The sequence below is a fragment of the Cibotium barometz genome, chromosome 1 (genome assembly GCF_041138505.1).
Source record: "Cibotium barometz isolate CiBa-2024 chromosome 1, ASM4113850v1, whole genome shotgun sequence".
NCBI lineage: Eukaryota > Viridiplantae > Streptophyta > Polypodiopsida > Cyatheales > Cibotiaceae > Cibotium > Cibotium barometz.
Window position 1 is genome coordinate 36627267 of NC_141046.1, and position 144179 is coordinate 36771445.

The following is a 144179-nucleotide window of genomic DNA, read 5'->3' on the forward strand; positions in this document are numbered from 1 at the left end:
GGCGAGGAGACCACCTCTTCAATGCTACGAGTGTGGTGGACCACATCGTGTAGCAGAGTGCCCTAATAGGCTACAGAAGATCTCTACTCAGATGCAACCAAATCAAGCGAGCACATCGGGAATGCCGGTACTTACATGTAATCGTTGTGGCATAGATCATTTGATCGCTCAATGTCCACATAATCCTAATGCACCCAAGATTACGCCATTGAATTTGGTTGAGGTCACCAACCAAGCACGAGGAACCACACCTGTTGTACCCGCGAATGTAGTTACACGGTCAATGCTTCAAAATCAAAACTACATTCTTGAAGAGAGGGATACTGCATCAATCGCTCAGGCAAAGAGAAAGAAAACACGACGAAAGAGATCGCTTAATGCCACGAGCTCCAAGCCCAGTTCAAAGACTAACATAGGGACAGGAGACGATCCCGTGTATATGAATGATCCTGAAGACGATTCTGATTCAATAGAAACCATGGGGACCAAAGCCACTACCTTAAGGGAGGAACCCACTCGGGAGCTCAATGAAGGAGAATCAAGCGAGTACAAAAATAAGGGGAAACAGAAGGAAACTTCCTCGGCCCCACAACCAAGTCAGTTAATGCCCTCTCGACCACCCAAACTGACCGAGACTCCCCAAGACAAGCCACGTGGGCCAAAAACCCTCAAGAAAAAGATTGGAACTTACCCAAACCCAGTTGAGGAGATTGAACAAGTGCAACACTTAAGGGATTTGGTGGAAGAAACACAAAGAGAACTGGAGTCAAACCCGAGAAAAATCAAAATTCCAGACACAGTGTTTCCTATGCAAGTTCAGCCTCACAGGAACCATAAACCGTTAGCTATACCTAGTATCATTCGGGAAGAAAGTGAGGATAGGACATCCGGAAGTGGGCAAACACCCTTCTTGCTGGAAAGAATGTTTAGTGAGGGAATGCCTGACCCCATCGAAGAGGAAGTGATTCCATCTTCACCAGTCCCTAGTCAAGGGGCGATGTCTCGAAAAGTACCGTTGAATGTGTCTAAGCTAATGGATTTCATGTCCTCTGAAATCAGAACCACGATCATATCCAAATTATACAGAGATCCTGAGCTATTCTTAGCTCTTCGGGCATTTCTCAATGGAGAATTAAAGGCGGGGTTACCACAATTTGCAAATATGGATAGACCCGACACGCTTCAAGATGAAGGGGAACATTGGGATCTACAACCCAACCTAGATGAAGACTCGGTCGTTGAAATACCTGTGAACAAGTTGGGACAGTACTTTGAAGGTGACGAATCTAATGCAACCCTCCCCATTACTACCAAGGGATTAACTCTAAAGGGAATCCTTGATGGTGGTGCTGGCGTGAGCATTGTGACTAAAAACTGTTGGGAATCTATGGGAAGACCTCACCTTGAAGTCACCAACATAGTGGTTAAGATGGCAAACGGAACCATAGCTAAACCTATTGGAATGTTAAGGGACCTTAAGATCAAGGTCCTGGGATACAAGGTAAAACATACCTTCATTGTAATGGATTTCTCCAAGCATCCTATGTCATATCAAATGATCTTAGGACGTCCTTTCATGAGGAAAGCACAAATGGTGCATGACTGGTCGAAAAACCATGTCTACCTACAATTCCAGGACTCTGTCATTCAGGTTGATCTTGAGAATGGTCGTGCACATCCTTTAGGAAGCAAGGTTATCATCGATAATCGATCGGATACCACTGTGCATTCCGCCCCATTAAGGTATTGCTATACATGCAAAAAAGAGACTGATGATGGAAAAGATTCTCCTTACATGGATGTCCTACCGGGTATGACTGAGTCGGCGGATAACGTGGATTGGGTACACCTAGCTGCAACCATAGACACATGGGGGAATAGAGGCACAAGCTGGGTAACACCTGAGGGGCAAGATATGCCACCGTTAGTGCCAATAAACATGATAGGTGTTATGCACTTGACCCCTGATGGTGAGAAAGTGGCAAACTCCACCAACACTGAAAGTAGCGAAGACTCTGACCAATGCAACTCTGAGTATGAATCTCAAGAAGAAACTGACCCTAAGCCTGATGGGGAAAATGAATCAAATATTCACCCAAATGTGGAAGCAAGGTGCTCAAGGCCTAGGACAATGACCTCCTGCAGTTCATCCGAAAGTGAAGATCGACCAAGTGAGTCCGAATCTGATAGAAACAAAAATCAAAAACTTGGTAAGAAGAAAACGAAACATAAGCGCCAACGCTATCGAGCTAATGTACGCACTGCAATAAACAAGGAAAGATCCACTGCAGAATGGCTTAGTTATGTAGGAGCCATTGATGCTCATCGGAAGATAGCGGATAATTGGGGACAATACCTCCAAAGTGTCATGTGGTGTATTCCGCAACCTCATGACGTCGCCCAATTAGAAATTGATGAGAAGCCAAAACTAAGTCGTACTGCAAGAAGGCGGCAAAACCAAGAGTTGGCTCAGCAGCAAAAGGAAGCGGAATTGAAAGAAAAAAGCCTGACACAACAAGAACCAGTAGACTTACACCCCGCACCCGAGCATTTCAAATCATTCACCACAGGGGAGCGTAAAGTAGTCTACACAAAAGCCCAACGAACGCCTACCAATGGGAGTAGCGGTGTCTACGATGGCCCTGCGGTAGTCAAGGAGATAGACTTAGCAGATCCGAGTAAGGAGTCTAAACCAGTTTTTATTGCTCAAGACCTCACCAAGGCGGAAGAAGCTGCACTTACGAAGCTTCTTAAAGAATTCAAGGACATATTTGCTTGGACATATCATGATATGAAGGGTGTTCCACCCTCGGTGGTGCAACACACGATTCCAATGATTAGCACTGCTAAACCAGTCCAGCAACGTCCCTACCCAATGAATCCTAAGTACGCAAAGATTGTAAAATGTGGATTCATATACCCTATTGAGCACTCAGAATGGGTTTCTCCGATAGTCATCGTACCAAAGAAGAATGGGAAACTCAGAGTGTGCGTTGATCTCAAAAAGGTTAATGCAGCCACCAGAAGGGATCAAAAAGCTTGTAAAATGTGGATTCATATACCCTATTGAGCACTCAGAATGGGTTTCTCCGATAGTCATCGTACCAAAGAAGAATGGGAAACTCAGAGTGTGCGTTGATCTCAAAAAGGTTAATGCAGCCACCAGAAGGGATCATTACCCCTTGCCATATTCTGAACATGTGCTTGAACGAGTGGCAGGCAAGGAGGCATATAGCTTTTTAGATGGGTACTCGGGTTACAATCAGATCACAATTGCAGTCGAGGACCAAGCTAAAACAGCATTTATCACGGAGTTTGGAGTGTTTGCCTTTCGCGTCATGGCCTTTGGCTTGACCAATGCACCTGCAACATTCCAACGATTGATAAACACGGCCTTTAAGGAATATCTAAGGGACTTCTGTGAAGCTTTCTTAGATGATCTTTGTGTTCATTCCTCTTGGGACGAACACTTGATGTGTTTACGAAAAATATTTGAAAGGTGTAGATTATATCGCATCTCATTGAATCCTTTCAAATGCCAATTCTGGGTTAAACACGGAGTTATCTTAGGGCATATAGTGTCTAAAAATGGGATCTCCACCGACGAGAGTAAAATCAAGGTCATTCTGGAATTGCCTCCACCCACCAACTATAAGGGAGTCCAACGCTTTATGGGCCACGTTGGTTATTATCGAAGATTTATTCTATTCTTCGCCGAGATAGCTCGACCATTGTATAAGCTTCTCATCGAGTTTATTTGGACCGAAGAATGTGATCGTGCCTATGAGCTATTAAAGAAGGCCTTGGCGAGTGCTCCAATCTTGAGAATGCCTAACTGGGATTTACTCTTCCATGTGCATATTGATGCATCAAACTTTGCTATTGGGTGTGTGTTAACTCAACCTGGAGGACACAAGCTAGACTACCCCATTAGCTTTGCCAGTCGTTCGCCAGTTGAATGATGCTGAGATGAACTACACCACTACGGAGCGAGAAGGGTTGGCAATGATATATGCAGTAAGGAAATTTCGTTATTACCTCCTTGCCACCAAGTTTGTTTTCTATGTGGATCATCAAGCATTGTTGTATCTGGTAAACAAACCATGCTCCACAGGAAGAATCACACGATGGCTATTGATTCTTCTTGAGTTTGATTTCACTGTTGTTGTGAGACCTGGCAAAAAACATATTATGGCTGATCATTTGTCTCGCATACCTAATGGTGAAGCTCCCACGGGGGTTGATGATGACTTACCGGACACTTCCCTGTTCATGGTAGAGACAATGCCTGAATGGAGTGAGAAGATTGTTAACTTTTTGGTTAATGGCTTTCCACCCAAGGAGCTTCGTAAAGATCTAGCTCGAAAGCTGATCAAAGAATGCGAACCCTATTGCCTGATAGCCGGGACTCTTTATAAAAGAGGAAAGGATGACGTTCTTAGGCGTTGTGCCCGAGAGGATGAGTATCTATACATTTTACAAGAGGCACATATGGGTTTAGCCGGTGGTCACTTCTCAGGAGACTTAACTGCGCGAAAGATCTTACAATCAGGGTATTGGTGGCCCACTATGTTCCAAGACGCATCACTCTTTGTGAAGGGTTGCGATGAATGCCAACGATACAAGAAACCCCAAAGGAAAGATCAGATGCCTCTACATCCGATCAAAGTAAACCAACCATTTGAAAAGTGGGGTTTAGACTTTGTAGGTCCAATTAGTCCAGCGGCCCGAAACACACAATCTCGCTATATTATTGTGGCCACTGACTATATGACCAAATGGGCTGAAGCGAAAGCAACACGTAAGGCAGATGCGAGGACAACAGCCAAGTTCCTCTTTGAAAATATAATCACACGATTCGGTTGTCCTTTTGAACTTGTGAGCGACAATGGTACGCATTTTATAAATGAAGTGATTAAGGAGCTCACAACAAATTTCATGATATCCCATCATAAATATACTCCTTATTATCCGCAAGCGAATGGCCAAGCCGAGAGTACAAACAAGACATTAATCTCTGTTTTGACAAAGACAGTTGAAGCTCATCGCACGGATTGGGATCTAAAGCTCACGACAGCTTTATGGGCCTATCGTACTGCGTACAAAGTGGCTATTAATTGCACACCATTCAAAATGGTATATGGCCAAGAAGCAGTCATGCCATGGGAATTTGTCATTCCTAGTCTTCGTGTTGCTACTCAAGAGGGTTGGGATGGTAATCCCTTAGTAGAGCGTCTATATATCCTTGAGCGGCTAAACGAAGAAAGACAATTGGCTGTATACAATGCCCTTGTGGAGAAGGATAGAAGGAAAAAATGGTTTGATCGCCATCTAAAGGACAAGGACATCAAGGTTGGGGATAAAGTCTTGATGTATGGAGTGCGAAACAAAAAGAAGAAGCTCAAATATGCTGGTAAGGGACCGTATAGAGTATGTGAAATTACACCGCAAGGTACCATCAGAGTGGAGACTCTCGACGGAGTTGAAACCATTGGATTCCTTAATGGGAGTAAATTCAAAAGATACTATGACCCCCTGAGCCAGGAGGAGTTACACGCAATCCATCAAAAGAAGGCAGCTAAAGAACAGGCTGAGCTTAAAAAGATACAAGCAAGAGTCGAAGCCAAAGAACGTCAACAGCGTGCTAGGAGACAACGAGAAGCCAACTTGGGAATTACGCAAGTATTTTTCGAGGAAGCAGAGGAGGATGCATTGGAATCTGACCCACCTCTAAGATACCCAATTGAGTTACAGAGTCCTTACGGGGAGGTACTGTATAATGCATTATTGGATACAGGAGCTCAACACAATTTGCTATCATATGGCGTGTGGTGTCAACTGAGAAAACCACCTTTATCCAAGAGTTCTATCCAAGTTCAAGGAATCAACAAGAAAAAAACCCCTGTATCAGGAATTCTGCACACTCCGGTTGCTTATGACAAGGGAACCATAATTCAAAGCTTTTTGGTTATGCCTGCTGGAACCATGGAAGGGACTATAATCTTAGGGCGCAAATGGATGATGGCCACCAAGTGCAATATCGATTGGGCAACTAGACAAGTCACAACGCAAGAACCAACACTAGGTCTGACCGCTCAAAATCCCGCACCTAAGTCATCCACTCAAATATTAGATAATGAAAAATCACAAAGTCCAGTGGCAAAACCATCTTTGATTGTTTGCCACCCCTCTAATGCTTCAACGCCAAGAGTGGAAACATGCGAGATGATCTCTAAAGCTCCGCTTACTATGCCAAAAAAAACATACAAATGGGTCCCGAAAGCTTCGTTAATAGCTACTTCCCCTGCTCAATCTCGTTCAGCCACCAAGAAGCCTCGTAAAAGGAAAGTAGCTACCCACCCGAGAAAGGGCAGTGTAACATCGCGGTGGATCCCTAAAAAATTATTAGTAGCCCAAGGGTACTACGAGGGGAATGACCAGATTTGGGTTCCTAAACATAAGGTGAATCCCTCTACATCACCTGTAAAACCTTGCAAACCAATTGTTGCCACCCCAATGACAATTCAAGACCGTGGTAAGGGAAAGGTAACAGAGTGCTCCGCACCACTTCTTCCAGAGTTAGTTTGGATTCCCAAACGATATCGATCATTACCACCTAGCTCAGGAACGGGGGAGCCACATGAAGCTTCTAGCTCCTCATGCCAGGCACACAATCATATAGAAGTTTCTACATGCTCTACACCTACTCTTGTCAACACCCAACAAAAAACCGATGAGTCTACGTCTCCCCTTGTAATAGTATCGTCGGAAACCATTTCCTCCATTCGTCCATGGGAGCGTACACTACCATCTCTACAATTGGATGTGGCCACAAGGGTCATAAAAAGCTATCTGCCCACATCACAACCTATGACCCGCTGGACAAATTGGTTCCAAGAGGCTGCAACATCATTGCAAATAATATGATCTACCCAAGGAAAGGGGGAGCATGTACTCACGCTCGACATTCTAATGCTTCCTCCTTAACCTTCTCCCCTGACCATGTAATTGCCAAATTCAAGGGGATGTATATATATAGCTTCATACATTAAAAAAAACAAAACAAAACAAAACAAAGAAAAGAAAAACAAAAAATAGTAAAAAGAGCAAGAGCACAAAAAGAGGATAAATATCCATATACAATCAAGAACTAGATTGACCTGTCTCACAAACCTACTGATGCTATATCTGTGTTTGCAGATATGGCAGATGCACGATCATCATACACTTCATCCATTCCCGCCTTTGATGAGAGGTATCATCTGTACCTTTCTCAGATATTTCACATGTGCTATCCTGTAATTGAAACTGAATGGGATCATATAGATGTATTAGCCAGAGAGGAAAATGTTGAGGAATTAGAATGGCTAATTCGCCTATTGACCATGACTGACCCTTACTCCGTAGAGGACATATCCCCGATAGCCCAATGCTTTCCTTTTCCACAAGATGACTATCCTCGCATGGTTACATTCTTGATGAGTCTATGTGGATGGGAAAATGAAAAGGAAATATCTGACAATGATGAATGGACGGATGAAACTCATGGCACTACTGAGGTTGACTTTATTTGTTTGGATGATGCGGATAGAGGCTTAGCCTTAGGGCTAGAGCCAGGACTCTACAACATCCTCTTACCGTATCCTCAGTAGTAGTGTGGTGACTGGTAGGTAGGTTAGTGTTTTTAAGTTTTTTCTAGTTTAGATTCCTTAAACAAGTCTTGAAATTTTCACACTGATGTGCCTCTCGAGGTATAGTGCTTGTTAGTTGATTGTACAGGTTAAAAAAGTTTGAGGTGGGTTCGCTTCCAAGTCCAGAGACTGCCGCAACGTTCATCAAAATATATCTACATCAAATTGCAAGCTGTCTCGTCAAATCAAGGAGATCTCCAATTACAGGTGTAATTCTTCCATACCCACTCTCTTTCGTTTTTACTGTTCAATCAATTGCATAAACTATAATGCATGACCACATGGAAATTGTCAATGTACTACTTAGTTTTTGAAGTTGCTTGCATGCTAGTGTAAATCATTAATGAGCTTAACTTTATTGGAAATATTCCTAGGCAGCATGACGTCTTTAGTTAACCTTGGAATACGATTGTCTTAGGTCTAGGGTAAAACCATCTTAATGTTTGACACCTGGCCATGTGTGTGTTGACCTCTAGGACATAGCTATTACCCCTTTGTCGAAAGGATGCTAGACAAATTATAGTTCAGGAGCGAGGATCAAAAGAAATAGATTTTTAAAAAAAAGCCTACAATAAATGGCAATACAAGTCTATGATGTGCTTTAATGTTGGCCTATCGCCTTATTGATACTTGGTAGGCGAGGAGTATTCTACTCCAAACCGATGCCTTGGTTGGTAGGGGGTAGCCTTGCCTAAAGTGAGCTAATAGATTCCTGGATAATGCCTTGTGTTAAACATGGTACCAGGATCGATGTTAGTTTTGCCTTAGGAAGGTCGCCATTGTGTAAAAATTGTCACGTGCATTTTTTTTTAAAAAAAAGGCAAAAGGCTCCTGTAACTCTAATGTTTCTTGTGTCCCTAGACTCGTGGTATTAACTTGTTCTTAGAGTAGACACAGTGTGGTCATCTGTTTATTTATTAAGCTTGGTTATTTACCTTGACTTAGGCCAGTTATAAACCTTGATTAACCTTTGACACCTTGCTTACTCTTGAATTCCTTTCAATAATTTTAAACTCCTATTAATTTGCTACACTAGCTCACTCATGTGACCCTTAAACTAAGTTCTCATAGCAACATCCATTGTGGTCTCACATGCTTGAATTTATACACTTTATATCTTTTGAATTCCAGCATACCTTCACTCTACTTCCCTGTTTTGCAGACGGTCTACCACAACACCCTCTCGAACTTACCATACCATAGCTTCCGAGGACGGAATCTACATCAGGAAGGGGGGCATGTTAACCCATGGCGGACATGGCGACGTACTATATTTTACGTCATTAATTTAAATATTCTGAGTCATGGGCCGGGCTTGTCGGCACTATATGTTAAGGATGAAGGGATTGGGTGATCGCCGATGAGAGGCGCACCTTGGATATCAGTAGGATAAGGGTTAGGGTCGGCCGGCCATGTATGGGCGCCCAAGTGTGAACGGCCAAGTCACCTATATGAGTCAAATGTAACCCTAAAATCCTCATTCTCATGTGTTGTGAATACAAGAGTGCTCTTGCCTTATCTCTTTGGTTTCCTTCTCCTGCGTTTGTGAGAGAGAGAGAGAGAGAGTGAGTGAGAGAGCGATCGAGCACTGTGTAGCGGCACGGCGGCGGCGGAGAGGCGGTAGAGCGGCGACGGCGGCTCCTCCTTCACGGCTGCGACGCGGGAATCCTTCAAGGCGGCGGTTGAGCGGTGAGTGACACACCCTTTGGCATTCTGTTTGAGCTTCCTTCCCTGGTTGTATGCTTGCAGCCATTCGTGGCTCGCATACGGTGTCTGGCAAGTCCCCAGCTACGACCTGTGCGGCAAAAGCGCACAGTTAATGATGTTGATTCTTGCATTTGATCCACCATAGCTCATCACTTTGCTTGTATTTTAACATAAAGAAGGATCATCACTTTGCTTGTATTTTAACATAAAGAAGGATCATCTTCAGTGGGATGAGGAATGTGATGAAGTTTTTGGTAAGGTTCAAGAAGTATTGGGAGAAATTTCAAATATAAGCTTGAGTTTGATAAGCTGTTTTATGTGAATCCTTCTATTGGACCACATGCAATAGGAGCCATTTTGTTACAACAAGGGAATGAATCCAGGTACATGAGGCTGGTGTATTATGCAAGTAGGGTGAAGACTGAGATGGAGAGGAAATTTATTTAATTAAAACTGGTGATATCAAGCCTAGTTTATGCTTGCAGAAGATTCAGATCATACTTGTTACCCAAACCCTTTGTAGTGTGGACTAGTTGTACTCTTTTACCACAACTTGTCAACAATACCAATTTGTCAAGAAGTATGCTCAAATGGATATTTGAATTGCAAGAATTTGAATTCACATTTTTGATCGAGGAGTCCACTTGATCTTCGTTAGCCAATTTACTCACATATACAGAGGGGCCAATTCTAGTAAAAGAAGTATAGAAACAAAGTAAAAAGATGGAAGATCAGCAACTTGTCAATGCTCATGTACTCTTTTTTGATGGCTCTTTCAAAAAAAGTTTGTCAAGCTACTAGTGGAATGGTGATTTTGGACTCACAAGGAAAAGAAATATAAAAAACAGGACTTCAATTGGAGGCCAAAAGCAATAATGAGGTGGAATATGCAGATCTATGTCAAAGTTTAAAGGTATGTCTTAATTTTGGAATTAAAAGGATTGCAATTAAAGGAGATTCTTTGTTGGTAGTCAAACAGGTACTGGGAGTATGGAGAACCAAGCATACTCATCTCAAAGCTTGGGTAGGACAATTTTGAAGCTTGGAGCATTCATCACATTAACATGGAACAAAATCATGGAGCCCATGAAGGTGCGCAAAGTTCAATTATGTCTACACTTTATGCAGCCAGGGTGGATGGACCATTGTATCAAGGAAGGAGTACCTTTACAAAGAAGAAGCATATCTCATGACAGGAAAAGTGCCTCAAGATGTGCCAAAATCAAAGAGGTATCACTTTGCTAAGAGATGTCAAAAATTTTGTTTGATTAATGATGTTTTATTCATGAAAGGACCATATTTAGTGCTGAGAGAAGAATTCCTTGGTGAGAAGAAATCTATCGGATCTTGAAAGTGAATCATGACGGTGACTGCGGAGGACATTTTGCTTTCAAAATCACATTACAAAAGATATTATTGGAAGGTTTTATATGGCCTTCAATCCAAAAGGATGTACATCATTGGTGTAAATCATGTTTCCAATGCCAAAGAATGGGAAAGAAGAATACTAAAGTTTGAGCCCAGGAATGTTATACTTACTTTTAACATTTTTGAAAAATGGGGGATCAATCAATTGGGCCATTGTCTGTGATTGCACGTGGGAAATGTTATATACTCACAGCCATTAATTATCTCTCAAGATGGGCAGAGGCTAAAGCTACAAAAGCAGTCAATGTAAAAGAGGTATATAAATTTGTATATGAAGGAATTTACTGGGTACCACTAGAGCTGCTTTCTGATAGGGGACCAGGATTTAGAAGTGAACTGATGGATCATCTATGTGAGAAGCTAAAAAATCAACATAGATATGCTACACCATATTACCCCCAATGTAACGGGATGAATGAAAGATTTAAAGGGGGACTGATATGCATGTTAAGTAAAATGACACAATCTCATGAAAGGACTTGGGATTTAGAGCTTCCTTGTGCACTTTGGGCTTATATGATTACAGTCAAAGAGGGCACTGTTGAGATTTCGAGCTCATCTAGTGAGGCGGTGGACACTAATGACCCGCCTCGGGGATAGGCCCCACACACCACTCGCATGGTTGGTGAGATCATGGGTGATATGCGGCCAGTGGGATGACAGGCCGTGTGACAGCCATTCTAGAGACTGGCATAGTTATAACGCCAGCTCATTTAGTTGGGTTCACACTATAGAGAACCCTAGTATGTATTTGGTTGAGTACCTTTTCATATTGTGTGTACTCTTATCTTTGTATATGGTGTGTTGAGTGTTGTGTGAAGAAGAAGAAGATTTTCAACCTCTCACCGTGTGTTCTCTTTTAGGGTTGTGTGAGTGTGTGTGTGCTTGCAAGAGCTCAAGCTCTCTTCTCCCCTGCATCTTTTCCTGGTGTATCAGAGCCTGGTTCATGCTAAGGGCTGAGCGCTGCACAGGAAGCGGTACAAGGATAAGAGCTTCATCTACTCTTCCCTATTTGTGTTGGCGACTACACCCTTGTCGCGGGAGCTCTACGGGAGGCACCGGCAAACGATCTCTGATTGAGGAGCTTTCTTCGTGGGAGTAAAGCTATAGGGCAACTATACTGTCCTATTGGACTACATTTTTCAGGCCAAAAACGCATTTCGGGCGTGTTACGACCTCCGTTTTTGAAAAGCAGGCAATTTCGAGCACTGCAGGTAAGTCATCGATTCTATGCAGAACTATGTTTTAAGAACTGTAGGAAGACAGATTGGTTGTGCAGACATTGTGTGCAAGGAGGTCAACACTTGCCATTGGGTGTATGTATGCAATTGAGGTCACTGGTTGTGACCTCAAATGGGTGTATGTATGCAATTGAGGTCACTGGTTGTGACCTCAAATGGGTGTATGTATGCAATTGGGTGTATGTATGCAATTGAGGTCACTGGTGTTGTGACATTTGAGTGTAGTATGGTACCGCTACAGAAAATACAGCAGTTTGTGCAAGACAAACCAGAGTGCTGTTTCTGGTAAATTTGTGTGTCTCGCAAGATGTCAAATGATGGCATAAACCAGAACAATTTCCATGCTTGTAGGTTCAGGTTGACAAATTTCCTGATGGGAAAGGGTTACTGGGACTATATAAAAGGTGAGCATGAAGAGGCACCGGAGATACCGGAGATCAATCCGACTACTGCAGATGTGAAAGAGTTCAAGGACTGGAACCAAGGAGCCAGAAAAGTTATGTATTGGCTCTCTATCAGTATACAGGACACCATGATTGGGCACATACAGGATGCCAAGTTCCCCAAGGAGGCGTGGGACACCTTGGTAAAACTCTATGAAACGAATACCAAGGCACGAAAGATACAATTGAAGAATGAACTTCATACTGTGAAGAAAAAGAGTATGTATGTGAATGACTATGCATTGAAGATCAAGGGTATTGTGGAATCCCTTGCATCTATTGGCATTTCAGTAGATGATGATGATAAGGTGGAAGTCTGTCTACGTGGTCTTGGGCCACAATACAAGGCGTTCAAAACGTCTATTCAGACTCGGGAAAACATTCCCAATTTAACAAATTTGGTGTCTATGTTGACTATAGAAGAGAAGAGCTTGGGTGAAGACCAACAGTCTTCATAAAACAAAAACGGTTCAGAGTAACAGGCCTTCTACACAAGTTCAGGAAGAGGATGAGGTAGAGGAGCCGTGGACGCGGCCAAGGAGGTGGCCGAACAGGTAATCAGAATTATGGCCAGCAGACAGCAGCCAACAACAATAGTCCCAGAAACAACAACAACAACAACACGCAGGTGGAAGAGGCCAATTCAGAGGCAGGGGGAGTCAAAGAGGTCGTGGAAATTGGCAAAGGCAGTATAATGATACACGTGGATGCTTTTATTGTGGTAAGCCTAGACATGTGCAGGCAGATTGTGATAAGAAACAGGCTGACATGCAAAATGGAAAATTGCAGCAAAACAACTATGCATCCTCAAGCAGAAACAATAAGGATAATGAAAGGTTGTTTGTTATGCAGCATGTCGTTAATGCCATGTCTGAAAATGTTGAAGCAGCACATAAAGATGATGTATGGTACGTTGATTCAGGTGCTTCGAACCACATGACAAGTCATGGGGAGTGGTTCAAGGAGATGAAAAATCTTGAAAGACCAGGTTTTGTGGAAACAGGGGATGACATTGCTCATCCAATTGCCCATGTTGGAGATGTGCCATTGTCTATGCAGGATGGCAAAGTGAAGTACCGGATGCAGATGTGAAAGATGTGAAAGAGTTCAAGGACTGGAACCAAGGAGCCAGAAAAGTTATGTATTGGCTCTCTATCAGTATACAGGACACCATGATTGGGCACATACAGGATACCAAGTCCCCCAAGGAGGCGTGAGACACCTTAGTAAAACTCTATGAAACGAATACCAAGGCACGAAAGATACAATTGAAAAATGAACTTCGTACTGTGAAGAAAAAGAGTATGTCTGTGAATGACTATGCATTGAAGATCAAGGGTATTATGGAATCCCTTGCATCTATTGGCATTTCAGTAGATGATGATGATAAGGTGGAAGTCTGTCTACATGGTCTCGGGCCACAATACAAGGCGTTCAAGACGTCTATTCAGACTCGGAAAAACATTCCCAATTTCACAAATTTGGTGTCTATGTTGACTATAGAAGAGAAGAGCTTGGGTGAAGACCAACAGTCTTCACAAAACAAAAACAATTCAGAGTAACAAGCCTTCTACACAAGTTCAGGAAGAGGACGAGGTAGAGGAGTCATGGACGCGGCCAAGGAGGTGGCCGAACAGGTAATCAGAATTATGGCCAGCAGACAGCAGCCAACAACAATAGTCCCAGAAACAACAACAACAACAACACGCAGGTGGAAGAGGCCAATTCAGAGGCAAGGGGAGTCAAAGAGGTCGTGGAAATTGGCAAAGGCAGTATAATGATACACGTGGATGCTTTTATTGTGGTAAGCCTAGACATGTGCAGGCAGATTGTGATAAGAAACAGGCTGACATGCAAAATGGAAAATTGCAGCAAAACAACTATGCATCCTCAAGCAGAAACAATAAGGATAATGAAAGGTTGTTTGTTATGCAGCATGTCGTTAATGCCATGTCTGAAAATGTTGAAGCAGCACATAAAGATGATGTATGGTACGTTGATTCAGGTGCTTCGAACCACATGACAAGTCATGGGGAGTGGTTCAAGGAGATGAAAAACCTTGAAAGACCAGGTTTTGTGGAAACAGGGGATGACATTGCTCATCCAATTTCCCATGTTGGAGATGTGCCATTGTCTATGCAGGATGGCAAAGTGAAGTACCTTGCAGATGTACTTCATGTTCTGAACATAACAAAGAACCCGGTTTTAGTTGGCCAGATGATTGAGCAAGGTTTGCAGGTTCGGTTTAACCCTGATGGTTGTTATGTTGAAGAATTTAAAGACAAGTGCAGGTTGGTTGCAAAAGGCAACAGAGTGGGCAGAATGTTTACATTGAATGTAAACATGCCTGAAGTGTTGTGATGTTTGCAAATGGTTCATGAATTGTTACAGAGACACAGACATTTGGCATAAAAGAATTGGACATGTGAATGTGCAGAGAATGAAGTCTATGCAGACTAAAGGAATTATGACAGGGCTGCCAAAGTTTAAAGTTGAAGGTATGCAGAAAATATGTGAAGCATGACAATTTGGAAAGCAAACAAAGCATGTATTTCCACGTGACAGAAATGTGAGCAGAAATGCACTAGATGTTGTGCATTCATATGTATGGGGTCCTATGAAGACCATGTCTATGGGGGAGGCTGCAGGTATCATGTGACATTTATTGATGACCACACAAGGAAAGTGTGGGTATACTTCATGAAGGAGAAGGGTGAGGTGTTCACTCATTTTCAGAATTTCAGAGTTATGGTTGAAAAACAAACAGGGAAACATGTAAAGTGCCTAAGGTCAAATGGAGGGGGAGAGTACTTCTCCAATGAGTTCTTTAATTTTTTTAAGAAGAATGGTATTCAGAGATAATTTATATGCAGATACACTCCGCAGCAAAATGGAGTTGCTGAGCGAAAAAACAGGCACATTGCTGAGATTGCGCGAGCATTGATGGGAGAGAAGAATATGCCGCATAGCTAATGGGCTGAGGTTGTTTCTACAGTAGTTTACATCATGAATAGGACTCCAACTACAGCCATACATGATGTAACTCCAGAGGAGAGGTTTACTAGCAGAAAACCTGATTTGTCTCATCTGAAAGTCTTTAGATGCATTACATATGTGCATGTGCCAGATGAGCTGAGAACTAAGCTGGATCCAAAAGCTGAAAAATGTGTGTTTATTAGGTATTCCCTTGAGCAAAAGGAATACAGGTGTTATAACCCTGCTACACGTGAGTTGAGGGTAAATAGGGATGTTGTTTTTGATGAGATGATCAACTGGTATGCTATTGAAAAAGAAGCTATTGGGGCTGAAGTGAGTGGAAATGTGGTTGCACAGAATGCAAGTCAGCAATCACAGTCTTTAAGTGGGCCAGGAGAGTCCTCATCTAGTGGTTTAGTTGATAAACCATGGAGTGGCAGGCTGCATCATAATACCAGTCCTGCAAATGTGATTAGTACATCACATAAAGGCAAAGAGAAAGTGGTTGAGCCCCTTGGTATGCCTGACATTTCTGAAGGGCATTATCATGTTGATGGAGAGTCTAGTGGCTCAGAGATGAGCCTTGATGAGGATCTTGGGATACCAGCTATGAGAACACCTGGTGTAAAGAAGGCTATGGAAGCCATGAATGCAAAGTTGCGAAGATCTGGGAGAGTGAAGAATCCTGTGCAAAGGTTTACCTATGATGGTTATGTGGCACATCACTATACATACATGGCAAAAGTTATACAGGTTGTAGAGCCCACATGCATTGATGAGGCTATTGGAAATGTGTGTTGGGAGAAAGCTATGGATGAGGAGATGGATGCACTATATGGAAATGAGACTTGGGATTTAGTGCAATTGCCTGAAGGCAAGAAAGCCATTGGTGGATGCAAGTGGGTGTACAAAGTAAAACATAATAGTGATGGAAGCATAAGCAGGTACAAGGCTAGATTGGTAGCCAAAGGATATGCGCAGACATATGGCATTGATTATGAGGAAACTTTCAGCCCAATTGCCAAGATGGCAACAGTGAGAGTTGTGATAGCAGCGGCTGCGTCAAAGCAATGGTCTTTACATCAGATGGATGTAAAGAATGCATTCTTGTATGGGGATTTGCAGGAAGAGGTGTATATGTTGCAGCCACCTGGTTATGAGGATGTGAGTCACCCCGAGCATGTTTGCAGGTTGAAGAAAGCCTTGTATGGCTTAAAACAAGCACCAAGAGCATGGTATGACAAGATTTCTGAATATCTTGTCACTATTGGCTTTCATGTAGCCAATGCAGATTTCTCGCTGTATGTGAGACACAATGATAGAGGGGTTGTGCTTGTTGTCATCTATGTAGATGACCTAATCATTACGGTGGACCATGATGCAGAGATCTTTGATGTAAAGATCTTGCTTAGACAGAAGTTTGAGATGAAGGATTTGGGGGAGCTCATATATTTCTTGGGCATTGAGGTGATTAGGTTACCACATGGTATTGGATTACTGCAGAGCCAGTATAGCTTGGACATGTTGTCCAAGTATGGTATGACAGGCTGTAAGCCTATCTCAGTGCCATTGGATCAGAATGGCAAGTTGAGTGCAGATTCATGAGAGATTTTGGAGGATCCTACTATGTATAGTAGGAAGCTTGATCTACATGATGATCACCAGGCCAGATTTGAGCTATGCTGTTGGGTTGGTGAGTCAGTTTATGCAGGTTCCTCGGAAGCCACATTTGGATGCATTGAGACGCATACTGAGGTATGTGAGGTCTACTTTGCATTGTGGACTATTTTATGAAACTGGGATAGAGATACGTGTACATGGGTACACAGATGCTGATTGGGCTGGTAGTATCTCAGATAGAAGATCTACTAGTGGCTTCATGTTTTCTTTGGGGAGTGCTGCTGTAACTTGGAGTAGCAAGAAACAGCCTACGGTTGCTCTATCTAGTACTACAGAGGCCGAGTACAGAGGTGCTGCTATGGCAGCATGTGAGGTAGCTTAGCTGAGAAAGCTACTTGCAGATTTGGGTCTATCAGTGGATAGACAAGTTGTCATTTTTTGTGACAACATTAGCAGTTGGCCATGAACCCAGTTTTTTATGCTCGCACGAAGCATATAGAGGTCCACTACCATTTTGTCAGGAGATGTTGACCTTGTTTATGTCAGCACACAGGATCAAGTCGCTGACATCTTCACCAAAGCATTGGGTACACAGAAGCTCCGCAGATTCAGGGCTTCGCTTGGTGTACATGAGATGGAGTTGAGCTCGAGGGGGAGTGTTGAGATTTCGAGCTCATCTAATGAGGCAGTGGACACTAATGACCCGCCTCGGGGATAGGCCCCACACTTACACCACTGGCATGGTTGGCGAGATCATGGGTGATATGCGGCCAATGGGATGACAGGCTGTGTGACAGCCATTCTAGAGATTGGCATAGTTATAGCGCCAGCTCATTTAGTTGGGTTCACACTATAGAGAACCCTAGTATGTATTTGGTTGAGTACCTTTTCATATTGTGTATACTCTTATCTTTGTACATGGTGTGTTGAGTGTTGTGTGAAGAAGAAGAAGATTTTCAGCCTCTCACCTTGTGTGTTCTCTTTTAGGGTTGTGTGAGTGTGTGTGTGCTTACAAGAGCTCAAGCTCTCTTCTCCCCTGCATCTTTTCAGGCACTCAGTTCTTTCCTTTTCATATTCTTTATGGTGTCGAAGCTTTATTACCTATTGAGGTGGAAATGCTGGCCTTAAAATTCTTGGTAAAAGAAAGTGAAGAACCACAACATTTTTTCAAGAACAAGGTTCTTGCACTACAAATAGTGGAGTTGGACATGATGCATGCTGTAGAACACTATCAAGGGACTCAAGAACAAAATCAACGGAGAGTTAACAAGAAGATCAAGGACAAAGGCATTGAAAAAGGTGACCTGGTACTCCGATATAACAGTAAGATGGACAATACGTTTCACACAAAGTTTCAAACAAAGTGGGAAGGTCATTTCAAAGTGCAACAAAGATTCCCTAATGGTTCATATCAGTTAGAGGATTTGGATGGCACATTGCACCAGAGAAGAGTCCATGGATACCGATTAAAAAAGTATATAGCAAGGTTGATGATGATTACTTCCAGTCAACCAAACAAAGATAAGGGTGAAACATGTTCATATAACCAAGAAGAAGATATTTCTATACGACAGCTATTTGAGGACTGCAGGATATGAATGTCCATAGGCCAAGGGGTGGGCAAAATATGCTAAGTAGATTTTACGAACCCTATCAATGCATAAAGTTATGCTAGGATTGAATGTAGAAAATCATTGAATAAAGAAAACACAAGTTTTTTTGAATAAAACAACTAGGGGGTGTTGTTAGGATGCATTTCTGCTTGTGTGTTCATCACTTTTGTAAATATAGCATTATGTGACTGCATTATTTAGAGGAATGAGGGTACAAATGACTCATGTGGCTTTGAAATTTTATGAGATGGACAATGTATCAAATGGTGGCCAATCTCCTTTCACATACATTGAAGAGGCACGAATGGGCATATTTTCCAAAAAGTTTTTGACTTAAAACCAAGGATTTAAGGATTGTTGAAATGGCGCATTATCTAGTGGAGAAGACCATAGAAATATTAAAGGAGTAAAGCATAGATGAAACCGGCACCAAGCGCATCAACAAGCGAAAGGGAAAAGAACCGGTTGTGCGCGCTAAAGAAAAGCGGATGGTAGAGAAGGAAGAGAAATTGGCTGCAATCGACTAAAAGCAAAAGGAGTGGTGATGCAACTACCGAGGAAAGGGAAGGTGGAAGTTGAAAGTTACACAGAAGAGAGGAGGAGATTAATGTAGAAAAAACGATGGAGAAAATTATTGCAACACAAGAAGAAAAAGAGTAGCATGAGCATTGCATGGGTATCCCATTGGAAAAGGAACTAGAGGAAGCAAAGGAGGACATCATTCGAGTAAGCTATAAAAGAACCAATGGAATCATGCCTAGATGTTATGGTGAGTTGATGGAGAGATGACTTGATGCAAAGACGGTTTTGTTTCTTTTGTGTTATCTATTGGTTAGCCGTGAGAGAATGATGGATGCCTGAGATGGGCGGGTGCTGAGAGAGAGAGAGAGAGAGAGAGAGAGAGAGAGAGAGAGAGAGAGAGAGAGAGAGAGAGAAATCGATTCATGCATAAAAAGAAGCTATTAGGCTTTGATTATAGAATCTATGGGCTTAAGGTTGAATGCACAAGGGGTTGGTAGTTTTAAATTTTTTTATCTTGAGAGTCAAACCATAGCTATGTTGAAGCCAAGTTTGAGAGAGCACAAGGAGGCCGTTTTTTCCTATTTTTTTGAATTATTGTCCTGGTGCTGAATTCGTTTGTGCTGAGGCAAGGGAGAGCTGGAGGACTGTAGTTGGGTCTTTTTACGTGATTGATATCTTGTTGATTGGCTGGTTAGCTGTCTGAAGAGCACAAGGTGGCCTATTTCAATATTCTTGATATTGTTATCCTTGAGGCTTAGTCAGTCCGCGTTGAAGCTGACTATGCATATAAAAGGTTTGCCAATTTTAGGATATAGTTCTTTGATGATGGGTTGTTGCTGAGTCAAGTTTTATTAGTGGATTGGTCTCTTATTTGATCGACTGGTTGTTGGATGTAATTGCGAGTCGTTAGGCTACCGCCATTGATCCAATTGATCATGTATTTGTCACTTGTCCTTGAGCCATGGGTAGTCGATGTTGATACTATCGGCTTCCCACTTGTGGTAGAAGCTTCGTTGCATACGGAGGTTGAATGGTTTCTTATCTTGCAGCTTCCAGACTGGTTAAGTCAAGTTTCTCTCTGCCCAAATATGCTAGATGTTGTAATTGATGTTGAAATAGTTCCAGATGAAGACATGGATTTCCACTGAGAAAAAACCAACTTGTGTCTTCGAGTAATATTGTAAACCGTTGCAATAAAACAAAGTTGTTTTTTCTTTTTTTGCTACAAGAGTGTTTAGTGCAATTAGTGGTGGAGCTTATTGATGGGTGTCCAAGGTTTTCTTAAAAAATGTGTCAGTAGTGCTTTATTCTCCAGCATTATGGATATTGGTTATATGGATATGGTACGAGGTGAAGCTAGATAGAGGCATTGTGGTGCTCTACCAACGCTTAACAACGGTTGGTTGATGGAGGGCAGATATTTGGATGCATTCTATGAAAAGCAAGTTGTGAGACAGATTGCCAAGACGTGTGAGGTGGACAGTTGGGCGATGAAGGGCACATATTTGGATGCATTCTATGAAAAGCAAGTTGTGAGTTAGATTGCCAAGACGTGTGAAGTGGACGGTTGGTCGATGGCTTATCAACGAATGGACGTTTGTTGAAAGGAGTGTGTAAAGCCCCTCTTTGGCCGAGTATAGGTGCTAGTGTGTGATCATCCTAAGGACCTATTGGCTTGGTCACTAGCGTGTAAAGTCAGTCGTGTGCCATATATAGAGTAAAAGGGGAGCAAAGTGTAGATATTCTTATTTGTGTGTGTGGAGGCACAGACAGCATAGCATCATCATGCCTACATTCAAGACTGCGTTCAATGGCTACTCGGTAAAGTTCAGCCCTTTCATGGAGACGAGGCTGGCGGTATCCACAGCGCAGAATTTCGGCATCATCGGCAACGGGAGGCAGCATGTGCTGGAGCTCAGCCCCCACGGCATTGTAGAGATCTGCTCCTTCAACACAGCGGACGGCCTCTACGACTGCACCTGGTCCGAAAGCAATGAGAACGTGCTCGTGTCCGCCAGCGGCGATGGCAGCATCAAGATCTGGGACGTCGCCTGCCCGCCCATGGCCAACCCCATCCGTAGCCTGGAAGAGCACTCCCATGAGGTATACTCTGTCGACTGGAACCCCACTCGCAAAGATTGCTTTCTTAGTGCTTCCTGGGATGATAGCATTAAACTCTGGACCATCGATCGACCCCAGTCCCTCCGTACCTTCCGTGAGCACTCATACTGTGTCTACACCGCCACTTGGAACCCCCGCCATGCTGACATCTGTGCCTCCGCCTCTGGTGACTGTACCGTCCGTTGCTGGGATGTGAGAGAGCCTAACTCCATCCTTGTCATCCCCGCCCATGAATATGAGATCCTTGGATGTGACTGGAACAAGTACAATGACTCCTTGCTAGTCACTGGGTCTGTTGATAAGTCCATTCGGGTATGGGATGTGCGGAACCATAGGCAGCCTGTCACTGTGCTGCAAGGACACACCTATGCAGTTCGACGAGTCAAGTTCTCGCCTCACCATGAGAATCTGATTGCTTCCTGCTCTTATGACATGACCATGTGCATGTGGGATTACCGAGCTCCTGAAGATGCATTACTTGCTAGGTATGACCATCATACGGAGTTTGTCGTAGGTCTTGATATGAGTCTTCTTGTTGAAGGTCTTCTTGCCAGTACTGCTTGGGATGAATCTGTATATGTATGGCAACATGGCATGGACCCTAGGGCATAGAAAGTTTCACTATTACTTTTTTTCAAAGACTCTTATTTCAATGGGCCTTTCACAAATGTGAATTGGGATTGCTCTTGATTGTTCTCATCAACCCTTGTCAACAATAAGAAAGATAGGTCCAAACAAGTATATGAAAGTCCAGGTCTTAGTTCTCTAAGGAGCTTTACCACTGTGTGTATGAAATCCACAAGGTGTATAGTATCAACAAATTGTGATAACATGCCCACATTTGTGTCTAGTGTTTGCATGGTGTAAGTTTGTTTATTATGGTGGTGGTTAGGTAGCCCTTTGCCTAAAAACGTCCTCGAAACACATGTATATATATGTATGATAATGTGTTGTCTTGTGGTCATGCCTAACTTCATCAAATGGGGGGCCTACCATGTCATCAGATGTGGCTATGCCTGCCCTCAACCCGAAGGCAGCCTCCACCCTTATATTGTAAGGGCAGTGTGTCCAGGCACGATTATCTGAAGTGCATCTAATGTTTAACCTTTTTGGGAACATTTCTTAATGTGCACTTGCATCAATAGTTTTGTGGTAGGGGACTCCCTTTTTTGTGGCTTATTTTTTTTTTCTATTGAAGATAGATGCATCAAAGGACTGTCTTATCATGAGCTTGGTACTTTCTTGCTGAACCTTACACCACCAAGTTCAGCAAACTGATTTGTTATAGTTATACATGAGTTTGGCATGACGTTAGAAATCGTAAGAAGAGCATTGTGTATTCATAGTACCCTTGGATCATGCATAATGGCTATAAATATAGGTGTACTAAAACTTATAAAGGTAAGGTTGGATATATTCAAATCTTATGAAGATTACACACACACACACACACACACACACACACACACACACACACACACGCACATATGATTGTAAATATAGGTGCTCTAAAGCTAAGCAATGTTATTTGTTCAGCATTTTGTGCTGAGATTATGGGACAAAAGAGGCCAACAAGCACTTTTTACGAGTTCGCAAGGATAGTAAGAGTATAAGCTTTCCTAGATGGAGAATATCCAAGCCAATTGCCTTAAGCAAATTTTAGAGTTCTGTTGGTTTTGTTTATGGGTTGTTGCAAGTCATGAAATTATGTAATACATATTAGTTGCATGAAGAACAAAGCTAGGCTTGTCATGAATTTCTTTTGCAAGGAATAACATTGGGCACTTTGCATTAATTCTTCATAGAGTTAGACATTTGTGTCACGTGCATCCCGCAATGCCTCGTAGGGGACTTGGGACCCCAAATTGAAGCTGAAGCCGTGGGCAAAGAGGTGCAAGCTACACCTGCTATAGGCAAGCTGCGTGTGCACATTTAAGGCTATTTAGATCATGAAATTTTTTTGGTTGCCCCTCTCAATGGTTTTAATGTATTGCTAGGCAAGCCGTGGCACCATTTTCTTGATCCCGACAAGGATTACAAGACAAATAGAATCACTTTTATGCATAGGGGCCGCATGCATGTTATTGATGCCGGCAAGGAGGGAAATTCTTTTTCCATTGTATCTCATACAGATTAATAAAGCAATGAAAAAGAGTTTTTCCGCATACTTGTTTTTTGTTTGTGATAATGTTGCGGCTAGTTGATATTGTGCTTATTCTTTCTATCTTTAGTGGTGCATTTGTCCTATCAACTACTTATTTGCTGTACTAACTCTTTCTATTTGCTACTTCCCTTAGTGCTAGGCTTCATTATGGTTGAGTCTGCCCTGCATCTCCGGAGGTTTGACAGAAACTCGGTACGAAGGGCTTTGTGTGAATATATGCTCTTATGTGTGTGTCCGTGTGTGTATGTGTGTGTGTGTGTGTGTGGAGTGCGTGTGAGAGCATATCTTGATACAGAGTTCTACATCCACTATTGGGCACTGATGATGTTAGTGGGGATGTCGTAGTATCTAGTCCATACTATGCATAATGGAGTTGATAGTTATATGGTCTTGTGTGATGACTACCATGAGTATATAACATGCACGTTTCTAAAAGGTGAATTTGGACATGTTCCTGGATTCATCTAGGTATATAATTCAGTCGTATTAGCAGACATGCAGATTTCACATTGTGAAGTTTTTGTCCGAGTTGCGGCCAGTTGATATTGTGCTTATTCTTTCTATCTTTAGCGGTACATTTGTTCTATCAACTACTTATTTGCCGGACTAACTCTTTTTATTTGCTACTTCCCTTAGTGCTAGGCTTCATTATGGTTGAGTCTGCCCGGCATCTCCAGAGGTTTGACAGAAACTCAGTACGAAGGGCTTTGTGTGAATATATTCTTTTATGTGTGTGTGTGTGTGTGTGTGTGTGTGTGGAGTGCGTGTGTGAGAGTATATCTTGATACAAAGTTCTACACCCACTATTGGGCACTGATGACGTTAGTGGCGATGTCGTAGTATCTAGTCCATACTATGCATAATGGAGTTGATAGTTATATAGTCTTGTGGGTTGACTATACCATGAGTATATAACATGCACATTTCTAAAAGGTGAATTTGGGCCTGTTCTATAACTCACGGCGGGTGCCCGGGGGACTAGGGCCTTTGACACACTTGTTGATACCATCAATGCATATTAAAACATTTAAACATGGCCACAGCCTTAACATATATCCATCATCACTTTGCATGAAACATAAGAGCTGGACAAAACATCCACAAATGCTGAAAGTGGAGCTTGCACGTGTGACACCGCATAGAGGCCGGAATGGGCCGATCCCCCCTCCCCTTGGAGTATTTTATTACCCAAGGAGAATAATATCATGTACAAGCTTTGAGAGCCTTACTCTCTCCACGGGAGATGCCGGATTATCCATATACAAATGCTATAACATAGCCCAACACGAGGCAACCGAGCCGGAACATAGGCTGTAGAAATGCTGAACCAACAATATTATCCATATATCTCCGTGTGGGTACTGATTCTTCCCCAAAAACCACGGGTCTTCATGCAATAGAGTTGGTACAGCAAGTACAACTCTCCATTCAGTCGGTACAGCAGGTACAGTGGTTGGTACAGTAGGTACAGTGGTTGGTACAGTAGGTACAGTGGCTAGTACAGTAGGTACAATGACTGGTACAACAAGTATAATGATTGGTACAACAAGTACAATGGTTGGTACAATTGGTACTGGTTGGTACAGTAGGTACAACAAGTACAAGGATTGATACAGCCAGTACAGTAGGTACAAGGACTGGTACAACAAGTACAATGGCTAGAAATCATAATAAATGATTAAATACCCTTGCTTTCAGTATTTCTTCGCGATGGAAGCCTCCAAAACAGTCCCCAATAGTTGGTATTCTTCATGGGCAGCCTTCAAGAGAGAGATAAAGAGAGTGGCCATCATTAGGGCAGCCTGTAACGGTGGTAGAGGCTAGTGTGCAGCAAGAGAGCCTTCATTAATGAAGAGAGAGGACTCCAATTTATAGATTTGGACATCCCATGAGCTAAAATGGCAAGAGAAGGCTACAATGACAAGTGGAGAGCCACACAATAGCTGAAGTGACAAGTGTGAGGCCACTTGTCTCACTTTGATCCACTTTCTAACAAGTGTCAGGCCACTTGTCTCACTTTGGTTCACTTTCTTGCCACATGTCCCAATCTAAGAGATGGGTCCTTCCATAAACTTTATCTCTAAAAATATCCCAATTGGTAGACATTCTGTCAAAGGCACTTTGCCAACTCTTGGTATCTGCCCAATTCGAGATGTAATGACGCGAACAGAATTTTCATCGGAGTCAGACCAAAAATAGCAACTCTCCTAAATTTTAGGAGTGTGGTCCTTTGTATTCTAGGATAATCCCCCATTCCCAAAGCTGGTACTTTCCAAATATTTAGACATCCTGGAGTCCACCATACCCCTTTCATACTGGGAAATGTCCAGGCTGGTGACATGTTCCTGGATTCATCTAGGTATATCATGTTGAATGTGATATGCATGTGGATACTCTTACTTAAGAGGATGAATTTTCTTGTTGAATTTAAAGATGGTTTTCTTGATGCATGGCTAGGAGAGCTACCTCCTGGAAGACTGGATCATCGCATTGATATAGTGCTGGGTAGTTCACTACCTAATAGACCCGCATATCGCGTGAGTGTTGCGCAACAAGAGGAGATTATGAAACAGGGAAGCAATGTAATGTGAGGGGAGAAGAGAGGAAAGAATGAAGCAGATTTTTAGGGTTTTATCTCTCTTGTGTGACTTTATCTTTGTCAAAGTTATGTCTGTGCATTACGTTTTTCTGTGCCCGAATCTCTATTTTCGCCTAATCAACATGTTTCTTGTGGAGAAATTGTATATGCTTAACTGCTTGGCTGTGTAACCATTAAACACTGGCGTCTCACGGTGGTTTCAACCACAATGGTTGATTAGGATGGAGCCTACAATAGGAGCATGCAAAGCAAGTGCTACAGATTCAGGCACTGCTGCAGATTCAGGAGGCGAAATCAGATTCAGGAGAGGCGAAATCAGATTCAGGAGGCGAAATTAGAGGCGAAATCAGATTTAGGAGGCACACAGGTTTCTGGATCAGTTTCTCGCATGGAAACAGGGCCTAAAGATCCATTTACATCTTGTGCAGGGCGGAGTACCTGTGAGGATTGTGATACTCTTGTGCAGGGCGGAGTACCTGTGAGGATTGTGATACTCTTGTGCAGGGCGGATGTACCTGTGTGTAGGGCGGATGTACCTACAGATTCTCTTGTTTGAAATGTATTCATTCATAATGTATTTAGAAGAATCAGGTGCAAGCTGGTGGTGAATCCCCAGGCATCCGTAATCTTGTACTTTGCACACTCTTTTGGTAATATAACCTAAGGGGGGGGGGGTCAGCCTATCATCGGCCCCTTTATGTGGTGTACTGTCATTTTCAGCTTTGTGGTTGTAATGCTCAAGTGTTAAGTGCTCAGAATCTTGTTCACATTTATACGATTCCAATACACGCGTCCACCTCCCGTTACAGTCCATATGTATGCTTGGAATGGAGAGCTGCGGTGCTATATCGAGATCCACCCCACTCATGACAAATAGGTGCTCAAACATTGCTAAAAACTTTCTAAAATCAGAATTTGAGGTGTTTATTATGCAAAATTTGAATGATGGCTTACTTGGAACACGTCAACCTCCAATGTGAAGTAGCACTTTGAATGAGGAATTCCACCATCCCATCCAAGGATATGCAGATGCTGATTCTGCTGCACCTACAAATTGTGATTCTGCTGCACTTGTTGCAGATTCTGATTCTGCTCCACCTGCAGGTTCTAAGTAGTCTGTTGCAAGATCAAAGCAGTCTGCAGATTCAGAGTAGTCTGCTTTCTGCAAGATCAGAGCAATCATTCAGTATCTGACTTCCAAGAACCATAACTGATTATGTCAATCTGATTTCGCCTCCTGAATCTGATTTCCCCTTTGATTTCGCCTCCTGAATCTGAGTGCAAGTGTCCCCAATGCTTGCCCTAAGCACCTGCTATACCAGGAATCCTTGAGACACATCCATGCTCACATATTCCATTTCTGTCCGGCCTGTTTTGTGCAATAACCAGTCCAAAACAGCAACTTTCTGTCGCGAGAAATCCACCTGTAAAGGGTCCTACAGCCCTGTGGAGGTCCCTAGAGCTGTCCTGTACTGTCCAAGTTGACTTTGGACACCTGTAACCAGCCCAAAACTCGCAATAACCAGAAATTGCAGGTTTGAAATTTACCAACCAGCCCTTTAGAAGAGTGTGGGGATCGTTGTCCAAGCTTGTGTGAGTCCGGGAAGCAAGCAACCAGCCCTGTAGCAACTCCCAAAGCTCCAACCAGCTCTCCAATATGTTGAATAATGAGTAAAACAGCCCAAAAGGGCCTCTTGAGGGAGGCGCCTTTTTCAGGTGCCACCTCAGGGGCCTGGTGGGTACACATGCTGGCTGACATGTGTCCCCATAAGGTGTCCAGGTAGGTGTCCAGCCCATAGTGCTCCATTTGTCCTGTTTCTATAAGTTTAGGTCCAACCAAATGGGAAATGGCCATAAGCTGTCCGGACTTCATTAATTTTGGTCCAACCAAATGCGAACGCATTATAAGTTGTCCGGCCACTTATTAATGAGTGTGGACCTGCAAACCAATAAACCTTAGTAGTAAATGAAGTAAGCTGTAAATTGAGTGTGGACGCACTTACCACCTGCAAAACCCATAAGCCCACAGTTTTAGGCCTAAACAGGAGTACACACACGTGTCCACAAGGTGCCCGGGCGTCCCCGGTCCCTCGGACTTCACAAGCCAAAATAACAAGCATTGTCCAGGCAGCAAGACAATGTCACACAAAGTAAAATAAAGTTATGGCATGCATCATTTATGCATTGTGCACATGTAAACTTGGAGAACCACCTATCATCATTCTTGTACTTGAAAATATTCCGCTTGCCATCATAACACACCATGTGTGCATGGCCGGAATCCACACGGGCATCGCCCGAAAGTCCACAAATGTCCTGCCATGTCCTTGGACTCATATGCATCCACTCATATGATCCATACACATGCCCAGGTATAATACATACATGCATCCGCATGTTTCTAGGCCTGACACGCATCCCCATGTCCCTAGAATATAGGGGTTTGTGACATTCCCCCGGCTTCTAATCAGTTGACCGCAACTGAAAAGCCTCCAGATAGGCCTTCAAAAGATCTGGGTAATCCTCGAAGTAGGCCTCATCCATCCATTTTGCATCCAAAGCTGAATAATTCTTGAACTTCACAAGGTACCTACGAACGAGTTTGCCTCCCGCAAGCTTTCGTTCCTTGTGAAAAACAATCTGTTCAGGTTGAAGAATCTCTTCCAGCTCATCCACCTCGGGTGGGTCTTCCAAAACCGGCTCAAACGGTGTCGGTCCCACATAAGGCCGCAATAGGCTCACATGAAAAGCATTATGCATGTTCCAATGATCTGGGAGTACAAGCCGAAATGCAACATCATTGATCTTCTCCAAGATCTGAAAAGGTCCATAGTACCTGTTGGAAAGCTTAGGGTACTTTCCCTCTTTCCTTGGCCTCTTCCGAAGGCGTGCCTTTTCAAATTTCAGCAAGACCCAATCACCTTGTTTGAATTGTACATCCCTTCTATGCTTATCAGCTGCCTTTTTATTCTTGGTTTGAGACCTCTCTACGGCTGTCCGTACCTGTGCAAATGCAGTATCCAAGTCTCTGACATACTCATCTGTTGCAAAAATCTCATCCTTTGTACGAAGGATGGGTGGTAGTACCACCTTGCCATAGATAATCTCAAAGGGCGCCTTGCCCGTAGAAGTATGTACCGTATTGTTGTAGGCAAACTCCACAAGTGGTAAATACTTCTCCCAATCCGATTTGCGGTCAGATACATAAGATTTCAGCAAGTCGAGGACGGCTGAATTTGCTATTTCACTTTGCCCATCTGTCTATGGATGGTAAGCTGATGAGAAGTTCAGCTTTGTACCCATATTGTCAAACAATGCGCGCCAAAATAAGCTTGTGGTTCTAGGATCTCTATCCCCCACAATAGATTTAGGCATGCCATGGTGTTTGAATATCTGTGCCAAAAACATCCTAGCCATATGATCTGGCTTTATTGTCTTGCGCACGGGAATGAAATGTGCTTGCTTGCTAAACCTGTCAATGATGGTCCAAATAGCATCATTTCCGTGTGGCGTCCTTGGCAAATCCATAATTAAATCCATAGCAATGCTTTCCCATGGTTCATTTGGTATAGGCAAAGGCTGAAGCAATCCAGGTGCTTTATGTTGGTCAAACTTGACCTTTTGACATACCATACATTCACGTACATATGCTTCAATATCCTTGCGAATATCTAGCCAAAAGAAATACCTCTCCAAAGCTTGTGCTGTGGCCAAAATGCCTCTATGACCTGCATATGGAGGAGCATGGCACTCATCCATAACCTTATGGCGAAGGTTCTTTATCACACACATACGATTTTGCATCATGAGATATCCATCTCTTATGACATAAGATGGGACAGCAATACCCTCTTGCAAATCAGCCCATACATGTGCAAAATCCTCATCCAGATGATAAGTATTACGCATATCCGATAAGTCCTCATGGTATGCAACTGTAATAGCATGAACCTGTGGTCGTCTAGATAAGGCATCTGCCACCACATTCTTTTTCCCTGGAGTGTGTAAAATCTGAAAATGAAACATTGAGAGGAAATTTGCCCATCTCATATGCTTCTCTTAGAGCTTACTTTGAGTCAAAAAGTATCTCAAACTTTGATGATCAGTTTTGACCATAAAATCAGCCCCTAAAAGATAGTGTTTCCAAATAGTAAGGGCATGAATTACAGCCAACAACTCCTTCTCATAAACTTGTAAGTGAAGCTCTGCATGTTGCAAGCGTCTGCTCTCATAGGCAATGGCATGTCCTTCTTGGTTCAAAACAGCCCCTATGCAGTCCCCACATGCATCACATTCCACCACAAAAGGTTTGTGCAAATCCGGAATAATGAGTACCGGTCCCGAGATGATTGCACTCTTCAACTTTTGAAAGGCATCTCTCTCTTCTTGTGTCCATTTAAAGATTGCTTTCTTCTTCGTTAACTCATGTAACGGAGCGGCAATGAAAGCAAAATGCTTGACGAACCTCCTGTAGTAAGCACATAAACCAAGGAAGCTCCTCACTTCATGGACTGATTTCAGCTCTGGCCATTCTTGCATGGCTTGTATCTTTGCGGAATCCATGCGCACACCATCCTTTGATACAATGTGACCAAGATAGTGAATCTCTGGGAGGAAGAATTCACTCTTTTTTGCATTTATGTAGAGCTGATTTTCCTTAAGCTCTTTAAACACAATAGCCAGGTGCTCACGATGTTGGGCTTCATTCTTTGAGAATACAATAATGTCATCAAAGAATATACTCGTGAACTTTCTATGCTTTCTGAACACCCTGTCCATCATCCTGTTGAAGGTAGCGGGTGCATTTGTAAGGCCAAAAGGCACCACCAAAAACTCATAAAGACCAAAGGCTGTCCTAAATGCAGTCTTGTGTACATCTTGAGGTGCCACTCTCACTTGATGATACCCACTCTTGAGGTCTATTCGGCTGAAACATGCCGAACCTTCAAGCTTGTCCAAGATGTCATCAGTGCGTGGAATCGGAAACCGATTCTTGATGGTTATCTTATTGAGGGCACGGTAATCAACACACATCCTGTAAGTACCATCCTTCTTTTGAACAAGAAGTACCGGCGAGCAATATGGCGAGGAACTAGGCCGAATCAAACCCTTTTCCAAAAGTTCATTCACCTGTGCCATAATCTCTTCTTGTTGACTAGCACTCACCCTGTATGGTGGCCTATTAGGTGGAGAGCTACCGGGAATTAGATCTATGCAATGATCTTCCGGCCTCTCGGGTGGCAACCTTGCTGGCAACGCATTCGCAAAACAATCTTTGAACTCATTCAAAAAGTTAAGCTTGTCTTGATCTAATGTGCTAACATCAACACTAGAATGTTCAATGGTATCACGTACAAAAACCAAGTAAGAACAAGCTGATTTCTTTATTGCCTTATTAATTTGTACATGGCTTACAAGAGGTATGGTACTTCCAGTAGTACCAGCATCTATAGAGTGCTCACGGCCTCTATGTACAAAGCTGATTTTCTTCTCTTTGTAAGCCTTAATAGGCTCTAAACGGTGATGCCAGGGCATCCCCAACAAAACATCACAACCTGTAAGAGGAGCCACTAAAAAGCTCTCATGGTCGAGGTAGTCCTGTATATGTACACGGAGCTTACCAATGACCGGAGTTACATCAACCTGTTTGCCCTCAAAGGCGGCATTTGCATTCATTTGCATTCCCATGTCTTCCACATTGAGACCTATGGCGGCAGCCATCTGTACGGATATAAAGTTATCTGTGGAAGCATCATCAAAAAGAAACAAAGCGGGCTGATCCTTCAATTTGCCCCAAGCCTTGCATATGACTCTACTCTTGGGCTCATGCCCTGTATTACCCTGCACATCGGGTACAACATTCACAAGAGGCCTTTCCACATTAGGCTCAGCATTCTTAGGATTCTGTGGGCATTTAGGATATATATGATCTTTACTGCCACACTTAAAGCATTTTCCAGCCTTCCTGTACTCTTCCAATTGCTGTTTTGAGAGCCCGAAATTGTGGCGTTTACCCCCCGGCTTCTTTTCGGAGTCATCCTTTGCATCTCGGCCATCTTTGGGAGCATTCTTAGGTGGCTGTCCACCCTTTTTCTGGTCATAACCAGCCCTGAATTTGCTCTTGTTTTGACCTGCAAATGGCTTATTTGTGGGTGCTTTCATGTGCAAGTTCTCCGCAATCATGGCTGAGTGTATAAGCTCTTGTATGGTCTTATTTGGGTACACTCCCAAGCTTTGTTGGATGATGTGATGGAGCCCCGATTCAAACTTTCTCTTCTTCTCGTCCTCTCCAATCTTCATGAAGGGAGTAACCTTGAGAAGGACTTTCCAAAACTTTGCTATGTATGAAGCAACGGACTCTCCCTCATCTTGGGACAGCCAATCCCACTCCTTGCGTACATTCTTTGCAAAGTTTGGTGGTAAGAATTGATCATAAAACTGAATTTTGAAAGAAGACCAAGTTGGGACAGCACTTCCATCAAGTATTTTTGCAAGCCACCAATCACTTGCCGTATCCTTGAGATGCATTCCCACATGCCTGAGCATAGACTTTTCCGAAAAGTCTTCATTGCAAAAAGCTATCTCAAACTGTCTAATGAAAGCAAGTGCTTTGGTAGAGTCCATCCGTCCTTGAAAGTTTTCAAACTTTACATCCTTGTCACCGGACTTGAACTCTCGAGGCTTCTTCCTTCTATGTGCATCCCTATGTACATCCTGTTCATCTCCATGTTGATGATGCCGCGATGAAGATTCACGATCCCTCTTCGTTCTCTCTTGAGCCACACTCTCCGAATGAGTGGAAAGCTCAACACGAGAACGGATATGTCTTCTTGGAGCAAAGCGGGAATGAGTAGAGGATCCCTCATCCTTACTCTTCTCTTGACCTGCATCAAGCCTAGCACCAGGGACTCGTCCTTTCAGCATTTGGCACTTGCTGTGCTCTTCCTGCTTGTTGTGCATCATGTGCACCACCACGGGCAGCCATGAGGGGTGGCTTCTTGAAAGCCAATCTACCATCTGCTTCGGTGTATACATCACCCTTAACCATTAGGTATGCAAGTGCAAGCTCTCGGGGTTTCTCAACATCCATTTCCTTTGCAATTGCTTCAAAAGTGACTTCATGGACCGAAGCCCTTCCCTTCGCAGCCAACACCCTTTGTACATCCGGGTCATTTTTCAATGACCTGTGCTCTTCGGTTTCAGCCCTATAGCGTCGCACTTGACGCCTCAAAGATTCCAAATCAGAATGCATAGTGTCATGAGTACTCGCATCTCCATAGACATCATTGCCTGGAGCATCTCTTGCATCCCTTGTACCATGAAATTCACGGTCCTGTGTGTTCTCCACACTGTCAGAAATGTGGCTGTCCATCACACTCAAATCAGGTCACCAGTTATGATTCCAAGCCTCAGACCGTTTTCCAATGAGGGGAAAAACTGAGCTCTGATACCAATGTAACGGGAGGCGGACGCGTGTATTGGAATCGTATAAAGGTGAACAAGATTCTGAGCACTTAACACTTGAGCATTACAACCACAAAGCTGATAATGACAGTACACCACATAAAGGGGCCGATCATAGGCTGACCCCCCCCCCCCCCCCCCCCCCCTTTAGGTTATATTACCAAAAGAGTGTGCAAAGTACAAGATTACGGGTGCCTGGGGATTCACCACCAGCCTGCACCTGATTCTTCCAAATACATTATGAATGAATACATTTCAAACAAGAGAATCTGTAGGTACATCCGCCCTACACAGAGGTACATCCGCCCTGCACAAGCCTCTTCACAGGTACATCCGCCCTGCACAAGAGTATCACAATCCTCACAGGTACTTCGCCCTGCACAAGATGTAAATGGATCTTTAGGTCCTGTTTCCATGCGAGAAACTGATCCAGAAACCTGTGTTCTCCGCGAGCAAGTGTCCCCAATGCTTGCCCTAAGCACCTGCTATACCAGGAATCCTTGAGACACATCCATGCTCACATATTCCATTTTTGTCTGGCCTGTTTTGTGCAATAACCAGTCCAAAACAGCAACTTTCTGTCGCGAGAAATCCACCTGTAAAGGGTCCTATAGCCCTGTGGAGGTCCCTAGAGCTGTCCTGTACTGTCCAAGTTGACTTTGGACACCTGTAACCAGCCCAAAACTCGCAATTACCAGAAATTGCAGGTCTGAAATTTACCAACCAGTCCTTTAGAAGAGTGTGGGGATCGTTGTCCAAGCTTGTGTGAGTCCGGGAAGCAAGCAACCAGCCCTGTAGCAACTCCCAAAGCTCCAACCAGCTCTCCAATATGTTGAATAATGAGTAAAACAGCCCAAAAGGGTCTCTTGAGGGAGGCGCCTTTTTCAGGTGCCACCTCAGGGGCCTGGTGGGTACACATGCTGGCTGACATGTGTCCCCATAAGGTGTCCAGGTAGGTGTCCAGCCCATAGTGCTCCATTTGTCCTGTTTCTATAAGTTTAGGTCCAACCAAATGGGAAATGGCCATAAGCTGTCCGGACTTCATTAATTTTGGTCCAGCCAAATGCGAACGCATTATAAGTTGTCCGGCCACTTATTAATGAGTGAGGACCTGCAAACCAATAAACCTTAGTAGTTAATGAAGTAAGCTGTAAATTGAGTGTGGACGCACTTACCACCTGCAAAACCCATAAGCCCACAGTTTTAGGCCCAAACAGGAGTGCACACACGTGTCCACAAGGTGCCCGGGCGTCCCCGGTCCCTCGGACTTCACAAGCCAAAATAACAAGCATTGTCCAGGCAGCAAGACAATGTCACACAAAGTAAAATAAAGTTATGGCATGCATCATTTATGCATTGTGCACATGTAAACTTGGAGAACCACCTATCATTATTCTTGTACTTGAAAATATTCCGCCTGCCATCATAACACACCATGTGTGCATGGCCGGAATCCACACGGGCACCGCCCGAAAGTCCACAAATGTCCTGCCATGTCCTTGGACTCATATGCATCCACTCATATGATCCATACACATGCCCAGGTATAATACATACATGCATCCGCATGTTTCTAGGCCTGACACGCATCCGCATGTCCCTAGAATATATGGGTTTGTGACATGGACTCTATTGGGTGTGGTTCATTGAATATGAGAGCTCACATAGCTATCTAATTTCTAACTTCAAATATGGGTAAAAAGAAGAAAAAGAAGTGTTTGATTTGCATGAGTCATAACCATGCAACAAATGAATGCTCATACATGTGTGAGCCATGTTCAAAAGGAGATCAATGCATGAAATTTTGCATGGTTGGTTTGAGTGCCAAACTTCACAAAATCATTTCAAAGTTCAAATATGCATCCAAAAATGGGTCTTGTGAGAAGATGGAGAGAGCTAGAGAGAAGCTAGAAGCCTTTGAAGAGGTTCTTGATGATGCATATGTATATTGTGAAAAGCATGAGGGTAGGAAGAAGAGAACTTGTTCAAGCCTTAAGCGGGTAGCTAGATTGCAAAAAACATGAGATTGCAAAAAACATGTGAAGCATTGCATGAGAGTTATGAAGATGAGTTTGAGAGTGAATCAAGTGATGACGATGATAAGTGGGGATACCCAATGGGAGTGTCGATGATTGAGAGAAAGGGAGTACAAGTGGGAGTGAGCCAAAGATGCCACCAAGAACCCATAGATATCCCCAAGCCAACATCAGGCATTCAACCAAATGGAAAAATTCTTCACCACACGCATCCCAACAACCAAGACGATGATGAAATCATGTGCATGAGCAATGTTTTTGCATCACAAAACCCCAACTCTGAATTTTCAAAAATGGAATCAAATCAGACTTCAGTTCAAAGCTCTGAAAGAGAATACTTTGAATTTGAGAATTCCATGTTTTCTGCAAGTTTCCTTCACCTGGTGCTGCAAGGTGAAGGGCAGGTCTCAAATGATGCCCAAGATCATGAAGATGGGGCTGAAATGCATCAAATTTCAAATCAGAGAAGTAACTCTGAATGTCCCAGAATTCAAATTTTATGCAAATCAGCAGATCATGACAAGGTGGATGTGCATGTTGATGAAGTGTTTGATGTTGTTTGTGATGTTGAGGTTGATGTTCATGATGAAGATGATGTCATACATCGTTTTCTTCATTTTTATGATGATGTTGATACCAAAAGTGGGTATCTTGTTCATGATAATAATCATATGCATCAAATGCATGATTGTGATGAGCATGATGACGTTGAGAAGTTTTTACTTTCAATTGATGAGGAATGTTGTGAGGAGAAGCAGATCATACATAGCAATGATGTTGTTCATGTCATTCAAAGCGCAATTGAAGAGGCAGATACCAAGATGAATGAAGAGGAGGATGTGATTCAGTTGTTTTTAGGTTCCATGGATGATGTGTGTGGAATTACGGATAAAGAATCAACTCAGCAGGAATTCCCTGAAATCAGATTTGCTGAAGAGGAAGTCAGATCCGACTCACCAGAAGTGAACACAGCACAGAGATGGATGTTCGTAAGGCAGAACATAGATGTTGAGATGATGGCAAGAAGCTTAATTGATGGCATAGGGTGTTTTGATCAGTTGTTGCAGAGCTTGAAATTTGCTGAAGCTTTTGTCAGGGTTTGTTTGATTGAATTGTGCTGTGTTGGAAGTTGCTTAGTCGGACTTTACTGGCTCGGAGTTTTTAAGTTGGGGACTGCATGTCCACTAAGAGTGATGATTACTGTATAGAGAGCACCTTCAATGTAGAAAGTACAGGACCTGGAGAAGAACCAGAGTTTCAAGACACAACTTGCAGGTTTGCTGTGGCAGAATCAGTTGAGATAGTTGTAGACCAAGTGCCTGATGTAGAGATGCATGGTGCAGAGCAGATACAGGTTGTGCTGAGCAGTTCAAGGAACCAGTTTCATTACAAAATATCGATGTAGCAGCAACAGACAAGGATGTTCAGGTTGCTGAACCTGATATGAAGGAAGTGGACCAGACTATTTGATGAAGCAGCATGATTTTACTTTTGTCTGACATTTTGAGCTGATCAAGGGATATGTGGATCCGAGTCAGATTTCTTCGAAATCTACTATTAACGCCAAAAAGAGTGAGTTCTTTCTCTTGGAGATGCCAACACAGGATAGTACAAGTACTTTGGATGGTGATACTAGTTCAGATGTAAGTGTAGCATCCGCCTGCGTGGGGAAGAGAAAGCATGCTGGAGCAAGCACATGTGTCAAATATGCTCTTTGTCGTTACCAACTTTGGCATGATATAGAAGATTTCAAGGTGCACCCTAGGTGGTGGATTGATATATACAAAATTTTAACCATGCTTTTGCTTCTCTCTAGTACTAGCGACTCTCTCTCTCTCTTCACGACTATTGGTTTTTCTTTGTCCTCTTTCTATGCCCAACTTGCCCACTAGCTACCCACATGGCCAAGGTCTCTACCCGTTGCACCTTGTGCCTTGGGTGCTATGTTGTTGAGTGATTGGAGGCTTGCTGGATGGCCTACACAGCCTAATGGGCTGCGCTTTTTGCTACGTGGCCTTTATTTTTGCTAGTCACTTGCCTAGTGGGGCTGTTGGTTGGTTGGCCGCTCTTGGCTAGCTTTGGGTTGGCTCATCTAGCTTGCATAGCCGACTCCTTATGGGCTGATGTTAGCCCATATCCTGAGCTGCCCCTGCCTACCTCATGGTGACTCAACCCCCTTCATGTTGCCTCAAGCTACCATCCGCTCCATCTCCTCGTGCCACACAACCACATATACGTCGCTTTTTTGCTCGTCTAGTTTGCATAGGTGACTCCTTATGGGCTGGCCTTGGCCCATATCCCAAGCCGCCCTTGCCTACCTCATGGTGACTCCACCTCCTCCGTGTGCCTCAGGCTACCGTTTGCTCCATCTCCTCATGCCACACAGCCACATATACGTCGCTTTTTTGCTCGCCTCTTTTTGTTAGCAAAATAGGGCGAAATCAAGGGGCAAAAAAACTACCAACCGTGTCATGGTTTGTGCTCATCTAGGAGGTGATCCCCAGCTTGCAAGATGGTGCTTTTTTGCCGTCTCCCTTGTCCTATGCACATCCATGCTCAAGGATCTTGCTTTTCTTTGTCTCTCCCACACATCGATGCGGGGAAACCAGCCTGCGAGGGTATCGTCGTGTACAACCTCCATTCTTGGGTTCAATCTTGTTAGATCCGCGCTCTCATACCATTGTGAGGTCTCCATAGACCAAGCCCAAGGATGAGTTGACCTCGAACCGAATGCTATCTCTGAGCTCCCGTGTTTGTCACCAAATCTGCCAATGTTGCTTGCATAACAATAATGGTGTTGGTAAGGTTTAAAATCTACTACTAAAGCAAGGTCATCCGTCACATGCACCCTGCACTGGAGTACTATGTGATACCTTTGATTTTGCTAGGATTCGAGCACTTGCAGCTTTTACAGGTGTCAGCTGATCGTGTTTTTCATGGTACATGTATACATTTGTGGTTTGTTGCAGTATATGTATGCCATTGTGGACAGTTTGACATATTTGCATCATAGTGCAGCACACTTGTAGATTTGGGACATGCATATGTATTTCTCGTGGTGAAGGACTTCTCTTTCAGTCCATTGATTATCATACTATTTATCTCTTGCATTCTTACGGTTTTGTTGGGCATTGCGTACTCGTGGTGACTTTGACAGATTTGCTGTGTTATCAGCCAACAGTAATAATGACCTCTTTGGAATGCTCTCTCAAGAGGACAAGCTCAATGGGGATAACTACCCTATGTGGGCTTATATGATGCATCATGTATTGGTTGCCAAGAATGCATGGCTATATGTGGATGGCACCGAGGAGCGTCCTCTTGCACCTGCTTCAGCGGAAGGTGAAGTGATTCCCGCTCACCCTCTTGTAGGTCCATTTCCTTGTCCTCCTACTCAGCAGCAAAGTACTTGGGATGCTAGGGATGCTCAGGCCTATGCGTTGATTCGTAGGCATATCATTCCGCACATTCGTTCTTGCACCACTGCAAAGGGTGCTTGGGATACCTTGGCGGCGTTGTATTCAGGTCGCAATGAGGCTCGTGTAGCTTACCTTCGGGGCAAGCTTGAGACTGACCGCATGCTTGAAGGTGACTCTATCGATCAGTACCTTACGCATGCGAAAGACCTACGAGAGTAGCTCATTAACATTGATGAGGTCTTGACAGGTGGCTATCTTGTTCAGACAGTTTTGTGTAATTTGCCCGACTCTTATCAGACATTTGGCACCACTTTGCGGTTGTTGGCTGGCAATGCACCTAATGCGGTCACTTTTGACAACCTTGTGATTCTCTTGCTCAGTGAAGAGTAATCTCGTTCCAACAGGAACAACATGATGTCTGCTGAGTTAGCAGTGGCTGCTCCCTTTCGTGGGAATAGATCTGGGCCTAAACCTAGCCCATCGGATCCTCCCAAGACAGAGGACAAGCCTAAAAAGAAAAAGTGCTGTAATTATTGCAGGAAAACAGGGCACACCATAGAGGAATGCAGGAAGCATATTGGGAGTGAAAAAAAGAAGAAGCTGGCATCTTCTTCCACAGGTGCATATCAGGCCAATTTGGCTACACATGTATCAGCCTTGACCCTACATCTTCATCACCTGCAGAGATGTCTTCTGATGCCGTTGCTTTTGATGACTATGCTCTATAGTCTGTACTCCTTGGTATGCATTGTTTGGCAGATGCATTTCAAGGGGGGATTTTACTTGCCCACATGCAGTTGGTGATGCCTCATGGTCACTTATGCTTGTTGACCCTTATGCTTGTCTATGCTAGACACTTTCTCTTATGTGATATCTGCAAGAGATGTCTTTTATGCTGTTTTCCCTTGCAGCGGGATTGTTTCTACAGTGTTGACATTGTCACTTTCTCACATGTGATGTTTACTGGGAGTGCCTTTTACACACTTGGCTAGTGTTGGCTTGCTCTCATGGTTTTGACACGTCACATGTATATTATTCATTGTGGGGTTATGCATCTTTACACTTGCCATACATGCCACTGATCATGGCATCGCTGAGAGTTTACCCATCCTCTCATAGCATTGGCTGATGCCCGCCTCGAGCCTCCACTTTTTCTCCCCATTTTCAGCTTTTCCCATTGCTGAATTTTTACTTTTATCAGCCCTACCATTGTTGATTTTTCCTCATCGGATCCTCCATTGATGAGTTTCACTCTTGCAGCTTACATTGCATGTCTCACAGGCATGACTTCTGGATCTTGTTGCCTTTACACATGCGTATATCTGCTACCTCTTCTTATGCTTATCACTGGTCCAGTTACAGAGCATTGATGTGGATTACATGCAGTTCAGCTTGGCATTTGGATGCTTGCCTTTAGGGGAGTTATTATGCGATGCCTGTTGATTTGATGCAGTTGATGTCCACATGATCTTTGCCATGCATTTCAGGTGATGCGTTTATGTACTACTGTGCTCTAGCATTAGCACTATGACAGTGGGGATTCTCCTTTTCCTCGTCATACAGTGCTTGCTTTTCCCATTGGCACTGCAGTTCACTCTTACTGTGAAGCATAGTGCAAGGCAGCATTCACAGCTTTATCACCCTGTTGCTACCCGTTCACACCGTTCACTTGAGGGGGGTTTGTTGGTCATGTCCACTCTCGGCTAGTTCAGGTGTGAACCCAGCTTACTCACGGGCACTTTTTCCCTGTGATTGGACACAGTTTTTTTCCCATGTGAACACACTTATGTGTGTTGGGCACTTAGCCCTAGGCTTTTTAGTACTCACTTGTGCTTTCATTTTATATCATTATTGAGTACATCTTTTCCAGCACTCTCATAGTACTCACGTTTCTCTGTGCTTGAGGTTGTGTGTGTGTGTGTGTGCAGAGGCTAGTTGCCTTCCTACCCAACAATGCCCACCCACACCCATCACATCTTATCCATATGGCGCACAAATGCACGATCCTTGTACAAAGTACCCGATCAGCCCCCATCCCACCACCATCACATCCACGTCCCATCATATCCACTTTTTTCAGACCCGCCATGGTAGCCCGAGCTATCCGGAGACTCAAAAACGGTAGATCACAGGACCACGAGGGCCTCTTGGCAGAGCACATCTCCCATGCGGGGGAAACTATGGCACCCCTCTTGGTCCATATTTCAACCGGGCTCTTTCGGAAGGCTTCCCGCCCACTTGGACAGCCCATATTATCACATCCATCCATAAAGCCAGAGATCCCATGGACCCCAACAGTTACAGGACTATTATGATTGGCCACACATTGGCCAAACTTTATGGGTCAGTACTTGAGATAGAGCTTAGCACAGAAGAGTAGAGAGACGTGGGCTCAGAGCATCAGGCCAAGCAGACTTCCGCAGGTCATTCTCCACTTTGTATCACATCTTCACTCTTCGAGCCATCATAGAGGAGGCCAGAGCACAACTCCGACAGGTTTACTGTTGCTTTGTGGATTTCCACAAAGCCTTTGATACGGTGTCTTGAGCCTGACTATTGCAGAGACTCTAGGATTTGGGGGTACCATCAAACATGATATGGGGGATCATTGCAATTTGCATTATATGAGCTGGTCATAGGGTGGGTGAGATGCCTAGGAGGATTATTAGAGGAGATCTCTAGTACCATCGGAGTGAAGCAAGGATGCCCACTGTCTCCCACTCTCTTTGGCCTCTATATCGACGAGATTTCGGCCTTCATTGATAGAGTAGGAGGAGGAGGCGTATCACTAGCAGAAATCCTTGTTTCCATACTACTTTATGCTGATGACATTGTGCTTATTGCAGATTCTAGAGGCATCTTGACACATTATAGGACTTTTGTGCCCAACTGTCATGTGCATGACATGTACATGCTATTCCCTGAGCTATTCCCTGAAGGGCAGCAGAATAAATGCAAGTTTAAGGCATGAGCCAGGCTCAAGAGTGTGCAGGAGAACCCCGGAAAGACTAGAGGGCTGTCGGCCTGTGCTGTAACTGGCCAACAGGTTGGGTGGATTATCTGCTGGCTGACAGCAGGTCGGCCAGGTCTCTTGCATGTGTAGAGCCTATAAATAGGCTCAGCCAAGAATCATTAGGGGATTCAGTCCCCTTTTGGGACTGGGTCATAGACTAGGTTTAGACTTGATGATTCTATCTGTTATGGGCCAGCCTATGGTTTGCTAGATTTGTACACCTTTTTGTACTATATTGAATATACTGAAAATACAGCTCTCTCTCTCTCTCTCTCTCCATCTTCTGTTTGCGTTTTGCATCAAGATGTTCTTGAAAGGTGTTTAGGGCTGAAAGAAGACTCCAAGAGCTTCTGCATTTGACATTGATATCAGAGCATCAGGCTCAGCAAGGCTAAACATTGATTCAGTTGTAGATGAAGGTGCACAATTCAAGGAGAGTAACACAAGACATGGAAGAAGTTCCCAGGAGGTTGGTTGGTGGTGTTCCACAAGATCCAAGGGGAACGGCAGTCCTGTGGAGTTGGATGCCACTAGGGCATACCAAGAAAGGCTTTCAGGCAACGGTTCGAAGGGATGATGATCATCCAAGGGGTGGAGTGAGAGTGCCAGATTCAATACTCAAGAAAAAAATACCAAAGAAAGTGTTTAGGGATAGGGCATGAAGGGCAAGGGGACAAAGTGGAACAGATGCACAGATCTTCATCGGATTTGGAGTGGAGTCAAAGACAAGGCAAGGTTTTCATTGAAAAGGTTGCCAAGAAGGGAAGGATGACAGGTTTGGGAGTGCATGAGGAAACAAGGGGATGATGACAGTCATTGAGGGTCAGAAGTTGGAATCCCGTCATCAAGTTTAGCAGGGGGGATGTCATGTGCATGATATGTACATGCTATTCCTTGAGCTAATCCTTCAAGGGCAGCGGAATAAACAGAAGTTTAGGGCATGAGCTGGGCTCAAGAGTGCGAAGGAGAAACCCGGAAAGACTAGAGGGCTGTCGGCCTGTAGCTACCGTAGTAGCTGGCCGACAGATTATGGATAGCAAGTCGGGTGGATTATCTGCTGGCCAACAGCAGGTCAGCCAGGTTCTTTTGTTTGCCTTTGCATCAAGACGTTCCTGAAAGGTGTTCAGGGCTGAAAGAAGACTTCAGAGCTTCCTCATGTGACAATAGTGGGATCTCACAGTAAACCTTGGGAAAACCAAGGTTATGGTCTTTGACACATCCCCTCTTTTCACATCTTGACTGAGTTTCACCTACATGGGCAGCCCAGTGGAGATTGCACACTTGTGTGTATTTGGGAGTCACTTTTACTGGACCGGTCTTCTCGATCAGCCATGCTGGAAAGGCTAGACTGATGCGAGGGTATGCTTCTCTTGCTCCCATGGAGAGACAGTGCTTCCAGCCCATTTCCATGAGCTGAGGACCAAGATGTGGCTATTTGACACCTTGGTCACTTTGGCATTGATGTATGGAGCACCCTTTTGGGCACGTGATTTTACAACAGCCAAATGGCCGAAGATAGAGAGGCCTCCCGTATGATACACAGTAAACCATCGGTCCCATGTGAGATTATCTTGGTAGAGTTTGCTGCTGCACCCATGGTAGTAGAGGCACTCTTCCAAACAATCACATACATTCACAGGATCAGTGCCATGGTCCCCCGGAGACCCCCGAGGCTCGCCCTATAGTCCTCCCAGCAACTAGCAGAAGATGGGCACGAGTCATATAGCCGAGTATGCACTTGGTTCACGAGGCAAGGACCCAAGATGGATTGCCTCCTGTCACCCTAGTATGACCCGAACTCCCCATCCATCAAGCTCTCTCAGGATGATAGGAACCGGGTAATCAAATATGATTTATTGGGACTACCATACATACAGGATTCGTGGATCACAACACATGCGCCACTCTCACACAAACGGCAGTCCTACATGGACACTTTCATGAGGTTACAGATGATGGTTTCATTCTGAGGACCAGATATCTTGACATATGCATGTCACATGTGGATTGCAGTGGGCCAGTTGCAGGTGTCATCGCACTGCCTGAGGATAGAGAGAGGGAGAGCCATGCAGATACCTCGTGAGGAGAAGATATGCACTGTGTGCCTCTGCAGGAGGTCGAGTCAAAGGAGCACTTCATACACAAGTGCACCGTATATTATGAGATTCGAGGGAGGTTCCATTGTCTCTTCAGAGAGGGGTTTGGACGATCATGGATTACCTAGATCAGTGGTGCCTGGGCTTGTTCCTACTAGAGCTTCATCGCTACCGAGACTCATTGACTAGGGAGTGGAGACCCCGTGGGAGACATCCACCCCGGCCCCAGGTGACCATCACTCAGTTCATTCGATCACGAGAGGACGCCACACCAGCCATGGATGACATACCCACAACCTCATCGAGGCACACATTCCATTCTCGAGTGCCCCACCTCCTGCCAGACCCCACTCTGGTGTGACTCTAGATCGGACCACGGCGCTACGGCGAGCCCGATGTCCTAGACTCCCTGGAACTTGCCAGCAACATAGACATTAGCCCCAGCTTGAGGAGATCTTGGAGAGGCACATAGCCACCTTCCCACGCCTAGCGGATCTGCAGAGCTGTCTACAGGCTAACCCCATGCTTGATATCCTTGATGGCCCCTCCTTCTACCAGGAGGTTAGCTCCATAGGCTGTATGATGATGATGGTCCCATTTTGTATCATATGGCTCGGATTTGACATTCCCAGCTCATAGCTCTCGTCTTTATTTTCTTTTGTACCATGATGAGATTACATGGACACTATTGTATCACTTTTGGTCTCATAGATCCATCGGGTCTTTTGAAGACGTTTAATATAACTCTCTCTCTCTCTCTCTCTCTCTCTCTTCTCTCCTTCTCTTGCAAGTTAAACACACTGGTTCCCCTTCATACTCGTTGCAAGTAAAAGTTCTTATAGGCTTCCGCATGTTACAGTGTGTCATGTCTACTGGGGGCACTAGGGTTAAGGTTTAGCAGAAGGGCCTAGAGGCCACGATTTATGTGAGTGTAGGCAGGGTGCCTGAGTGCTTTGATGGCATGAGTGGTATGAGTTAGGGAACCTTGGGCAGCCAAAACAGCATTGGCAGGCCGCTCAAAGTTTCATGGTGTGTTTCACATAACCATTGTTTAATTTTTGCCCTCCCTCCTCTTCAATAGCATCCACTTTTCTCTGGCCACTCTGCAGCCGTGGGTGCAGGTTTTAGCCCCTGATCCAGTATGAGAACATTATGGTAGCAAGCGAAGAGCAGAGCTATGAGGATGTAGCAGATTCTTGCAAAAATGGAGCTGGACTGCTGACGATAGCTGAGCGATGGCAGTGGTGATGCTTGGTAGACTCTAGGGTTCCTCCTAGGTATTGCTCTGCTATCAGCCTGGAAGGTCTAGATAGAGTGCAGTGAGGTATTTGCAGCACAGTTTCTTTTAGATTTACCTTGTACTCTGTACTTTAATATCAGGAAAGTAGATGCTCTGTGGAGTTCTTGGCCACTTGGACACCATGTGGTGTGGAAGAAATTCATCTTTCTCAGGTTTTCTTAACATTATTCTGCCAGCTGTCTAGCAAAGTCTGATGTGCTTGAAGTTAATTATTTCATCCGCTTCTGTGACATTGGTTTCAGCGTAGGTTGAAGAAAGTATCTTTTTAGACTTAATTTTGTTTCGCCTTGTCTCAATAGCCATCTTTGAGCTTGTGGACGAACGGTGAAAAAGTAAACTGCCGTCGCAGTTATGTCCCCCCCAATGAAGGTGACTTTCCTTATGTGTCCACACTATGTGAGGTAGATAAAGGGCTTGGAGCAGCTGTGTAACTCCTAGTCTAACCACCTTTAAGCAAGATTTCAAATGGTTAATGTAGAGCTTTCCTGAATCGTTTTAGTAAGCGGGCTGGCAGTTAGCTTTGGTCACATCGTCAGAGATGCTGATCTGTTCATCATCAAGATGTGTGCCTAGTCATCCTATATCTGCGCATCCAGACCTCTTGGTACGATGGAGGTCACTTTACTTTGAAAGATTTTATCCACACATTCATGGGCGAGGCAAATCTGCCCCTTTTCGTTGCACCTGGCCGAAGTGATGGAGGATTGAACCCGGCACCTCTGCCAAAGAACTCTTAACCCTTTTGCCAACTCGACTACGCGGTGGGTGGCTGCACTGCTGCGGTCTTAGCAAAGCCTTTAAAAACATGCCAAGTTGATCCCGCTTTTCTGCTTTGCTTTCAGACGCTTATTCATCTATTGTGATTTGCAATCAATTGGGCTTGTTTTTGCTACATGATCTATTTGTTTCTAAACTTAGTTGTGCACTTGTTGCATCATCTACTGGTGGTTCTACAGCACTTGCATCATCATGTGGTGCATCATTTACAACCCTGGGCATAATGTAGGGAATGATGCCTCTAGGATCTATGTGGTCTAAGGTGCTAGGTGTCGTCTTATGTATCATATCCAACACTAAAATGCATGTCATGCTAGGGCTACTAGTTAGGGTAAAGGTTTAGTAACGCATCGTGTGAGTGTAGAGGGACAAAAGACTCTGTTAGTGTGAGATAGGGCACCCAAAACGGGCAACAATAGGTTGCCTATCCAACCAATTCCAACTAATTCAGATCTAGCAAATCAATGCAAGTAGGCCTAGCCTACTTCTTGGAGATAGAAAAATAAAACCCCTCTCCCCAATCAATACATCTTTTACAATTGTAGCAAGCTAGGTTAAGGGGAGAACCCCTTGAGCTGCAAGGAAAGGGAGTCTTGCTGGGGCAATTGTCACTGCTTATAAACCCAAACCTGTGTGATCTATCCATGACTTAGATGAAGCTTGGGAAGGGAAAGAAGACCATTTTTTTTTCCAGAAAAGATCCTTCTATTAGGTACCAAAAGTAGCCATGCAGGCCAAGTACAACCTTGAATTTGTAAAGGAGGCGACAATCAACATGAAAAAGGGGGGGGGGTGGTGCTGTCCTCCCCAGGCTGGCTACTCTAGGGGGCGGGGGCTACCTCATACGATTATTTGGGGGGAGGGGGTGGGGCGGTGGAGAAGAACCAAACGGGTGGTTTATAATACTAGGTGGGCTCACCACAAGCTCGCGGGAAGGCCCCACGGTGCTTCCGCATGCGATCAAAGCCAGCCTGGAGTTTCCCCCGTGTCCATGGATGTCAAATCCCCACGGATCCCCTCGTGATCGATCTTGGTTCGAAACTCGAATCCTGCAAACAAACGAACAAACAAACAACAAAGGGGGTGCAGGCCTGACTCACCTCCCAACCATGACAGCCGTGGGCAAGCCCACAGTCTTGGTTGTCCCCATCGAGCCACGAGCTGAGCTAACTAGGATGACGTACCGACCAATCTCCTCCTCGTGACGTCCCATACCGCCACGAAGCTGCCCTCGCGGGCCTCGAGATTGCTGCCGGCCTCGGTTGCATAAAGAAGGTGCACGTCTGCACTAGATCCAGGCTCCAAGACCATAGAGCTCTCACAAACTCGTGAGACTCTGTATATTCAATAACTAACCTTGGCCACCCTTTTATAGGCTCTTGGTCGGTCATCGGGCGTCCACACTTGGCCGCCCGCTCGTCCATACTTGGGTGCCCGCCCGTTAGTATTTCCCTAACTCAGCTCGTCAATCAGCCTGCCTAGTTCCAAGCTTCCCCAAGCCTCGAAACTAGTCTTGCATGCGTATAGCACACGGTAGATACACACTGTGCACATGACATACTCCCCTTCCTCTAAGAGCTCACTCCTGAGCTCACTAAAAAGCCAGGGTAATCTCTCTGAAGAGAAGTCAATGTCTCCCATGTAGCGTCCTCCTCAACACGATCCTTCCACTTGATCTTGTATTCCGTGATAAGTGTATGACGCAATCTTCGTTCACGAAATACAAGAATCTTTTCAGGTTCGTGCGGAACAAATGTCATGTCCTGGACATCTATGATTTCTTGAGGAGTAACTAACTGATCTGCTCCACCCAGTACTTCCTTAAGTCTACTGACATGAAATACAGGATGAACTTTCACATGAGAAGGCAAATCCAATTCATATGCAACTGAACCAATCTGTCGTATAACACGAAATGGTCCACAGTATCTAGGGGATAATTTCGGAGATCTACCTGTCCGTAAAGTCTCGGAATCTTTTGGAACTCGCAAATACACCATCGTTCCTTCAGAGAACTCTCTAGGTGAACGATGTCTATTAGAATAAAACCTGTCTCGGTCTTGAGCACTTCTAATAGATTCCTTCGCAACTTGTAACATTTTCTGCATATCTTGCAAAAAATTACGTGCTGCATCATGCTGAAGTCCTGAGAATCCTACTGTAACAGGTGATCTAGGTTGAAAACCATAAATAAGCATGAAAGGACTAAACCCTGTACTCGTATGCTTAGTACTGTTATATGCAAATTCTAACATAGGAAGATAATCCTCCCATGAACTCTGTCTTTTGGATACATATGCTCGAAGCATATCCTCCAAAATCTGATTCACTCTTTCAGTCTGGCCATCAGATTGAGGATGATCTGAGGAACTCAAATTCAAAGTTGTTTCCAACTTCTCAAAAACAAGTTTCCAAAATTCACTCGTAAACTTAGAGTCCCTATCACTGACTATGTCCTGCGGTAACCCGTATAGTCTAAACAATTGCTCGATAAACTGCCGAGCTAATTGCGTAGCTGTAATAGTCTTCCGGGTCGGTAAAAATCTAGCCATTTTTGTCAAGCGATCTACCACAACCTAAATAGAATCATGGCCTTGATGTGTTCTTGGCAATCCGGTTAATAACAAGTCTACATTTTTCAGATGCATAACACAGCATTCCAGAGTATCTTTGTAGTCCTGAATCTGGATTGGAAGCATCTCCACCTTGCGATCCCAAACTTGTCTTCTCGTAGGTAGACGTACCTCATAGGTATGGTCGCTGAGTGTCGTATCAAGACTCAATTTTTGCACAAGTTTGTAGTTAATAAAGTTATGCGAACTGCCAGGGTCTAAAAGAATGTGAACCTTATGGCCATTCACTTCTCCATAAACTCGGAGAAGATCATGCAAGCCAAATACCTTAGAATTGAACAGACAATCAGAACAAGTACTAGGGCGAGAAAGTACAGTAATTGACGTACCTGTCGAAGACAACTGGTTAGCTGCCTTTGGCTTGGGTCCTGCGTTTGACTTGGTACCCTTTTGCTTCGAGCACTCATTACGCATGTGTCCTTTTTCTTCGCAGATAAAACAACGTCCTTCCTTCTTGAGCTTCAAAGCCCTAAGGAGCCGTTTCTTCTTCGCTGGTGTCGAACTTGAATTCTTCGAAGGGTGGTCCGAAGACTTACCTTCAGTCGTGTTAGCCATAGGTGCGGAGAACTTTCTTTTATGCTTGTTCCCCTGCTCGGTAACGGGTTTCGACTTGGAAGAGACCATCGTATCATCATAGATACGAGCTGAATGGATGGCCTCGTCCAATGTTTTACATTTGTTATTTTTAACCTGTAATCGGTACGAGTCTGGTAAACCAGCTACGAAAAACTCCAAAAGAGTAGTGGGATCCATCTTTGTAGCTTTCATCTGCAAGTCACGAAACTTCTGGAGGTAGACCTCATAACTGAGGTGCTGCGAGGTCATGGTCAAAGCTCAATACCGGGCAACAACATCGTAGTCATCCTCTTTCTTGAGGAATTCTTTCTTGAAGATATCTTCAAATTGTGCCCAAGTCGTTGGCTTAGGGTTGAGTTCCTTCCACCAAAGCAAAGCTTTGCTGGACTGGAAACCTGCTGCTAACTGGATCTTCTTTCCATCATCATATGGATGAAACTGAAAGTGAACTTGCCACTTATGTAGCCAAGTGTCCACGATCTCCTTGGTTCGCTGCTTTTGCTCGCCCCCGAACGGTTCCGGAGTAATCTTGGGGCCTAAAGCAGAAGCCAAGGTATCCATTCCCGAGAAAGTAGAGAGGGTAGTGGTCAATAGAGCGATGGAGTTCTGCAAAGCTTGCATCTGAGCTGCGATTTGTGCCTGACATTTCGTCGAAGAAGCTTCGAGAGCTACTTTGAACTCTTGGAAATCTGATTTTGACACAAAATCGTCAAAAAGATCGGCATCGGTACCTTCCGTAGCCGGCAAGTCTTCGCGTTCCACGAGGGGCTCCAACTCCGATTCTTGGGTCGATATCGTGAAGAGGGTACGTGGAGAGAAAATTCGATCTTTGCACAAAAAAAGTGCGAGCGAGCTTGAGAGCTTGAGAGCTTGAAAACTTGAGAACTTGAGAGATGTGTGGCAAGAAGCCCACTTGAGGGGTTTATAAAGGTTTTCCAAAAGCCAAAAAATCTCCAGAAGCTAGGCTTAGCTTTTGCTTTAGCTTTTGTGTTTTTTTGAATATATATATATATATATGAATATATATATATATATGGATATATATATTCTAGGGTCTTAAAAAAAATAAACACCTTTAAACTTTGAAGGAAGGGTCTTTTAAAACTTTTAAAAAAAATTTTAACTAAAAAAAAACGAAAGCTGTACTTGTTTTTTTTTCTTCCTCCTGGAATAGCCCGTCGATGAGCTGCCGACGCATGCTTTTCCTCCCGGTGGATGCTGACGTCGCCTGAAGTGGCCGCCATTGCCAGCACCTTCGCCAGATTGCTCGAGCGCACGCGCCAGCTTGTGCTTTCCTTGCGCCAACTCGCACGTGGTCTGTGGTAGCGTAGCCTACCGTGCGTGGACTGGGTGGGTGCTCGCTTGGCCTAGGCGTCGCCTGGGCTGGCTGCGCAGGCCTGGCCACAGCCACGTGGCCTGGGCGCCGGCAGTACTGGGCCTGGGCTGGCTACGCAAGCCTGGCCGGCCTGGGGTGGCTGCGCAAGCCGCCTGGCTTGGCAAGCTTGGCCGCCCGGCTGCCTACAGGCCTAAGCCGCCTGGTTACGCACCCGCCCGCCTGCAACGTACCTGCCCGCCTGCCACGTAAACACAAATTGGCCAGCAACCCACTCGCCAGCACTTCTTTCGCTCTCTCTCTCATGCGTTCAACGAAAGCAGTTTTTTCTGTTTCTCTCCCTGCAGTTTATGACAAAACAGGCCTCTTCTTTGCAAAAGCAATCAACCCTACTTAATCAACATGGGTGTCTTAGATGAAGGAAAAACATATACTAATCTGAAAACTGCAGTATGCACAGAAAAAACAGCAAGTTTTTAACACATACCATTCTTCGACCTCTTCTTCTCTACCTACCGACTTGCTCGTTCACGAGGTATGCTCTGATACCACTGTCAAATCCCCACGGATCCCCTCGTGATCGATCTTGGTTCGAAACTCGAATCTTGCAAACAAACGAACAAACAAACAACAAAGGGGGTGCAGGCCTGACTCACCTCCCAACCATGACAGTCGTGGGCAAGCCCACAGTCTTGGCTGTCCCCACCGAGCCACGAGCTGAGCTAACTAGGATGACGTACCGACCAATCTCCTCCTTGTGACATCCCATACCGCCACGAAGCTGCCCTCGCGGGCCTCGAGATTGCTGTCGGCCTCGGCTGCATAAAGCAGGTGCACGTCTGCACTAGATCCAGGCTCCAAGACCATAGAGCTCTCACAAACTCGCGAGACTCTGTAGATTCAATAACTAACCTTGGCCACCCTTTTATAGGCTCTTGGCCGGTCATCGGGCGTCCACACTTGGCCGCCCGCCCGTCCATACTTGGGTGTCCGCCTGTTAGTATTTCCCTAACTTAGCTCGTCAATCAGCCTGCCTAGTTCCAAGCTTCCCCAAGCCTCGAAACTAGTCTTGCATGCGTATAGCACACGGTAGATACACACTGTGCACATGACAATGGAGAACTTATTTTCATAGTGATAATTCAAAATATGGTCCTTATGTGAGTGTGTGAATGATGTTGAGCCATATGCTTTGGATGGACTCTGTGGGTGGAGTGAGCATGTCCTCAATGGCCTCGTTGCAACGAGCACGCCAAATGTGCCACGTAGCAATGGTGCTGCAAATCTCCCATCTCTGGAGTCCAATGAACTCTAGAGGGGATGGTGGGAATTGGAATTGTCGAGATCTGATGATGAGCAACTTGTAGTGCCAGTCCCCCACCATCCTCATATGCCATGGTAGTCTCAGCATTGGAGGCCCAAGCCACTATGCCCCAAGTAACTGTGTGGGGGGAGCCAAGTCCATAGTGAAGATGCGAGAATCCTCTGCTAGACCTATTGAGCCTTCGAGCAATCCCAAAGGCAATGACGCAGAGACTTTTGTGGATGGTGGCCACACCTCGAACAGGGTGCAAATCTAGCTCCGATGGCCAACCAAGTGCCAACCGCTAGGCTCTGATGGGCTACCTACCACAAAAAGAGTGTAATCTCTCGTGGCTGAAAATTGTCCCACAACCTCTGAAAGAAATTGAGGAGGGAGGCCCTAGGACTACCAATGCCTCGCTGTTGTTGGGGTGCCCTCAATCTCAGGCATCTAAATCCTATGCCGTAGTTGTGTGGTGTACTCAAAGAGGGGGGTGTTGGGGGTTGCCTCTCTGGCAAAGGGATCTTGCCATGTCCACTCTCTTGGGTCCCACCGAAGGAATGTGAGCAAGCAACCCTCCCATAACCATATTCGCTAAAAGCCCTCTTTGACCATCTTGGCCGTTGATGTGCTAGCCATGCTCATGGAAACCAATCACCTTTACTCTCTGCAGAGTACATCCGCTAAGATCCTTGGGCTTTGCGCTCTGACAAGTTTGCCATGAGGTCCGATAGAATAAGTGAGGAGGCTTGAACTCTCGTCCGCACCATGAACTACTAAAGGCATGTCATGTCTGGTGAACCCTTGTAGCCACTGCGAGGGAGGGGGCTCCGGGATCGGGGTAAGCCACTCTGGGGGAATGTAAGAATCAATGTCAAGGCTAAGTCTGTCCCTACCTTGTATCCCAATGAGGCTCCTGTCTGAAAACCAATCTCCGAGGGAGTGTGCTGGGCCCATGCTCAGACCTTCCCAAGATACTTGCGGACAGGCACCCAACATGGGGTTCCATATCCTCGGCTGGGAAGGACTTCTTAAGGGCCGGCTTGATGTGATCCTAAGGTGTAAGGAGGATGGCTGCAAATTTGTCCTCGAATGCTAGGCTAAAGCAATGGGCCCGCATCTTTGTGAAGATCCATCTCAGACTCGGGGGCCAGGGACTGGCCAGAACAGGGGTGTAGGCTGAGACCCGAGCTAAAAGAAAGTCCTTCCAGGGTTCACCACCCAGAAGGAGTCTACGAACGATCAACTTGCCTAGCAGGGCTCGTCTTTGAACATAGGGATCAATGATGTTGGGTTCTCCACGACGGCGAGGCTGAATGATCACTCTCCAGGCCACCTTGGCTTGCGCGGGCCTTGCATGCGGTCTGAGCCACCCTGAAGCTGCTCCCACTGACCATGGAGGGTATGAATGATATCGACCCAGATGCTCCGGATAGACTCCACCGGCGGGGTGAGGGTGCCTTCGATGGCTTTGTTGCATTGAGCTCTCCATTTATGCCACGCAGCTATACTGCTGCAAATCTCCCATCTCTGGCTAGAACCTTGTGTCCAACGACTTGTAGGAGGAGCTGGAATTGCTAGTGTAGAAATACGAAGGTCAGAGACTTGAAGGGCTAGTCCTCGGCCTTCCTCCTTATATGGCATGATTATTGCGGCGTGAGTGGCCCAAGCAACTGTGCCCCACGTAACAATACGTGCATGGGCCCAATCCATAGTAAAAATGCGTAGGATCCTTTGCCAAACCCGCTGAACCTTCGCGCAATCCCAAAGACAATGACGCTGAGACTCTTGGGGCTGGCCACACCAACATAATGCTGGTCTACCCCCAGTGGCCAACGAAGTGCCAACTGCTAAGCTCCCATGTGCCAGCTGCCACATGAAAAGAGTGAATTCTGCGATCGAAAACTATCCCACAGCCACTTCCAGAAATCTGAGAGAAAGTGTGGCAGGAGGCCTTGGGACTGCCAATGTGTTGCAGAAGTGCCTTCCACCTCTAAAATATGAATCGTACAGCCTAGCCATGTAGTGTAAGAAAAAAGGGGGTGCTAGGCGTCCGCTCATTGCCCTTTGGATCTTGCCATGGCCACTCTATGGTAATAGCTAGCAAGAAGTGTTGCCTTTGTGCTTGGATCGGATTGACTGACAAGTGAATATGAGAAGCCCCTTTTATAGTGAAGTGAGGGGTTTGATTGCTCACGACTTTCTAAAATAGGAGAAAATAGGTAAGAACCCATAAAATAGGGAAAGCCCAAATACACAGAGATGCACAAATTCTAACACTCCCTCTATATGAAGAAGATAAGCTGATGAAGATGCAACCATGGACCCTCCAGGACTACAGATACCAAAATCACCTCGGAGAGAGCACCTACCAACATGTTTCCTCGAAACAAAATGCCACCACAAATAGCAAAGGAAGCTTGCTTGCCTTCGAATTCCCACACAAGCGTGCAATGATGAAACCGATCCCGTCAAGTAGAAGTAGACTCTGTTGGACACCCACACGCGTAATAGCACAACTTAAATATCACAATATGAATGGACAACTCAATAACAACTGAAAAACTAAAATGAAATGATGATCAATGGACACCAGCATTGGGGCCGGAACGGGCCGACCCCCCCCTCAATATATAATATATTATTGGAAGTATTTAAGTGATACAATGCTCCATGCGTTCAATGAACAATGTCCATGTACAACTGAAATGAATACAGTTACCAAACAAGAGACTTGAAGTAGACGTTCGAAGTAGAGTGATCCACTTGAAGAAGTCTAGTCTCTATGGTCTCGTGCCTTCATTGGAATCCGCAAAGAGCGCCCCATTGGTGCTCCAGGACCACGCACAAACAGGCGCTCCCGTACTAACGCCTGGCTCTCTCGATCTCGGCACCCACGGACCGTGGTTCTCCAAAAGCTTGGACTACCCGGCACCGAACGGGTGTTAGCAACAGTGAATATCCCTCGAATGTTTTACACCAAGGACTTTTGCTTGAATCTCTTTCAATAAGCTTTGCAAAAACCTTTGGTATCAACAGAGTATAAGTTTGTACTATACCTGGGTTGCAGCATCAAGTATTGAGAGACCTGAATATGGGACTGTTTTGGGTCTGAATCACGTTGCCACACACACACGACTGGAGCTTACGTTTGATGGAGAGATGCGCTGCTACAGATTGTTGTTGATCGGCTGTGCTTGCACGGAAGAAAGCCCTGAACAGCAGCCCAATAGCCAGCAAGAGAGAGAACCGCCTGGTTGCTGCTCGCCAGCCAGCAAGAGAGTGAGAGTGTCGCCTGTTGCAGTCGCTTGCGGGGTTAGTGAGGAAGAGTCGCCTGGGTGCAGCCCGCTTGTGAGCAAGAGAAGGAAGAGTCGCCTGGGTGCAGCCCACTTGTGTGCAAACAAGAGAAAGGCGCCAAGCTATGGTGAGGGCCCCTCGTACGGCTGGCCGACCTACTCTTTGCATGGGGGCGGCCAGTTCGAAGGTACCCAAGGGGGAATGGGTAGGTGGCCATGCACCCACCCCCACACACACACGATTAAGGGAGGGCTTCCCTCCCCACCATGGCCCATGTGTGGGTGCCCACCCTACAAAGGGCACCAATAAAATATTGAGGAGGCCGCCCACTCATTAATGAGTGTGAACCTGCAACCTTATAAAAAACAAAGGTTAGAAATAATGCTATAAAATAAACAAATGCAATACACATGAAAATAAAAATGATAAAAATAACACTTTTGATATAAAAATTTATCCTTTATGCATACTTCTATGCATGAAAATAAAAATTGATAAAAGTAACACTTTTGATATAAAAATTTATCCTTTATGCATACTTCTATGCATGAAAATAAAAATGATAAAAATAACACTTTTGATATAAAAATTTATCCTTTATGCATACTTCTATGCATGAAAATAAAATTTGATAAAAGTAACACTTTTGATATAAAAATTTATCCTTTATACATAGTTCTATGCATGAAAATAAAAATGATAAAAATAACACTTTTGATATAAAATTTATCCTTTATACATACTTCTATGTATGAAAATAAAAATTGATAAAAGTAACACTTTTGATATAAAAATTTATCCTTTATGCATACTTCTATGCATGAAAATAAAAATAATAAAAGTAACACTTTTGATATAAAAATTTATCCTTTATGCATAATATAAAAATTCAATTTTTTCCATGATTACAATGAAATTTTTTTAATTAATCTAGGATGATAATTCCTAGAATATGGTAGGAAGTCCTCTTTTCATGCTTTGAATGAAATTATTTTATGTGTAAATTTTTACAAAATTTTACCATAGCTTCGCTGCTATGACTGATAAATCTCAATTATTTTAAAAGATAAAGGCAAAGCTCTTCTATTTGCAGACATGTCACCCCCTCCATGGGATACATGCCTTGAATACATGTGACCATCATGCCCTCCACGAGCACTAGCATACATATACCTATCACCCTTTGTGCCTTGTGGAGAAGATGCATGACGAGAGGTGGTTGTCACCTCTTCCCTTTGCATAAATGACCTCAACCTTTGAGATGCGGGATCTCCATACTTCAAGCGAGGTGGATTTCTGAATTTCAGCTCTCCATCTTCCCCCTCTTTAATATCACCTTTACACGGAGGAGGTAGGAGAGTGCCAACTCCCTTGGCTTCTTGCCCACTTCTCGTGCCATGGACTCAAAAGTCATGTCCACCATTGCATCGGCTTTCCTGGCTTCAATGGCACTTTGTACATGGGGATCTTCATGCAAGAATTTCAGCTCTTACTCTTTTGCCTGCAAATTTGCTTACAAAAGCTTTCTCATATGCTCCAATTCAGTCCTCATTGCATTAGGTTTCTCTTCTTGCATAACTGTCTTTCCACGAGACGGTTGTCCCCTCGAATCACTATCATTCACCCTCTCAAGGAGCTTGTGCCTTCCCTGCAAAGCATCAGAACCACCACGAGAGGCACTTGATGGGCCCCTAGAATTAGGCACTTCCAAAGGGTTGCCTTGGCTGTCCATTGTGTTAAGGGTGCTAGAAGCGGGGTGTCCAAAACACAGGTTCGTTTTCCCACTAAGAAGAGGGAAATAACTTGGCTCTGATACCAATGAAACCGATCCTGTCAAGTAGGAGTAGACTCCGTTGGACACCCACATGCGTAATAGCATAACTTAAATATCACAATATGAATGGACAACTCAATAACAACTGAAAAATTGAAATGAAATGATGATCAATAGACACCAGCACTGGGGCTAGAACGGGCCGATCCCCCCCCCTCAATATATAATATATTATTGGGAGTATTTAAGTGATACAATGCTCCATGGGTTCAATGAACCAGATGATGTCCATGTACAACTGAAATGAATACAGTTACCAAACAAGAGACTTGAAGTAGACGTTCGAAGTAGAGCGATCCACTTGAAGAAGTCTAGTCTCTACGGTCCTGTGCCTTCACTGCAATCCACAGAGAGCGCCCCACTGGCGTTCCTCCAGGACCACGCACAAACAGACGCTCCCGTACTAACGCCTGGCTCTCCCGATCTCAGCACCCACGGATCGTGGTTCTCGGCACCGAACGGGTGTTAGCAGCAGTGAATATCCCTCGAATGTTTTACACTAAGGACCTTTGCTTGAATCCCTTTCAATAAGCTTTGCAAAAACCTTTGGTATCAACAGAGTATAAGCTGGACAATATGTACTATACCCGGGCTGCAGCATCAAGTATTGAGAGACCTGAATATGGGACTGTTTTGGGTCTGAATCGGGCTGCCACACACACACGACTAGAGCTTATGTTTGATGGAGAGATGGGCTGCTGTTTGCAGACTGTTGTTGATTGGCTGTGCTTGCACGGAAGAAAGCCCTGAACAGCAGCCGAATAGCCAGCAAGAGAGAGAACCGCCTGGTTGCTGCCCGCCAGCCCAACAAGAGAGTGAGAGTGTCGCCTGTTGTTTGCAGCCGCTTGCGGGGTTAGTGAGGAAGAGTCGCCTGGGTGCAGCCCGCTTGTGAGCAAGAGAAAGAAGAGTCGCATGGGTGCAGCCCACTTGTGTGCAAACAAGAGAAAGGCGCCAAGCTATGGTGAGGGCCCCTTGTACAGCTGGCCGGCCTACTCTTTGCATGGCGCGGCCAGTTCGAAGGTACCCAAGGGGTGGGTGGGTGGCCATGCACCCACCCACACACACACGATTAAGGGGGAATGGGTAGGTGGCCATGCACCCACCCACACACACGATTAAGGGAGGGCTTTCCTCCCCACCATGGCCCATGTGTGGGTGCCCACCCTACAAAGGGCACCAATAAAATATTGGAGGAGGCCGCCCACTCATTAATGAGTGTGAACCTGCAACCTTATAAAAAACAAAGGTTAGAAATAATGCTATAAAATAAACAAATGCAATACACTTACCACCTGTTCACACGCAACAAAACTCGTCAGAACACAGCAAACTTCACGACTCACTAGTAGGCGTCCCTGCTCAGTAAGTGGCACGTCAGGCAGGCAAACACAAGAATACAAATCACGCGAAAACAGTTTCAGACATGCAAACATGAATGCATGTGCAAACAGTATCATGGACACATCTCCCGTTCATGGAACAAGTACTTAACATTCCTGTTGGGCACAGTGAAGGCACGACAGAAAGTAGAAATCCCGGTCTTCCTATGGAGTGATAGTCTCATAGGTAAGACACAGATCTAGGCACGAGCCTCCCTATGGAGTGATAGTCCCATAGGCAAGACACGACACAAATACTGGCTCTTTCATGGCGTGACAATCCCATGGATAGAACACAATCCAGGTCATACATGGGTGGCACCAGTCTGGCTCCTGTCCATACGACACTATCCTGCTAACACACGGGTGGCACCAGTCTGGCTCCCGTCCATGTTATGCAAAATACTGGCCCCTTCACATGAGACACCGGCCTGGCCTCAAGTGAACAAGACACAGATCTGGAGATGGACCAAATGGTCGGCCAATTGGTGACAAAGGAACTCCAAGAATAAGATGATGAGCTGTTGGACACACCATGCCCATAATCCCTAACAGTGGATTGTGAACACATCACGTCCCAAAAGCCTCGAACAATGAACTCGGAACAGATCCTGTCCACAATCTCTACTACACCGAAGATGTCTTGCCACATTTTTAATGCTTAGAACTCCGACTCACGGTTCCCATGCACCAACAAATGGAGCTACTACAAGTCCCCTCTCCTACCCACAAGCCTCCTCTAGTTGGAAAGCACAGGGAGGAAACTGCTTGTATACTAGAGAAGTACACGATCTTGGTTCTCCCGAGCCGAAAGCGCATGGGAGCCCTAGATGTATCACTGTCGTGTGTTGTGTCTTTGCCCTTCTTTTGAGATGAAGACTTGCCCTTGGTTTTGTCCTTCTTCTTGGACAAACAATCCTTAGACAGATGTCCTCTTTCCAAATGAGAAGCAACAACTCCGACCTTTCTTTTGAACTGAAGTAAGTGCCTGATCATAACTGTTGAGAGACACCTTGATCTTACCTTGAGAAACGAGGACAGACTCGTCTTCCAAGAGAAGGGAGCCAAGGTCATCAAAATCCAGCTAAGTGGCTGTGACTTGGCACATTAAAGGTCCAGAAACCACATCATACTCTGGGGGAAGCTTGGTGAGGATAAGTGCAACCAACTGAGCAGAGGACAAAGTGGCACCCATTGTCAGTAATTGGTCATGGATAACTTTGGCCTTCATGAGAGATGAGTGCATAGAACTGCCAGCAGGAAATAGCAAACCGTAGAGTTGCCCTTGCAAAGTAACAAGCCATAAAGCTAAATCCATGTAGGTGAGAGTAAAGTAAAAATGTTTTGGAAAGAAGCTCTGATGATCCACCAACCACATTAAATAAAATTTAGTGCATAGAACATAATCAAATAGTCACTCTTCTTACAAAGCCCTTTGAGTGGAACCAAAACCACAAGCTAGTTTTTTGACTTATTAGGTTGAAGGTGAATTGAAGGTTTGAAGAAGAACATGTCTCTCGCCTGTGTCCAAAAAGAGGCTATGGCATGGTATTTGTACTCCACGTGCCGCTCCTCTATGGATTTGAGCATTGTACGGGGGTAGCCAGTTGACTCTCAATGCATGGGCTATCTGGTGCACTCTTGTGAAGCCGCTGTAGAGAAGCAAGAGCATCCAAGGTGCTTGCCCATTGCTCCTGAGTGAAAATCTAGCCTCCCCAATCCCCTCCATCATGTTACAAATCTCAAGGTCCTGTTTGGAATCCGGGTGCTCAAATGTTTGTCCTGCCTCTAGGGGTCAAGGGAGAGAATAACTGGTGCATGATTGGAGAAAGTAGTACCAACCAAAATACCAATCATGCCACCATGACCACAAGCCCACTTGTCTACATAGAACCGATCTATTTTGGATAGGTTAAGGCATGTACTTCTCATATTGGATTTGGAAAAACGTAGACTCTCGAGACCACGTCCAAACTTTGGAAGATGCCAAGGGTCTTGTCCCTTGAGAGCCAAAATCAACTCCTCCCAAGCCGAGTACTCTGTAAGTGATATTGTAGCCATGCCACTTCCGAGGTCCTTTGCTGACTCTAGCATGTTAAAATCCCCACCCATACACCAGCAGAAATATCCCTGTAGGTAGGGATCGATGAATTGTACTCCAGAAGGTGGCTCTGTAGTGTTCAGCGCTCGACCAATGCCGACAATAGCTGATGGAAATGCATACTCCATCCTCCATCTCCTCGGAGGGGCCAAAAGAGTGGGACCAGAAGGTGACTCTTGCCCTACAAGATCTTCTTGCAGCGGTGGGTATGTCTCTTTGAAAGATGGTGCTCCTGAATGAAGAGATTGTCAATGGGTCCAACTGTTGCTATGTGGAGCTCCTTTCTAAGGACACCATGGCTCTGAAAGCACTGTGGGCTCCCCAAACCTTGGATGTTCTATAAGACAATTTGCATAACTAAGAGTGGTGGGAAGCGGAACTATCTGAACTGCTTTCCACTCCAGGAGTCTTTGTTCGTTGATTTTGATGGAGATCACTGTCGGTCCTGGGGCAAAGCCATCCCAGATGGGCACGAATCTTGGCCTCCATGTGTAGCCACTCTCTTTGAGCCGTAGAGTATGCATACTCTGGACTCCACTTGTCGAGGTATCTGTAGGAGGGGGGAAGTGGTATTGCCACCTAAACATGAAGAAACACAAAAAGCAGCACCTCCAGGACCATCTTCCCAAGACCTGAGCCACGGAACTCCATCCGAGCCAAAGGCCGGAGGTGGGAAAGCACATCAGTGATATACAAGTCACGCAAATGATGCGACAGCTATAGTGTTGCAAATGACATGTGTTTCATTCCATCTGAATGAAACGAAACGTTTCATAAACGTTTCATTGGAATGAAACGCGTTTCTTTCATGCAGCATGGAAAAACCTACGTTTTTCAACGTTTTCTAACCAAAGCACGTTTTTTGAAAAAAACGTCGACGGTGGCGGCTGGGAAATTGAATAAAGGAGCTCTTGCCTTGCACAAATCAGCTCCTACAAGCTTCTCCCGCACTTTCGAGGTTCCGTGCCCGCCAACTCTCAGGTTGGTTGTGTTGATTTGTGCTTTTTTTCTTTGATTTTGTAAAAAACACACAGATTTTGAAATTTGGGGGTTTTCATGAGAGGGTGCCAATCCAGCCCTACTTTTGTCAAGATGCCTCACACTAAGGATGCCATGTGGGCCCATGTCACTCCCATATCTAAATATGGTGGTTCAGGCACACAAAAGTGGAAATGCAATTTTTGTGGGGTTTGCTCAGGAGAGTCCATAATTGAACCAATCCCACCGGTCATTCCAGACCCGTCGAATGTCCTCAACCCTAAAAATTAGCCATGAATGATCAAAGCTATTAGCTCACTCCTACAGGCTGCTATGATAGATCATAGTACGATACAACTTACAAGTTACAACAAGAAGGAAACTAGTTGGAAGTTCAATGCCTCTCATCTGTCAAGAGAGTGCATCAGTTTAAGAGCCTCTCCAATCCCGTCCATGAACTCGTACAAGAGTCCAAGCGTGATGCCCTCCATGTCAGTGATGCAAAGAACACTATAGATTGGTTGAAGAGCTCTCAATAAAGCCTCTGCCTTCTTCCACCAATCTTCTTGCATCACTCTACGTGCAAAAGCAACTGCCTTCGGGTTCTCACGGTCCTCCCAGCTCATCCACTCTCAACTAACCACTGTGCGCATGAGTCCCTGTCGGACTCTCACTACCCTCTCAACCACAATGAACATATATGCAAACCTGGTTTGTGAGGGCTTCAAAAGCTCAAGGTCACTATTGGCACGAAACATTGCCAAGACCTTGGGCCTCTTGGTGTAACAAACTTCACCAAGCTACGTGCAATGTCAAAGATGTCAACAATCCACCTAATCTTGGCAAGATCTTCAATGAGAAAGTCTAGGCTATGGGATGCACATGGAGTCCATACAATCTGCACGAACTCATTCTCTAGCATCCGTCCCATAGAGACACAGTTGCTACCATTATCAATGACCACTTGCACTATGTTTTGTGGGCCTATCTCCATGATAGCCTCACGGAGGTGTGACCATATAAATGCTCCTGTCACCAATGTCCCAGGCATAGATGCATCAATGGCACGCAAAAACATAGTGCCCTTGCAAGAGGACACCAAAATATTGTACACATTCCTCTTGCATATATCTGACCACCCGTCACATAACAATGTGCAACCATACTTGCTCCAAGTGGCTTTTAATGGCTCCCTCTCCACCTCCATTGCTTGTTGCTCTCTTCTGAGATCTTAGTACACAAGGTCTCATAGGAGGGTCCCTCTCCCACTCACATCCAATGCGGCTGATTGCCCTCATGGCCTTTTTCCATCGTGGTGTGCGCACAATGTGAAAAGACAAAGCACATTGGATGAAAAGCCTAGTGAGTTCCCTAGTTGCATCTTTAATTGCCTGCTTTTGCATGCTTTGCTTGAATGCTTGCTCTCTTTAGAGAGGCTTTGGGTGCTACAAGAAAAGGGGTTTGTGTTGCCGTGGGAGTGGAACTACTAGCACCCCCAAATCTTGCTTGGCTCTGTGCATCTTCATCTAAACCCAACCGTGTTCTCTGTGATTCCTCACATGTATCCTCACTAACCCCAATATCCTCAAGCATAGGCCCACAATCGCATCCTGCCAGTTGCTGTCTTTTCCATTCTTGTAGCTCGGCTTTGATGTTTGCAGGCACAAGTTTGCATGCACCAATGCCTTCCCTGGTTAAACCTATGAAATGGGCCTTAAATCCACACGGTTGCCCACATATTGCACCCTCTGTGGCATAGTGAGGCCCAGTATATTAATGAAGAGTTGGAAGATGGATGGCAAGATTACATTCAGAAATGGACAGGAGGAGACGTGGAGCTCATGAGACGCTTGGAGGATGAGCGGCTAGTGTATCGGAATGCCAGCCACGCATTTGGTAGATAGACTGCACGCATGCGAGAGACATAGCTTCAGCCAGTCTCATGGTGGGAGAAGTATGGGATCATTAGCCCTCACTTGGTGAGTACAACTCTAAAAGGCAAGTCTGTTATTTACATAATACATTGATCAATGATGATTATACTTAGACTTTGGTACCCTGTACTTACAAAGTTTCTGTATTTTAATGTCAAAAACGCCTCACCATTCGCGTCCTCTCACATGATTGCAATTCGGGTCTGTTGAGAGGAACTGGAGCACATGGGCCCTCTTCCATACAAAGAAGAGGAACATGTTGTCTACTGCTCAGTTGGAGTGGTTGGTGTATTGCCATTGCAATCTCCGCCTAATTGAGCAGTCGGGCAATCCGATAGAGTCTCATCAGGTCAATGTCGATAAAATCGACATTGAGAAGATGAAAGATGTCTGAGAGATTCCTCACAAAGAGCACGACATATATGCCATGTTGTATGAGGAATTGATGGCACCCACTCATGGCACACGAGCATCTACTGTAGCATTATCAAGAGGTGCTAGTACTAGTGCAACAGTTGAGACGAGTGCGGCAACTGAGCCAGCATCATCCTCTTCTGAGAGTGACATTGAGTCTACCGAGGAGAGTATTGATGAGGACATTGAGGATGTTGAGGATTGAGTGCCCAGTTGGTAGTGCCCACACTCCATATTGAGGACTACTCTAGTCTTTGGGGCCATCAAGCTCCTCTAGTTTACTATTTGTCATCATTCATGCATGATTGCATCTTTCAGGCTTCAGCATGCTTTACTTTGTGTATTTCAAACTGCAGTTTACTTTTTATGTATCAGCTCACGATTCAAACTTTTTGTGATCACTTTGAGTGCCATTATTGATGATGAAATCCAGATCTTGATTCTTGATGTTGCCAATTTATTTATGCCAATTGGTTAGTGACTCAGTTGGGTGCCCATTGAACTAGGGCATGTAGATTCTTTAGCTTTAGCTTGTAAACATGTTTTAATGTGTAAATGATGCATGTTTTATATTGTTTTGCAGGGAAGGCAACATATTTTTAACATATTATAAACCTGTATATAAATTTTGAGGCTTGTACCCCCCCTTTTTGTATGAAACGTTTTTGAAACGTCTGGAAAATGAATGAAACGTTTATGAAACACGTTTCATGAAACGCCTGGCAACTATGGATAGCTCTAAGGCTTGTCCTTGAATAGTGGTGGACACTGACTCCATGCTCCAATCTGTTCCCTGTGCTACACTCAGTGGGTGTCGGGGGTCAATCTGATGGGAAAGCAAATCTGTCAATGCCTAAGTCCAATGTGTTCAGAACTCACAAGCTCACAGGTTGAATAGAGAATACACATAAAAAAACACAGATGTTCACTCTCTCATTCACTCACTCAGACAGCACACAATGAATAATGTTCAGAGACTCTATTACTATGCTCCTCAAACTAGTACAATGCTACTCTGTCAACAAACTCTATATGTGACTGTTCTCTCTCTCTCTCTCTCTTAACTGCTACCTGCTTCCTACTTTACTATCTTGAAAGGATCTCCTTTCTTGTCTTACTGTTGGCCTCTTTGTTACAAGAATATTATGTTTCAAGACTTTTACAATAGCATACATATGATTATAATGAGTGCACATGTGCGCTGCCGCATGTGCACTGCCATTTACTGTCGGCCTATGTTTGTCGGCTAGTTTTTTAGGTCCCACCATCTATCGAGCGATCAAGACCTAGCACTACCGATGGCTCTGTGCTAGCAGTCGCCTTAGAGGTTGATCGAAATGATTGATGGATGGGCGGGGGTGGCCTAGTGTTACCTGATTGGAGCCACCCTTTATTCTTTTGCTAGTGCCTGTCTGCTACTTGGGGATCACATCCTAAGCCTCCCTTATTATCATGGGGCTGTATTGTATCGAAAACTATTTGCATCGGCATGTACATCTTGATAATTTAAAGAATGAAAGAATAATCTAGCAGATATATGTTTCTGCTTGTTGCATTCAAGCTGTTGTTGCAGGGCAACTATGGTTTAGCTTTGAACTCATCTTGCCTTGTAGCAGCTGCACAACATTATTTGGGATCCGTTGCTGAAGATCTGAGGGTTTGGGATGTGGATCTTTCCTTTGGTTTATATTTGCTGAGAAATTCAGCTGAGAAATTCATTTAGCTTGGAGGGGTTTATTGGTAGGTTCCATCCCTCTTCATCATATTGCTGTTTGATCTTAAAAAGTGAGTAGGTAGCATGCTCCAGATTTTGTGCTCTGGCCTTCAATTGCTCTGTTGCATGTGCTTGCTGTGTCTGCTTGGCCTCTTGTAGATTCACCAGTTGCTTGTGGCGGAGAATGTTTACTTGATTGGTTGTGGCAGCTGGCGGAGTTGATGATTTCAACTACTAGACTGTCATCTTCGTGCAGCTTTTAATGTTTGCTTTGTTCTTGCATTAGCTGTGTTCGTACGCGTTGCAACTCCAATTCTGCTTGATTTGCTTTGGCCAGCCTTGTATCCCTTAGCTGAATTTCTTTGTGTAACTCTACCAGTTTCTTCTTGATTGACTCTATTAGCTGTTCTAGTTTTTCTTGTTGCTTGCTGGCTTCTTCCTTGATGGCTTTCAACTCTTATTGGAGGTCAGCTTGGAGTTTTCTTCTTTTAAACTGCGCAGTTGTTGTAATTTCTTTGCGCTGATGCTGTGCTTCTACTATGTCTGACTTCTGTCGAGACCTTGTCTTTGGGGAGGTTTTCTTCTCCGCGGCTTGCTCTTCTAGCTAAGTTAGCTTTACTTTTTCTTGTCTAGCTTTGGATAAGCCTGTGCGAGTGCCTTGTCTATGTTTTTGAACGCTTCCTCAAGTTCTAGCATGGTAGTGTATTTGGCTGTGCTCTCATCTTATTGCATAGACATTTGTTTCTACAAGATAATGATTTGCTCTTTCAGTTGGTTTGGTGACATCTGATCTATGACATGCGTAGTCTATTTGGCTTTGTTCTCATCTTGTTGCACAGACATTTGTTTCTCCAAGATAATGATTTGCTCTTTCAGTTGGTTTGGTGACATCTGATCTATGGCATGCGTAGTTCCAATTGTTATTTTCTTTATGGGCTCCAACTGTTGTACTGGTTCTTTCTCTTTGGGTAGTGCCAGCTTTGTTTTTTGCTGTTCGTTTTCTAGTTGCCTTTTAAGTGTTCCTACTTACTTTTGTTGGTCCAACAGCAATTGTTGATCCACTGAGCCTTCTGCTGTAGAGCGCCCAGCACGCTTTCGATTGCTGTGTCCAATGCATCCATGAACACATGGAACGTCTTGTCTCATTTAGGTGGTTGAATTATTAGAGCACTAGCAAGCATTTTTTTCAGATTTTGGAAGGCCCCCTTGGGCTCTTTTGACGACCAAAGGAATTCCGCCCCCTTTTTTTTTGAGGGTGTATAGTGGCTGTGCCACATCGGCCAGCAAGGTACATGAGGAATCTGTTGTGACATTTAATTTGGCCAAGGAATTTGCCAAGCTCCTTCAGGTTTTGAGGTGGATTCATCTTGCTTATCATCTTGACCTTTATCGGATCAACAACAATTCTATCTTTCGACACATTGTGTCTTAGAAATGTTCCACATCTCACAGCAAATGCACATTTCATTGGGTTTAGTTGCAGCTTAGTTTGCCTGCATCTTTCTAAGCATAGGTTTAGTTGATTCATATGCTCCATGCACTTTCCAAAGACACTAAAGTCATCCATAAACACATGCATGAATTCTGTTAGATAATCAAAAAAAATTTCTTGTACCATGCGTTGAAATGTTGCGGGTGCATACTGGAGTTCGAAGGTCATGACATATGTAAATGCTCTTTATTCCATTGATGAATGCACTCTTTTCCATGTCTTCAGGTGCCATTCTGACTTGATTATATCCACTCAATCCAAGAAGGATTTCATCTCATGGCCGGCCCAACATCTAGCATTGAGTTTGTGAAAGTCAATGGAACTGGATTCGGTATAGTAACTACATTCAGCTTCCTGTAATCTACACAAACTCTTAGCTACCCATTCTTCTTTGGCACGATCACTATTGGGCTCAGCCAAGTTGCTTTCTCAATTGGGTGGATGAATCCTATTGCCAATAATTTGTCAATCTCCTCCTTGACTCCGTGACACTTCTTCGTTGACTCCGTGACACTTCTTCGTCTGACTCCTTGCGAGGCTTATCTTCCCACAACTTTTGTTCTTTTGCCTTCTCCCGGATTTCCTCTATTCCTCTTAGACCCTGTCCAATTTGAAGTATTTTCTTCCAACTTTCCTTCTGTGCTTGTTGCACCTCCTTTGTCGTAGAGTCTCTGACTTGTTTTTTTTTCCATTCTATACTAGTTTCCTTATGACTGGCGGGTTCATCTCTGACACACATTTGGCTTCTCTTTCTCCTTTTGGGATCTGGTGTTTACGGCCTAAGTTGGCTATACATCTTCTAGCTCTTTGATTTTGATCACATTGATGGACGGTGCTGCAACATATGTCCCTGTTGATTTTTCGTGTAGCTCTTGTTGGTGCTTCTAAAACAACTGATAGTCATTCCACCTGTGGCTAGGTTTCTGACGGTAATAACATTGGAATCCATCTGACTGCGTAGCACCACCTCTTCCTTTGCCTTGTCCTTGGCCATAGTAAGGTCTGTAAGGTGCTGGTGCAATAGCCATGGGTGCTACTATTGTTATTACATTGACAAATGTGCCTGCCCAATTCTTAACATTATATTTGCAATTAGATGTCAGGTGTGTGAAGGTTTGGTAGATGGCACAGGTCGGCTGCATCTTGCATTCCTCCTTCAGATGTCCCTCATTCTTGCAGATTGGGCAGAAGACACTTGCTCGGTAGTCAGATGAGTTGGAGGTCTTTCCAGATCCCACAACGAGATTCTCCACAACATTCTTGGCTAGGACATCCACCTTGTCCTTCTTGCCCTTGTGTTTGTCCTTCTTGTTGCACGTGGTCTCCTCAGTGTCTAACTTAGATTTCGAGTCTTCTGATTCCGACTTGCTTCCAAAGTCTCTATCTGAAGAGTCATACTTCTTACTTTTTCTTTTTCTTGGACTTCTTTTCGAAGTCAACCCTTGCCAATCTCTCCACCCTTCAGTTGATTACACACTAAGTGGGCAATAAGTTGCCTTGCTATTGCTTATGCAAGAAGTTCCTCTACCCTTGTGGAGTTTTGCGCTGCCGGAATGTTGTCTTAGTGAGAAAAATGGTGAGAGTAAAGCCAAGAGGATCGCCAAAGTGTCGGGGGTCAATCCGACGGGCAAGATAGGCACTTATTGGTTGAAAGAAAATCTATCTCAATGCCTAAGACCAATGGGTTCAGAACTCAGAAGCTCACAGAGAGTGAACACAAAATACATACACAAAACCCAGAAGTTCACTCACACTTGCTCACTCAGACAATACACAATGAAAAATGTTTAGACACTCTCTATTACTGTTCTCCTGAAACTAGTACAATGCTACTTTGTCAACAAACTCTATCTATGATTGTTCTCTCTATCTCTGTATATCTCTATCTCCTAACTGTTATAATTGCTTCCTACTTTACTATTTTGGAAGGACCTTCTTTCTTGTCTCTTCGTCGTTGGCCTCTTTGTTACAAGAATATTCTATTACAAGACTGCTACAATAGCATACATATCATTATAATGAGTGCGCATGTGCCGCATGTGCATTGCCATTTGTGCACTACCATCATCTATTGTTGGCCTATGTTTGTTGGTCAGTTTTTCAGGTCCCACCAGTGTGCAACTTTTGTCGGGCGATCAACACTGGGAAGTAGAAGATCATCATGCCACTCTCTGGGTGGACGGTATATGGAGTGATATAACACCACACATATGCGAATGGGAGCCACTCTCTCCTCAAACATGCTAGTGCCTTTGGGGAGACACTAGAAGAAACTATAGTCAACTGGCTATCCCAACACCTTAGGGGGGCCACTTGGCGACTTGGGAGGGAGAACCCACATCAGAGATATAGCGATGATCATCTCTATTGGCTTTAAAAAATGATGGATTAGATGGTGGACCGAGCTGGTAGGTTGTCTTCGCTTCAGGTCTAGCACAGTCTGGGGGTGGCTGGAGTGCTCGGCAAGGCTGAAGGGGGGGAGGATAGGGTTCCGGTGTAGTTGGAGTTGAGGGAGATACAAGGGGACGGGGGGAGTCGAAGTGGAAGGTGGGGGAGGGGGGTAGGGTGGAGAGATTGACGAGGGTTGCAAAGAGGGGGATGGGGGAGAAGGGTTCACTTGGAGGGTGGGGGGGAGGGGCAAGCTTAGGAGGGTCATCTAGCCTCTCAGGAAACTGAAAGCCTGGAGGGTAATCGTGACGAGGTAACGGTCTCTAGAAGGGGGCGCGGGGGAAAGGGGAGGGTGCGGGGCAGATTCCTCGAAGGTACTGAGGGGGGTGCTCGTCACCATCGAGGGTCTCTTGAGGTAAATGCTCAAAACGATTCTCTGACACAATTGTATCCTCCTGGATCTTGCTAGCTTGGCATGCCTGTCGGCACCACTGTGCTCTGGAAGTCCGCACGATGGTTTCGCCTTGAGCGAACGGTCTGCCACTCTTGTGCACCAGTCTTAACCAAGGTCGTGTCCCGATGCTCTAGTAGCTGGGGGCCTGTGTCCCATTATCCCCTTGAGCTGGGCACCAAGGGGGGGGAGGGGCAATTGGAGGTGACTGCTTGTTGGAAAAGATTTGGCGAGGTGTCCCATCTGCTTGCAAATGAAAGAGTGGCCTAGGAGGCCATAGTACTCAACTCTCTGTAAAATAGGGTCTACCCGCATGCTAGGGAGAAAAATGGTGTGAGGCACTAACTTCGGGGAGGCAATGCAAATACGAAGGGATGGAATCCCAACCATGCATGCAAGAACTGAAGCGGCGGTGGGAGGGGATTCCATCAATCTTTTGATAGCACCATCTACCTCACATGCTGTCCCTCTGTACTTGGCCTCTGTAGTACTGGATAGAGCAACCATAGGCTGCTTCTTGCTACTCCAAGTCACAGCAGCACTCCCCAAAGAAAACATGAAGCCACTAGTAGATCTTTATCTGAGATACTACCAGTGCAATCAGCATCTGTGTACCCATGTACACATATCTCTGTCCCAGTTTCATAAAATAGTCCACAATGCAAAGTAGACCTCACACACCTCAGTATGCGTCTCAATGCATCCAAATGCGGCTTTCGAGGAACTTGCATAAACTGACTCACCAACCAACAACATAGCTCAAATCTGGCCTGGTGATCGTCATGTAGATCAAGCTTCCTACCATGTGCCTATACATAGTAGGATCCAAATCTCTCTTGAATCTGCACTAAACTTGCCATTCTGATCTAATGGCACTGAGATAGGCTTACAGGACAACATGTCCAAGGCATACTATCTCTGCAGTAATCCAATACCATGTGGTGACCTAATCACCTCAATGCCCAAGAAATATCTGAGCTCCCCCAGATCCTTCATCTCAAACTTCTGTCTAAGCAAGATCTTTACATCAAAGATCTCTGTATCATGGTCCCCCATAATGATCAGGTCATCTACATAGATGACAACAAGCACAACCCCTCTATCACTGTGTCTCACATACAGCGAGAAATCTGCATTGGTTACATGAAAGCCAATAATGATAAGATATTCAGAAATCTTATCAAACCATGCCCTTGGTGCTTGTTTTAAGCCATACAAGGCTTTCTTCAACCTGCAAACATGCTCGGGGTGACTCACATCCTCAAAACCAGGTGGCTGTAACATATACACCTCTTCCTACAAATTCCCATGCAAGAATGCATTCTTTACATCCATCTGATGATGTAAAGACTATTGCTTTGACGCAGCCACTACTATCACAACTCTCACTGTTGTCATCTTGGCAACCTGAAAGTTTCCTCATAATCAATGCCATATGTCTGCGCATATCCTTTGGCTACCAATCTAGCCTTGTACCTGCTTATGCTTCCATCACTGTTATGTTTTACTTTGTACACCCACTTGCATCCAATGGCTTTCTTGCCTTCAGGCAATTGCACTAAATCCCAAGTCTCATTTCCATATAGTGTATCCATCTCCTCATCCATAGCTTTCTCCCAACACACATTTCCAATAGTCTCATCAATGCATGTGGGCTCTACAACAACCTGCACAACTTTTGCCATGTATGCATAGTGATGTGCCACATAACCATCATAGGTAAACCTCTGCATAGGGTTCTTCACTCTCCCATATCTTTGCAACTTTGCATTCATGGCTTCCATAGCCTTCTTTACACCAGGTGTTCTCATAGCTGGTATCCCAAGATCCTCATCAAGGCTCATCTCTGAGCCACTAGACTCTCCATCAACATGAGAATGCCCTATAGAAATGTCAGGCATACTAAGGGGCTCAACCACTTTCTCTTTGCCTTTATGTGATGTACTAATCACATTTGCAGGACTCAGCCTGCCACTCCATGGTCTATCAAAGAACTGAACCACTAGATGAGGATTCTCCTGGTCCACTCAAAGACTGTGATTGCTGACTTGCATTCTGTGCAACCACATTTCCACTCACATCAGCCCCAACACAGTCTCAACAGCTTCTTTTTTAGTAGCATACCAGGTGCTCATCTCATAAAAAACAACATCTCTACTTACCCTCAACTCACGTGTAGCAGGGTTATAACACCTGTATCCCTTTTGCTCAAGGGAATACTCAATAAATACATATTTTTCAGCTTTTGGATCCAGCTTTGTTCTCAGCTCATCTGGCACATGCACATATGCAATGCATCCAAAGACTTTCAGATGAGACAAATCAGGTTTTCTCCTAGTAAACCTCTCCTCTGGAGTTACATTATGTATGGCTGCAGTTGGAGTCATGTTCATGATGTAAACTGCTGTAGAAACAGCCTCAGCCCAATAGCTATGTGGCATATTCTTCTCTCCCATCAATGCTCGCGTAATCTCTGTAATGTGCCTGTTTGTTCGCTCAGCAACTCCATGTTGCTGCGGAGTGTATCTACATGTAAAGTGTCTCCGAATACCATTCTTCTTAAAAAATTCAGGGAACTCATTGGAGAAGTACTCTCCCCCTCCATCTGACCTTAGGCACTTTACATATTTCCTTGTTTGCTTTTCAACCATAACTCTGAAATTCTGAAAATGAGTGAACAGCTCACCCTTCTCCTTCATGAAGTATACCTACACTTTCCTTGTGTGGTCACATAATACTTGCAGCCTCCCATAGACATGGTCTTCATAGGACCCCATACATATGAATGCACAACATCTAGTGCATTTCTGCTCACATTTCTATCACGTGGAAATACATGCTTTGTTTGCTTTGCAAATTGGCATGCTTCACATATTTTTTGCATACCTTCAACTTTAAACTTTGGCAGCCCTGTCACAATTCCTTTAGTCTACATAGACTTCATTTTCTGCACATTCACATGTCCAATTCTTTTATGACAAATGTCTGTCTGCAACAATTCCTGAACCATTTGCAAACATCGCAACACTCACTTCAGGCATGTTTACATTCAATGTAAACATTCTGTCTACTCTGTTGCCTTTTGCAACCAACCTGCACTTATCTTTAAAGTCTTCAACATAATAACCATCAGGGTTAAACCGAACCTGCAAACCTTGCTTAATCATTTGGCCAACTGAAACCAGATTCTTTGTTATGTTCGAAACATGAAGTACATCTGCAAGGTACTTCACTTTTCCATCCTGCATAGACAATGGCACATCTCCAACATGGGCAATTGGATGAGCAGTGTCATCCCCTATTTCCACAAAACCTGGTCTTTCAAGGTTTTTCATCTCCTTAAACCACTCCCCATGACTTGTCATGTGGTTCGAAGCACCTGAAGAATCAACGTACCATACATCATCATCTTTATGTGCTGCTTCAACATTTTCAGACATGGCATTAACAACATGCCGCATAACAAATAACCTTTTATTATTCTCATTGTTTTTGCTCGAGGATGCATAGTTGTTTTGCTGCAATTTTCCATTTTGCATGTCAGCATGCTTCTTATACCAATCTGCCTGCACATGTCCAGGCTTACCCATAATAAAAGCATCCACGTGTATCATTATACTACCTTTGCTAATATCCACGACCTCTTTGACTCCCCCTGCCTCTGAATTGGCCTCTTTCACCTGCGTGTTGTTGTTGTTGTGAATTTTGGGACTGTTGTTGTTGTTGCTGCTGTTGGCCATAATTCTGATTACCTGTTTGGCCACCTCCTTGGGGCTGCGTCCACGGCCTCCTCTACCTCGTCCTCTTCCTGAACTTGTGTAGAAGGCCTGTTGCTCTGAACTGTTTTTGTTTTGTGAAGACTGTTGATCTTCACCCAAGCTCTTCTCTTCTATAATCAATGTAGACACCAAATCTGTGAAATTGAAAATGTTTTTCCGAGTCTGAATAGACATCTTGAACGCCTTGTATTGTGGCCCGAGACCACGTAGATAGACTTCCACCTTATCATCATCATCTCTACTGAAACACCAATAGATGCAAGGGATTCCACAATACCCTTGATCTTCAATGCATAGTCATTCACAGACATTCTTTTTCTCCACAGTATGAAGTTCATTCTTTAACTGTATCTTTCATGCCTTGGTATTCGTTTCATAGAGTTTTACCAAGGTGTCCCACGCCTCCTTGGGAGACTTGGCATCATGTATGTGCCCAATCATGGTGTCGTGTATACTGATAGAGAGCCAATACATAACTTTTCTGGCTCATTGGTTCCAAACTTGAACTCTTTTACATCTGCAGCAGTCGGATTGATCTCCGGTATCTCCGGCGCCTCTTCATGCTCACCTTCTATATAGTCCCAGTAACCCTTTCCCATCAGCAAATTTGTCAACCTGAACCTCCAAGCATGGAAGTTTTTCTTATCAAGCTTCTCAGCAACTATCTGGTTTATGTTATCATTTGACATCTTTTCAGACACACAAATTTACCAGAAATAGTACTCTAGTTTGTTCTACACAAACTGCTGTATTTTCAGCAGCGGTACTGTACTACGCTTAAACGTGACAACCAGTGACCTCAATGTGCATACACACACCCAATGGCAACTGTTGACCTCCTTGCAGCACACACAATGTCTACACAACCAATCTATCTTCCTGCAGTTCTTAAAACAGAGTTTTGTAGAGAATCGATGATTTACCCCCGCAGTGCTCGAAATCACCTGCTTTTTGAAAAACGGAGGTCGTAACGCACCCAAAACGCGTTTTCGATCGGAAAAATGTAGTCCAATAGACAACATAGTTGCTCTATAGCTTTACTCCTGCGAAGAAAGCTCCTCAATCAGAGATCGTTTGCCGATGCCTCCTGTAGAGCTCCCGACAAGGGTGTAGTCGCTAACACAAACAGGGAAGAGTAGATGAAGCTCTTACCCTTGTACCGCTTCTTGTGCTTCTCTTGCTTGCAGCACAGCAGCTTAGCTCTTAGCATGAACCAGGCTCTGATACTATGAAAAGATACAGGGGAGAAGAGAGCTTGAGCTCTTGCAAGCACACACACACACACACTCACAAAACCCTAAAAAGGAACACACAAGGTGAGAGGCTGAAAATCTTCTTCTTCTTCACACAACACTCAACACACCATATACAAAGATAAAAGTACACACTTATGAAAAGGTACTCAACCAAATACATACTAGGGTTCTCTATATTGTGAACCCAACTAAATGAGCTGGCGCTATAACTATGCCAGTCTCTAGAATGGCTATCACACAGCCTGTCATCCCACTGGTCGCATATCACCCATGATCTCACCAACCTGCCAGTGGTGTAAGTGTGGGGCCTATCCCCCAGGCGGGTCATCAGTGTCCATTGCCTCACTAGATGAGCTTGATATCTCAACAGGTATTCCTTTCCTAAGACCTGGAAAGAAGACTATCATACGAAAGCTTGAGACGCAAGTGAAAGGATCGGACACTAGAGGCTGAAGCCGTGTTGAGGAAGATGAAAGGCTTGATGAAGAAGATGGGCTCTTGGACCTTTTCTGACTACGTCAGCTTTTCCCATGATGAGAGTGGGCTGATTTGGAATGGCTCCTCTTTCGTCCATGAGAAGGTGGAGGACTCGATGATCTCTTTTGAGGGAGATCTCTTTAATGAAGACTTTTGATTTTCATCCGCATTCTCCTTTGTTGGTTACTTATCCCCTTTCTTCATTTGCTCAATCTTCTTAGATGGTTGCTCAAAGATTCTCATAAAGTTGGATTTTTGGAGAATAATGTCCAAATTGGTCATAGGTTCTTTAACCATGTGGGTTCTTGGGTCTTCTTGGGTTTGCTTTCCAATTTTGGTGGCTTCTTGGTGCTTCTCGGTGAGTGCTTCCCATTGCTTGAAGAAAAAGAAAAAAAGCACCATGTGTAAAGATTGCTATCCCGCGTAGGAGAGAGATATAGCTTTTGTGTTGATACCAATGGAAGAGGCCTTCATAAGGGCTATGGCACGGGTGCTTAGCTTATCTTCAAGAAAACAAATTCACATGTAAAACCTTGAAGAAATCTAAAAATAAACAAGAGAGAGTAAATAGAGAAGACACTACACTAGGAGATGAAATAGCCTTGGGCCGATTGCCCTCCTTCGAGTTACATTAGATAAAACCCCTTAGAGGAGCCTTGAGTATAAGTTCTTAGAGCTAGAGATCTCTCTTGTTTTTTTACATGTCTCAACAATGAGAGAGTAGCTCAATTTATAGTTCTTGCCTAAAAGTACTTAAGAAGAGCACTTAAAAACTCACTTATAGCCCAAAAGCATATTTTTAATAATAAAAGCTCCTCTTTTAGTATTCAAAAAGCTTTTAATCTTTTTCTTTCCAAAAGCTAGTCACATCATTCCAAGCTTGTAAGGTGGCCCTGTGTTATCCACATCAGTCACATCGCCACATCATTCCTCCAAAACTTAAGAGTTGTCACACCTTATCTTCAAGAAAAAAATAAATTCACGCGTAAAACCTTGAGAAAATAAGAGAGAGAGAGAGAGAGAGAGAGAGAGAGAGAGAGAGAGAGAGAGAGAGAGAGAGAGAGAGAGAGAGAGAGAGAGAGAGAGAGAGAGAAGGCACCACACTAAGGGTTAGAATAGCCTCCCTCCTCCCATTAGATAAAATCCCTTGGAGGAGTCCTGATGAGTACATGTTCTTGGAGGTAGAGAGCTCTCTTGTCTTTTTACATGTCTCAACTATGAGAGAATAGCTGAATTTATAGTTTTTGCCCAAAAGTACTTGAGAAATGCGCTTTAAAACTCACTAATAGTCCAAAAAGCATCTTTTTAATAATAAAAGTTGTTCTCTTTTTAGTATTTACAAAGTTTTGAATCTTTTGCTTTCTAAAAGCTAGTCAGATCATTCCCAGCCGATATAAGGTGGCCCTGTTATGCTATCTTACAATGTGGTAGTGCCACATCAACATCGCCACACATCATCAATGCCACGTCACTTTTTTTTGTTTTTGTTTTTTGTTTTTTGGGTTTGTTTGTTTGTGTTGTTGCGTTTTTGCATGCCAGCATTTGTATTTTGATGCTTTAGAGATAAAACAGTTTCCCTCAATTGATAGGTATAGATTTTTCTTAGCTTTTCCTTGCTTTTCTCTACTTTTTTCTTGCTCTAGGCCTAGCTCTTCTCGCTTTGGCTCTTGAGACATGGTTCTTCATGTGGAGAATATCCTCCTCTTCTCTTGTGCTTGGCTTCGGGGAGCTCTCATGGTTTTCACTCCACATAAAGTGACCTTGGGTTTGACCTCTCTGGTAGATACTCCCATCACACGTACATAGATATGCTGACAAGAATAAATCATATCCATGTACTTAGTTCTGATTTTCTTCACTGAGAACAATGCTTCCATGACATGGCTAGTTCCATGACTCTTATACAAAAGATTTAGTGTTGTTCAATCTCACAGTTTTGCCTTTTGGATACAACTTAGACAATAACCCTCGAGTTCTAGAATACTCATTTCCTTGGATTAGAATATAAACCTTGAGCATTCTCCTTTGTTCTTGGTCCCTTGGATGCCAAAATACAAAGTTCGGTCCCCTCGCCTTCTTCTAATCAGTTATCCTCAATCGAAAATCTTTTCAAATATGCTTGTAAAACGTGTGGATACTCCACAAAGAAGTTCCCATCCACCCACTTGGCATCCATCATCACCGAATAATTTTTGAACTTCACAAGATACTTTCTAGTAACCTTGCCATGCGATCCCTTTATTTCCTTCTAAAAGACAATTTGCTCTGGTTGAAGGAACTTCCTCTAGCTCTTCAACTTTTAGTGGATCCTCATTCAGTGGTTCCAAAGGCTCGGGATCCTTATAAGCTCTTAGGAGACTCACATGAAAGCATTGTGAATCCTCCAATGATCGAGTAATGCTAGTTTGAAAACCACATCATTGATCTTTTCTAATATTTGGAAAGGTTTATAGTACCTATTGGACAACTTAGGATAAACCTTCCCTTTGCCCTTCTGCATTCGAAGCCTAACTTTCTCAAACTTCAACAATATCCAATCACCTGCCTTGTACTCCACTATCCTTCTATGTTTATCCGTAACCTTTTTCTACTTAGCCCTTGACCTCTCTATGGTTGTCCGCACCTGTGCAAAAACCATATCCAGATCTTTGACATACTCATCTACTGCAAAGATCTCATCCTTATTCCTTAGAAGTGGTGGTAGTACAACTTTTCCATAAACAACCTCGAACAATGCCTTTTTAGTGGAACTATGCACTATATTGTTGTAGGTAAACTTTACTATAGTGGAAGATACATCTCTCACTCCATTTTCTGTTCTACCACATAGCACTTTAACCAATCTAATATGGTTGAATTTTCTATCTTACTCTGGCCATCCCTCTGTGGACAATATGAGGAAGAAAAATCCAATTTTGTCTCCATATTATCAAGCGATGCCCTCCAAAACAAACTGGTGGTCCTGGGATCTTGATCACCAATAATAGACTTGGGCATTCCATGATGCCTGAACACTTGTGTCATAAAAATTCTTGCCATGTTTTTTACCTTGATGGTCTTCCTCATTGGAATGAAATGATCTTGCTTATTGACCTATCCACAATGGTCCAAATACTATCATTCCCAAATTTTGACTTTGGCAAAGTAAAACATGAAGTCCATCACTATACTTTCCCATGGCTTTTCGAAGAATAGGTAGAGGCATAAGGAGTCATGGAGTCTTTTGACGATTATACTTGACCTTTTGACAACTCAAGCACTCATATACATACTTTTCAATATCCTTTCTCATGCTAGGCTCATAGAGGTACCATTCCAATGCCTACATAGTAGAAGAAATACCTCTATGCCATGCATAAGGTGGTGCATGTGACTCCTCAATCACTTTTTTTCTCAAATCCTTGGTTACGCATAACTGTGTATCCATCATCAAATATCCCTCTTTCAAGGAATAGTGATTTAATTGTCTGACCATCCTCTAGCTTCCACATAATCCCACCAAAGTACTAATCATGCACATAGTGATCTCTCATGGAATCCAACTAGGCAATGGTTATTGAATGTACTTGTGGTCTCCTAGATAGAGCGTCTGCAACTTTCTAAGTGTATCAATACTATTCTTTCCACTTATATTCCATTGCAGGGAGTTAAGTATTCTAGAACTCGAGGGTTGTTGTCCAACTTGTATCCAAAAGGAGAAACTCCGAGATTGAACAATACTAAATCTTTTATACAAGAGTCATGGGGGGACTAGCTATTCATAGAGGCACAAGGAAATTAGAACTGAGTACATGGATATGAATACTGTTAGTCTACCATAGTCAGACATTGACATGGGTAGTTGGACTACAATAGGAAATGAAGAAATTGCTTCTGTGAAAACCAAGGAGCTGTTTGTGCATTCATTTGTTCATTTGATTTACGCATGTGAGCATATTTTTGTATGTGTGCCAAGGGTAGGGATGCCCGGTTAAACCTAAGAACGAGCATGTGTGCATGTATTTGTGTCTTTTGACATATAACGGATGCGTGTTGATCTTGACAAGAAAAGAAATGTGCTAGCAAACTCCTGACTGAGGGCGACTCTAGAGGTTAGACCCAAGGCCACTTTTTGTGAAGGGTGAAAACTGTGAGGGCAAGATGCTCCCCAAAGCGAAGCACAAGAGGAAGACACTTCGTATGAAGAATCATGTCTCAAGAGCTAGAGAGAGAGAAGAGCTAGACCCATAGCAAGAAAGAGCAGAGAAAAGCAAGGTAAAGCTAAGACAAAGCTAAACCTATTAGTTGAGGATAGATGTTTAATAAGTTGGAAGGATGTCACCAAAGAATCAAAATACAGGTTACTTACATGCAAAAATGTAACACAATAGAAAAAACAACAAAAAAGTTTTGGAAAAAAAGGTAACGTGGTGAAGATGATGACATGGCACTACCACGTGGCAGGATAGCAATGCAAGGCCACCTCATAGACTTGGAATGATGTGACTAGATTTTGGAAAGAAAAAGATTAAAATATTTTTAAATACTAAGAAGAGAAGAGCTTTTATTATTAAAAAGATGCTTTTTGGGCTAGAAGTGAGTTTTAAAGCGCTTTTCACAAGTGCTTTTGGGCAAGAAGTAGAAATTTAGCATGTAAAAAGAGAAGAGAGCTCTCTAGCTCTAAGAACTTATACTTAAGACCCCTCCAAGGGGCTTTATCTAGGGAGGGGGGTTTTAGCCTAAGGCTATTCCGGCCCCTAGTGTGGTGTCTTCTCTCTCTACTCTCTCTTTTATTTATTTTCAAATTTTCTCAAGGTTTTACTCGTGAATTTATTGTTTTCTTGAAGTAAGCTAAGAACTCATGCCAAAGCCCTTACGAAGGCCTGTTATAGTGGTATTAGAGAAAAGTTTATATCTCTCTTCTATGAGGGATAACGATATTTAGAGGTGGTGATTTTTGCTTTTTCTTCAAGAAATGGGAAGAACTCACCACACCAAGAAGAGGACCAAGCCACCAAAAGTGGAAAGCAATGTTGAGAATGCAAGCTCATCGGGATCTAGTGGATAGCAATAGCATGTGGATACTAGTCTAGCAGTGCGTGTGGATAATAAGAGCCGCTTTCAGTTGGCTAAGTGTATGGACAATAGACTTAGGTTATTTTAGTGTGAACTTATCACTAGGAAAGCGTGCTGTGTTTTGTGTGTACAATGAAGGAAAGCTATGGAACTTCTCTATCATGTGTGTGTTGATGGTTTGAGATAATGAGAGCTAATTAGGGTTTTTGCCTCTCTACCTTGATGTCTATCTCCTTGCTCTTTTCATGGTATCAGAGCAGCCTAGTGCTCTCATTATAGGGTTTGTGAGTGAGTGAAGGAAGAGGTGGTGAAGAAGCTCTGAAGCCTTCCATTGAAGCTGTGAAGCTTGGAGAACACCCAACTCAAGCAGATCTAAAAGCTAAGCATGGTACTATCCTTCTTCAGCGATGCAGGTGATTTGAACAATATTAGAGCCAAGACTTGGCTGCCCCATGCAAGAGAAGATAGTTTGAGCTTTCCATTAAAGCTTGGAGGCAAGAGGTGTATGTGATGTATTTGACACCAGGGATGTATTAGCAATTGAATGAGGTGCAAGAGTAACTTCAAAACTTGCAATATCTAAGATTTGGAGCAAATCTATGCATTATTGAAGAGGTTGAAATTCTGGTTTGTGAACTACTTAAAAACAGAGAATGTATGCATGAAATTAGAGCTATTGGAGGTCATTCATGCACAGATCTGAGGCATTTGGCATTACCTATTGGAGCTAGCAATAAATTGCAAGGTTTTTCAACTTGAATTGAAGGAGGCGGCAACCTGCAAACTGGCGTTAGGTGACCTTGTTGAGTACTGTTTGAAAACTGGGAGCTGTGAGCTATGCACAAGTGTTAACCACAACTAAAACACATCATTAAGCATGATAATGAAGGTGAGTGAGGGTTGTGTTTGGCCATTTGTAGCAGCAACTGAAAACGAGCTGAAAACGGGCTGTATACCTCTTTGCAAATCAGCGCTTAGATGTACCCAAGTTCTAAAAACATCTAAGACACAACATTGAGCATGGTAATGAAGATGTGTAAGGGTTGTGAGATGGTCTTTTACATCAACAACTAAAAACAGGCTACATACCTACCTGGAAATCAACGCATACCTACAAATGAGCTACTGTGCATGGGATAAAGAGTTTGGAGATAGAAACACTTTTTAAACAACTTGCTTAGGTGTTAATCAAGAGTATTAAGTAAGAAATTAAGGAGCCTTCACTCTTATGTATACACGACAGTAAAAAACGACTTGTATGGGCTGTTGAAAATTTGTGTAGAATGGGAATTGAGCTACTATACTGTGCTTGAGCTTATATGAGCTTAATGTATCATCAAAATAGTATCATTACATGCTAATAAACATGGTTAATCATGGAATTGATCAATATGAAAATGGACATGCATAGTACAAGGAACAGAGAGTGCTACAAATCAGTAGATTTCAACAACAAGAATGGCATTTGTGGACAGGCTTGAAACAGGGATGTATGTGATGCAAGAGAATGGTATGCACAAGTGAGGTATACATGCATCACATGTGACTAAGCTCATTCTGAAAAGTGGAGGACCTTTTTGGATTTGTTTCTTAGATTTTGTGAGTATTTTCAGCTTATGCAAACAATGGTTTTGAGTCCTGGATTCTGTCGCCATAAAAGTTGTGGAAAGTGTGGACAACATTGGTGACGAAGTACATGTATGTATGTGTGTTTGAGTTGATTGTTTGCAATACTCAGTGAACATTGTGCATAATAAAATGAGTGACAATCCAGACAAGATTATTGGGGAAAAGGTGGATAGATATAACTTTCAAATTTGGAAGTATTTGGTGATGAGACAGGTGAGGAGATGGAGCCAAGGATTCCTCTAGTGAATGCAATACCTGCCCAACTTATAGTCCATAGGAATTGAACAATGAGGGTTTTCAAGGTGCTACATTATTTCTCAATTTGTGTGATAAATACCATGTTATGCCATATTCAAGACACATATAATTCCAAGGATGCATGGGATATATTGGTGAAGCTGTATGATACAACCACACAATCAAAGAAGATGAAACAATTGAAGCAAAAGATACATAGTGTGACACAAAACAACATGAGCATAAATAATTATGTGTAGGAGATTAAAGGACGTGCTGATGCACTTGCATCTATTGGTGCCCCCATGGAAGATGATGATTTGGTTGCCATTGCATTGAATGGTTTAGGCATGGATTACAAAGCATTTGACCCCTCTATCAAGGTTACAGGTGGAGACTCCCTAGATTTTGATAAGTTGATCTCTTTGCTTATTGTGGAGGATATTAAACTTGGTTTTGGTGCTTCATCTAGTACCAGCAGTGAACATACAAGGGATCAAGCATTCTACACTCATAGAGGTGTTAGAGGCAGGGGAGATCTAGTTCGAGAGAATGTACATGTGGACGTGCTTGGCATGAGAGGCCACCACAACAATAACAGGATTTGCAGCCATCATTTGGTCCACATGGTGGTAGAGGTTTTTACCCTCGTGTGCTAGAGGGAGGTTTGGATCTCATGGTAGAGGTTGTTGGCAACCACAACAACAAAATATGCATGGCATTGAGTGTCATTATTGTAGCAACCTTGGACATATGGCTAGAGACTTCTTCAAAAAGCAAAATGATATTCGTGGTGGTAGAGTACAACATGAAAATTATGCATCATCTAGCAATGGACATGCATATCATTTGTTTGCCATGAAGCATGTGATGGGTACTATGACATCTCGTAAAGAGAGTGATGACGCATGGTATATGGATTCAGTTGCATCAAACCACATGACATGTCATGGAGAGTGGTTTGATAACATGATGCCAACATAAAACTAGGGTTATGTTACTACAGGTGATGATACTCAGCATCCTATTACACATATTGGTAGTGTGCCATTGAGGATGCATGATGGCAAGGTGAAAACTATGTCTGAGGTGTTGTATGTGGCATCGATTACAAAGAGTTTGGCATTAGTTGGACAAATGGTTGAACAAGGATTGCAAGTGAGATTTAATGAACATGGTTGTTTTGTTGAGAACTTTAAGCATGGCTAAAAATTGATTTCTAAAGGTTAAAAATAAGGAAGATTATTCAAGCTGGATTCAAGCATTCCAGAATTGAAGTCAGCCATGTTTTCTCATAGTCGTGGAATAGTGCCAGACATTGATATTTAGCACAAAAGGATTGGTCATGTAAACATTCAAAAGTTAAAATCTGTGCAAAAAAAGGTATTGTTGGTGGTCTACCTAGATTCAAATATGATGGGAGTACACATGTTTGTGATGCATGCCAATTTGGGAAACAAGTAAGGTTGCCATTTCCCAAGGATAGTCAAATGAGTAGAAGATAACTTGAGGTTGTGCATAGTGATATATGGGGTCCCACAAAAGCCCAATCAATAAATGGGAGCAATTATTACATCACATTTGTTGATGATTTCAGTAGAATGACATGGATTTATTTTTTGAAAGAGAAGAGTAAAGCCTTGGGTAAGTTCAAAGAATTTAAAGCACTTGTAGAAAAGCAATATGGTCATTAGATTAAATGTTTGAGGACAGATGGTGGTGGTGAGTATATCTCACATGCATTTGATACATTCTTGCGAGACCATGGTATTAGAAGGCAGCTTACATGCAGGTATACCTCTTAGCAAAATGGAGTTCTTGAGAGAAATAATCATGTGATAGGTGAAGGGGCAAGAGCATTGATGAATGAGAAGAGTATGCCTTTGTATTTTTGGGCAGAAGCATGTGCTACAACGGTGTACATTTTGAATACGACACCTACAGATGCCATACATGAGAGTACTCCTGAGATGAGGATGACAGGTTTTAGGCTAGATATTGGGCATCTCAAAGTTTTTGGATGTATTACTATGTACATGTGCCAGATGAGAAGAGAAGGAAATCGGACCCAAAGGAGGCTGAGAAGTGCATATTCATTAGTTATGCACAAGATAGAAAGTTTTATAAATGTTATAATCCAAAAACTAAACAGGTGCTCATTTCTAGAGATGTGGTGTTTGATGAGTTGGCAAGTTGGTATACAAAGATGATGTTATGGTGGATGACATAGATGCAGTAGATGTGCATGTGAACTTGCCAAAAGAGAGAACTACTTCATTATTTGGGCCAGGTGAAACGAATTGGCATAATAGATTATGAGTCATCTAGCTCGGAAAGATTAGATAAATAACTTGGCATCCCAGCCTTACATACTTCAAGTGTAAGGCAAGAGTGATATGTTCCTCCACATGCTAAAGCACAGGGTGTACAAAGTGATCCACAGGTTTTGAGAAGGTCACAAAGGATTAGGTATCTAGTGGAGAGATTGACATATGATGGATATGCAATGCATTATGCATACATGACATTAATGATAAAGCATGTGGAACCATCATGTTTTGGAGAAGCTATGGGAAAGCATGGATGGGAGAAAGCAATGGATGCCTTGGTACACAATAATACATGGGACTTGGTTGCATTACCAAGTGGAAAGAATGTCATTGGTTGCAAATGGATGTATAAAGTGAAATGTAAGTCGGATGGATCAATACTACAAAGGCATAAAGCAAGGCTGGTCACAAAAGGATATGCATAGATACATGGTTTGGATTATGATGAAACATTTAGCCCCATGGCTAAGATGGGAGCAGTGAGACCTGTGATTGCATTGGCTACATCAAATGGTTGGGAAATGCATTAAATGGATGTAAAGAATGCATTTCTAAATGGTGAATTGCAAGAAGAAGTGTTTATGGAGCATCTAGAAGGCTATGTGCATTCCAAATACCCTACATATGTATGTAAGTTGAAGAAGGCCTTGTATGGATTGAAGGAAGTACCACGTGCTTGGACAGACAAGATAAGCATGTATCTCATTAGAATTGGTTTTCATGTGGAAACATCAGATTCATCACTATATATGCAAAGAAGACATCACATGGTATTGTGGTGATTGTTATCTATGTAGATGACTTGATTGTGACAGGTGATTGTTATCTCTGTAGATGACTTGATTGTGATAGGTGATTCAAGCAAGGATATTGCTGATGTGAAAGATTCATTATGTGGTGAATTTGGCATGAAAGACTTGGGAGAATCGAGATATTTGCTTGCCATTGAAGTGGTGAAAACAAAGAAAGGTATTTGGTTGGTTCAAAGGTAGTATGCATTGAATGTGCTAGCAAAGTATGGCATGACAGGTTGTAAGACAATGAGCACACCATTGGAGCAAAATGTGAAGCTAAGGGCTGATTGTGGTGAAGAGATCGAGGATGTGACAATGTATAGAAAGATGGTTGGAAGGTTAATATACATGACTATCACTAGATCGGATTTATGCTATACTGTTGGTTGGGCTTGTGAGTCAGTTTGTGCAAAGCCCAAGGAAACTACATTTGGATGCAGTGAGAAGAATCTTGAGATATGTGAAAGCTATAGCACATTATGGAATCCTTTATGAGTATGGAAGGATGTTCATGGATATATAGATGCAAATTGGGCAGGTAGTTCTTATGACATAAGATCTACTAGTGGCTATGCTTTCACATTGGAAAGTGCAGTGGGTGAGTTGGAGTAGAAGAAAGAAACCAACAATTGCTTTATCTAGCAGAAGAAAGAAACCAACAATTGCTTTATCTAGCACATAGAGGCAGAGTATAGAGGAGCAACTATGGCTGCATGTGAGGTGGTATGACTGAAAAAGCTACTTGAAGATTTGGGACATCAATGTGATGGGAAAGCAACATGAGCAGCATACAGTTGGCAAGCAATCCGATCTATCATGTGAGGACCAAACACATAGAGGTCCACTATCATATCATCAGGGAGAAAGTATTGGATGGACAGATAGAGTTGATATATGTGAGGACTGAAGAGCAGGTGTTGCAGATATCTTTACCAAACCACTTACTAAGAGAGCTCTTATACCATTCTTTCCATTTTCACTAATGAAAATTTGGTGTGAATTCACCTCACACTTGGCTGAAACCCTTTTAATAAGTAAGGTTTCAATAGGACATGCATATCAAGTGTAGATATTCATTCCAAGTTATGTTTGTGTAAAAGATGGAGAAGTGTAACTTTGCATTCATCATCATACCAAACCTCCTAGGGTTGAGATCCACCAACTCCCTTCTTCTTTGCTACAATAGTAATATCCTTATTCTTTTACTTATAGAAGAAATGGTCCTCTTGAGAATCTAGATAATATCACTCTTCCTATGGAACCATGGCATCCCCAAGATGACATCCGAGTGCTTCAAAGGTGAAATATAGAAAATTATCCTCATAGTTGACATAACCCTAGACATGAATCCTCAACTTACCAATGATAGGCATTACTGCCATTGCATCAACATGAAACACTTATTTCACAGAGAAGTTTGAGTACTTTAGAGATAGGCTTGGAGGACATGAGATGGATATGGTGAGCTTGAGGGGGAGTGTTGAGAATACAAGCTCATTGGGATCTAGTGGATAGCGGTAGTGTGTGGACACTAGTATAGCAGTGTGTGTGGACAATAATGGCCGCGTCCAGCTAGCCAAGTGTGTGGACATTAGACTTAGGTATTTCAGTATGAAGTTATCACTAGGAAAGTGTGTTGTGTTTTGTGTGTGCAATGAAGGAAAGCTATGGAGCTTCTCTATCATGTATGTGTTGATGGTTTGAGATAGTGAGAGCTTATTAGGGTTTGCCTCTCTACCGTGGTGTCTATCTCCTCTATCTTTTCAAGCAAACCCAAGAAGACCCAAGACCCACATGGTCAAGGAAACTATGACCAATTTGGATACTGTTCTCCAATATCCAGACTTGATGAGAATTTTTAAGAAACTATCTATGAAGATCAAGCAAAGGAAGAAAGAGGATGAGCAACTAACAAAGGAGAATGTGGTTGAAAAATCAAAATTTTTCATCAAAGAGATCTCCCTTAAACAAATCACCTAGTCCTCCATCTTCTCGTGGAAGGAAGAGGAGCCATTGCAAATTAGCCCACTCTCATAGTGGGAAAAGCCGGTATTCGAGGTCCAGGGGCCCTTCTTCATCAAGCCTTTCATCTTCCTCATCTTTTTCTTCTTCTAGGTCTCCCTCTCCACGACATGGAAAGAAAGGGAAGAATGGTAAGCACAAAGCTAAGGAGTTCAAAGGAGGAGGAAGGACAGCGCGGTTTACACCTTATGATAGAGCTTATGATTACACAGACAAAGCCCTCACTTTATCTTGCAAATTTGATATTGTTTTTGGTTTTGAAAACTATTTGTAGTCATCCAAGATTCACATGGCTAGTTTACACCTTACGGAGACAACCAATGAATAGTGGAGTGCACTCATGGTTGAGGGAATATCTCCCAAGAAATGGAAAGATGTAAAGAATTAGTTTTATGATCAATTTTTACCCAAGATGATGTGCCACTTGCATTGGAAAGATTGCACATTGAAATAGGTGAGACAGTTGATCACTACAACAAGAAAATTTGGGATACATATCTCAAGATTACTCCTTTTTAAGGAGATTTTTGAGAAGTTTAAGTTAAGAAAGTATAGAGCTGGTTTGCATGACAACATTCGAGATTTTGTGAATGTGCGCCCAAATGATACCATCCATGATTTGATGTATTTAGCTTTAATTGTTGGCTGATAGGGTCGACATGGTCGACGAACCAAAGAAAAATACAAGTGTTGGGGATCAAAAGTCTTCAGAACCTGAGAAGTATGGGAACTCCAAGAATAGGTTTCAGCCTATAAAGACGAGGAGTATTCCAAACTCCTACAAAGGAAAGAAGAACTTGAATAATGATCAAATAGAGGTCGACCACAAGGAAGGGAAATGATTAGATGTGGCAAAGAGGGGCACATGTCAGGATTGTCCTAAGGGACCTAAAGAGCAAGTGAAATCCGTGGAAAAGTCTAAGCCTGTGGTGGGGTTGGTGGGATTCTTGATGCATTGGGAAACACTTCAGAACCTGAGGTTATTCTCTTGGAGCAAAGTACGGGACGAGAATGCTCTAGTGTTGTTTGGCATAGGAGCCACATATAATTTTTCATTTCCATAGATCTTGCAAAATATTTGGGTATCAAGCTCGAGGAGATGGGCCTTGCACACCTACCCCTATCGCTCACCCCCCTTAGAATGGGAAGCTTATGCTTATATCCCCACCAAATCCCACCAAATCATATCACATGTCTCAACAACCCAATTTAGCCACCCTTTTTATCCCTACTAATGTCATCATAGCCTAATTAAAGATATAGAATGACAAGGAAAAGGACCTTGAGGATCTCAAAATAAATCATGCTCATAGATGAGGGAATTTTCTAATCCATGTCCTTGTTGATATCTTCAATAGGGCTATCAATGAGAAGAGGTGTATTTTTCATATGATTACAAGTGTGTATTTATACCCCTAATTGAGTATTACAAGTAGCTATTTGGGATTTCTATCCAAGGATGTAAAACATTTGTGCAATGTGATTTCCAATGTTTGAAAAACTAGAAGTAGGCTATCATTTTTTAACAAGGTGGGTTGAAAATGTGTTAACCCCATTTTAACTAGTTGCTCTTTACAACATACAAGAGTGAAGAACATGCAAAGACTTTATATCAAAGCGAAGAACATGTAAATGTACTATAAAAATTGTAACAATCATGAGAAATCTGATCACACCCAAACCCATTTAGGTAAGAGTTTTGGGTGCCCAAGTGTGAATAAGGGCTAGTTGTATATAATACATTATCTCATAACGACTCAACACAATCTCCCTTTGTGCTAAACGTATCCTCCTCTAGTTTTTTACTTCCTTTTACTTCTTGCTATGTGTGGAGAGAGAGAGAGAGAGAGAGAGAGAGAGAGAGAGAGAGAGAGAGAGAGAGAGACTTTTATCAACATCTTCAAAAGACCACTAGGGTCTATGAGACAAAAAAGGTGTTACAAAGTATCCAAGTGTTATACTGATCCTGGTAAAACAGAAAAATAAAACACTAGAAAAAGACTACTAGCTACAAATACAAGTAGCATCCTTAGGAATACATCATTAAGAAAACAATAGCACGATGACCCAAGGTGCAAGGAACATCAAGATAGGGTGGCTGGTGGAGAGGTCTCATCATCATCCTCAAGAATTGTGTAAAGGGCATCATCAGGAAAACAATAGCACGATGACCCAAGGTCCAAGGAACATCAAGCTAGGGTGGCTGGTGGAGAGGTCTCATCATCATCCTCAAAAACTGTGTAAAGGGAATCAATTACCACATGTCCTGTGCGGGCATCTTTGTATTTCCAGAGAATCTCCTGGACTTAGAAATGACGGGTGGAGCATCTATGCAGCCCACTAGGTCTTGGGTTCCTAGCTCGTTGCATCTAAACTGTTTGATCCATGGGTAACCCTAGGGAAATAGAGAGGCTCTTATGTTTGTGCACTGACTGACTCGTCTGAGAGGTGGGGGGTCCTAGGTGTGTTCCTATCTCAGGCGGCTATGAGAGGCTTCTTAGATGTGGGCGAAAAAGATTGTGATCCAAGGCTACAAGATATCTGTGCTCGGACAGTGTCGGCGCGATCCAAGAAGCTAGTCCCTATGTCTACACAACTCGAAAAGATTGTGATCCAAGGCTACAAGATATCTGTGCTCGGACAGTGTCGGCGCGATCCAAGAAGCTAGTCCCTATGTCTACACAACTCGAAAAGGTAGAGCCCAAGACAACGCTGATCTAGACAGTCAATGAATATGGATAATGGCCCAAAATTCTCTCTGAATAGACAATGTAATCTCCCATGTATCTCATAATACACCGGGCATCTACAAACATAGTGCTCCTCAATCTTCAACTCCAGGGAACAAAGTGTGCATATGCGGTCCACTCTATCAATACCCTTAGCTCTCCCCGTCTCCACTCTAAGCTTGTGTGAATAGACCTTGATCTACCCAATAGCTATCCTCATGGCATGTGACATATGTCGAAATAGGTACCTAAGATTCTAAATGAAGCCATTAGTCATGAGCTGTCTCGAGGGTCACCTAAAAATATGTAAGTGTAGCACATGAGTTCATTAGGAGGGGTATCTTATGTTAAAAAAGTTACATAATTACATTTATAGGAGGGGTTTTTTAAACCAATTTTGTAAAAAAAAAACCATAATTTTATGAAGAAAAAGGGGTCATTTTATTCACAAAAGTATGTAAATGTAAGGGTTTTTTAAATACTCCTTAAATGCACGTGATACATAAGATTTCTTCATAGTGCACCCCTCGAGTGAGCCGTAGGAAAACCTCTTTGTAGAGTTTCATCTTGTCCTAAGATGCTCGGGTGCCTGCCATGTGATATGGGTCTCTAGTCTCGTGAGAGGTCAGCTCGTATGAGGCGGTTAATCTCGCGACATGTGAGAGGCAAGAGGGGGGCATCCAAGCTATGTTTAAAGGGTGGAAGGTGGTCAATCTAGAAACCACATATCTGGAAGTTGGTCAATCTAGAAACCATGTATCTGGAACCATCTCAACACTCTAGCATACCATGAAGTGGGCTAACCATGTGTTGTGAGTCTCTGTGATGACTCAAGTGTTAAGCGTGCAAATCTATCATGTCCCAGGGTGTAGATTTTCTATATATATGTCACTATCTGGAAGAGAGCCTCTACTACTGAGGGAAAAGCTCCAAACTCTGCTATGACAACCTGGTATGTTACTTATGGTTTTATTGTGATCATCCTTGAGTACATCATGACTTGCAATCTCTCCACCTTACTCCACTCCATCCACCCAAGATCTGGTCCCTAGAATGTTGCTCCATGCATAGCTACCGATGTCACCAGAGTGTCAAAGAGCCACCCTTTTGTAATGGGCTCCTAGAAATGGGCTTGAAAACACTATTTCTCTAGGCCAGGATTGCATATCCCCTTGTGAGGCAAGCCAAGGTAGCCAGTTTCATATTGAAAATGGGTTCTGTGAATGTGACTCCAAGATAAACATATGAGTCCATAATCTCCATTGTGTCACTCTCCCATAAAACTCCTGGCACTCCTCATGGCTTTCACTGTAGGCCTAGATGTGTTAAACAACCATAGCCTTGGTCTTGCCCAGATTCACCATGAGATCTTGTTGTTCACAAAGGCCTGCAAAGCCTCTATATGGCACGACAATCTAGCCACCAAATCTGAATGTTATCGGCATACAAGAGGAGAGGTATCATTGTACCATATAATGAGGCTCGTGACCCCCCTAATCCATCTATAAAATCACTGAACTCATCAATGTACAATCCAAATAGAGTGGGTAAGAGAGGGCACCCTGTTTCACCCCGATAGTGCATCACCATGTCGGAAAACCCTCCTAGTACTCTCACTCTTCTTGTTACAAACTCATAAAGTGTCTTTACTCCCCAAGAGTAGATACATGAGGATGCTCCATAAGAACACCTTTTCTAGGTGTGATGATGATTCATGTCATGACTTATGTTGATATCAACCTTGGGATTGGGAAACCCTTGGTGAAGATGTGTACATGTGATGATAATGTCATGTTGTCGTAATCACCTCTAGCCACCCATGATGTAGGCTAAGTGATGTATGTGTGTGTCTCCACCATTAAGGGGGCACATTACCTTCTTGGGATGAAACCCATTTGGGCACCAAGGGGGGGTGTTGAAATATGGTGCCCATCATGTCATGTATGGGGCACATGTATGTGAGAGCAAGGTAGATGAAGCCTATAATGTCATGAAATAGGAATGGATGAAGGCTAAGGTTATTTGGGCATGTGAATGGATGAATGTAAGAAGCAGTCAATGGTCAAAAACTAGGTACATGGAAAGTGCAAGGGAGCATAAGGCTAAGGTTATTTGGGCATGTGAATGGATGAATGTAAGAAGTACTCAATGGTCAAACACTAGGCACATGGAAAGTGCAAGGGAGCGTAAGGCATGTGGGCATTTATGAACACATGGATAGCACAAGGGTGCATGGAGCATGTGGATGAGAGCTCTATGAGAGGTATAAATGGATGTAACAAAATCATTTTCTTAATGCAAAATGCGAGCATGTGATTAGCACTAATCCATATCTTGTTTACTTTCATTAGTGTCAATATTATGCTATAATCATGTCTTCTTCAATATTATAACTCTTATTTTCTCATATTTATGCACTCAAATCCATCTCATTTAATAGTGTGTGGGTCCTTGTGTCAAGGTGAAGCAGCTTCCTTTGTGAACAGACCCAATGTTGGAAGCAAGATAAGTACCCCATGATTGTTGTTGCTTGTTTATGCATTTCTCTGTGAATGGCTAAGTTCTCAAGGGAAAGTCGAGCCATAACATATTTGGCGGCATCATCATCGAGGAAGCATTCTTGCATTCTTCACTCTTTTTAGAGCCTCTGCTCCCTTATATAAGTATCCTTTCCCATAACCACTATTATTGTGAGCAATGTTGTGTTGGTTGAGAAGAGGATAAGGTTTCAAGTTTTGTGAAGAAAAGAAGGAAAATTTTGATGTATTTTTAATCATAGTGAAAGGACTGAAGCTCAAAACTTTGGACATGAAAAACAATCATTAATGTCATCAAAATATAAAACTTTGATTTTTCACATTAGATAGTTTTTTATGCCCATGATAATTGCTTTTCACGACCATGAAAAACTCTAAAAAATTATGCCATGATTTTAAGGATTGTCTTGCTAAAATTAGAAATCCTTATTTGAGATAATCTTATACTTACTTGAAAGAATGTAAGATTTTCATGCTTGTGAAAAACTAGACTATTTTTCACGCTCATGTGATGAAAAATCAAAATTGGTTTTTCACGTTCGTGAAAAATAAATATCTTGTGTTGATTAAGGAAAGGTATAAGCCTAAAATCACTAATGAACATAAAACAACATGAGATTTCCTTATTTTAGACATCCAAATCAAAACTAAAAAATTTATAGTTTTTTTATGATGTGAATATTTTCACGTATGTGAAAAACCAAGTAGTTTTTATGATGTGAAAAACTTAGGTTTAGAACCATATTTAGATTGTGGGAATATAGTGTATACTTCTTACAAGTTGAGAAAACACAAATTCTAAGGTTCTCTGCACCATGAAAAATTTGTAGGTTTTCACACCCTAGGCAAATTTTCATGCCCTTGAAAAACTCATAGTAGTGAAAACTAGAGAGCTGATAGCATATTAGAAGAGTGTGATGAGTGGATGTTGGCTTGTGTAGACTAATATCATGCGCTAAAATCTAGGAGAGTGGTGACGATCTCACTTTGAAAGATAGTGCATCAAACCACCTAGGATTCTTCAATCAATTAGCTGTTAGATTTGGTCACTTAAACAAGCACAACGAGTGTGTTTGCTTATAGAGGACTAAAGATATTGAAACTAGTAGCGAGGAATCCATGGAGAACACTCCAAAAAATGAGGAGAAATTGGACCAAAGGATTATCTTCTCCCACAAGATCCAATAGTTTTTTGGACTATACCAAAGGGTTATTTAGGTTACAACCAGATGTTGAACAAGAGGCTCAATCATCTGAGATGATTAAGAACCAGATGCTGAACAAGAGGTTCAATAATTTGAGATGATTAATAAATGACCAGGAGATTAACGGGTATTGAGGGAAGAATGGTTACTCAAACCACACCTCCTCCTCTAGCCTTATATTGGTGCATGGATAGACTCTTGCAAAATTACCTGTGACAAACACATTTCACTCCTTGAATTAGGAGGGATGATGGCAGTGCTCTTAGGACTGGAGAAGAATTCTTCCCTATCGCGGCAGAGGAAATCAAATTAGAAGATGAAATGAGAGAGGCACAACTGTGAATGCAAGTGCTTACTCACAGAAAGTAAGGCAACTTGGATGTACCACAAGTCAATGGTGAATGGAGAAACAATGAGAGATTATGATCTCTAGAGCCCAAAGAGTTCTTGCTATAGCTTTGAGAATATGCATCTACACAAGCCCATGAACTTTCAAAGCCCTAGAAGAGGGAATGTAGAAGGTTCTAGGAAGGGCAAGGAGATAGCTACACAACCTAACATTGTGGAGCCTAATTGTGACATAACAAGAAGACTGACTCACGAAATATATAAATAAGATATCCACAACCTAATCTAAAGTTTCTCACTTCTCACACCCATACAGACATCGTGCTATCTTAAAATCAAGCAAGATCTTAGCTCGAGGAAGTCCAAGAATCCATAGACTACACTCCTATCATCCCAATGAGACCCTACACCTCCATGTGTGCCTGACCTAGGAAAATTGATGAATCTTCATTAGGTCATCTAAGGAAGGAAAAGAGGACAAGGAAGAGGAATGATTAATATGGTAGAACATGGTCAAAGGCCCAATAAATATGGTCTTCCTAGGCTGGCACTGCTAATGCAATAGTTAACCCAACTTATTTGTTAAGAATGAATGTTGAAATAGGAAGGGGGTGGCTAGGGAGTTAAGCACAACTCATGCATTGAGGCTAACATAGACGAAGCCACATCATATAGTAAAGTCGACATAAATTTGGGTACGATGGTATGGGGAGGGCCCCGATTCCCATGGCCTCTTAAGTACCAAGAGACTTGAAACATCCGCACTTGACGCTAATCACTAACCCAAACATGCTCCGATCATGACCAAACTTTGCAAGCATGTGTTGGTGGGTCCCCCCCCCATGCTTGCAAAGTTTGGTCCCAATCGGAGCATGTTTGGGTACAATGGTATGGGGAAGGCCCGGATTTTCCAAGGTCTCTTAAGCACCAAGAGAATTTTGCAAAATTCACACTGGGCGCTAATTACTAATCCAAACATGCTCCGATTGTGACCAAACTTTGCAAGCGTGTAGGGGTCCCCCCCTTGCATGCTTGCAAAGTTTGGTTTCCATCAGAGTATGTTTTGGTACGATGGTATGGGGAAGGCCCTGATTCTCCATGGCCTCTTAAGCACCAAGAGACTTGAAAAATCCACACTTGGTGCTAATCACTAACCCAAACATGCTCTGATCATGACGACCAAACATGCTTTGATCATGACGACCAAACTTTGGAAGCATGTGGGGGTGGGTTCCCCCCCCCATGCTTGCAAAGTTTAGTCCCAATCGGAGCATATTTGGGTACAATGGTATCAATAGAGGTAATCCTTTGCACTGATTCCATTGACAAATAGAAACTCAAAGTTGATGGTTCTCTCTCATTTGGAGTTCATTTTATGAAAGTATAGCTTCTCTTTTTTGAGGTTGGGACCTCCTAAGCCACCATTGGATACTTAATAGTGTTTTGCTCGTCATCACCCTGCATGTCTTCAACGGCTACATAGAGCTACAATGGAGTATTAACTAACATTGTAATTTGCTTGATAGGCCACTTAACTAAGTTGATGCTATCCACCTCATAACCATTTCCACTTAATGTACCCTCTTGCGCCCTATAAACAGCCACACCTACGCAATGCTCACCAAGTTGTTCAAAGTTGACACAGCTTTTTGGAAGCACATATAGTATCAAACCCTTGTACGTTATCTGGGTGTTGCTCTCATCCCATAAAAGGAGATTTTTACTCTTCCAAGTCTCTTGAGTTCTAATGTCAGAATCTAAAGATGTCACTGGTATAGCATCCACAATTGGAGGTTCCTCCATAGGACCGGCTTGTCCATCTACATTTTCCATTTTCTCTCCAAAATTTAGAGAATCTCTAAAAGGCATTAACATAAATTTAGTTCAACGAATGGAAGTCCAAACTTCACCTCTCAGATCTCTTGCGTCCATAGTTGGAAGGGGAAGGTCTACATTCTTCACACATTTCTCTACAAACACAAACACATTCCCTTGACCGACCTTAGAACCACTGCAAAACATCTCTGGATCTGTTCTAGAGATGCAATCAACTCCAACACATTCACTAGCTCTAGCATCATAAATACCTTGTCTCTAGGTCGAGCATCCATACCTATCAATGATAACATCATAGAGTCAAGAGTAGATCGTGTAAATCTCCAAGGATGAAAACATAATACACTCAATTTTGTTCATAATACTAGGGTATGTTTGAAAGGGCTAGAATGGCTAGAAAGGTATGTATGTCCTCATTCTTGCATGACCCCAAGGCACATAGGTCATGTTGAAAAAGGCCATGGGGAATCCAAGAATGGACCTAGGGCCATTCTTGATGCTCTTTTACATTCAAGAATGGATATGGGGTCATTCTAGCATGGCCTTGGTGGCAAAACACTTTCTAGCATGCTCTTGGGCATCCAAGAATGGCCCTTGGGCCATTCTTTTCTTATACAATAGGTGCAAGAATGGCCATGGGGCATCCTAGAATGACCCTAGGGCCAATCTTGATACTCTATACATGCAACAATGGCCCTAGGGCCATTCTAACATAGCCCTAATGCCACCCAACCTTCTTGCATACTCTTGGGCAAACACGAATGGCCATAGGGCCATTCTTTTCATGCACAACCCGTGTAAGAATGGCCCAAGGGCCATTCTTTCATGGAAAATAAGGTCATTGTTTTGCCTTAAAGGCCTCAAAGAGTATGCAAGATTGGCCCTAGGGCATCAAAGTATGGCCCCAGGGCCATTCTTGCATGACCCTAAGACACATAGATCATGTTGGAAATGGCCATGGGGCATCCAATAATGCCCCTAGGGTCATTCTTGATGCTCTTCTACATGCAAGAATGGATATGGGACCATTCTAGCACGTCGACTTAGAGGGTTATTTCTACCCAATCGATGGGGAGACTTGAAGCAAGGTGGGTAAATGTCATCCCAAGGGCAATTCCACTAGCCATTTCTACCACGCTTGGGTGATAGAAAGGTAGTGAGAATTGCCCTCTTTACACACACACCCACTTGAGACAAGACCGCTTAATGTCGACTTAGAGGGTTATTTCTACCCAATCGATGGGGACACTTGAACCCAGGTGGGTAAATGTCATCCCAAGGGCAATTCCACTAACAATTTCTACCACGCTTGGGTGATAGAAAGGTAGTGAGAACTGTCCTCTTTACACACACACCCACTTGAGATGAGACCGCTTAACATCAACTTAGAGGGTTATTTCTACCCAATCGACAAGGAGACTTGAACCGAGGTTGGTAAATATCATCCCAAGGGCAATTCCACTAGCCATTTCTACCACGCTTAGGTGATAGAAAGGTAGTGAGAATTGTCCTCTTTACACACACACACACACACCCACTTGAGACGAGATTGCTTAATGTCGACTTAGAGGGTTATTTCTACCTAATCGACAAGGAGACTTGAACCCAGGTGGGTAAATGTTATCCCGAGAGAGAGAGAGAGAGAGAGAGAGAGAGAGAGAGAGAGAGAGAGAGAGAGCTTTATAATCTTTTAGTATGTATGTGAAGATTGGAAAAAATCTCATGAGGGATTGTATATTACGTGTATACACAAATATTATAGAAAAAAATATTGTTATTTTTATTCAATGTTTACTATTTTATAATAAAGAGAATGACTTTATACTCAATGTGCCACTCCTTCTAATTGAATAATTGATGGAATTAGGTTTATGGCAATATGGTAGAGACAGGTAGTTTGAGGTGTCCTCTTCAGACCATTTCCTTGAATGCTCCAAGGAAAAGAAGAAGAAATGAAAAAATAAAATGTGCACAGGTTTCGAGGGATAGTGAACCTCATTGTTGTGATGCAAGGGTGCAATGTTACCTGTAATACCAGTGATGTATTGATGCAAGAGACTCATAGGATTCTTGTAGAAAATGATACCTTTTCTGCACAAAGACAAGTAGCAAAAGAAACTTTGATGTATTTACCTCAATTTAGCACTAAGAGGTCTCAAATTGCCCTGGGTGGAGATAAAAGGATATCTAACAAGAGTGCTAGAAGTGTTCGCCATGAAATTGCTAGGAATAGGACTCTTTTGAAAGAAATAACAAGGGAAATGGCAAGTGGAGTTTATTCAGGGATATCACTGGTTGAAAGTTTGAGACTACCGTCGCTTCATCGCTAGAAATAGGACCTTTTATAATGCAGCTAGAAGAGTAAATGAGGGTAATGCAATTACAATGTCTTCCTTTTTTGCCCATGAAGAGAGAGAAGTGCCATTTGCTAATACAATAGGAAGGGAGAGTATTGGAGAAATTCCCTCTTATGTATTTGAAAAAAGAAAGGGAGGGATTTTGTCTATCCTCCATGAACTCCCACCCATACCAGGTATACATGCAGCTACTTGGCCTTTGGTATATTCGTGCACTTTAAGCCACTCATTAGGAGGGATGACACATGAGTGTGGGTTTTGTGGAGCACAATTATGGGCAAGTGAAAAGAAGATGAGTTGTGGACAGGTTCTTGGCAAATATTGTTGTAAACATGGGCGTGTGTCTGTTCCTTCACTTGCTGAACCACCTGAGCCATTAAGGTCTCTTTTGATTGGTAGTGACACTACAAGTAAAAAATTTTGAGAAAACTTCAGGGCTTATAATAGTGTGTTGGCTATTTCATCACCCATTGGGTGTGAGATCCCTGTTCCCCACCGATCAACGGATTCGGGGTACTAGCAGCGGAAGTAGCACATCATGCGTGGGTAGGGGTCTCGGGGCCTGGCCCACGGATATCCGGACAAGAGACTAATCCGTCGGTTTGTCCAAAACCGAAACTGGAAAAACTTCCTTTACTCGGAAAGCATGGGCGATTCCACCAGGATAACTCTTTACTCTAACGTAGTCAAGATCATTACGGATCAACTGATCTGACTGCACCTTTAACGGTACTTGGTCAATTCAAGGTAGAAACTTGCACTTGGATCATTGGGATCAACGCTTTTTTCCCCACCAAGAGGCACAGCCGTTGATTCCTATCCATAGAACAATTTCTATCCGGGATTTACTTTATCTATCGTAAAAACAAAGTTGAGTCTCGATTTATGGATCCATCAGTCCAGCCTAACCCCATCCGATCCCATGGGTTAGCCAACCGCCCAACCACTGTAGTGATGGGATCCAATTTGGAATTTGGTTAGGTTTTGTCCCGGGTACCAAGGAAAAGAGTTCCAAGGCCCCCTAGCCGGAATTTCATGCAAACATAAAACTAGCCACACCACTTACACACCCAATATGAAAATTGCCTTTTTCTTAGCATGAGCTAACTTTAAAACAATCCTTTAATGAAACCATAGTACCACTGATCACAATCTCCCAATTTATCCAGTTGATTCATAATTTCCCATCATTCCTTCATCAGAGTATCTATGGCATCATTGGCAACTAGAACGCTCACCACCTGTCCACACAGAGGCCGTTTCCATAGTTCCTAGCCCATAATACTCGGCAATATAATCACTTATCAAGATGGACTCTCGTTGAAGATCAGCAAGATCAACCAACAGATCCATATAAAAGAGCCATGGACTCATCCGTTGAGGACCAGCAAGGTCAGTCAACCAGATCCATGCCCGGTTTCACAAAACAACTCTTACTCCTTGTTCCAATATCTTCCTCGACGCACGCGTGGGTATCCTAGGCGACCCAGAGCCCGAGCACCGTATGGTCAGCACCCTCTAGGATCCTTCGCAGGTGACCTAGCGCTTCACTCATAGGCCGCTTCCTTGGTCCCTCATCCACCGTACCGGAAGCTCACCATTTTAATCGAACCGAGGCTGGTCAAGACCTCGGTCGACCTTGCTACGCGAGACGTCCTCCATTGACTCTCCGTCAGCAGTTGCAACTTTATCAGTTAGGTCTCCACGACCTTAATCACAAGACGGTCAAAATGCTTCCCCAGCATTCTTGACATAAAACAGCCATTTACAAACAGCATTTACAAACAGTTTACAAATACAGTTTCTATATTAACTCTCATTTTTCCACATTATCCCTCATTAATCCACATTACTTATTCCACATTCCATGTATATGTGTACTCATCCAATCATCTCCTTTTCCATCTCTTCACTTCAGATTCCTTCACATCACATATCATATATTCACATCCATATCCACATCCATACATCCACATCCACATCCACATTCACATCCATACATCCACATCTACATGCTTATCTCCATTTTCACATCCTCATTTATACATCCACATCCCATATCCACATTCATACATACACATCCATATATCCACATCTACATCCACATACATACATACATCCACATCCACATTCCACATTCACATCTATACATCCACATCTACATTCACATTCACATACATCCACATCCACATTCCCATACATCCACATCTATACATCCACATTCCACATTCACATCTACATTCACATTCACATACATGCATCCACATCTACATGCTTACCTCCATTTTCACATGCTCATTTATACATCCACATCCCATATCCATATTCATACATACACATCCATACATCCACATCTACATCCACATACATACATACATCCACATCCACATTCCACATTCACATCTATACATCCACATCTACATTCACATTCACATACATCCACATCCACATTCCCATACATCCACATCTATACATCCACATTCCACATTCACATCTACATCCACATCTACATCCACATTTACATCTATGCATATACATCTTCATGCATATATCCATTTTCATGTTCATACATCCACACTCCCATCTCCATATCCACACATCCACATACATACATCCATTTTCACATTCCCATTTATATAACCCCATATACTTTCACATCTAATCTTTTACATCACATCCATTCTCGCCCTATCACAACCCATATACATCTTATCCTATCACATACACTTCTTACCTCATCCCCCCATACACATCTTAATTCATCTTATCACATCCTAACTTATTTCATAAGCATCTTATCACCTCTTATCACACCTCTTATCACATCCTATCACTTTCCATACGCATCTTATCAATTCTTATCACATCTCATACACCTCTTATCACATCTTATCACATTTCATATCTTTTTTTTTTTTATAAAGAGAATTCTTTTATTTGATATAAGATTTCTCTACACATTTATTTATACATAAATTCCATTTAAGGAGACTAACACTTTCGAAATTAAAATCAATCTTTTATGCATCTTCTTATGCATGATTTCAATTTGGTAGGGAATTATACTTTTAGAATAAAAGAATTTCTCTTATGCATCTAAGTTAAGCATAAAATCCATTTATGAGGAAAATCATACTTTTAGTATAAAAAGAATATCTTTTATGCATACCTATATGCATGAAATCCAATATGGTAAAAGTAACACTTTTGATATAAAAATTTTTCCTTTATGCATACTTCTATGCATGAAAATTAAAAATGATAAAAGTAACACTTTTGATATAAAATTTTTCCTTTATGCATACTTCTATGCATGAAAATTAAAAATGATAAAAGTAACACTTTTGATATAAAAATTTTCTTTTATGCATACTTTTATGTATGAAATAAAAATGATAAAAGTAACACTTTTGATATAAAAATTTATCCATTATGCATACTTCTATGCATGAAAATAAAAATGGTAAATATAACACTTTTGATATAAAAATTTATCCTTTATGCATAATATTAAAATTCAATTTCTCCATGATTATAATGAAATTCTTTCAATTAATCTAGGATGATGATTCCTAGAATATGGTAGGAAGTCCTCTTTTTATGCTTTGAATGAAAATTTTTTTATGCATAATTTTTATAAAAATTTTGCCATAGCTCCGCTGCTATGACTGATAAATCTCAATTTTTCTAAGGGATAAAGCTTATCATTAAGAAAATAATTAAAATGATTCTCTAATTGGATCCTTAATCCATAATGGATTGAATCATCAATATACATAAACTAAAAGCATAAGAAAAAGCCATTAATTTGGCCTCAAGCATAGCTTTATCTTGGGTTAAGGAAAAGCTTTATGAAAAGCTTGATTAGGATTGAGAATGGGTCATGAGTATGACCATTTCTTGAGTGAGAGAGAGAATTTACATAAGAATCATTAGAATTTAAACATAAATGAAAATTAACTTCAATAGCATTTATTAAATTATGTAACTCTTCACTACTATTCAAACTTCAATAGCATTTAAAAAAAACCATACCAATTAAACTTCTCAAGCTTGAGAGGGGTTGAGAAGAGAGAAACATTGAGAAATTATAGAAAGATGATTATTCACTAATTACCTTACAACTTGCTTGATTCTTTGTTCACGGTAGAGGCCCCCAACCAATCAATTGGTTAAGTATGTTGATGGAGCCACTAATGGGGATTGAAGAAAGAGGGAAGCTCCAAAAACTAGTGAATTATTAAATGAATTCACAGTTCTTGGCTTAGGTGGAGTAGAGTAACGATGCATAAACACTATATATTTTTCAACAAGGGTGAGGCTTCTATTTATAGGAAAAATTGAGCTCCTAACCAAACAAACTGATTCTAGAATTTTCTAAATCAGTTTGGTCAATATTTGACCATTTTTAGGTCAGTTAAGCTAACTTTTTGGAACTAGACTTGAATGAGGAGAGAGGAGAGATGAAATATCTCAATTTTTATGAGTTTAAAACTCATTCAAGCATGTGAAATATGCACCTCCTTTAAAGAACTCCCCTTCCTTACATATGCCATACTTTTAATATTGCTCATAATTTTTTATTAATAAACCTTGTACATTTTCAACTCTTCATCTTATGTGAAATATGCACCTCCTTTAAAGAACTCCTCTTCCTTACATATGTCATACTTTTAATATTGCTCATAATTTTTTACTAATAAACCTTGTACATTTTCAACTCTTCATCTTATGTGAAATATGCACCTCCTTTAAAGAACTCCTCTTCCTTACATATGTCATACTTTTAATATTGCTCATAGTTTTTTTACTAATAAACCTTGTACATTTTCAACTCTTCACCTCATGTGAGCATTTACTCATTTTTGGGTATTTTCTTTTTACAAGTTGGATTTATCTCCTCCCTACACATGGATTGATGCTATTGGTCCATAGGAACCTTAATTGGACCATAGTCTAAAGATTTCTGAAAATCTAGACCCTTAGGCTAAGGTTCTTTATAGCTATTTTCAATTAATTCCAATTGCACATTGGAAAATTCTTTTTGAATTTTTGTTTCAAGGGAACTCATCTGAATTAGAAGAGATATTTTTCTATCCAAAAATATTCAAAATCTGAATATTCTCTCTCTAGAATATTTTTCTCTCTCTAGGCTAAAACAGATAGAAACAAGGTCTTTATATTTCTGAAGAGGGATTGATTACAGGGAAAGATACTAGACATCAAAAAGGGGGTGGGGGAGGAATCTTACATTCTACCCCACTTAAAAAAATGCGAGATGTCCTCATCTCGCAAACTGGGATAATTTCGCAAGATGCACGAATATGAGACTTAGAGAAAAATTTTAATCAAGATTAACCACCAAGATAAGTCTTAAAGAGAGCAAGATTCAAAATACGAACAAGATTTAAACTTTATTCATTCTCGAAACTTATACAGTAAAGATAGAGGAACTCTTTACACTTCCATAAGCCCGTCCATCATATGGTCACAAAAGCAGTCCTCACAAGCTGCACAAGTATAAGGTAACTCATCTATGGGAATGATTCTGTGGGTTATTTCTGTGCCTATCTCAGTGGTATGAGGTGTTCTAAGAAAAGGACCTCTGAGAGGCAAGCCAAAAATGGGGTAAAGGCATATCTTCTCATGAGGAAGAAAACACGCCAGTAAGAAGACCCGCTCAGAAAACCCAGGATGCCTTGATCTCATGACGCAGTAGTATCGGGGACCCAAACCCAAAGCTTCAATAACCATGGCCAAGCGGACATTGTTACGAAAGTGCTGCTGACCCCAGGGTGTTACCCTAGTTATGTCTTGATAGGTCCGCCATTTTGTCTGCGCTACAGAAGTTCCCAAGTGAGGGAAAAGTGAGCGCTCATACTGCTCTATAAAATCTTTCTTCACAGACTCCCTTGCGTCTTGAAGGTGAGAAATCATCATGGATAAAACTAATTCTTGTTGCCAAGCCATGAAGGAGATTAAGAAAGAAAGGAGATCGATGGAAGTAAGATTACTGTGAACGACAAGTATAAGTTACGACTTATATAAAGGAAGGAGCTAGCGTAACTTAGAAGCCAACGGTAACTTGCCACTGAAGTTTTACCGTGGTCCACAATATCTGGGAGATAACTTCTTCCCAAGAGATAAAGAACTTCTTTTGGGCCGTACTCGACCTTGATATCCAAAACATCGATTCTCCTTCTGAACTCATTGTTCTGAATCTTAAAACAGGTGGGACTCTTGAGAAGTATTCAGGAAAAAGGTTCTTCCTTTTTTAAACAGAATCTTTCTTTTATTTTAGAGAGAGAATAATTATAAGATCAGAAAGGGAGATTCTTACTCCTGTATACCTCTAAGGCTAGGGGAGAATCTTACATTCTACCCCACTTGAAAAGTGCGAGATGTCCTCATCTCGCAAGGTAGAGGACAACTCTTTTTCTTAAGATCCAATTTATTCTGGGGTTCCTTATATTCTGGTCAACCCAACAGAATACGGGGATAATTATCCCTTATATAGAACTCATCATTAAATAACAATTCATTCAGATCATATCATTCATATCTTTAACACGATAATGGCCCATTAGTCTGAAAATTTTCCTTCTGAACATTCCTCCACAGGAATTTTAGTTAAGCAAGTTCTCAATTTGTCATCCCTTAACTTAATCTACCGTCTCAAGTGTTAACAGTAGCAAGCTGACAGCACAATCCACTAATCTCATAGTGATTTGCTGAAATCATTATCATCATTCTAGTCATGAATATCATCACTGGGACTCGTCCCATTCATCCTCATTGTGGTTTCGCTCAGCTTATTACATTTCAACTAAATTTCAAAAATCGTCATTTTTCAATCAGAATCCAATTCAATTCATCAATTCTCAAACAGAATTAAAAATCATATCAACCACATTCGAAATCATCATCTGGATAGCATTAACGCTTATAATTTCAAGTCTTAGATTTACTCGTATATACTATCGGTAAAGAGCTGCAGTTATACCCTCGGTATATACGGATAGTCATGATACTCGAAACTATAAGGTAAATACCATCATGTCTAGGTCTCAAGCAAGTTAGGGTTCCATACAATTGCGGTACTTCCAATTGAAGACCCAATTACTAATTTACGAATTTCAATTTGAATTAACAATTTGTATGAATTATATCAAACAATTACAACCTTTTTGTGCGTCTTGATAAACTTTTGACATAATTTGCTCCTCAGTTGATCTTATTGGAGATCTATGACTTAAGTCTGATAAATAGATTTTTCTTTATCCGATCGTCCGTAAAAAAAACATTTGTATATTTATATACAAGTTGCAATAATTACATAGAGTGGTTCGGCTCCAAAATTCAAAATCTCTTCGAGAGACGTATAAGACGACGGTACTGGGCCATAGTCATGCCCTGTTACATAAGTTCTCTAACTGCGAAGGAAATTATTATTTTCTCCTTAGGGATAAATCGACTAAGGAGTCTATAAATTTGACATGAAAGTCTGAAATTTTGAGGTGTCGAATGATATAGAATGACACCACGCACCATTTTCAGCTTTAACAGGATCATAGTCAATGAGAGATTCTGCCACAGCATTGTATGGCGGTTGCAATGAGCGTGGACATATTGCCCTGCAACCCACTTATGTTGTATTCTCTCCACTGGGGTAGGAAAATATAAATCCTTAAAATGGCGTGCAAGTCTTACTCGGCTTGTTTGAGTTGAAGCGGAAGAGATGAGATGCTCGAAGGCAAATGCAATCATATCTTGAGACTGGGTGAGGTCGGGAATACCAGATAAATGTGGAACTTCCATCTATAAAAACAATTTCTTTGATTAAAAATTTCTTCATTAAAGAAGCTTACAGGATGAAAATACATTATGAAAATGCTATTTCTGAATTCTTATTACCAATTTCAGATAAGAATTTAATTATCTTTATTAGCTTTCAAAACCTGCTCTGATACCAACTTTGAGATCCCTGTTCCCCACCGATTAACGGATTCGGGGTACTAGCAGCGGAAGTAGCACATCATGCGTGGGTAGGGGTCTCACACTCGGGGCCTGGCCCATGGATATCCGGACAAGAGACTAATCCATCGGTTTGTCCAAAACCGAAACTGGAAAAACTTCCTTTACTCGGAAAGCATGGGCGATTCCACCAGGATAACTCTTTACTCTAACGTAGTCAAGATCATTACGGATCAACTGATCTGACTGCACCTTTAACGGTACTTGGTCAATTCAAGGTAGAAACTTGCACTTGGATCATTGGGATCAACGCTTTTTTCCCCACCAAGAGGCACAGCCGTTGATTCCTATCCATAGAACAATTTCTATCCGGGATTTACTTTATCTATCGTAAAAACAAAGTTGAGTCTCGATTTATGGATCCATCAGTCCAGCCTAACCCCATCCGATCCCATGGGTTAGCCAACCGCCCAACCACTGTAGTGATGGGATCCAATTTGGAATTTGGTTAGGTTTTGTCCCGGGTACCAAGGAAAAGAGTTCCAAGGCCCCCTAGCCGGAATTTCATGCAAACATAAAACTAGCCACACCACTTACACACCCAATATGAAAATTGCCTTTTTCTTAGCATGAGCTAACTTTAAAACAATCCTTTAATGAAACCATAGTACCACTAATCACAATCTCCCAATTTATCCAGTTGATTCATAATTTCCCATCATTCCTTCATCAGAGTATCTATGGCATCATTGGCAACTAGAACGCTCACCACCTGTCCACACAGAGGCCGTTTCCATAGTTCCTAGCCCATAATACTCGGCAATATAATCACTTATCAAGATGGACTCTCGTTGAAGATCAGCAAGATCAACCAACAGATCCATATAAAAGAGCCATGGACTCATCCGTTGAGGACCAGCAAGGTCAGTCAACCAGATCCATGCCCGGTTTCACAAAACAACTCTTACTCCTTGTTCCAATATCTTCCTCGACGCACGCGTGGGTATCCTAGGCGACCCAGAGCCCGAGCACCGTATGGTCAGCACCCTCTAGGATCCTTCGCAGGTGACCTAGTGCTTCACTCATAGGCCGCTTCCTTGGTCCCTCATCCACCGTACCGGAAGCTCACCATTTTAATCGCACCGAGGCTGGTCAAGACCTCGGTCGACCTTGCTACGCGAGACGTCCTCCATTGACTCTCCGTCACAGCAGTTGCAACTTTATCAGTTAGGTCTCCACGACCTTAATCACAAGACGGTCAAAATGCTTCCCCAGCATTCTTGACATAAAACAGCCATTTACAAACAGCATTTACAAACAGTTTACAAATACAGTTTCTATATTAACTCTCATTTTTCCACATTATCCCTCATTAATCCACATTACTTATTCCACATTCCATGTATATGTGTACTCATCCAATCATCTCCTTTTCCATCTCTTCACTTCAGATTCCTTCACATCACATATCATATATTCACATCCATATCCACATCCACATCCACATTCACATCCATACATCCACATCTACATGCTTATCTCCATTTTCACATCCTCATTTATACATCCACATCCCATATCCACATTCATACATACACATCCATATATCCACATCTACATCCACATACATACATACATCCACATCCACATTCCACATTCACATCTATACATCCACATCTACATTCACATTCACATACATCCACATCCACATTCCCATACATCCACATCTATACATCCACATTCCACATTCACATCTACATTCACATTCACATACATGCATCCACATCTACATGCTTACCTCTATTTTCACATCCTCATTTATACATCCACATCCCATATCCATATTCATACATACACATCCATACATCCACATCTACATCCACATACATACATACATCCACATCCACATTCCACATTCACATCTATACATCCACATCTACATTCACATTCACATACATCCACATCCACATTCCCATACATCCACATCTATACATCCACATTCCACATTCACATCTACATCCACATCTACATCCACATTTACATCTATGCATATACATCTTCATGCATATATCCATTTTCATGTTCATACATCCACACTCCCATCTCCATATCCACACATCCACATACATACATCCATTTTCACATTCCCATTTATATAACCCCATATACTTTCACATCTAATCTTTTACATCACATCCATTCTCGCCCTATCACAACCCATATACATCTTATCCTATCACATACACTTCTTACCTCATCCCCCCATACACATCTTAATTCATCTTATCACATCCTAACTTATTTCATAAGCATCTTATCACCTCTTATCACATCCTATCACTTTCCATACGCATCTTATCAATTCTTATCACATCTCATACACCTCTTATCACATCTTATCACATTTCATATCTTTTTTTTTTTTTTTATAAAGAGAATTCTTTTATTTGATATAAGATTTCTCTACACATTTATTTATACATAAATTTCATTTAAGGAGACTAACACTTTCGAAATTAAAATCAATCTTTTATGCATCTTCTTATGCATGATTTCAATTTGGTAGGGAATTATACTTTTAGAATAAAAGAATTTCTCTTATGCATCTAAGTTAAGCATAAAATCCATTTATGAGAAAAATCATACTTTTAGTATAAAAAGAATATCTTTTATGCATACCTATATGCATGAAATCCAATATGGTAAAAGTAACACTTTTGATATAAAATTTTTTCCTTTATGCATACTTCTATGCATGAAAATTAAAAATGATAAAAGTAACACTTTTGATATAAAATTTTTCCTTTATGCATACTTCTATGCATGAAAATTAAAAATGATAAAAGTAACACTTTTGATATAAAAATTTTCTTTTATGCATACTTTTATGTATGAAATAAAAATGATAAAAGTAACACTTTTGATATAAAAATTTATCCATTATGCATACTTCTATGCATGAAAATAAAAATGGTAAAAATAACACTTTTGATATAAAAATTTATCCTTTATGCATAATATTAAAATTCAATTTCTCCATGATTATAATGAAATTCTTTCAATTAATCTAGGATGATGATTCCTATAATATGGTAGGAAGTCCTCTTTTTATGCTTTGAATGAAAATTTTTTTATGCATAATTTTTATAAAAATTTTGCCATAGCTCCGCTGCTATGACTGATAAATCTCAATTTTTCTAAGGGATAAAGCTTATCATTAAGGAAATAATTAAAATGATTCTCTAATTGGATCCTTAATCCATAATGGATTGAATCATCAATATACATAAACTAAAAGCATAAGAAAAAGCCATTAATTTGGCCTCAAGCATAGCTTTATCTTGGGTTAAGGAAAAGCTTTATGAAAAGCTTGATTAGGATTGAGAATGGGTCATGAGTATGACCATTTCTTGAGTGAGAGAGAGAATTTACATAAGAATCATTAGAATTTAAACATAAATGAAAATTAACTTCAATAGCATTTATTAAATTATGTAACTCTTCACTACTATTCAAACTTCAATAGCATTTAAAAAAAACCATACCAATTAAACTTCTCAAGCTTGAGAGGGGTTGAGAAGAGAGAAACATTGAGAAATTATAGAAAGATGATTATTCACTAATTACCTTACAACTTGCTTGATTCTTTGTTCACGGTAGAGGCCCCCAACCAATCAATTGGTTAAGTATGTTGATGGAGCCACTAATGGGGATTGAAGAAAGAGGGAAGCTCCAAAAACTAGTGAATTATTAAATGAATTCACAGTTCTTGGCTTAGGTGGAGTAGAGTAACGATGCATAAACACTATATATTTTTCAACAAGGGTGAGGCTTCTATTTATAGGAAAAATTGAGCTCCTAACCAAACAAACTGATTCTAGAATTTTCTAAATCAGTTTGGTCAATATTTGACCATTTTTAGGTCAGTTAAGCTAACTTTTTGAAACTAGACTTGAATGAGGAGAGAGGAGAGATGAAATATCTCAATTTTTATGAGTTTAAAACTCATTCAAGCATGTGAAATATGCACCTCCTTTAAAGAACTCCCCTTCCTTACATATGTCATACTTTTAATATTGCTCATAATTTTTTATTAATAAACCTTGTACATTTTCAACTCTTCATCTTATGTGAAATATGCACCTCCTTTAAAGAACTCCTCTTCCTTACATATGTCATACTTTTAATATTGCTCATAATTTTTTACTAATAAACCTTGTACATTTTCAACTCTTCATCTTATGTGAAATATGCACCTCCTTTAAAGAACTCCTCTTCCTTACATATGTCATACTTTTAATATTGCTCATAGTTTTTTTACTAATAAACCTTGTACATTTTCAACTCTTCACCTCATGTGAGCATTTACTCATTTTTGGGTATTTTCTTTTTACAAGTTGGATTTATCTCCTCCCTACACATGGATTGATGCTATTGGTCCATAGGAACCTTAATTGGACCATAGTCTAAAGATTTCTGAAAATCTAGACCCTTAGGCTAAGGTTCTTTATAGCTATTTTCAATTAATTCCAATTGCACATTGGAAAATTCTTTTTGAATTTTTGTTTCAGGGGAACTCATCTGAATTAGAAGAGATATTTTTCTATCCAAAAATATTCAAAATCTGAATATTCTCTCTCTAGAATATTTTTCTCTCTCTAGGCTAAAACAGATAGAAACAAGGTCTTTATATTTCTGAAGAGGGATTGATTACAGGGAAAGATACTAGACATCAAAAAGGGGGTGGGGGAGGAATCTTACATTGGGTGCACAAATAGATGACTCTCTCTTTCGCAATAGTAGTGTCTATAGTTTCAAGGTGCATGGGACTGTTTATCATCAGATTGGGTCCTTGGTCCCCAATAATATGTACAATCCTAAGCCATAGTTTGCACAGTTGTATGTGTTTGATACTGAGCACGAATTACAAAATTGACTAGGTGTCATGAATGGATTGGAATCCACAACCCTAGAAGCACTTCAATCCATGATGCACACTTCTAATCTATTTGCACAAGCTTTTAAGTATGTGGGAAGAATGTTGAGTGACAATCCGAGTTTGGAATTGAAAATGACTATATGTGAGACGAAATCCACATCTAGGCAGTACTCAATGCTTAACAGCTTCCGAGATTGCTGATATCATGATTGGTCAAGGTGATGATCATAATATTGGTCTTCGTGATATTTTATTGCATACTCGAGAAGGCACATGCAAACACATCTCTAATTTGCATAGGTGCTATATGCCTCTTTTGTACGTCATGTTATTTCCAAGAGGGGAGGACAAATGGCACTTCATAATCCCTTATGCTGATGCACAAGTGAGTGCATTGAGAAATGGTCATTGTTTGACTCAACGGAAATACTATGCTTATCGATTGCAAATTTGCCCAAATACAAATGCATGCTTGCTACGTGGTGGAAGGTTGTTGCAACAGTTTATGGTTGATGCCTATTGCAGTGTTGAAGAGTCATGATTATCTTGGCTACGCCATAATCAAAAAAGTCTGCATTCAGAGGTTTATAGTGGTTTGACAGACATGCTTCATGTAGAAGCAAGTGGAAGTGGTATTGCAGGAAGGACAGTGGGAAGCAGAATAGTGTTACCTTCCAGTTTTACTAGTGGGCCACGACAAATGTATCAACTTTATCAAGATGCCATGGCAATTGTTCGTTCATCAAAAGGCAAGCCCGATTTATTCATTACTTTCACTTGTAACCCAAAGTGGCCAGAGGTATTAGATGCTTTACTCCCATGGGCAAAGTGCATGTGACCGGCCTGATTTGAATACTAGAGTATTTCACCAAAAACATTCATATATGATGAAAAATATCGTGAAGAAGGAGCTCTTTGGTAAGGTGATTAGATATGTGAGTGTCATTGAGTTCCAAAAAAGAGGATTGCCTCATTCACACACGTTATTGATCTTGGATAGTGCCCATAAACCTAAGAATGTCCAAGACTATGATAGATTAGTATGTGCCGAATTGCCTGACAAGCAAATTTTCCTACTCTGCATGATGTCGTGTTGTATTGCAATATCCATAGGCCCTGTGGGCCATTCAATCTAAGTGCAATTTGTATGGATAAAGGGAAATGCACAAGGAACTATCCCCCACGAGCTTTTGCACAAGAGACTACTATGGATGAGAGTGGTTACCCCGTGTATATGCGTCGAAATGATGGAAGAACTGTGGCATTGAAAAAGTGTAATGTTGATAATAGATGGGTTGTGCCATATAACCCTTATCTTTCAGTCACATATAATGCTCATGTAAATGTGGAAATATGCTCAACAATAGTAGCAGCAGTGAAATATCTTTACAAGTACATATACAATAGTGGCATTGAAAAAGTGTAATGTTGATAATAGATGGGTTGTGCCATATAACCCTTATCTTTCAGTCACATATAATGCTCATGTAAATGTGGAAATATGCTCAACAATAGTAGCAACAGTGAAATATCTTTACAAGTACATATACAAACAAGGGGCATGACAGAGCAACAATAAGATTTAGCAATGTACAAGGTGGGGATGTTAATGCTGCTTGCGTAGTCGATGAGATTCAGAGGTATTTGGATGCACGTTACGTCTCTGCATCAGAGAGGCATGTTGGAGACTCTTTGAGTATGATTTACACAATGAGAAGCCTGATGTGCAACGGTTGCAGGTACACTTAGATAGGGGTCATAATGTTATCTTTAGAGATGATGATAATATTGCAGATGTTTTTCAGAGGGAAAATGTAGGCAAGACTACTATGACTGAATGTTACACTTAGATAGGGGTCATAATGTTATCTTTAGAGATGATGATAATATTGCAGATGTTTTTCAGAGGGAAAATGTAGGCAAGACTACTATGACTGAATGGTTTACCTATAATCAACAACATCTTGAAGCAAACAATACATTGTATAGTGATTTCCCTCAACAATGGGTTTGGAACTCTAGGTTGAAGAAATGGACCAAAAGAAAGATTGGAAACACTATATGTAAGATTCCTCCCCAGCCTCTCAAAATTTCCAGCATCTTCTCCTATAATCAATCCCTCTTCAGAAATATAAAAGACTTGTTTCTAACTGTTTTAACCTAGAGAGAGAAAATATTCTAGAGAGAGAATATTCAGATTTTTAATATTTTTGGATAGAAAATTATCTCATCTTATTAAAATAAGTTCCCCTGAAACAGAAATTCAAAAAAGAACTTTCCAATGTGCAATTGGAATTAATTAGAAATGGGTATAAAGGACCTTAGCCTAAGGGCCTAGATTTTCAGAAATTTTTGGATTATGGTCCAATTAAGGTTCCTATGGGCCAATAGCATCAATCCATGTGTAGGGAGGAGATAAATCCAATTTGTAAAGAAGATACCCAAAAAATGAGTAAATGCTCACATAAGATGAAGAGTTGAAAATGTACAATGTTTATTACTAAAAAACTATGAGCAATATTAAAAATATGAGATATGTAAGGAAGGGGAGTTCTTTAAAGGAGGCGCATATTTCACATAAGATGAAGAGTTGAAAATGTACAAGGTTTATTAGTAAAAAACTATGAGCAATATTAAAAATATGACATATGTAAGGAAGGGGAGTTCTTTAAAGGAGGTGCATATTTCACATAAGATGAAGAGTTGAAAATGTACAAGGTTTATTAGTAAAAAACTATGAGCAATATTAAAAATATGACATATGTAAGGAAGGGGAGTTCTTTAAAGGAGGTGCATATTTCACATAAGATGAAGAGTTGAAAATGTACAAGGTTTATTAGTAAAAAACTATGAGCAATATTAAAAATATGAGATATTTTGGGTATAATGATTCTATTTTGACACATATGTAAGGAAGGGGAGTTCTTTAAAGAAGGTGCATATTTCACATGCTTGAATGAGTTTTAAACTCATAAAAATTGAGATATTTCATCTCTCCTCTCTTCTAATTCAAGTTTAGTTCCAAAAAGTTAGCTTAACTGACCTAAAAATGGTCAAAAATTGACCAAACTGATTTGGAAAATTCTAGAATCAGTTTGTTTTGGTTAGGAGCTCAATTTTTCCTATAAATAGAAGCCTCCCCCTTGTTGAAAAATAGATAGTGTTTATGCATCGTTACTCTACTCCACCTAAGCCAAGAACTGTGAATTCATTTAATAATTCACTAGTTTTTGGAGCTTCCCTCTTTCTTCAATCCCCATTAGTGGCTCCATCAACATACTTAACCAATTGATTGGTTGGGGGCCTCTACCGTGAACAAAGAATCAAGTAAATTGTAAGGTAAATGGTGAATTTTGATTCTTTTCTATAATTTCTCAATGTTTCTCTCTTCTCTCAACCCCTCTCAAGCTTGAGAAGCTTAATTGGAATGGTTTTTTGAATGCTATTGAAGTTAATTGATGAATGGTAGTGAAGAGTTACATAATTTGATGAATGCTATTGAAGTAAATTGATTAATGATAGTTAAGAATTACATAAATTTTTCTTTTTGCTTAATTCTAATGGTTTTTATGTAATTTCTCTCTCTCACTCAAGAAATGGTCATACTTTTGACCCATTCTCAATCCAAATGAAGCTTTTCATAAAGCTTTTCCTTAATCCAAGATTAATCTATGCTTGAGGCCAAACTAATGGCTTTTTTCTATGCTTTTAGTTTATGTATTTCATGAATATTGATGATTCAATACATTATGGATTAATGATCCAATTAGGGATCATTCTATTTATTTCCTTAATGATAAGCTTTATCTCTTAAAAAATTTGAGATTTATCAGTCATAGCAACGGAGCTATGGCAAAATTTTTATAAAAATTATGCATAAAATAATTTCATTCAAAGCATGAAAAGAGGACTTCCTACCATATTCTAGGAATTATCATCCTAGATTAATTGAAAGATATTCATTGTAATCATAGAGAAGTTGATTTTTATATTATGCATAATTGATTTTCATGCATAGAGCTATGCATAAAAGATTATTATTACTTTTATCATATTTGGATTTCATGCATAGAGGTATGCATAAAAGATTATTATTTTAACATAAAAGTGTTACTTTTATCAAATTTTAATTTTCATGCATAGAAGTATGCATAAAGGATAATTTTTTTATATTAAAAGTGTTACTTTTATCATTTTTAATTTTCATGCATAGAAGTATGCATAAAAGATAATTTTTTTATCTTAAAAGTGTTACTTTTATCATTTTTAATTTTCATGCATAGAAGTATGCATAAAAGATATTTTTTTAATATTAAAAGTGTTACTTTTATCATTTTTAATTTTCATGCATAGAAGTATGCATAAAAGATAATTTTTTATATTAAAAGTGTTACTTTTATCATTTTTAATTTTCATGCATAGAAGTATGCATAAAAGATATTTTTTTATATTAAAAGTGTTACTTTTATCATTTTTAATTTTCATGCATAGAAGTATGCATAAAGAAAAACTTTTTATATCAAAAGTGTTACTTTTATCATTTTTAATTTTCATGCATAGAAGTATGCATAAAAGATAATTTTTTTATATTAAAAGTGTTACTTTTATCATTTTTAATTTTCATGCATAGAAGTATGCATAAAAGATATTTTTTTTATATTAAAAGTGTTACTTTTATCATTTTTAATTTTCATACATAGAAGTATGCATAAAGAAAAAAATTTTATATCAAAAGTGTTACTTTTATCATTTTTAATTTTCATGCATAGAAGTATGCATAAAGGATATTTTTTTTAACATCAAAAGTGTTACTTTTATCATTTTTAATTTTCATGCATAGAAGTATGCATAAAGGATAAATTTTTTATATCAAAAGTGTTACTTTTATCATTTTTAATTTTCATGCATAGAAGTATGCATAAAGGATAATTTCTTTTACATCAAAAGTGTTACTTTTATCATTTTTAATTTTCATACATAGAGGTATGCATAAAAGTTGATTATATTATTATAAAAGTGTTACTTTTATCATATTTGGATTTCATGCATAGAGGTATGCATAAAAGTTGATATTTTTATTATAAAAGTGTTACTTTTATCATATTGGATTTCATGCATAGAGGTGTGCATAAAAGTTGATTATATTATTATAAAAGTGTTACTTTTATCATATTTGGATTTCATGCATAGAGGTATGCATAAACGATATTCTTTTTATACTAAAAGTGTGATTTTCATCATAAATGGATTTTATGTATAACTTAGATGCATAAGAGAAATTCTTTTATTCTAAAAGTGTAATTCCTACCAAATTGAATTTATGCATAAGAAGATGCATAAAAGATTGATTTTTATTTCGAAAGTGTTAGTCTCCTTAAATGGAATTTATGCATAAATAAATGTGTAAGAGAAATCTTATATCAAATATAAGAATTCTCTTAAAAAAAGATATGAAATGTGATAAGATGTGATAAGATGTGTATGAGATGTGATAAGAATTGATAAGATGCGTATGGGAAGTGATAGGATGTGATAAGAGGTTTATGAGATGTGAAAAGATGTGATAAGATGTGTATGAGATGTGATAGAATGTGTTAAGATGAGTTAGGATGTGTTAAGATGTATATGGGATGTGTTAGGACGAGAATGGATGTAATATGGTTGTATGAATGTGATGTGGATGTATACATGTAGATGTATATGTATGAATGTGAATGTGGATGTATACATGTAGATGTATATGTATGAATGTGAATGTGGATGTGGATGTGGATGTCATCACTGACATAATGGTTTTATTAAAGGATTGTTTTAAAGCTAGTTGATGCTAAGAAAAAGGCAATTTCATATTGGGTGTGTAAGTGGTGTGACTAGTTTTATGTTTGTATGAACTTCCGGTAGGGGGCCTTGGAACTCTTTTCCTTGGTACCCGAGACAAAACCTAACCAAATTCTTAATTGGATCCCATCACTACAGTGGTTGGGCGGTTGGCTAACCCATGGGATCGGATGGGGTTAGGCTGGACTGATGGATCCGTAGATCGAGATTTAATTTCTATTATTACGATAGATGAAGTAAATCCCAGATAGAAATTGTTCTATGGATAGGAATCAACGGCTTTGCCCCTTGATGGGGAAAAAAGCGTTGATTCCAATGATCCAAGTGCAAGTTTCTTCCTTGATTTGACCAAGTATCGTTAAAGGTGCAGTCAGATCAGTTTGATCAGTAATGATCTTGACTACGTTAGAGTAAAGAGTTATCCTGGTGGAATCGCCCGTGCTTTCCGAGTAAAGGAAGTTTTTTCGGTTTCAAACCGACGGATTAGTCTCTTGTCCGGATATCCGTGGTGGGCGAGGCCCCGAGTGTGAGACTCCTACCCGCCCACGATGTGCTACTTTCGCTGCTAGTACCGAATCCGTTGCGCGGTGGAGACTGGGATCTTACAGTTGGTATCAGAGCAGGTTTAAAACTAATATAGATAAGCAAATTCTTATTATAAATTGATAATAAAAATTAAAAAAAAAAGCATTTTTCATAATGTATTTTCATTCCGTAAGCCTCTTTAATGAAGAATTTTTAATCAAAGAAATTTTTTTTATAGATGGAAGTTCCCTACTTATCTGGTATTCCCGACCTCACCCAAGGGCAATATGTCCACGCCCCTTGCGACCGCCGTACAATGCTGTGGCAGAATCTCTCATTGACTATGATCCTGTTAAAGTTGAAAATGGTGCGTGGTGTCATTCTATATCATTCGACGCCTCGAAATTTCAGACTTTCATGTCGAATTTATAGACTCCTTAGTCGATTTATCCCTAAGGAGAAAATAATAACTCCCTTCGCAGTTAGAGAACTTATGTAACAGGGCATGACTATGGCCCAGTATGGTCCTCTTATATGTCTTCCGAGGAGATTTTGAACTCAGAGCCGAGTTGCTCTATGTACTTATTGCAACTTGTGTATAAATATACAAATGTTTTTTTTATTTAAGTGATTGTTTACGGACGATCAGATAAAGAAAAATCTGTTTATCAGACTTATGTCATAGATCTCCAATAAGATCAATTGAGAAGCCAATTATGTCAAAAGTTATCAAGACGCACAAAAAGGTTGTAATTGTGTGATATAATTCATACAATTTGTTATTCAAACTGAAATTCGTAAATTAGGACTTCAATTGGAAGTACCGCAATTGTATAGAACCCTGACTTGCTTGAGACCTAGACATGATGGTATTTACCTTATAGTTTCAAGTATCATGACTATCCGTATATACTGAGGGTATAACTGCATCTCTCTACCGACAGTATATACGAGTAAATCTAAGACTTGAAATTATAAGCGTTAATGCTATCCAGATGATGATTTCGAATGTGGTTGATATGATTTTTAATTCTGTTTGGGAACTGATGAATTGATTTGGATTCTGATTGAAAAATGATGATCCCTGAAAATGGGTTGAAATGTAATAAGCTGAGCGAAACCACAATGTGGATGATTGGCACGAGTCCCTGTAATGATAAATGATGAAAATGATTCAGCAAATCACTATGAGATTAGTGGATTGTGCTGTCAAATTGCTACTGTTAATACTTGAGACGGTAGATCAAGTTAAGGGATGACAAATTGAGAACTTGCTTAACTTAAATTTCCGCAGAGGAATGTTCAGAAGGAAATTTTTCGGTCTAATGGACCATTATCGTGTGAAAGATATGAATGATATGATCTGAATGAATTGTTATTTAATGATGAGTTCTATATAAGGGATATTTATCCCCATATTCTATTGGGTTGACCGGAATATAAGGAACCCCAGAATAAATTGGATCTTAAGCAAAAGAGTTGTCCTCTACTTGCGAGATGAGGACATCTTGCACCTTTTAAGTGGGGTAGAATGTAAGATTCCTCCCCCAGCCTTAGAGGTATACAGGAGTAAGAATCTCCCTTTCTGATCTTATAATTATTCTCTCTCTAAAATAAAAGAAAGATTCTGTTTAAAAAGGGAAGACACTTTTCCCAGAATACCTTCTCAGGAGCCCACTTGTTTTAAGGATTCAGAACGATGAGTTCGGAAGTGAGAACCGGTATTTTGGATGCCAAGGTTTTAGTCATCAGCTAAAAGATTGCCCGACTCCTACCATGGAAAGGGCACAAGGAAATCTAGAACCCAAATTCAGAGACCAATTCCTTCATACCAATCTAATCAGGGTCCGTCTCTCTCGGACAAGATTGCTTAATTCCATTAACTAGGTCCGACCCATTGATTAGGGTCGAGATGACCAGTCAAATACTTGGCGACTTAGAGCATCAGATGCAAGCAATTCATAAAGATATAAACGCTGCCTAGGATTGACAGAGACAATACATGGATAAGAAGAGGACAGTCAGAGAAATCAAAGAAGAAGTTATAGTCTTCAATTGAATACGGACCAAAAGAATTTCTTTATCTCTAGGGGAGTATAAGTAGTTATCCCCCAGATATTGTGGACCAAAGGAAGTAAGTGACTTAACCTACGAACTTCTTTTATCTCCTTATCTCAAAGTTCTTAACGCCTTCTATAAAAATATGTGCCAAACCCAAATCATGGAAAGACGGTAAAACTTCAGTGGCAATATACCGTTGGCTTCTAGGTTACGCTAACTCCTCCTTTATATAAGTCGTAACTTTTACTTATCGCTCACAGTAATCTTACTTCCATCGATCTCCTTCTTCTTAATCTCCTTGATGGCTTGGCAACAGGAATTAGTTTTATCCATGATGATTTCTCACCTTCAAGACGCAAGAGAGTCTGTGAAGAAAGATTTTATAGAACAGTATGAGCGCTCACTTTTCCCCCACTTAGGAATTTCTGTAGCGCAGACAAAATGGCAGACCTATCAAGACATAACTAGGGTAACACCCTGGGGTCAGCAGCACTTTCGTAACAATGTCCGCTTGGCCATGGTTATTGAAGCTTTGGGTTTGGGTCCCTGATACTACTGCGTCATGAGATCAAGACATCTTGGGTTTTCTGAGCGGGTCTTCTTACTGGCGTGTTTTCTTCCTCATCAGAAGATATGCCTTCACCCCGTTTTTGGCTTGCCTCTCAGAGGTCCTTTTGTTAGAACACCTCATAACACTGAGATAGGTGCGGCAATAACCAACAGAATTATTCCCATAGATGAGTTATCTTATACATGCGCAGCTTGTGAGTGCTGCTTTTGTGATCATATGATGGACGGGCTTATGGAAGTGTAAAGAGTTCTTCTATCTTTACTGTATAAGTTCCGAGAATGAATAAAGTTTAAATCTTGTTCTTATCTTGAATCTTGCTCTCTTGAGACATTTTTTAATTGGTGGTTAATCTTAATTAAAAAATTTCTCTCAGTCTCATACTTGTGCATCTTGCGAAATTACCCCCAGTTTACGAGATGAGGGCATCTCGCGTTTTTCAAGTGGGAGAGAATGTAAGATTCCTCCCCAACCTCTTAAAATGTCCAGCATCTTCTCCTATAATCAATCCCTCTTCAGAAATATAAAAGACTTGTTTCTAACTGTTTTAACCTAGAGAGAGAATATTCAGATTTTTAATATTTTTGGATAGAAAATTATCTCATCTTATTAAAATAAGTTCCCCTGAAACAGAAATTCAAAAAAGAACTTTCCAATGTGCAATTGGAATTAATTAGAAATGGGTATAAAGGACCTTAGCCTAAGGGCCTAGATTTTCAGAAATTTTTGGATTATGGTCCAATTAAGGTTCCTATGGGCCAATAGCATCAATCCATGTGTAGGGAGGAGATAAATCCAATTTGTAAAGAAGATACCCAAAAAAATGAGTAAATGCTCACATAAGATGAAGAGTTGAAAATGTACAATGTTTATTAGTAAAAAACTATGAGCAATATTAAAAATATGAGATATGTAAGGAAGGGGAGTTATTTAAAGGAGGTGCATATTTCACATAAGATGAAGAGTTGAAAATGTACAAGGTTTATTAGTAAAAAACTATGAGCAATATTAAAAATATGACATAAGTAAGGAAGGGGAGTTCTTTAAAGGAGGTGCATATTTCACATAAGATGAAGAGTTGAAAATGTACAAGGTTTATTAGTAAAAAACTATGAGCAATATTAAAAATATGACATATGTAAGGAAGGGGAGTTCTTTAAAGGAGGTGCATATTTCACATAAGATGAAGATTTCAAAATGTACAAGGTTTATTAGTAAAAAACTATGAGCAATATTAAAAATATGAGATATTTTGGGTATAATGATTCCATTTTGACACATATGTAAGAAAGGGGAGTTCTTTAAAGGAGGTGCATATTTCACATGCTTGAATGAGTTTTAAACTCATAAAAATTGAGATATTTCATCTCTCCTCTCTCCTAATTCAAGTCTAGTTCCAAAAAGTTAGCTTAACTGACCTAAAAATGGTCAAAAATTGACCAAACTGATTTGGAAAATTCTAGAATCAGTTTGTTTTGGTTAGGAGCTCAATTTTTCCTATAAATAGAAGCCTCCCCCTTGTTGAAAAATAGATAGTGTTTATGTATCGTTACTCTACTCCACCTAAGCCAAGAACTGTGAATTCATTTAATAATTCACTAGTTTTTGGAGCTTCCCTCTTTCTTCAATCCCCATTAGTGGCTCCATCAACATACTTAACCAATTGATTGGTTGGGGGCCTCTACCGTGAACAAAGAATCAAGTAAATTGTAAGGTAAATGGTGAATTTTTATTCTTTTCTATAATTTCTCAATGTTTCTCTCTTCTCTCAACCCCTCTCAAGCTTGAGAAGCTTAATTGGAATGGTTTTTTGAATGCTATTGAAGTTAATTGATGAATGGTAGTGAAGAGTTACATAATTTGATGAATGCTATTGAAGTAAATTGATTAATGATAGTTAAGAATTACATAAATTTCCTTTTTTGCTTAATTCTAATGGTTTTTATGTAATTTCTCTCTCTCACTCAAGAAATGGTCATACTCTTGACCCATTCTCAATCCAAATGAAGGTTTTCATAAAGCTTTTTCTTAATCCAAGATTAATCTATGCTTGAGGCCAAATTAATGGCTTTTTTCTATGCTTTTAGTTTATGTATTTCATGAATATTGATGATTCAATACATTATGGATTAATGATCCAATTAGGGATCATTCTATTTATTTTCTTAATGATAAGCTTTATCTCTTAGAAAATTTGAGATTTATCAGTCATAACAGCGGAGCTATGGCAAAATTTTTATAAAAATTATGCATAAAATAATTTCATTCAAAGCATGAAAAGAGGACTTTCTACCATATTCTAGGAATTATCATCCTAGATTAATTGAAAGATATTCATTGTAATCATAGAGAAGTTGATTTTTATATTATGCATAATTGATTTTCATGCATAGAGCTATGCATAAAAGATTATTATTAGTTTTATGATATTTGGATTTCATGCATAGAGGTATGCATAAAAGATTATTATTTTAACATAAAAGTGTTACTTTTATCAAATTTTAATTTTCATGCATACAAGTATGCATAAAGGATAAATGTTTTATATTAAAAGTGTTACTTTTATCATTTTTAATTTTCATGCATAGAAGTATGCATAAAAGATAATCTTTTTATATTAAAAGTGTTACTTTTATCATTTTTAATTTTCATGCATAGAAGTATGCATAAAAGATAATCTTTTTATATTAAAAGTGTTACTTTTATCATTTTAATTTTCATGCATAGAAGTATGCATAAAAGAAAATTTTTTTATATTAAAAGTGTTACTTTTATCATTTTTAATTTTCATGCATAGAAGTATGCATAAAAGATAATTCTTTTATATTAAAAGTGTTACTTTTATCATTTTTAATTTTCATGCATAGAAGTATGCATAAAGAAAAATTTTTTATATCAAAAGTGTTACTTTTATCATTTTTAATTTTCATGCATAGAAGTATGCATAAAAGATAAATTTTTTATATTAAAAGTGTTACTTTTATCATTTTTAATTTTCATGCATAGAAGTATGCATAAAAGATAAATTTTTTATATTAAAAGTGTTACTTTTATCATTTTTAATTTTCATACATAGAAGTATGCATAAAGAAAATTTTTTTATATCAAAAGTGTTACTTTTATCATTTTTTATTTTCATGCATAGAAGTATGCATAAAGGATAATTTTTTTTACATCAAAAGTGTTACTTTTATCATTTTTAATTTTCATGCATAGAAGTATGCATAAAGGATAAATTTTTTATATCAAAAGTGTTACTTTTATCATTTTTAATTTTCATGCATAGAAGTATGCATAAAGGATAATTTCTTTTACATCAAAAGTGTTACTTTTATCATTTTTAATTTTCATACATAGAGGTATGCATAAAAGTTGATTATATTATTATAAAAGTGTTACTTTTATCATATCTGGATTTCATGCATAGAGGTATGCATAAAAGTTGATATTTTTATTATAAAAGTGTTACTTTTATTATATTGGATTTCATGCGTAGAGGTGTGCATAAAAGTTGATTATATTATTATAAAAGTGTTACTTTTATCATATTTGGATTTCATGCATAGAGGTATGCATAAAAGATATTCTTTTTATACTAAAAGTGTGATTTTCATCATAAATGGATTTTATGCATAACTTAGATGCATAAGAGAAATTCTTTTATTCTAAAAGTGTAATTCCTACCAAATTGAATTTATGCATAAGAAGATGCATAAAAGATTGATTTTTATTTCGAAAGTGTTAGTCTCCTTAAATGGAATTTATGCATAAATAAATGTGTAAGAGAAATCTTATATCAAATATAAGAATTCTCTTAAAAAAAGATATGAAATGTGATAAGATGTGATAAGAATTGATAAGATGCGTATGGGAAGTGATAGGATGTGATAAGAGGTGTATGAGATGTGAAAAGATGTGATAAGATGTGTATGAGATGTGATAGAATGTGTTAAGATGAGTTAGGATGTGTTAAGATGTATATGGGATGTGTTAGGACGAGAATGGATGTAATATGGTTGTATGAATGTGATGTGGATGTATACATGTAGATGTATATGTATGAATGTGAATGTGGATGTATACATGTAGATGTATATGTATGAATGTGAATGTGGATGTGGATGTGGATGTATGGATGTAGATACGGATGTGTATGTATGTATGTGGATGTGTATGTATGAATGAGGATGTGAAAATGGATGTATGTATGTAGATGTGGATGTATGGATGTGAATGTGAATGAAGAGGTGGATGTGGATGTATGGATGTAGATACGGATGTGGATGTATGTATGTGAATGTGGATGTATGAATGAGGATGTGAAAATGGATGTATGCATGTGAATGTGGATGTATGAATATGAATGTGGATGTGTGGATGTGGAAATGGAGGTATGGATGTATGGATGTGGATGTGGATGTGGATGTGGATGTATGAATGTGGATGTGGATGTATGCATGTAGATGCGTATGTATGAATGTGAAATTGGATGTATGATGTGGACGTACGAACATGGATATGTATGTAGAATAATGAATATGAAGGTGTATGTGAGATAATGTGTAGTCTATATGAGTGAATGGATGAGAACCAGTACACATTGAATGGAATGTGGAATAAGTAATGTGGTTCGAGAGTGGATAATATGGAAAGACAAGAGTTCGTTATAGAAACTGTATTTTGTGACTGTTTGTAAATGACTGTTTTATGTCAAGAATGCTGGAGAAGCATTTTTACCGTCTTGAGGATTAAGGTCATGAAGACTGAACTGATAAGGTTGTAACTGCTGACGGAGAGTCAATGGAGGACGTCTCGCGTAGCAAGGTCGATCGAGGTCTTGACCAGCCTCGGTTCGATTTAAATGGTGAGCTTCCGGTACGGTGGATGAGGGACCAAGGAAGCGGCCTATGAGTGAAGCGCTAGGTCACCTGCGAAGGATCCTAGAGGGTGCTGACCATACGGTGCTCGGACTCTGGGTCGCCGAAGATACCCACACGTGCGTCGTGGAGATATTGGAACAAGAAGTAAGAGTTGTTTTCTGAAACCGGGCATGGATCTGGTTGATTGACCTTGCTGGTCCTCAATGGATGAGTCCATGGCTCTTTTATATGGATCTGTGGGTTGATCTTGCTGATCTTCCACGGAGATTCCATTCTATTATATGAATATATTGCCGGTTACTATGAGCTAGGAACTATGGAAAAGGCCCCTGCAGGTGGTGAGCGTTCTGGTTGCCAATGATGCCATAAGTACACCGATGAAAGAATGACTGGAAATAAGGATTCAACTAGAGATTTTGAGGATTGTCATCAGTGACATAATGGTTTTATTAAAGGATTGTTTTAAAGCTAGTTGATGCTAAGAAAAAGGCAATTTCATATTGGGTGTGTAAGTGGTGTGACTAGTTTTATGTTTGCATGAACTTCCGGCTAGGGGGCCTTGGAACTCTTTTCCTTGGTACCCGAGACAAAACCTAACCAAATTCTTAATTGGATCCCATCACTACAGTGGTTGGGCGGTTGGCTAACCCATGGGATTGGATGGGGTTAGGCTGGACTGATGGATCCGTAGATCGAGATTTAATTTCTATTATTACGATAGATGAAGTAAATCCCAGATAGAAATTGTTCTATGGATAGGAATCAACGGCTGTGCCCCTTGATGGGGAAAAAAGCGTTGATTCCAATGATCCAAGTGCAAGTTTCTTCCTTGATTTGACCAAGTACCGTTAAAGGAACAGTCAGATCAGTTTGATCAGTAATGATCTTGACTACGTTAGAGTAAAGAGTTATCCTGGTGGAATCGCCCATGCTTTCCGGGTAAAGGAAGTTTTTTCGGTTTCGGTTTTGGACAAACCGACGGATTAGTCTCTTGTTCGGATATCCGTGGGCGAGGCCCCGAGTGTGAGACCCCTACCCGCGCACGATGTGCTACTTCCGCTGCTAGTACCGAATCCGTTGCGCGGTGGAGACTGGGATCTTACAGTTGGTATCAGAGCAGGTTTAAAACTAATACAGACAAGCAAATTCTTATTATAATTTGATAATAAAAATTAAGAAAAAAAGCATTTTTCATAATGTATTTTCATTCCGTAAGCCTCTTTAATGAAGAATTTTTAATCAAAGAATTTTTTTTATAGATGGAAGTTCCCTACTTATCTGGTATTCCCGACCTCACCCAGTCTCAAGATATGACTGCGTTCCCCTTCGAACATCTCATCTCTTCCACTTCAACTCAATCAAGCCGAGCAAGACTCGCACGCCATTTCGCAGATTTATATTTTCCTACCCCAGCGGAGAGAATACAGCATAAGTGGTTTGCAGGGCAATATGTCCACGCCCCTTGCGACCGCCGTACAATGTTGTGGCAGAATCTCTCATTGACTATGATCCTGTTAAAGCTGAAAATGGTGCGTGGTGTCATTCTATATCATTCGACGCCTCGAAATTTCAGACTTTCATGTCGAATTTATAGACTCCTTAGTCGATTTATCCCTAAGGAGAAAATAATAACTCCCTTCGCAGTTAGAGAACTTATGTAACAGGGCATGACTATGGCCCAGTATGGTCCTCTTATATGTCTTCCGAGGAGATTTTGAACTCAGAGCCGAGTTGCTCTATGTACTTATTGCAACTTGTGTATAAATATACAAATGTTTTTTTTATTTAAGTGATTGTTTACGGACGATCAGATAAAGAAAAATCTGTTTATCAGACTTATGTCATAGATCTCCAATAAGATCAATTGAGGAGCCAATTATGTCAAAAGTTATCAAGACGCACAAAAAGGTTGTAATTGTGTGATATAATTCATACAATTTGTTATTCAAACTGAAATTCGTAAATTAGGACTTCAATTGGAAGTACCGCAATTGTATAGAACCCTGACTTGCTTGAGACCTAGACATGATGATATTTACCTTATAGTTTCAAGTATCATGACTATCCGTATATACCGAGGGTATAACTGCAGCTCTTTACCGACAGTATATACGAGTAAATCTAAGACTTGAAATTATAAGCGTTAATGCTATCCAGATGATGATTTCGAATGTGGTTGATATGATTTTTAATTCTGTTTGGGAACTGATGAATTGATTTGGATTCTGATTGAAAAATGATGATCCCTGAAAATGGGTTGAAATGTAATAAGCTGAGCGAAACCACAATGTGGATGATTGGCACGAGTCCCTGTAATGATAAATGATGAAAACGATTCAGCAAATCACTATGAGATTAGTGGATTGTGCTGTCAAATTGCTACTGTTAATACTTGAGACGGTAGATCAAGTTAAGGGATGACAAATTGAGAACTTGCTTAACTTAAATTTCCGCAGAGGAATGTTCAAAAGGAAATTTTTCAGTCTAATGGACCATTATTATGTTAAAGATATGAATGATATGATCTGAATGAATTGTTATTTAATGATGAGTTCTATATAAGGGATACTTATCCCCATATTCTGTTGGGTTGACCGGAATATAAGGAACCCCAGAATAAATTGGATCTTAAGCAAAAGAGTTGTCCTCTACTTGTGAGATGAGGACATCTTGCACCTTTTAAGTGGGGTAGAATGTAAGATTCCTCCCCCAGCCTTAGAGGTATACAGGAGTAAGAATCTCCCTTTCTGATCTTATAATTATTCTCTCTCTAAAATAAAAGAAAGATTCTGTTTAAAAAGGGAAGACACTTTTCCCAGAATACCTTCTCAGGAGCCCACTTGTTTTAAGGATTCAGAACGATGAGTTCGGAAGTGAGAACCGGTATTTTGGATGCCAAGGTTTTAGTCATCAGTTAAAAGACTGCCCGACTCCTACCATGGAAAGGGCACAAGGAAGTCTAGAACCCAAATTCAGAGACCAATTCCTTCATACCAATCTAATCAGGGTCCGTCTCGGACAAGATTGCTTAACTCCATTAACTAGGTCCGACCCATTGATTAGGGTCGAGATGACCACTCAAATACTTGGCGACTTAGAGCATCAGATGCAAGCAATTCATAAAGATATAAACGCTGCCTAGGATTGACAGAGACAATATACGGATAAGAAGAGGTCAGTCAGAGAAATCAAAGAAGAAGTTATAGTCTTCAATTGAATACGGACCAAAAGAATTTCTTTATCTCTAGGGGAGTATAAGTAGTTATCCCCCAAATATTGTGGACCAAAGGAAGTAAGTGACTTAACCTACGAACTTCTTTTATCTCCTTATCTCAAAGTTCTTAATGCCTTCTATAAAAATATGTGCCAAACCCAAATCATGGAAAGACGGTAAAACTTCAGTGGCAATATACCGTTGGCTTCTAGGTTACGCTAACTCCTCCTTTATATAAGTCGTAACTTTTACTTATCGCTCACAGTAATCTTACTTCCATCGATCTCCTTCTTCTTAATCTCCTTGATGGCTTGGCAACAGGAATTAGTTTTATCCATGATGATTTCTCACCTTCAAGACGCAAGAGAGTCTGTGAAGAAAGATTTTATAGAACAGTATGAGCGCTCACTTTTCCCCCACTTAGGAACTTCTGTAGCGCAGACAAAATGGCGGACCTATCAAGACATAACTAGGGTAACACCCTGGGGTCAGCAGCACTTTCGTAACAATGTCCGCTTGGCCATGGTTATTGAAGCTTTGGGTTTGGGTCCCCGATACTACTGCGTCATGAGATCAAGACATCTTGGGTTTTCTGAGCGGGTCTTCTTACTGGCGTGTTTTCTTCCTTATCAGAAGATATGCCTTTGCCCCGTTTTTGGCTTGCCTCTCAGAGGTCCTTTTGTTAGAACACCTCATAACACTGAGATAGGTGCGGCAATAACCAACAGAATTATTCCCATAGATGAGTTACCTTATACATGCGCAGCTTGTGAGTGCTGCTTTTGTGATCATATGATGGACGGGCTTATGGAAGTGTAAAGAGTTCTTCTATCTTTACTGTATAAGTTCCGAGAATGAATAAAGTTTAAATCTTGTTCTTATCTTGAATCTTGCTCTCTTGAGACTTTTTTTAATTGGTGGTTAATCTTAATTAAAAAATTTCTCTCAGTCTCATACTTGTGCATCTTGCGAAATTACCCCCAGTTTGCGAGATGAGGGCATCTCGCGTTTTTCAAGTGGGAGAGAATGTAAGATTCCTCCCCAGCCTCTTAAAATGTCCAGCATCTTCTCTTATAATCAATCCCTCTTCAGAAATATAAAAGACTTGTTTCTAACTGTTTTAACCTAGAGAGAGAATATTCAGATTTTTAATATTTTTGGATAGAAAATTATCTCATCTTATTAAAATAAGTTCCCCTGAAACAGAAATTCAAAAAAGAACTTTCCAATGTGCAATTGGAATTAATTAGAAATGGGTATAAAGGACCTTAGCCTAAGGGCCTAGATTTTCAGAAATTTTTGGATTATGGTCCAATTAAGGTTCCTATGGGCCAATAGCATCAATCCATGTGTAGGGAGGAGATAAATCCAATTTGTAAAGAAGATACCCAAAAAAATGAGTAAATGCTCACATAAGATGAAGAGTTGAAAATGTACAATGTTTATTAGTAAAAAACTATGAGCAATATTAAAAATATGAGATATGTAAGGAAGGGGAGTTATTTAAAGGAGGTGCATATTTCACATAAGATGAAGAGTTGAAAATGTACAAGGTTTATTAGTAAAAAACTATGAGCAATATTAAAAATATGACATAAGTAAGGAAGGGGAGTTCTTTAAAGGAGGTGCATATTTCACATAAGATGAAGAGTTGAAAATGTACAAGGTTTATTAGTAAAAAACTATGAGCAATATTAAAAATATGACATATGTAAGGAAGGGGAGTTCTTTAAAGGAGGTGCATATTTCACATAAGATGAAGAGTTCAAAATGTACAAGGTTTATTAGTAAAAAACTATGAGCAATATTAAAAATATGAGATATTTTGGGTATAATGATTCCATTTTGACACATATGTAAGGAAGGGGAGTTCTTTAAAGGAGGTGCATATTTCACATGCTTGAATGAGTTTTAAACTCATAAAAATTGAGATATTTCATCTCTCCTCTCTCCTAATTCAAGTCTAGTTCCAAAAAGTTAGCTTAACTGACCTAAAAATGGTCAAAAATTGACCAAACTGATTTGGAAAATTCTAGAATCAGTTTGTTTTGGTTAGGAGCTCAATTTTTCCTATAAATAGAAGCCTCCCCCTTGTTGAAAAATAGATAGTGTTTATGCATCGTTACTCTACTCCACCTAAGCCAAGAACTGTGAATTCATTTAATAATTCACTAGTTTTTGGAGCTTCCCTCTTTCTTCAATCCCCATTAGTGGCTCCATCAACATACTTAACCAATTGATTGGTTGGGGGCCTCTACCGTGAACAAAGAATCAAGTAAATTGTAAGGTAAATGGTGAATTTTTATTCTTTTCTATAATTTCTCAATGTTTCTCTCTTCTCTCAACCCCTCTCAAGCTTGAGAAGCTTAATTGGAATGGTTTTTTGAATGCTATTGAAGTTAATTGATGAATGGTAGTGAAGAGTTACATAATTTGATGAATGCTATTGAAGTAAATTGACTAATGATAGTTAAGAATTACATAAATTTCCTTTTTTGCTTAATTCTAATGGTTTTTATGTAATTTCTCTCTCTCACTCAAGAAATGGTCATACTCTTGACCCATTCTCAATCCAAATGAAGGTTTTCATAAAGCTTTTCCTTAATCCAAGATTAATCTATGCTTGAGGCCAAATTAATGGCTTTTTTCTATGCTTTTAGTTTATGTATTTCATGAATATTGATGATTCAATACATTATGGATAAATGATCCAATTAGGGATCATTCTATTTATTTTCTTAATGATAAGCTTTATCTCTTAGAAAATTTGAGATTTATCAGTCATAGCAGTGGAGCTATGGCAAAATTTTTATAAAAATTATGCATAAAATAATTTCATTCAAAGCATGAAAAGAGGACTTTCTACCATATTCTAGGAATTATCATCCTAGATTAATTGAAAGATATTCATTGTAATCATAGAGAAGTTGATTTTTATATTATGCATAATTGATTTTCATGCATAGAGCTATGCATAAAAGATTATTATTAGTTTTATGATATTTGGATTTCATGCATAGAGGTATGCATAAAAGATTATTATTTTAACATAAAAGTGTTATTTTTATCAAATTTTAATTTTCATGCATAGAAGTATGCATAAAGGATAAATTTTTTATATTAAAAGTGTTACTTTTATCAATTTTAATTTTCATGCATAGAAGTATGCATAAAAGATAATTTTTTTATATTAAAAGTGTTACTTTTATCATTTTTAATTTTCATGCATAGAAGTATGCATAAAAGATAATTTTTTTATATTAAAAGTGTTACTTTTATCATTTTTAATTTTCATGCATAGAAGTATGCATAAAAGATAAATTTTTATATTAAAAGTGTTACTTTTATCATTTTTAATTTTCATGCATAGAAGTATGCATAAAAGATAATTTTTTTACATTAAAAGTGTTACTTTTATCATTTTTAATTTTCATGCATAGAAGTATGCATAAAGAAAATTTTTTTATATCAAAAGTGTTACTTTTATCATTTTTAATTTTCATGCAAAGAAGTATGCATAAAAGATAATTTTTTATATTAAAAGTGTTACTTTTATCATTTTTAATTTTCATGCATAGAAGTATGCATAATAGATAAATTTTTTATATTAAAAGTGTTACTTTTATCATTTTTAATTTTCATACATAGAAGTATGCATAAAGAAAATTTTTTTATATCAAAAGTGTTACTTTTATCATTTTTAATTTTCATGCATAGAAGTATGCATAAAGGATAATTTTTTTTACATCAAAAGTGTTACTTTTATCATTTTTAATTTTCATGCATAGAAGTATGCATAAAGGATAAATTTTTTATTACTTTTATCATTTTTAATTTTCATGCATAGAAGTATACATAAAGGATAATTTCTTTTACATCAAAAGTGTTACTTTTATCATTTTTAATTTTCATACATAGAGGTATGCATAAAAGTTGATTATATTATTATAAAAGTGTTACTTTTATCATATTTGGATTTCATGCATAGAGGTATGCATAAAAGTTGATATTTTTATTATAAAAGTGTTACTTTTATCATATTGGATTTCATGCATAGAGGTGTGCATAAAAGTTGATTATATTATTATAAAAGTGTTACTTTTATCATATTTGGATTTCATGCATAGAGGTATGCATAAAAGATATTCTTTTTATACTAAAAGTGTGATTTTCATCATAAATGGATTTTATGCATAACTTAGATGCATAAGAGAAATTCTTTTATTCTAAAAGTGTAATTCCTACCAAATTGAATTTATGCATAAGAAGATGCATAAAAGATTGATTTTTTATTTCGAAAGTGCTAGTCTCCTTAAATGGAATTTATGCATAAATAAATGTGTAAGAGAAATCTTATATCAAATATAAGAATTCTCTTAAAAAAAAATATGAAATGTGATAAGATGTGATAAGAGGTGTATGAGATGTGATAAGAATTGATAAGATGCGTATGGGAAGTGATAGGATGTGATAAGAGGTGTATGAGATATGAAAAGATGTGTATGAGATGTGATAGAATGTGTTAAGATGAGTTAGGATGTGTTAAGATGTATATGGGATGTGTTAGGACGAGAATGGATGTAATATGGTTGTATGAATGTGATGTAGATGTATACATGTAGATGTATATGTATGAATGTGAATGTGGATGTATACATGTAGATGTATATGTATGAATGTGAATGTGGATGTGGATGTGGATGTATGGATGTAGATACGGATGTGTATGTATGTATGTGGATGTGTATGTATGAATGAGGATGTGAAAATGGATGTATGTATGTAGATGTGGATGTATGAATGTGAATGTGAATGAAGAGGTGGATGTGGATGTATGGATGTAGATACGGATGTGGATGTATGTATGTGAATGTGGATGTATGAATGAGGATGTGAAAATGGATGTATGCATGTGAATGTGGATGTATGAATATGAATGTGGATGTGTGGATGTGGAAATGGAGGTATGGATGTATGAATGTGGATGTGGATGTGGATGTATGAATGTGGATGTGGATGTATGCATGTAGATGCGTATGTATGAACTGATAAAGTTGCAACTGCTGACGGAGAGTCAATGGAGGACGTCTCGCGTAGCAAGGTCGATCGAGGTCTTGACCAGCCTCGGTTCGATTTAAATGGTGAGCTTCCGGTACGGTGGATGAGGGACCAAGGAAGCGGCCTATGAGTGAAGCGCTAGGTCACCTGCGAAGGATCCTAGAGGGTGCTGACCATACGGTGCTCGGGCTCTGGGTCGCCGAAGATACCCACACGTGCGTCGTGGAAGATATTGGAACAAGGAGTAAGAGTTGTTTTCTGAAACCGGGCATGGATCTGGTTGATTGACCTTGCTGGTCCTCAACGGATGAGTCCATGGCTCTTTTATATGGATCTGTGGGTTGATCTTGCTGATCTTCCACGGAGATTCCATTCTATTATATGAATATATTGCCGGTTACTATGAGCTAGGAACTATGGAAAAGGCCCCTGAGAGAACAGGTGGTGAGCGTTCTGGTTGCCAATGATGCCATAAGTACACCGATGAAAGAATGACTGGAAATAAGGATTCAACCAGAGACTTTGAGGATTGTCATCAGTGACATAATGGTTTTATTAAAGGATTGTTTTAAAGCTAGTTGATGCTAAGAAAAAGGCAATTTCATATTGGGTGTGTAAGTGGTGTGACTAGTTTTATGTTTGTATGAACTTCCGGCTAGGGGGCCTTGGAACTCTTTTCCTTGGTACCCGGGACAAAACCTAACCAAATTCTTAATTGGATCCCATCACTACAGTGGTTGGGCGGTTGGCTAACCCATGGGATCGGATGGGGTAGGCTGGACTGATGGATCCGTAGATCGAGATTTAATTTCTATTATTACGATAGATGAAGTAAATCCCAGATAGAAATTGTTCTATGGATAGGAATCAACGGCTGTGCCTCTTGATGGGGAAAAAAGCGTTGATTCCAATGATCCAAGTGCAAGTTTCTTCCTTGATTTGACCAAGTACCATTAAAGGTGCAGTCAGATCAGTTTGATCAGTAATGATCTTGACTACGTTAGAGTAAAGAGGTATCCTGGTGGAATCGCCCGTGCTTTCCGGGTAAAGGAAGTTTTTTCGGTTTCAGTTTTGGACAAACCGACGGATTAGTCTCTTGTCCGAATATCCGTGGGCGAGGCCCTGAGTGTGAGACCCCTACCCGCGCACGATGTGCTACTTCCGCTGCTAGTACCGAATCTGTTGCGCGGTGGAGACTGGGATCTTACACTATAGGGCACATGTACTTTGTAGCTCCTTTGGCAAGTGAGGCATACTATGTTCACCTACTTCTTACAATATGTAAAGGATCTAAGTCATTTGAAGACTTGCGTTCGCTCAATGGTCACATCTATCCTTCTTTCAAGGTAGCTTGCATTGCTAGAGGGATATTGGAAGATGATTCTGAATGGGTTGCATGTATGGAGGAAGCATCATCCATGCAAAATGCCTTGCAATTGAGATGTCTTTTTGGTACTATATTGCTATTTTGTGAGCCTTCTTGTCTAGGAATATTGTGAACCAAATAGAACTGATTTGGAAGCCTTAGGTGAAAATAAATTGCTTTTGGAAGAGAGGTCTTTTGATACTGTCGAACAATCTAACCTGTCAAGTGCTATGGAGTCAACATTAACAGATAGCCAGCGTGTTGCTTTTGATGCTGTAATGCATGCAATTGCGACAGATGCAAGTGACATTTTTTTCCTAGATGGTCCGGGGGGATCCGGCAAGACCTATTTGTATAATTTCTTGCTTGCACGAGTATGTGGACAAGGGCATGTTGCTTTGGCCACTGCATCGTCAGGTATTGCTTCTCTACTCTTGGCGAATGGACATACTGCACATTCTAGATTCAAGATACCTCTGGAGCTAAACAATTCTTCAACTTGCAAAATCCCTATACATGGACAACTTGCAGAGGTTTTGAGAGTTTGTAAGCTCATTATTTGGGATGAGGCTCCAATGATTCATCTCGTTATGCTTTTGAAGCATTGGATAGGAGCTTACAAGAGGTATTATTCTCAGATAAGCCATTTGGTGAAAAGGTTGTATTAATGAGGGGAGATTTTAGACAAATCTTACCTGTTATTATGAAGGGAAGACGTGAGGATATTGTTAATGCAGCATTGTGTTGTTCCTTTCTATGGAACTCTATCAAAGTTCTATATTCAATCAAGCAATACTAAATGGATGCAATGAGTTTAAGCAGTGGGTCATGAATATTGGGAATGGAGTGGATTGTAGCGATGATAATACGATGGTGACAATATGGTCTTGCAAAGATCGACTCTTAATGACTTGGTACATTGGGTATACTCTGAATTGGCTACTATACGACATATGCTTCATACTTTAGTGAGCGTGCTATTCTTGCTCCAATAAACAATCAAATGGATATTGTGAATAAGACAGCTTTGGATGCAATGCCTGGTGAGCCTAAGCAATATTTCAGTGCAGATTCAATTCTTGAAAATGATGAAAATTCATTCCTATATTCCACAGAGTTTTTTAACGCAATCGACCTTCGGGGTGGATATCCACCTCATTGCTTGGTTTTAAAGTTAGAAGTGCTTGGTTTTAAAGTTAGAAGCTCCAATTATTTTACTTCGTAACTTGGATCCAAGACGTGGACTCTGTAATGGTACACGGATGATATGTAAGGCCTTTCACTCTAAAGTCTTGGAGACTGAAATCATCACTGGTACTAAAGTTGGTGAAAGAGTATTTCTTCCACGGATTACCTTTATATGCACGGAGACCCAACTACCATTCACCATGAGGCAGAGACAGTTTCCCGTGCAGCTGGCATTTGGCATGTCAATAAACAAATTGCAAGGCCAAACCCTAAATGTCTTGGGGTTGTATTTGGTGACTCCAGTGTTTACTCATGGGCAATTGCATGTCGCGTTGTCACGAGCACGATCTCCTCATGCTGTGAAGGTGTTACTTGAGGAGGATAATGCTAATGTGGAGTCTTCATTTGATGATCTTCAAAGTTATACACCTACAACAATCAATATTGTTTATAAGGAGATCTTGATGACTTCAGAGTGACAAGTTAGGTTTCTTATTTAAGTTCTGTAATTTGATTAATTTTGTTGTGATTTCTTTTTTTATACATATTTATCCATGGTAAAAGTACCTATTTTTGTTGTTTATGTTGACAAACATGTCTAAGACTACCTTTACATTGTACATGCCTTTGTCGAGGATAGTAGGTGAGTTATTCTCTATATTTCCATAACTTTTCTTGATTACAAAGTATGGAACATGACATTATATACTGATGTCTATCTGTACAGAGCCACCGCTATGGTCAGCTTCTATTACTGCGGGTCACATAGATATAAATAATTGTATAACCTATTTGTTATGCTTTAATTTTAGGATATTTCATGACATTGATACGTTTATGGTAAGAGTTGTCAACGAAGGCATCGAGATGTATGGGATCGGTGTTCCTGGTGAGGAGTGGGGTGTCTATTTGTTTTGGAGAGAGATGGACAGATGATTTGCATCATTTGAGGGGTATTCAGTACCCGATGATTGGTTGTTTCTTACATCCATTGGTATTCGTTATGGGTTTTATACTAGAGCTCCTCATGTACCATCCACTCGATGTTCTATTGTACAAGGTAATTTTGATTATGGTTTTCAATCATAAGATTTTTTTGAGATTTTATTTATTGATGTGTCGTTATGTGCATGTCCTTTTGAGATTTGATTTATCATTGTGTCATTTATGCATGTCCTTTGCATTCATCGATAGTAGAGCATGTGCGGAATGGATCATCGCTTTACAATAGAGAGCGTATTGTGCATGTCCTTTGCATTCATCTCGATAGTAGAGCATGTGCGGGATGGATCACTGCTTTACAATAGAGAGCGTATTGTGAGGAGACAAATGAATGATCCTTCTCACAAAAGAAGAATTTAATTTGTTGATTGTGACATTACTGACTGAGAATACGTATTTTGTGGTGCATTTTGAGAATATGTAATATTGGTCCTTTTTTGCATCTTTGTATGCTACATTACTATGATACTTTTGTTTTTGCTTTAAATCTACGAGACATGGATGTTATTTTGAGATATGTATATATGAAGTCACTTGAAATAATGTATTGTTTTTACTTAAAACATGACCTAAATCTTGGAGAAACCGAGCCTATTTTTTCTGGAACCTGCCACCACAGCAACGCACGGGTCCAATACTAGTTAAGTTTACTCTCATGAGAAAAGGGCTATATGTTGTAACCAATGGGAAAGCCAAACACTAGGGACAAAAAAACTTTATGGATTACCAAGGATGAGAAGGCTTTGGCCATCATAGCCTTATAACTCAGTGAAACTTATATCCTTCACATAGATGGGAAGGACTCATCCAATGAGGCACTTGGAATACCTTAGACACTCTCTTTGGAGCATAATTACAAAAATTCCAAAATCATCCTCTTAATTAAATTCATTGAGCTAAAACTAAATCCAAGATATTCACTCTCGACTCACCTGAATTATATGAAAAGTATTCTCACCCAAATAGCTGGGATCAAGAAGAATATTGAAGAAGATGTGATCATAGAAGTCCTTTGAAAAAGCTTACCACAAGAGGAGTTTGGTAACATAGTTACCACTCACTAATTTTCTAGCACCAAAGATAATGGATGTGGAAGCATGCCTCTTAGAAGAAGATGTCAGAGTTAAGTAGAGACAAGGCATTACAGATGGTGCTTTCTTCAATGAAGGAAGTTCCAAGGAGTCCGACAAAGGGTTCTTCAAAGGATCAAATCAAAAGAAAAGCTTCTCCAAGAAATCTTACAATTTTTGTGGGAAACCAGGGCACGAGGAAAAATAATATTTCTTTAGAAACAAAGCAAAAAAATCTCTTCTTGTTGCAGGGACAGACAACTCAAGTGAAGAAGAAAAAGAAGAAGGAGCCTTAGTGGAGGCTAACTACATCGAGCATGATTGGGCTTTCTAGACCCACCAACTAGGGCATGCCTACATGTAGTCACCCCTCTATCCTAAGCAAAATGTAGACATAACTAAATTCCTAGCATCTTTCATCAACTTTTGACATTGTAAACCACCATGAGTGCGACCTATGGGGCGGGCACTTGGATGGTCATCTTATAACCATAGTTGTAACTAAATAGTAACTAGGGCAAGCATTATCAGTATAGGCAATGGATATTTTGTTGAGGGAGGGTGTTGAAACAATACACCAAAATATCATATTGTGACATTGGGGATAAGGGCATATGGTCCAAAGATTTATTAGCCTTAGAACATTTGACATACTATGGTTAAATGGCATCCAAAGGAGAATATTCTAGACGCTTAGCTCTAGTGGAGGAGGATCTCTCCCACCCTCTACTACGTATACTTCCAAAGATGGGGCAATTATGAAATCACGAACTGTTATCAGCAAAGGGTTGCTCAAGACCGAGCCCTACCTCAAGCCCTTCCAACAAACCCAAGGCTAGGAAGTGGCCAAAAGAGGAATCTTTAGGGTACCAAAAATTCCCTTACCACCCCCAGTGCTCCCACCTCAACCCCCATTACCGCGAGTCACACCTGTTCTCATCAGCTAACCCTAATAGAAATTTTCAAACAAGGGGATGAGGGGGAAGTTGATGAAGGTCCCACTTACGAGCCTCTGGAGCCAAAAAGTCCACCCTCCTAGATTTTAAGCCATTATGTAATGGAGGGCGACCAAATATTCCCTGTATACTTAGCCGCCCCAATTCCACGTGCTCGGGACATGAATACTATGGCTAAATGACCACCCATGCAATGCTACCATTGCACAGGACCTCACCAAATGTGGCTGAGTGTCTAATTAAAAAAGGGATGGCAAGTATCTCTGTAGGCACTTCCGCATTAACCCCTTTATGCGTTGGGTGTGGGATATACCAGATGTATAAGGATTGTCCCCGCTGAGAGCACGGACAATAAGAAAAGATCGTGAAGCTAATCCCAACACCAACATTAACTTTGTAAGATTCCTCCTCAGCCTGAATAATGAATAAGCTTTACTTCAATCCCCTGTAAATCATTCCCTATTTCTGAATACAAGAAAATATTATTTTTCCTTGTTTTTGTCTAGAGAGAAGAAAAATTCTAGAGAGAGGTAATTCAATATTGAGATATTTTTGGATAAACAAATTCTCCTAATATCAAAAATATATTTCCCTGAAACATAAGTTCAAAATAAATTCTCCAAGGTGCATTAGGAATCAATTAAAAATGAAATAAGTGACCTTAGCCTAAGGGTCAAGATTTTTTGAAATTTTTGGATTAAGGTTCCTATGGGCCAATAAGATTAATCCAAGTGTTGGGATGAGATAAATCCATTGAATAAAAAAAGATGCCCAAGAAATGAGCGAATGCTCACATAAGATGAAGAGTTGACTGAGTACAAGGTATATTAGATAAAAATTATGACATATTACTAAAAAAATGAGATATTTCGGAGGAATGATGAATTTTTGACACCTTGGTAAGGAGGGGGAGACCTTTGAGGTAGGCGCCTCCTTCACATGTGTGGGGGGTTTTTACTTCAAAAATATTAAGATATTTTTATCTCTCCTCTCTCTTGAATTAAACTAGATCAAAATGGGAGCTAAACCAGTCCAAATCAAACTAGATCAAAATGGGAGCTAGACCGGTCCAAATCCTGTCCAAATTCAGCCAAACTGAAGTTGGAAAATTCTAGAACTTAGTTGGACTCAGTTAGTGGCCTCCCTCACCTATAAATAGATGCTCATTCTTTTGTATTCTCGTCTGTGAACTAGAACATGCCAATATTACATTAACATAAGAATATTTTCTATTATCCCTTAAAAATCCTCTACTTTTGGAGAGATTGGAGCTTCTCTCTCTCTTCAACAATCCTTGGAGCTTTCCTCTCAACACACTAAACCAATTGATTGGTTGGGGGCTTCCTTCTAAGAGAAAGAAGCAAGCAAAATCAAGAGGTAAGATGTAATTTCATGGTTTTCTTTAATATTCTCAATGATTTCACTTCTCAACCCCTCTCAAGATTGAGAAGTTTCAAATGAATTGTTTTTCAATGCAAATTAAGCTTTCTATAATAATTCTAATGATTAATCACAAAAAGTTTATATTTATGCTTAATTAGGATGCTTTTTATGTATATCTCTCTCTGCCCAAAAGAATGGTCATTCCTATGACTAATTCTTATTCAAATGGATGCTTCTCATTAATAAATTCTCAAATCAAAAATCAAACTCTATGCTAGTTAAGCTAGAGGTTAGAAAATGGTTTTTTTATGCTTTTATCTGCTAATAAAATTATAGTAAACTTATGATTTAATTCCAAATGATAGTTAATCTATCATAATTGTATTATAAAGTCCTATTCTTTCCAAAATATTAAAAAATTATCAGTAATAGCAGAGCAGAGCTATGGCAAAATTTTTAGAAATTAATGCATAACTCATTTTTATGCATAATGTGAAAAGAGGACTTCCTACTATATTCTAGGATTAGTCATGCTATGCTAAAAGAATATTTTTCATTACATTCATGGATATAAACAAATTTCAATAGTAAATTCAAAAACCAATAGTATCAAGCCACTCATGTTTAGGAGCAATACTGGCTAGTCCAAGATAAGCAGCAATCCTATTATCAAAAAGGCGAGCTACTAGAGGAAATGGTTAGCCTATACAGTTTGAAATACTACAAGCACTAAGAAAAAATTCTACAAGTAAGAGCCTGCAAGGTAGATAATGTCCATGTTATAGCATCAAACAGGCCCACCCCAGTCATAGCAAGGGAATGTGTGAAACAGCCCCATTAGCATCACAGCATACCATGTGCAACAGAGTATGTGAATCATAAAGCATGAACTAGAATGTGTGAAGCAGCATAGCAGAACCACACCAGGTGATAGAGCTAATTCTCTGCACATAGAAAACTAGTAATGCCCATAACCCTGATAATATGTAGGGTACCTCCAAGTCAACCTATGACATGAGTAGTAAGACTCATGGCATAATATCTCCGCAAGGAACAACACTGGCTAGCATCGGCCTCATCTAAAAAGGGCTAGCTACTAGAGGCAATATTCAAACAATCCAATTTTGAAAGCATATAAGCTGCAAAAAATAGTTCAGCAGTCTCAGCCTACAATTCAAAAAGTATGCATGCCAAAGCAACAGACAATACCTCCTATAATCATAGCAAGAGGATGTGTGAAATTGCACTAGTAGCAGCATATCATAATATGTGAATCATACTGAATATCTCAGAATGTGTGAAGCAGCATATCAAAAATCTTCTACATATGCAATCAAGAGAATCCTCTACACACAGCAACCTACAAATGCCCAAACCCCATCCAATATGCAAGGTACCCTAACGTCAACAAAAGAAATAAGTCTCATGGTAAAAATACCTCTGCAGGATTTTGCCAAGCAATATCTAGGTCCATGTCTTGTGGACATGTATTACCCATTAATCATTAGAAGTGAAAGTCCAGAAGAGGACATCTATCCCAAAGAGATGAAAGCAAATAAGTCCAGAAGAGGACATCTATCCCAAAGAGATGAAAGCAAATAAAGTCCAGAAGAGGACATCTATCCCAAAGAGATGAAAGCAAATAAAGTCCCTAATACAGAGCTACTATGCTAACAATACCTACAGCATACTAGTATTCAAACCCTATCTGCCCAAGTAGTAAGCCAGGTTTTACCATACATCATGAAGCCAAGTAGATTATTAAGTACATAAGCCACAAGTTCAGATGTGGAACCATTCTGATGAGATCAAATAATGGCATGTAGTCTGTACAAGTAATGCATTCCACCAACAATTATCTCTTATGTGCTATGTAATCATTAGTGAAAAGAAAAGGGTTTTAGAATAGAGCTCCATTATTCAAATTAAAGACATTATGAAACCATATTAGGTAAAAATAGAAATTCAATTATACATTGCACTTGTGAAGAAGCCGCACTGATCATAGTAAGCAATAGAGCCATGATCACAAAACATACCCAAGGGGCTAAGTGAGGGACCTGAGTAAGCAATACATAAGCAGACTAGTGAGTGTGTGGCACTCACCCCACATTTGTCTTGATTTATAGCAAATCCTCAGTCGAGGCATCTTCATGCATCAGCAGCCCATGTGGCCTCCCATTATTGCAGGCACATAGTGGAGCCTTAAATAGAGCAGTCCAAAAGCAGAAACGGCACCATCATCTTCTCTATCTAGTGTTACCTGTCTCCTTATTGTAGAGCCAGAGTTAGGTTTAATATGATAACAATAAAGCTACTCAAATTGTGTTAACCAATAAGTTATATTTTGGGACTCCTCCAAGTTAAAGTATATAGCCTGGTGCCCACATTAAAGTAAAAAGGTTTGACATTATGAGAGGTATGATGTGTGTATTGTGTGTGTGTGTGTGTGTGTGTTCTATAGCAATAAAAAAGCCAAGTTCATTTATGGTCTCCAGATGAAAATCCAAGAGAAGCTAAAAAGAAATCTCAGCTCATACCAAAAAATGAATAAAATAGAAATTCTAGCCTTTAGTCATTAAGTGACCCAATATTGGGTTAAAGAACATGTTCAACGCTGCCCACAAGTTCCCGAAATTCTCAGAGAAACAGGTTAGAAAATTCAAGGGTGGTCCAATAAAAACCCTAAGTTTAGAAAAATTAGGTAGCAAAATTGTATAAGTTAAGAGAGATATGTGTGTGTCTCTGTGTGTGTGTGTGTGCATTTCTACAAAGCCTATTTCCAACATTTGGTATTAGAGCATACGCTCCTCGCTCTTGTGCTTCTACCTACCCTTCACCTCAAGTCACATGTCTTCTTGAATCAGATCAAGGAGCCCTTCTAGGAGAAGAAAGAGGATCGTGAAGTGTGCAGTACTTTGTAATAAAGTTTTTCGGTCAAAATTTTGTTTCATGCATGTTTTGGAAGCCATTCGAACGGCTTCTGATCTTTTGTAGACATCTTCGTGGATCAAATTTACACTATTCTTCATCAGATTCTATAGTAGTTTTGTCAGATCTACTATAGATGGGTGTGCAGACACACGAGAAAGCATCAACAGACACTCACCACACCGGATCTTGTCTACGAGCTTCACTTCTCAATCAACGACATCTATCTCTGCATTTTACGAGTAAAATTTATACTCACTATACTATGCATTTCTTTCATACACCTTGCAAGTCTCCATTGTTATAGCAGCCACCTTTGTTGCATCAAAGGAGCACTAACACGTTTGCGAGTAAAATAGGTAGTTGACCTAGACTACGTGGAAAGATTCCCTTCCCAAATATTGAAAATATATATCTTTTTTTAGTATTGTTAAGAAATTCACAATTTGATTCTCACAAAAGACTAAAATTTACTTAAATTTTAAATAACTTAAAGTAAATCAAAGCACTACTTCAAAATATATCAAAATTTTTTGTACTTGAACCATCTTTAAAATAACCATGTTATTTTTGGATTA

At 40.8% G+C, this 144179-nt stretch overlaps 1 pseudogene across 1 annotated transcript; it reads left to right on the forward strand.

Annotated features, from left to right (window-relative positions):
- The first annotated feature begins 20973 nt into the window (after positions 1 to 20973).
- Positions 20974 to 22488, forward strand: LOC147641946 (peroxisomal targeting signal type 2 receptor pseudogene; annotated as a pseudogene). The gene has a single exon (XR_015269371.1). The product of XR_015269371.1 is annotated as a peroxisomal targeting signal type 2 receptor pseudogene (transcript).
- Positions 22489 to 144179: the final 121691 nt, after the last annotated feature.